Source organism: Pyrgilauda ruficollis, unplaced genomic scaffold (assembly GCF_017590135.1).
Source record: "Pyrgilauda ruficollis isolate IOZ18807 unplaced genomic scaffold, ASM1759013v1 scaffold23, whole genome shotgun sequence".
Lineage (NCBI taxonomy): Eukaryota > Metazoa > Chordata > Aves > Passeriformes > Passeridae > Pyrgilauda > Pyrgilauda ruficollis.
Genome location: NW_024522539.1, coordinates 17333259 through 17474591, shown reverse-complemented (window position 1 = coordinate 17474591; position 141333 = coordinate 17333259). Strand labels below are relative to the sequence as shown.

General features: G+C 51.2%; 1 protein-coding gene across 1 annotated transcript; it reads left to right on the top strand.

Annotated features, from left to right (window-relative positions):
• Positions 1-34165: 34165 nt before the first annotated feature.
• Positions 34166-129851, top strand: HCN4 (hyperpolarization activated cyclic nucleotide gated potassium channel 4). The gene is made up of 8 exons (XM_041469340.1): positions 34166-34869; positions 63105-63528; positions 91919-92080; positions 98845-99063; positions 111594-111740; positions 113205-113445; positions 115565-115729; positions 128195-129851. Exons 1-8 carry the CDS (start codon positions 34166-34168, stop codon positions 129742-129744), a joined length of 3612 nt encoding a protein of 1203 aa, XP_041325274.1. The 3' UTR covers positions 129745-129851.
• The last annotated feature ends 11482 nt before the right edge of the window (positions 129852-141333 follow it).

Genomic DNA, 141333 nt, shown 5'->3' with positions numbered 1-141333 from the left:
TACATCTGTGCCTCTTTGTGCCTGAATAGAATAAAATGAAATAGAATATTATGTTTCAGCTCCTGTTCCTAATATAAAGCCTTTTAAAATACAGAAAAAAAAGTCTAATGTTAGTGACATGAGATTTTGACATGCACCTGAGCAGTTGCTGTTCCTTCCATTAAAAAGTGTGACACTGAAACCTGCCTTGCCACGTTCAGCTGTCCCTCTGACACCTAACTTGGAATCCGTGCCACATGAGAAGGAGCCTTTAGTCCCCTGAATCCCACACTGGTTAGGAAGCAAGCAGCAGAATGCTAATAAATTTAATTTACTTGCTTATAATCTCCCCTGTGTTTTGTATTAATATGAATAGCATTACAGGAGCAGGGATGTGCTTATATAACAAAATGTTCTCCTTCAGCTTAAGGTTAATGTAGTTACTCGTATTTACCACACACCAAATGGGGGCTTAATCTCCTGCAGCAGGACCAGTAACTTGTGTGGAAGTTCTCTTGTCTGCCAGGAGCCTCTGAGCCAGGGAGTGGGATCTCAGCTCTGTGGAGCTTCCCCAAATGCTGGAATATGGGATACTGGAGATGTTCCTGTCTCACCACAGATGACACCGTGGGGATGTGGAGGAGGGCAGTATTGATCCAAAGCATGGATTTTCCTTGTTTGCTTTCATAGCCTAAAACACAAGTAAAGGCCTGAGTTTTCTCTGTCACTCAAAGGCTCCTGCCTTGCTATTGGATTGCATATGGTGCAGTGTAGAAATGATGCTGTGCTGTAATGTACACTGGTCTGTTTTTGTTAATTAAAATGAGAGAGATTAATCATTTTTTCCTGTCAGCACTGGGGGGGCAGGTTCCCTTCAGCCCACACTGATGGAATCTCACTGGTGACTGCACTAAACAGCCCTGCAATGTTTGTGTGACTCACAGATACCCAAGGAAAGGGAATGTGCCATGACATTATCCTCTCTCAGTCAGCACCAGGCACAGGGCATCTCCCTGTTTTGGGGTGCTCTCTTCCTGCACATCATAAGAAATTAATCAGTGAAGTTGTAACAAGTGCAAATATGAATTTCCCATCCTCCTGCTCTCCTCCATTGTCCCTGACTTCACAGGGGACATTTGCCAAATGGGCAAGCATGATTAAACTTTGGACATGTCTTCGGGATACAGTTTTGTAACCCATTTTCATCTCTGAGCCTGCTTTTGTACCTCTTGGACGTGAGTTGGCTTTGTTTTCCTGTCCTTTTGTAGAGCCAAGATAATACCACCATTTCATAAGCATGGAATAGCTTCTCTGTGCTCCATGGTTTTGTTAATTTTGAGACAGAAGGCAGCTGCTCAATTCAGTCTAATTTATTTTCTGCATGAAAATGGAGAGATGTCTCTTGTCATTCTGTACAGAACCTGGGCATGATTCTGATCATCCAGCAACTTCACAGCCTAATTTTGCCAGTTTCAGCTGATTTCTTCTGATACTGTTTGATAGAAGGAAGAGTGAGAACCTCACTCAGTCTTATTTGTGGTTGTTACACAAAACCTGGATAGACAGGGATGCAAATAAATCCAATCTTAGTTGTTATTCTCAGCAAAATATCAAGTGTGATAGCTGGAATGTCATTTGTGATGGAAGAGATTTTGTTTTCCTATCTCAGCTTTCCAGAGATGGAGTGTTTGCTAACGTTTAACAACAGCCTGATGTCAGTGGAAAACTCAGATGCCATTTGACATAAGCTCTCACATTAATCAAGAAAAATGTAAGTTCTGAGAGGCATTTCTGCTACCTGAACAGAAATGAGGCTTGGGGTTACAGTAGAAGGTTGGAGATCATTCTCAAGCTGCTTTTTCTCCTCACATGCTGCAAAATAATGTTTTCAAAACACAGCTGCTTTCCAAAAAAAGCATTTTCATGGCTTCACTGCATTAATTATAAAGGTAGATTTAAAATTTCTTAATCCCAGCAGTGCTGATGTCAAATAATTATTAGTGCTTTAAGAGGCTGATGGAGAATATTTTGACTTGAGGGTAAAGGACTGAAAGAGAATGGTTTTATATTTATTGTGCTACCATAAACTCTGGTTTATGTGACTCTGGGATTGACAGCCACTGCTGCAGAGAATCTGCAGATCACCTAAACTTTCTACCATGTTGATGTTTCTTCCCCCAAGAGGTGACTTTGGTGTGACCCCTGCATATCCTGCAGCAGGGATTTCATGCTCCCTGTAGAAGTAAGGTATCAGCCAGGCTGCTGCATTAAATTCCCTTCAAACCAGAAAGCAGTTTGCTGGAATGCTGGAATTGCCTGTTTGTCTGGGAACCAGCCTGGAAGTTGTCTCCAGGATTTGTGCTTCTGCCATCAAAGTCCAGAGTGTCCCAAGGACACTTCAGTGCCACGAGGGAGGTGCTGAGTGAGGTGACCCTGCTTTTATCAGGGTGAGTGCTGTCTTCTTTTGTAGATATCTCACTAGTGGAGCAAAAGCCATTATACCACAGTGGCCCAGGGCTCGAGATAGTAACCGAGGCAGTTGGAAAGTTTTAAAGGTATTGTTGGACAGTGCACAGCAAACTCAAGTTTGCAAGTGAAGTTCAGCACTGTTCTTATTAAGAAACAATGAGCTTTTAAATCTGTCTGGGCTTTTCATTCCATTCAAAGCCATCTGTACCTGTTCTCCTCCAGTAAGTTATGCAAGGTTTCTTAAAGTTTTATAAAGTCAAGTAGAATGCATTAATCTGAGAATTTCTCGTAAAACAAAAATGTATTCCGTGTTTTAGAAGGTTTTATTATTTTTAAGAAAAATGCATAAAATACAGAGCACACAACTGACTACAGAAACAATTCGTCTGCTGGTCTCTTCACCATTGGGTGTTGTGATTGCCAAATGTGTATGTGGATCTAAAAAGTAATTGGAGAAATGCCAGGGAAGAAAGCTGTGATGGGCCATTACAGTTGGAGAGGATAACCCTTGGAACCAGAGAGCCCTGGAGCCAAAGGTTGCTGAAAGTTTGAGAGGATAGCAGGGAAGTGTTTTCATAGGATTTTCCTGCAAAAGGCTCCCAACAGTGGCCACTGCCCCCTCCTAAGGCTATCCAGGGAGGTGGTGGATTCTGAGAGAGGTTTCCCAGGCACTTCCTGGTGCTACAGAGAAGCAAAGCTTGTAAGCTTGGCTGATAAGAAAGTCTTAGTGCAGCTTTGGGGTGGATGTAAATAAGAAATGGGGAGGTAAAAACAGGGCTGGAAGAATGCAGCCTGGCACACCACATGGGTGTCGTGGTCTCCCTCTTGCTCAGAGGAAACAGGACTCAGGAGGCCCTGTGAGGAGCATCAGGAATGTGCCCACTGGCTGATGTGGGAGGCTGAACTCTAAACAAATCTTTAGTCTGCACCTCTATGTCTGTTCATCAACTTCATTAACATTTTCTTACTCAAAATCACATTTTTCTAGTTGCTTCTTTGAGTGATAGAAACCATACAGAAATGTATGTTGTATTAGCCATGTATAATATGCAGGAAATCAAATCAGGCACAAACCCAGGCACCATCTTTATTAATATTACAGTTTGAGGAGGGAGGGAGGAAAGCTATTTTATTCATGCTTTTTAAAGGAATGAATAAAATCCCTTTATTCATTCTTTTAAAATATCCAGACAACTCAAACTAAAAGAAACTCTCAGCATATCATATCCAGCAGCTGGGGAAGTGAATTTTGCACACAGCACACACATTATCCATTCTGGCAGCGTGCACACCTTTATTCTCTGTCTCCTACCTGCTTTCATAATGAGCCTTCCAGAAGCAAGAACACATGTCCTGAAACAACTTCTGAGGGTTACTTAATTGCTCAGTGACCTTTTCTAGATTTGCCAAACCGCTTAAGCTCAAGCACCACTCGTCAGTATTTAATGTATACCATGAAGTGCCACTCAATTTTCAAATACTCAGTTCTGAACTTAGTTATTATTTCCATGAAGAAGGATTTCCAAATTGCTCCCTGTTGGCAGAATGAAAGCAGATAAAACTGGGTAAATCCTCAGCTACCTGAAATATGCCAGGGGACAACCAGCAGGGTCACTTTGTCACACGTTTTGAACTCAGAATTTTCTCTTAAAATGGTTGTAAATTTGTGAAAATGACCTTCAGAAACAGAGGGTCAGAGCCAATGCTTGGGGGAAAAGCGTGCAAGAGATGATGTGAGCTTTCTCTCATTGAAACATACCAAGCAATGTTTGCATGTCACAGTATCTAAGTGTTGTATCATATGCTCATAGATATGGAAATGAATAATATTTTCTCCTGACCAAGGTCTCTAAAAAATAAAATAATCGAGAATTGACAGGTGAGTGTTTAAGGGTTCATCCTTTTGTTATGACCTCTGCAATTGGTGATCTCTGAGCAGAGTCTTGTGTTCTTCCATTCCATGAGCACTGCAGGACAACTGTGAGGTGTGAAGTGGCAATGAGATGATGTAAAGCCTCATCCTTGCCAAAGTTCCTCTGGAACTGGCACCAGGAGGCAGCTCCCTTGCTCCCCTAAGACCACCTTGCATTTCACATGCACTGATGAACAATGTTCATATCAGCAGTAGTTCATGAGCCACTTCATCCCCTCTTTGGATGGCACAAGCTTAGACACTCATGGTGTGTGCATAACAGTTTCCAAACTCCAGTTTGTGAGTCTGAGGGCTAGAAATACAACTTTGATTTACAACAAAGTTGAGAGTATCTGTTAATGGTGTGACACTAAGAACTGAAGACCTCAGCAAATGTTACAGCTTTAGAATTTAATCTGGGTCACGTGCCACGGTGGTCATGATACTTATTATTGAAGTGTGTGGATATAATATTGCGAGGGTGAGAAGAACATTCCAGAAAGAAATGTCCAAAAAGGGGTTAAATGGAAGGAAGACAAAATGCTGCTCTCTTTAAGCACTTCAAACCACTCCCTAAAGCTGTGAAGATCCAGAAGACACTGGCAAGTCTTTGCTGGTTAAAGGGAACAAGCCAGGGTGCTCAGGTTCCAGCTGATGACTTTTCTTATGTGAGAGTTTACAAATTCCATTACACCCATGTTAACTTCAGAATTGTTCTTGTTACCTTCCTCCACTGAAGTGCATTGCTTGAAAGTTGATAAAATAGCAAAAGTAATTATAAATTTGGCTGGGGACAGACAGGAGCTATGTCTGCTTGGATCTGTGGCTGTTCAATATTCATTTTTCTTCTTCCTTTTGCACAGTGACAGGGCACAATTTATTTTTACAATTGTATTGAGATATTTCATGGATGCCCTCAGAGGAGCAGTTTAGTTGGAATCTTCTCTCTTTAGGAAGATGCTGTTGTTGGTCAGTGCTTTCATTCACACACCAGGAAAAAAGGACTGCACTGAGGAAGAGCACAGTTCAGGCTGCAGGTTCCTGAGGATTCAGGACTCTGTTGGGAACATGCAGCCTGATTTGAAGATGATGTCGAAGTTCTTGAATGAAGTCATGAACCCAGGGAAGCCCTGGCTGATGGCCTGCAGAGTAGGATAGATGGAGCAATTTCTCTGTCAGGCATTGCTGTGGCCAGGGACAGCTGCTCCTGCAGGGTTTCATGCAAGTGGCAGCTGCTGGGCTTGAAGCAGAAAGATGTGAGTCCAACAGGGATTGATGGGAAAAACTGCAGTGTCTCAAAGCTGCTTGGAGTTAGGGTTGGTAGGAATGATTCTTCCTGCTGGCTGCTGGGAATGGTGGTGGAATCATTGTCCATGTTGTGAGGAGTAGCTGGGGGTGTGTGTGGTGGACATTGCTATTACCTAACCAAGGTGCTAGAAAACGTAACAGCCTCACAGCAGTGAGCTGAGGGGGAGGTACAGGCCAGGGCAGAGCCGTCCCTCTCTCCAGTACACAGATGCCAAACCTTGCTGGAGGAGATGGCAGGAAGGAGAAGGGCTCCAGTGTTTGCTTGCAGCCAGGCACCTGAGTGAGGCCCTCTTGTGTGAGGCTAGCACTGACTCCTGCCACGATGTACTGGGGCATTTTGACTCTAAAAGCACAGTCTGAAAAGGCTAACTTGTTGTGCCATGTACAGCAAATGATCCGTCTGCTGAGCCACCTGGAAGGCCTCTATTTTTAGGCTCTTTCCTGGGAGCAGTTGTAACTTGAACTGACATATTGTTAGCCAGAAGTGTGCCACACGAGGCGGGAATATGTCCGGAGCCACGCAAGCCACTGATTGTTAGCAGCACTGGCAACAGGGGCTTGGCAACAGCCAGTTGGCTTTTTCCAGAAAGCAAAGCAAGGAAAGCAAGCACACAGGTTTAACTAGGACAGGCCTGGCTTTCAGCATCCTGAGCTGAGCAGCCTGAACAGGTCAGTCGTGAGCTCAGAGAGGGGAGAACAATGAAGGACACCCTTGACCTGCGTGGGCAGAGTCCAGCCTGGCAGTCACCAGTTGCAGTGTGAGCACACCCAAGTGCCTGTGGCCTGGAATACACTGCTGAAGCCTGAGCTGTACAGGGAAGGAATGAGGTTTTGGCTAACATTATACAGAGGTTTTTCTTTTTTCTTAATTAAGACATCTTTTCCCTAGATCCTCACACTCATTCCTCACTCCCCAGCTGCTTATAGTCCACGGTCACAGAAGCTCCGTGACCTCACACAGGCAGTTCTTTCCATGGCCACTGTCAGGGTACAATCCCCTAATCTACAGATATTTCTGTATTTTCTTTCTATATGTTTGACTTTGAATATTGCTGTATTAAATCACACTCTATTGTGCTGACAGATAAATTGTTATTTATCACTTTGCAAACCTTTGTTCATTCCCACAAGGAATTGGCAAAGCTTTCCTATCTGTGGATCCTCAAGAAGTTAATTTGAATTACTTTCTCTGTGTGTTTCTCTGTGGGTGCAGGTGGACATTTCTGTTTGCTTTCTTACCAATGTTAAATGCTGGATCAAGGGAATTTGGGGGAAAAAGAATCCTTTTTCCCAGATCAGTTTTGACAACAACTCCACTACGACAGATTTGCTTGGAAATCTGATTTCCTGTTTGTTCTTGCTGTGTTTTGAGAATAGGGAAGTGTAATTTCTGCCCCATATTCTAGTTCTACAAGAAGCCAGTGGTGAAGCTTTGCTAAACAGTATCCTGTACATTCCCAGGAAAGCAGAAGCACCTACACGTGTTGAGCTCGTGTATTACTTGTACAAATGTTTGCAGTTTAAGTGCTGGTTTTTATTAAACTGTAGGCAAGGGCGTACTTTGATTCCACTCAGTCAATTTGCAACATCCTTTCCTTGCTTTGAAACACTGTCAGAATCTCAGTAGTCCATACCCTGCCTCTGAAAACATGCAGTCATTGAGTTTAAAATCATTTCCACTTAGCTTTCTGTTGGGAAGGCTGTCAGACCAGTGTATTATCCAGCAATTGGAACTGACTGGAGGAGTTTTCTTCTGTAATACTTCTCTGCAGCAGTAGCAAGGTGAGGAAGTTAGCAGGATGCTGGTGTGTTTGGTCTCAGGTTTTTTGTGGAACTGCTGTGTGTGCTCCAGATGTGCAGTCAGATCCAGGAAACAAGGACTGTGAGGCACTTCAGTGCTGCTGAAGTACAGACCTGCTCACAGATAAATATATATACACACCTCAGCTCACCAGCACTGCAGCTGCTCAGAGCCCGGGGTAATTGTGGGACACACTTTGACCCTACTTGTCAAAACAATCAGTAACTCAGGGAGAGGATTTCTACCCAGGCTGCAGCATATTCCTGTGGGATATGGCAACTTCTCCCGTGTGTAATGGAGGACGTGATTAATTCTGACTGTGCTGACACAAGAAGGTTATTGAATAGGATTTCCTTGTGAATGGCACATCCATTCCCAGAAAAAAAAAACCATTACAGAGATGTCAAACATACTCCCATTGTATTCTGAACACCCAGCCCAAGGCTGCACAAAACCAGCTCAGGGTGTTCGTAATTAAAATCTGCAGAGAAGCATCTGCAAACTTGTGCATTTCATAGTAAAAACAATCTGAAGACTTATTTATTGAAGGAAAATATTAACTCTGCAGCTTCCCTGAGTCTCCCCAGTCTCTGTGTTCTCAGTAGCAGTGGAGCTGTGCCTGCATTGACTGTGGGGAGAGATGAGTCAATGACTTAGATCTGACTGCAGGCACCCGGGTCTGGTCAAACAAATCACTGATGAGCAATGCATTCATCACTGTTACCCTCTGGAAAGGAGCCAAGGACCTTGACAGGTCTGGGCTCCTCCTGCCTCAGAGCGAGGTGCACAACATCCTGACATTTGACACCGAATCTGGGAGGTGGAGCTGGCTCCAGCTGACCTGCACAAGCTTTCCCCCTGCTGAGAGGACGTAAGAACCAGTGACAGGTATTACTCATGGTGCTCCAAGCACTCTGAAAGGTATTTTGGTGCAAGGTAATGGATGTAGCATTCCCACTGAATTCCCTAAGATTTAAGTGTGCATTAATGCTGCACTGACAGCTCCTCTCGGCAGCACTCACCTTGCTGTTGCTGCATTCAGCTCACTGCAGGCAGTGGAAAGATTTGCAGCTATTAAAAACCAGGCAGAGGAATTGTTACCTGTCTGTGAAGTTCTGAAATGCTCCTGTAGCAACTGTTGGAGAGCTCTGCCCATGACTCACAAAGGCTTCTCTCTTTTTGTTCTGGCAGGGCCATTGTGGTGGAGGGAGCAGTGTGTCCTTGGGGAAGGCAGGGACAGCCAGGGATGCCGTGGGACACTGTCCTGGTGCCACGAGAGAAGCAGGGACAGCAGCACAGGGCCCTACATCCACTGCAGGACCCTTTGGACTGCCTGCTTTATTCCCTTGGAATCTCCATATCATTCCCTTGGAAGCAGCTTGTCATGGTCATAATACAGAAGGTGCTTGACAGAGCACAAGTCTCAAGTAAGAAAAACAAATTGATTATTTGTGCCATCTCACTTGTGCATAGATAGGACATCTTCTAACCAGAATGTAAAGAGGATTCTGTGAAGGATCAAGAGATCCTGTACCTTTTCCTTCCATAAGAAGTTTCAGGAATGTGGTAGGTCTGAGAATTTATTGATCAGCACCCTGAGTCCCTGCTGCAGCTTTCTAGGAGCGTCAGGCACCTTAGGGGAATATCCATTAGGATACTGGATTGTTGGGAGCTCCCCGTGTGTGGAGACACGAGGCCTGACTCCATTTCAGAAGGCTGGTTTATTATCTTATGATATATATTCTATTAAAATACTACATTAAAACTGTACTAAAAGAACAGAGAGGAAAAGCTATCAGAAGGTTTGAAAGAAGAAGAATAGAGTAGAATGCACAACAAAATCCTGTGAGTGCTCACACCTGGGCACAGGTGGCTGTGATTGGTCATCAGCTGGAAACAATCCACAGGGACCAATGGAAGATGCACCTGCTGCATTCCACAGCAGCAGAGTTGTTGTTTGCATTCCTTTCCTGGGGCTCCCAGCTCCTCAGGAGGGAAAAATCCTGGCAAAGGGTTTTTCATAAATTATCATAGCTACAGTGGATGCTAGTAGAAGTCTCATGGTTAGTAGAAGAGTGATACTAAGATTAAGAATTAATAATTAAGAATTATTAACTGTTAATGCACATTAATGAACTCAGTGCATAGAGCCATTGGAAAGGAACTAGTTCAGAAAGTTTTCTGTCCTCCAGTAGTCAAGAATTAGGCTGGGGAGGTTTTGAATTTCAAGTACTTCTTAATATTTCAAATACATAAGTGCTGGGTGTAACCTCCAGGTCACTAATTATTCAGTAGCCACTAATTAAACCCTGTAGATGCATAAATCAACTAAATTAAGTTATTATTTTGCTGTTGTTAGTGTGAAATCCTAGAATCATCCTTTTACTTGCATAGATCTTACTGATCAAGTAAGTTTTTTTTCCAAGTAAAAAGTTCATAAAATTGAATGTTATTTTTCAGCGCTGTGCTTATTTTAGAATTTAATGGGATTCCGGGCAGCTGCCTGTTCTATTTATTTCTGCTTTTGTATATTAATTGGTTATATCATTCCTTCTGCCTCTGAGGTCTGAAGGTGGAAGCTTTACAGCTTAATTAATCAGTGCTTTTGCTATATTAATGTCATTGTGGAATCTGGAATTGGATGGGGCCCTTTTTCAGCAATGGTGAGAGCCATTTGTATGAAGCTTCTTTTCCAAAGCGTGCTCAGCTTTGGGTTCATGGGCTTAGCTCTGCTCTCAGGCACACTGAGCAAACAGCCAGGAATCCATCCCTGTGTCATCAGTGCAGATACTCCAAAATATCTTCCATTAAATCAGATTTTGAAGAATTCATTGATCCACATGCTGTGGTGGCATAAGGAATTCCACTTGCCTGGGGCCATCTGGAGAGGATGCCTGCATCATTTCTCCCATGTAAGCAGCAGCACATTTGGAGAAATCTGATGTATTTTAAGTTTGCCTCTCTGGCTGAGCTTGTCAGCTGTGGCAGTTTAAATACAGTTCCTCCGACAACATAGTTACATCCCAATGTTTTCTTGCTTTTTATTTGTAAAGCATTTGGTCCTTCTTGAATGCAGCACTTTCCAAATTGAGAGTACAAGGTAAACATCACAGATTCATGTTGTTATTTTGGGCGCTGGTGGTGAAAGATAACTTTGTAGATGTGGAAAAACATTGAGTGAATTGTTAGGCAGACATTATTTAAAAGGTTGTGTGTCTTTCATGTGTTTGCTGTTTAATGAGCATCACACTTTAGACTCTTTGAGAGTTCTGCTTCCAGATCCCTATCTTGGTTTTGACAAGATAAAACACTGGGCCACCAGTGCTAAGTTCAGCTTGAGCTAAAAGACCAAGTTAGAGAAATCAGTATTTGCTAGTAAAGGAGCACAAAAGGAAATGTATATCAGACTCAGGCCAGGGGGTATACAGAATATTGTCAAGGCTGGGTGGTACAATCTCACATACTTTATGGCTAATATATACCTCAGACAAACTCAAAAGAACCTCAAAAGTGTCACTTTGGTGGGGGAAAAAAGTGAAAATATATGGTGTAGAAAATGCCTTTTTATCCCAGTCTGATGATCAACAGGGTGCCTCTGTCCAAGACATCATCAATTATACCTTTTCCCCCAGAGCTGTTTACTGATCTATTTTCAGATCTCTGTGTAGTAGCAACAACAAGAGGAAGAAGAAAGGCTCAGCAAACAGGCTGAGCCCTTCAGGTACAGAGCAGAGGATCTATTAGTGGGAGGAGATGCTATTTTTGAAGCATTCCCACTGTCCCACTTATTCACTGGTCTCATCCATCCATGTACCTCTCAAAACGCTGTAACAAAGCAGGCAGCGAGCCTTTGGCCAGATGTGCGTGTGGTGCTGCTGTTTAATGGGCGTTGGGTGAGTGAGCTGAAAGGCTCCTCCGTGTCAGCCCCTGCCCCAGTTCCTGCGGGATGGGACACGAGGGTCCCGCGGGGTCCCTGTGCTGTAAAGTGCTGCCGCTGGCAGCGGGGAGGCACAGCGGCTGCTGAGGAGCAGAGATGCTCTGAGGTAATGCCTTCTGAACTGCCGGGAAAAGTCGTTTATTTGGAACTGCTCCGATGAGCTGAGTGCCCCAAGGGCCACAATCCATCGCTGTAATCCCTGCTCCGGAGCTGCGGGCAATCCTGCTCTAGGGGACACCCTGTTTTCTGTGGGGTGTGAGGCTGTTTGAACAGCTGAAGTTTGATCCAGGCTCTATTGTCCAACAGTTCTAGAAGCTGGAAGTGCCCAGAGTTCAGTGCACAAATCGTGACCTTTGTTTTCTCTGGTTGAACTTAAGAGCAAAGCAAGCAAAGGGCTCCTGAGTGTGTGACAAACCATCCTCACAGATAGATCTGCTCTGGCTTTAAGGCAGGTTTGTTCCAGGACGTCTTCCCTGCTGTGGGGGCTACACTTGAAATTTACTTTGCTTAGGAACTGTCTAGTGCTTGGGTTGGAAACCGACATGGTGTAACCTTGGGGGACTCATGAAATTGCACATAACCCTATTTGCAAGTTTGGGATATTAAAATCCTCTTCTTGAAGAAGGGCACAAAGTCTATTAAGTTCCCTAGGAGGCAGACTGCTGGGAAATGAGCATCATTGCAATTCACATGCTTGAGTGAGACATGAGTACAATTTGCTGTGAGCTCTGCAGCATGAGCAGCATTTTCTTCATTCTGTTGTACTGAGATTTTATAATTTCATTACTTTAAATTGAATGGGACATGAAGGCAAATCCATCTATGGAATTGAAGCATAGTTCAGTGCATGCACTAATGCTTTAATATCTTTAGACAGGGCACATCCCATTGGAAGTAGTCTGTGCTTATGTTGTGAAAAGCTTAATCTGGGAAACTGAGGCATGCATCCTTCTGATTACTCACCTGCCTAAAAGCTTGTGCCTTCTTTTCAAATTATGCTCCCACTGAAAATCTGTGGTTTTCATAATGATAAATATTTAACAGCCCTGAAGAATTCCAGAATTTTGCATATTTATCAAATGATTCAAGCAGAAAACCTTGTCCTATCCTTGCATATGCTGCTCTAAAAAGGGGGAAAGTTTGCTTTCCCTGGCTCATTCAGTTCTCAATAGGCAAGGCAGTTTAATTTGGGAGCAGACCTGAAATCATTTAGTGCTCTCAGTGCAGTCATCAGGTGCAGGCATTGGTTCTGGCTCTCTGCAGGTGGAGCAGTGTGAGCTGGCTTTGTTCTTGAGGCTCTGGTTGCCATTGCCATTCTCCAGTGGCTTTTTTGAACCCTGTCCCAAATTTATGAAACACTCCTTACGATATCCCCCACCCAGTTAGTCCTGAGACCATCATTTGGTTTTGTTACTGACAGTGAATTCCATGATGAATGTATGCAAAAGGAGAGAACTACAGAAGGGAAGGTGATCATGGAAGAATTGCTTCTTCCATCCCACCCCTCTCAGGCACACACCCCTTGCCCTCACAAAGAGGTGGAATTGCTGAAGGAGCAGGAAGAGCAGGGCTGTTCTACAGGGAGTCAGCAGCTGAGGGAGCCCAGGCAGGGGCAGCATCCTCCCCAGTGGGCCACAGCCCCACAGCACTTCAGCTGGGAAAGCAGGACAGGGCTGGTGACCATCACAGGGCCAGGAAAGTCAGAGAATTCAGGAACAAACATGGAAACAGCAGAGCTCAGGGCAGGACTGGCTGCAGGACCGAGGATTCCAACTCCACAGGTTGAAGAGAGATCTGTCATTCAAAGATGAGTGCTCCCTTCCCTCTCTCCTCCTGCAGCCTGCCTGGCACTGGCAATGCTGGGCTGCTGTTCCCTTCATTCCAACGACATGAATCTCCTAAAGCCAGTCACTGCCTGACCATCACAAGCAATTTATGGGAAAGCACTTCTCTTGTTTGCTGAAGTGTCACACCAAGGCAATTTGAAATCCAGGTTTATCTTCCTATTTCTTTAACTGCTGTTTCCTGCAAATTCACAGCACAGAATAAATGAAGAGCACACAGTAATAAATCACTCTTGTTGAGGCTGCTTGGTGCCCAAACACTGCAGCCAGAAAGAGATGTCACATCTTTGCTGTGGTGACAGTGGAGGCAGTGAAGGATGATGCTGCCCCCTCCCTCAGTGCCAGGCAGGAGATCCCAGCTATCATCTCTTCAGCCCTTGATGTGTGCCAGCTGCCATTCATTAAACAGCACTGGAGAATTTGCATCCATCCCCAGCACATCTGATTTACTGACCAAAGACTGGGAGCCTTTTCTAAAGGAAACATTTTTCCTACCCTCCTTCACACATAGAGCAGCTTGAGATGGGGACATCTTTTCTTCCTTAATTCCTAACTATTTAATTTTGAGGCAACCCAATAGCTGCCTTATTTCCTAACCACTTTAGCATCTTCATAATTCACAAGTTCTTCCATGGACAGCTCCTGAGCTATCCTTTTAGACATGGCAACTTGGCTTCTGCTCCACAGGATACTTTGCTCCAGTTCAAGGCTAAATATTAGGCTGTTCCCCAAAATTTCCATGGAATGCTCCAGCTGAGTGCTGAGCCCTTTCAGTCCCACACAGGAGAAGCACTACAGAGGTTGCTTGTTAAGGGAGCAGCCACATTTTTTCATTTGGTACTGTTTAGTCATGGGTCCTGTGCCTTGGGGCTGCCCGAGGGGTTGTCTCTACAAAAGCTGTTTTAAAACAGACTTTGCATCAGATTTCTGAGAGTTAAAGATGATCTGGCAATGTTTAGTGCCATTACTGTTCTTCTTTGTGCTCCCTATTTTAGCGGGTTCTTAGGAAGATAGCTTTGTGTTAATCTCTCCCTAATCCTGCAGAAACCTGGTTTTTGCTGGGCTGCTGAGGGCTCTGGTGAGCAGAGGTTGCATTTGGGGTATAAATGCGCTTGGCAGCATGGTCTTTCTTACACCTGATGGACTCTTCCAGATCAGAGGGATGATCACTCTGATTCTCAGCCTCTTCTTTGTGACTCATTTTTGGTTACTGAGAAGTGTCTTTGAAAGCAAGGGATTCTTCCCCAGCTAAGCCACGATGGGTTTACAAACCTATTGGGCTTCCTTTTTGGTTTTGATGGGAAATGAGTCCCACTTCTGCCTTCAAATTCAGTGATCAGAGAGAAGGCAGCTGCCTGAGTTGCAGCCCATGTCCTCCAAAAGAAGCCAAACACTCCTGTGGAGGTCAGGACACTGAGTTTTGGACCAGTTTGAACTGAACTACAGCTGGCAGCCCAGGAGCAGAGAGGTGCTGCATCTTTTTGTTCTCCCAAGACATCTAATTTTCTAGAAGAGGATATAAATATTAACAAATAATTGCTGTTCTGGTTAATAAAAGAACCCATTTTCCATCATCCCAGGAGCAGGCATTGATTTTTGTAGAAATTCAGCAATCTCAATTCAGCAATCCAGAGAACAGACCTGTTCACTATTTATGACTTACACTGAATGGTTTTCTAAAAAATAGAGCCAGGGATTTGATCTTGAATGATTCATGGAAATCAGAAAAAAAGGTCAATCCCCAAGAAAGTCTGATAAGTATTTCAGAATTGCAGCAGCACCCTCCCAGACTGTATTCCTGGCTCAGTTATCATCTTTGAACTCTCCATTAGTCCCTGATTTCCTTCTGTCTTGCCCATAACCATCCTGACTCTAAATCCAGGGACGGGCATCCATCATTGTCTCTGTTAAGCTCCCAGCACTCGTTCCTGAGTTACCACAACAACAAGGATTACGTGACAAGCAAATGAAGAACCAGTCAGATAATGGAGTTTTTTAAATGGGGATTACTGGTGCTGAAGATGTAATGGCCTCTTTGATGCTGTTACTATCTATAGCACAAATCCTTCTCAGTCTTTGGACTATTGACCTGACACACTGAAAAGGCTCCTTTGCAGCCCCCATTGTCCGGAGAAAGGGAGAAGCTTTGAGCACAGACGCCTTCAAGGCACAGGAAAAACACAAGGCAAAGAGATAAGCTCGGTAATTTGAAAGCATTTGATTTCTTTCAAGCACAATCCCAACGTTTTAGCTGAAACTGATATCCCGATTTTATCAGTGTTGCTTTTTCTCCGAGGTGTGCACTCAATACTTTGTAATTTCCAAAGATACTCTGAGCTGATCTTCCAGCAGCTTGCAAATCAGATCTGCTGGAAAGGACTGTCTGAGGAGATTCTGGGGGAAAAGTTGTCCCTGACCCTTGGGCCCTTGTTCCTTTTGGGGTGTGTACAGGTTGGGCAGCATGACCGGATGTAGAACCTTTACTGCCTAAGAATAAATAGCTGGATTTAGGAATAACTGGGCTGATTGTTCTTGGTTTGGGAGGTATCAGTTAATGGCAGCAGGATAATTTGCAGAAAGGGGAGGTTTTTTACCCTTTGTTCGTAAAATAATGCTGATTGTCTGAATGGCTGCTAATGTCCAGGGAAGCTGGACAAGCATCAGCCCTTTGCTCTTTCATCCAGAGAGGTCTGGGGTTTTTTGCAAATAGATTATCAAGCTCGTAATATTGGGAGGAAGTCGGGGATTGTAATGCTTCCTATTTTACAGATACAAGGTGAAATTCTCTCCTGCATTATGGCAACATTGTGCTTTCTAGCAGAGTTGTGAAGGCTGCCTGCAGGAACTGAACAGGTGTAGCTGTGCTTCACACACACACTCCCCTGCTTGGGTCTCTGATTAGTCCCTGGTTTTGTGAGAGCTCTGTGGGATACCAGGCAATTAGCAAGTGTTGGACCAGTTTCAGTTTGCTCTGAGACTGAAAATATGTGTGCAAAAGAAAACTGAGGGGTGAGGCTGAAAGCTGCACTTACAGAGAAGTTGTCTCCCTCTGTTTTGACTCTGCTCCTCAGCTGCATTCAGGGCCAGGCTCATGGGAACTCAGCACAGTGGGACTCATTCAAGTGTCCTCTGAGAAGATCCTTGTCCTCAGTGTCCCCACGAGCTCTGCCCCTCAAGGCTGCTGTCCCTCTGTGTGTGCACAGGCCTCTGCTGATGCCAACACCTTCAGTAGGTAACACTGCCCTGGTTCACAGGGACCGCTGCCTCCTTTCCCTTGTGCCTCTTCACAACTCAGGACTCTCAACACTTGTCCAGGAGCTTGACTTCTACACTGGTAGACAAGCATTTTCCCTTCCAGTGCTCCAGTGCTGGATGTCAGAGCTGTTTCAGCATTTGTGCTCTGGACTTTTATTTCCACAAGCCTTGGACGTGTCTCTGCTCAGTTGCACGGTTCATGGAGCGTCATTACATCACTGGCAGGAGACTCCTGGGCTTTAGCCTTGCTGCCTTTACTCCCTTCCCTTTCCCTTCTCATGACAGCACTCTGTAACAAACTGGATTGCCCTTCCTGTATTCAAACCCTTCAGCTTTGGGCAGGTGGTTTTCAGGACTCCCAGTCATTGCTGAGCCAAGCTGTACATATTTAATTGTGTTAATTTCATCTTTCTTCACAAGTCAGTCTTTTCAGCTCCCTCATCCCTTGTGTAATTTTTTCTGAACTGCCTACAAACTCTGTCAATAAAGGAGTCCATGACAGAACACCATCTTATAGATACAATTTCACCACAGTGGCAAAGAAGAAATTTTACTGTTTCCTGCTTCCTTAATGCAGTGTCACTGCAGATTATCCCTCAGAATTCCTTTGCTTTCTCTTCCCTTTTACTGATGTATTTTAGTGAAAACTTACTGCCGGTTTCTCCTAAGGCCCCAGGTGTTGCCCAGGGTCACATACAGCGCATAGGATGTGGGGAGGCTATTGGCTTTAAATTCAGCCCACTCGAGAAGGATGGTGGGCTTATTTGTCAGGATGGAGAGAGGTGCTGGTAGGAGTCCCCTGGGGCACAGCAGTTTAAACAGAATTCAGGTAATGAGTCACAGCCAGAGCTGAGAACACAAGACAGGAGCTCGGGTTGCTATTTTCTGCACCAACCTTTGCCCTCACACCCCAGGCCCAGAGGCCTGGGGAGTGGCCCCTATCTCGAGTGCATGCTCTGAGCTGCCCTGGCAACCTGAGCAGCAGCACTTCCACCCTGCTGTGTGTGCAGGCACACCCGGGCTGGGCACAGCAGGGTTATTCTCAAATGCAGCCACACACGGTCCGTGCTGCACTGTGTGACCTGATCTGTTCAGACTGGAGCTGGTTTAGGTGTGATCTCTTACAGGGACAGTGACAGGGGAAGCTGTGGAAATGGAACGTGAGCTGACATCTCAGAGTGTCACAGCAGAGACTCAGTGTGGGTACATTGACCTGGCCTGGTGCTCAGGACACCCTGCCCTACACCTGACTGACTGACTGTGTGGGCATGACTGAAGCACCTTCCCACCCTTGGCCTCTCTTTGCTCCCTGACCCTTCATCTAGAACATCAGTCCTCTCAAACAGCAGCTTGGGGACTTTTTTTATGCAGTGCCTAAGCAGCAGGGGCTGGGTTTAGCTGGGTTTAGATTCTCTCAATCACTCTAATGAAGCCCATCACAACAGAACAAACAAAAGCAGAGCAGAGTGGTAACCCCTCACTAAGTTATTAGAATTACAGCAGGACTAAATCCCACTCAATCTGCTAAAGACAAGGCTGGCAGCAAGGGAATTTCAGTAATGTAATACACTTATTTTTAAACAGGGAAATAAGGGGAGCTGCAGGCCAGGCAGTCTCACCTCAGGACCCAGCAAGGTGGAGCAGATCTGCACTACAGTAGATGTAAAGTAAAGAGGTGATTGGTGACAGCCAGCATGACTTCTCTAGGGGCAAATCCTGCCTGACAAATGTGTGACCTTCTGTGACAGGATTATAGTGTTGAGGGGTGAGGGAAGGACAACTGAATTGTCTGCCTGGGCTTGTGCAAAGCATCACACACTGTCCTGCATGATCCCAGTCTCTCTGAACTGGAGAGACATGGATTTCATGGCTGGGCCACAGGGTGAGTGAGGAATTGGCTGGATGATCACACCCAAGGAGCTGTGGTCAGTGGCTCAGTGTCCAAGGGACCAGTGGTGTCCTCAGGGGCTGGACTGGGACTGGTGCTGTTGAACATCTTTGTCAGTGACAGGGACAGTGGCATCCTGTGAAAACCCCCAGCGGGTTTGCAAAGACACAGAGCTGTGTAGTGTGGTGGGTGTGGGGTGTGGTCAGCCTGGGGACCTGGCACAGGGTGCCCAGAGCAGCTGGGGCTGCCCCTGGATCCCTGGCAGTGCCCAAGGCCAGGTTGGACAGGGCTTGGAGCACCCTGAGACAGTGGAAGGTGTTCCTGCCCATGACAGGAGATGGCTTTAAGGTCCCTTCCAACCCAAACCATTCCATGGTTCTGTGTGTGAGCTAACACACACTGGGACAGGAGTACATGGCCATGAGTGCACCACAAGTAAATTTAGGCTGAAGAGTTGAAGAAGAACTTTCTAAGCATCAAGCCAGATATGTTCTGGAAGAGTTTCCCCCTAAGGAAGTTGAAGGCAGATGACATAACCTTTTGTACTGTGAACACCCTTTTAACTTTAAAACATGGGCAACTAATGAAGTTTACAGATTCCTGCTCCACATCTCCCTTTCTCAAAGCCATGTCAGTTCTTAATTTCCTTTATTTCTATCTTGAATTCCTACCAAGCATTTCCTTTAGTTAACCTGAAAAAGAATCTAAAACGAATTTGTTAACCAAGCTGAGGTCAGGTCAGAGGGTTCTACCTGTCCATTCTAAACTGAGAAACTGTGGCTGCTTAGTGGGGACTTCTAATAGGATTTTTGTCTGAAGCACATTACCATAATGGAGATAATTTGTTCCTTGATTGCAGCAGTCCACTTAAGGAAGTTTGCAGCTGAAGTGTGCAAGCAAATGCACCTTCTTCCCCACCAGCAGGAAGGGAGGCTGTGCTCCCCTGCCTGCCACCTTGGGTTTCTGCAGCTCTGCAGGCTGTGCCTGTGTCTTAACTAGGTCAGGCAATATGGAAAGTGGAACCTTAGCTGGTTATCACCCTTGAGAAAAGTGCTGGCTTGGGTTTCAGCGCGAGCTGCTCATCCAACCTGTGGGGGAAATGACTTCAGTGGAAAAAGCTACTTTTGTGAAGGAACAAAGCAGAAGGGAATTTGAATGGACTTCAGAGTAGCTGAGAAACTCCACTTGGTACCTGCCTGCCTTTGTTCCCCTGTGCATGTCCTCTAAAATACGTCCTTCCTGTGCATGTGCTCTAAAATACATAGCAGAACAAGCTCCTTGGAGTGTAAAATGCCAGGAGTTCTGCCTGAATGGATCAGTGTCACTCCTGTGCCAGTGGCATGGCTTTGACAGGACTGCTGGATGCAAACACCAATCATGACCTCCAGGCCCAGGCAACTCTTCCTTGTAAGAGCCAGCTTGGCAGCATCCTTTTCCAGGAGGTTTTGCAGGACCATGTGACTGGCAGGCAGAACAATCTCTCACAGACCCTGCACAGGATGTGGATTGGGAAATGCACTCTGCATCCATTTGGGATCTTCCTTCATTGTGTCTTCGCTGCTCTGTCCTTTCTCCCGTGGTCAGATGAAGGCAGATGCTCTGTGTTCCTTTCCAGCAGTCACAGCTGAAACCAGAGTCCTGAGGCTCCCCTGAAGGTACCATCTGATAGTGCCCAGGCAGAGCCCAGGACACAGTGTTCTGCAGGGCTTCCAGCCCTTCTTTCTCAGAGCATCCCAACAGCTTTCCTGGCAAGGAGTCCCTTCCTGGCATCTCTGCCTCACCTTGCTATTCTGTGTGTCACAATGAGCCAAAGGTTACTGCTGCTCCAAGGGGGGAGCTGCATTTCCCCAGCCACCTCCCAGCCTCTGCTGCTTTTACTGCCTCTGGCTCTCAGCAGGGCTTTACAAACTGAGGGAGTCTTCTGAGCTGTCAGGCAGCTAAGGAAGCAAAACAAAAAACTCTTAACATTTTCTGGATTAGGAAATAGAAATGTTTGTGAAAGTTTCCTGAGTGCAAAGAAAATGGAAGGGAGAGCAGAACTGGAGAGTGAAGACCACTTTCAGTATCTGCCAGCTGGTAAAGTTGTAGTTTCAGCTGTAGTTTCACCCTGTATTTTCTAAAACATTGGGAATAACTAAAAAGCTGAAAACACAGAACCAATTTTCAGGTTCAGAGAGATACCTCTCCTAAGGTTGCAAAAATGCCTACAGGATAATTATCACAGACCACAAGCCACATGAATGTAGTGTCCTTCATTCTAGGTACATTTTGGCAGAGTGCAGCCCCTAATGGTGGATATTCTGCTCCTTGGGTGGCGTCTAGGCTAGAAAAAATGAAGAATTAGCTTGTCCCAGTAGAACACTGTCAGAACTCCCACCTGCAACTCTGGATTCAGGCTGTTCTCTCATGCTCCATGTTCACCCTGGAGAACCTTCTCCTGCTCTCTAGTGGTGGAAGCACAAAAAGGCCAAAAATGTTCCGCTTCTTCCCGGCCAGCTCTCACATTCACACCTCGTTGTTGCTGCACAGCTGAAATGGTTCCCAGTTCCAAGCTGGAGTAGTTCAGTGCAGTATATATCTGTATGCATAGTGCTTCTTAAGAGTGTCAGAGCAATCGTCGTGCTGCACTCTTGAAATTTTTAAAGAAGAGTAAAGTCCTTGCCCAGCTCTGTCTTTAACTCCCTGTTCCATGCAGTAAAAGTGGCAATAGCAGAGAGGCTGCTTGGCTGCCTGGCAGCTGAGGACACAGTCCTTAAACTCACACCTGCAAACACACCTATAAATAGAAATGAGTCCAAACTAAATGAGAGGTGGATCTGGGTTTTAAACATGCAAACATTTCAGAACAGTGTCCTGGATTATAAACTAAACAAAAAGTTCCCTTTAAGGCTTGCTTTAACACAGGCAACTCAGAACAGATGAGTCAGTGCTGGAAAATTGCAGATTACTCTCTTATTCATCCCATCCAGTGAAAAATAAGGGATATAAACTTTTTCCTAGTCATCTGCTGACGTGTGAGTAACATGGTTTGATACCTGGACAGGCAATCCTCAGCTTAACTGCCTCAGTTGCTGAAGTATCCATTTTAATCGGAATTGCACAGCACCCTCTTCTGCTGACAGGAGCTGAGCCGTGGAACTCCCTGGGCTGGCTCTTTTCCTGTCTCTGATGGGCATTTATACACTGAAGAGCAAGGTAAGTATAAAAACTCAATTACAGCAACCAGGGCAGAATCAATAAAGGAATGAGAGGCTGGCAGCTGCATGGATGGGGCTTTATCTCTGCAGCAGAATCCTGACACACGACATTACAAGAACATGGAGTGCTTAGATGAGTTATGAAGATTGATATTTATGATTATGACTTGCAATTGTGCTATTTTAAAAACCCACCTATTTGGTAATGAAAACCTGCTGGCAAGATCTGCTCAAAGAGGTGAAATTGCAGGAAGAGTAAAATCAGATCAGTAAATCAAATGCTCTAAATCATCAGTGAGACACACTACAATTAGGGTTGGATTCAAGCAGGCAGACTTATTGAATTGCAAGCATAAATCCATGGCATGCATGTGCTGCCACTCCTTCTGGGAAGCACACTCTCACCTCCAGCATTTCCAGACTGACCTCTGCCAAGGGCAGGAGGATAAGGACTGTCTCCCAACATAATGATTCCCATGGACCCAGTGAGGTTCAGTTCTCCAGAAGATCCCCATTCCTTGCCTCAGGCTCTGGGGGCACACAGGTGGATGAGGCACAGAGACCTGCTGGAGGCTCAGAGCCCTTGGCTGACTCTGCCTGATCTGAAATGCAGAACAACCTTGGAACAGCAGGGCCTTCACTTTTTCTGACTACAAACCTTGTCTCTTTTTTTTCCTTAATCCCACTTGCTCTGTTTGACTTAAGAAGACTCCCAGTTCCTGATTCCAGTGCACGGAATCTGCAGCAGGAGTGGAAGGTGCAGGAGCTCCTCTGAGCAATGCGGTGAAGCTCTGGTGTGCTGCGCTGTTACCCCTTTCCTTCCCCACCCCAGAAAAACATGATGTCAGGTGATGAAACTGCAGCCTGGGCTTTCCCTGCTCTCTCATGTCCCTACTCAGGACATGGCTGTCAGCTGGGGATTGAAGAGACTCTTCCAGTAGCAGCTGGCTCATCAGGTTCAGTGCAAACAAACCTGCCTTGGAATGCATTTAGGGAAATGCTTAACAAAAGCTGCTTTCAGCTCAGTGGCAACAGCTGGATTCTGGTTTTAAGAGGCAGCACTGAACAAGCACAAGTGGAGAGGAATGGTTTGTTCCAGTGGGCTGATTATGGCACAAGGAATTAGGAAATCCTGCATTTTAGTTCCTACCACTGCTTTGCAAAGAGGCCTTGGTGAAATCTTTTAGATTCTCTCTAGTGAGCATCTTCCTTATTTCACCTACTGAAGCAATAAAACTTGCTTCAGTGAACAGTCACAAAGGCTGGCAGCTTGACACACTACAAATGAGCCTTGCTCAGAAAATTTAAGCAGGGCATATGGTTTCCCTGGTTTAATTTTTAGTAGAGAGGAAAATTGTCCCAGGAGTACACATGGGAGTGATAATATCTGAGAATTTCCTGTTCTCACTGGAGGAAAACACAGATCTAAGAGCACTTCTTTCTGTTTCTCCTATTTCAGATCCTCTCTCCTTGATCCCTTTATAAAGAGGAATTAGAATAAAAGAGTGGATTTATGAGGAAATAACCCCTCCAATTAATTGGGATTTTTGCTACAGAATGGTGAGGAATTATTTGAACGCGACAGCAAGACTGTTACAGGTTTTTAATCCTGAATCCAGCATTGATTTCATTGTGGTAGTCTGGCCAAGGTAACCATTCTGCTCGTTTTCCCCACACAGAAACCAGACACAAGGTGCTGAAGTGAATTTGTGCACCTGCTCTGAGCAGCACCTTTGGTGCAAAGGAGTTATTTCAGTGGCTCCTTGATGTTCTTTGTGTGTATCCTGCAAAACTGCTGGAGGGAACTCAGTAAATGAATGGTTACTTGTCATCCAGCCTTGGGAATGGCTCCATCAGTTCTCCAAAGTGCCAGTTTATTACTCATTTTACTGAGCTACGAGGCATTAATAAAACATGAAGGCTGAAGCTGACTTCACTGCACTTGGAAATTCATGCAATATAATTACCCAGGCTGGGAAATCTCATTATTTTGCTTTCAATTTCTCCAGGAAAACAAACATTTTGCACCAACAGAATTTACTGTTTGTGGGTTTCAGTTTGGATTCAGCATCCCATCACATTGCCATGCTCCCAGCAAGAGTCTTGCAAAAAGCAAAGTCACAATCCCCAAGAATTCATTGGGAGTCTTCCTTTGAAGCAGACTCAAAGAGTGGTCAAATAGATCACTGCAACCAAACCCAGAATCCTGAATTCTGGGCACACAAACCTCTACAGGACAGGAGCTTGGATAAAAAGGATCTACTTGGTTCCACTTGGGAAGGGTCAAAAGGAGTCCTGAGAGTTTCCAAACCTCTTGAACATCTTCAAAGAGTCATCAATAAATGGAATAGCAAGATCTGATTTATACTGTCCATTGGAAGTTTCAAAAGGCTTTGGCAAATCAATTTTTTGAGGAAACTGAGCAGCCAGAGAGGGCAAAGGAAGGTCCTGACATGGGGAGACAAAGAAAGGGATGGTAAAAGTAAGGGATGGAGCCCCACGATAGTGCCAGAGGAGCTCCTTAGGGATTTGTGCTGCATGTAAGCAGTAGAGCATATTCACAAGTGACTCAGAAGAGGGTGTGAGCATTCTAGTCACTATTCCTGTTCATTTGCCTTTCTGTTTTCCAGGATTTAATATAGAAAAGAACATTATTAACATTTACTCTGGCTTTCTTTGCGACATGAGCTGGGACAAACCCAAATTGATTGCAGATTCAAATCTAGTATCTGGGATTGAGCTAAGGCAGACCTTTTATGAAAAAAAAATCTAATCTTCTGCTTAAAATTTCCTGTGACAGAGAATCTACGAGAACTTCATCGTGTCAATCTAGAGGTTAGTTGCCCTCAACATGAAAAATTATTAACTGAATTCTGGCCTGGAGGCGTGGAGCTCACAGGCAGCGTCTCTTTTGCAACTCCATCTGCTGGTGTGAGGAGTCCTCCGTGTTCAGGTCTCCACCTCTCCGTGTGGGTACTTACAGATGATTATCAAATAATTACTTACACTTCCTTTTGCTTAACCAGAAAAGATTAGGCTGCCAGGATCTTTTCTGTTAAAGCCTGTCTTGCAGTTCTTTTCCGCTGAACAGGATCTTCAGCTTGAATTTGGTGCAAACACCTGCTCCCACAAGTCCTGGGTGGCGTTTGATTACCTTTGTGAGGGTCTTCTGCACCTGGAGACCCTTCCAGCCCAGGGGTAGGGCAGGATCTTTCTCTGTCCATCCTACTCCAGTCTTGGCCCTGCTAGGAAAAGGTAAGCATTCCCTTGTACTGAAAGGGCAAACACCTGCTCTGAACCCTTTCCCCTCCTGAGAAGTCTGAATTTATAGAAGCAACAATGCAATTGTGAGCTTTCCCCCAATTACTCATGAAGGAGGTGTTTCCATCACCACACATTTCCACAGAAATCCTCTCACCTGATCCTGTTAAGCGAAGCCTGCAAATCCAAGGAAGTGAAGTTTGTTGCTTCACTGAAACAGGGATTTGTGAAAGGTTTTGCAGAAAGGTGAAAAACAAAGAATTAACAAGCCCAGAAGTAGCTAATAACATACACAATTATTCCTGGAACAGACTTTGATCACAGCTTGTCAAGTGTCTGCTGTGACATGAAGTTTCTCTGAAGGGGGACAGCAGTGGCTGTGTTGCTGTTTAACCTGAAGTGCTTCCTCTGGGCTGGAGCGTGCCCTGGGATGTCCCCACTCCACAGTGCTCCTCAGCCTGACCTCTCTCCAGGGGAGCAGGAGGAGATGGTGGCAGTGGCTGGGTGGGCTTTACTCAGCTGCTTTCTGGTTCTATGGATGTGAACAGAGCCAGCAGAAATCAATGTTTTGTGCCAGCCACTGTGGGAACACAGATAACCTGGGAAACTGTGGGCACGTGGCCTGTGCCACCTCAGGCAAGGTTTTACCAGCCCCAGAGAAGGGTGGAAGTGCAGTGTGTGGGTCCTGGGGGCCAGCCAGACTGGGACACTGAACCTCTCTGTGCACTGGTGGCTCTCTGGGGACCATGCCAGCCTGTGTGCCAAGCAGGGAGCAGCTGAGCCCTGAGGGAAGTGCTGCCAAAATCAGGTACCCACAAATTGCTGTTCCCCCTTATCCCACAGCAGATCAGCCACGTGTGAGGCTGCATGTGCTGTCACATCATCCAGAACTCTGCCAGAAAGATTCAAGCTTTTTTCCTAAAAAAACCCAAAAACCAGAAGCATTTTCATTCTCCTCAATTGCAGCTGGTGAAGCAAATACCCCTTCTCTGTTTGCCTGATGTCCCACAGGAAGCATCTTGGTGAAGCTGCTCCATTGAACAGAAGATTTAAGACACCATCAGGCAGTAGGGAGAGCACAGGAGGGAATTTGATTCTGTCAGCTAATGGTTCAGGGGGAAATCAGGAAGGCCTGGCTTCTGTCCTGCTCCAGGAATGTCTGCAATTCACATGGGACACAGCCTTGTCTGAAGACAGCCCTGGAAGCAGCATCTAGAACTGCTGGGTGTTGCCCTGCCCTGCCTCAGCAGCACTGAGCAGTAACAGCTGCAGTTCCTCATTGATTTCACCAGAAAAAGCTTCAATATCCACAGAGGAGCCAGGTGAGGGATCCCTCCCCCGCACAAAAACACACAAGGCTGCCATCCACCCAGGCAAATTTATTGCAGTGATGAACTGATACTATCAAGGCAGCAGCCTCAAGGGTCTGCAGAGCTTTGTTTAAACCCTCACACAAAGGTCAGCAGAGTGTTGAAAACAAGTGAAAGCACAGGCTGTGAAAATCAGTCCATGGGGAGTGCCTGGGTGGGCTCAAGGAACAGGGGGGCAGGGCTGGGCACTCTGCTTCCCTCTGCTCAGCTCCAGGAGCATCCCAGAATTTGGCACTGTTTAATCAGGATGGCACTGAGGAGGAACAAGTCTTAGTTTGTCCTTGGCTTGAGAACCAGGGAAGTGCCTGCAGGATAGAATTGATGAGCACAAGGTGAGGGGCATCCAGGAAGGGCAGGCACAGGTAAGGAAACATGGAAGGAACCTTCTGCCTCCCCCCTCCTGCCTTTGCTGGGTATTTCACCTTTGTCAAGTGAACAGCACCAGCACTTTCCTTTATTAAGGAGTCCTAATCTCATTTTGTAATTAACCACTTGAGTAATCCATTGCCTCCTAAACTACCATATAAAAAAGAGGGGAAAACCACATTTTCTCTCTTTTGTTTTTTTTTTTTTCTTTTTCTTCACATACAACCTTCTTGTTTACAAAGCCAGCAGGTTTTGCTTTATCTTTCAAAAGAAGGAAATTCCCTTTTTGGTAAAGATAAGGTGTTCAGAATGTCAGCTTAGATAGTTGAGATGAAGAATGACCACAAAGCAGTTTATAATGGAAATTCAGCTTGTCCTTAATGGTGGCATTGCAGCACAACTTCATCATGCAGTGCAGACAGTTCTCCCCCTGCCTTCTTCCCATGTTCTCATGGAGCTCTGCCCTCCTCTTCTGCTTGGATCCCCCTTCTCTGTCTTTTCCCTGTTCAACTCCTCTCACCAAAGCTTTCTCTGAACCTAAACAAGCAAAAAGGAAACAGCTCTCAGCTGATATTTGGAGCCCATGAGCTTGTTTCCCCTGCTGCCATATTCTGTTCTCTGCTGGCTTTTGACATCAGCAGGATTTTCTGTAACACCTATAATTAAACAACAGCAACAAATGACACACAGATGGGACAATTTTGATCCAGAATTGAAGGCAAAGCTTGATCAGCACAAGCACAAATATGCATATGAAGACACAGGCAGGAGAAAACTGCAGGGAATAACCTCTGATTTAGGCTAACCACAAGACCTTTCTGGTGCTGAGTGGGCTACAGGCAGTGCCACCCAAGGGTGAGTTCTACAGAAAAGCCCAGACAAGCTTTATTTTAATCTCAGTGTTATTTGCAGCCTTATCAAGTGAAGCCTTTTCCCTTTCCTGTCCTTATCTCCTGGCTCCTGAGGTGCTGGGCACTGCTGACACTGCTGCTGAGCCACACACATGGTGGTGGCACAAATCCTCCTTTCCCTGCAGGAGGATGGGGATGTCTGGAGGACTCAGGCTGCCCTAAACTGTTTGCATGTTTGTAGAGGATGTGCTTGTGCCAGTCAGAACAAAATGCAGGCAGAAAAAAATACTCTGTGTCCCTTGGCTGTGTTTTCATGGCAGTGAAGCTCTGCTCCACTGAAGTTACAGAGTGGGAAGGATAATTCCTGAAAATCCCTCTGTGGCACCGTGGCAGGGGTACCTGGGAGGGATAACTCCTGAAAATCCTTCTGTGGAACCATGGCAGGGGTACCTGGGAGGGGCAATGGTCAGCAGGCATCTGCTTGAATCTCTTTTACTTCAGATGTGCTGACCAAGCTTGGCTTTGCAGTTTGGCTGTTTTCACAAGTCCAGGGATATTGAGTCAGAATGAAAATACCTTGAGGTTGGTCTCCCAAATCCTGACTTCTTGCTGCCTGCCTGAAGAAGTGAACCCTGCAGAGTCATGCTCTGTATCTACCATTGTGTCAGTTCCCTCCTACTAATATTTCAACCTGTTTGATCATTTGAAACTTAATTTGACAGAAGGATTTTATCTCATAGTGAGTATCTTCCTACATAGTTCTGGAAATAGGTGGCTGGAGTAAAGAGAGAATTCTTCCTGAGTCATGGCATTATAGAATTAGAGAATAATTTAGGTTGGAAGGGATCTCTGAGAATCTATTGCTCCAAGCTGCTGCTCATGGCACAAGCATCAGTAAAGGAGCAGACACTGGAGGATCCATGTGCTATGAATTATGGACAGAATGTTTGTGTTGAATCCTGCACATTGGACATGGGAGACTCCACTCACAAGGAATTTCTTTATGGCCATTTTGCTTCCAGAACATCTTGTTTCTAATTAGTCTCTTATTTCAAATTTTTCAATCTTCTGCCTGTTTTCAGCCAATGGAGGGAGGGAGGCAACGCTAAGGTACATCCCTGAGGATGATGAGTTCCTAAAACACAGCTGTACAAGTGCCTGACAGGCTGTAAAACTTTGGGTTGGAAATGTGCTGTTGAGTTTGATTAACCTCTTCTGAGAAAAAGAGAGGTTTAAAGTGAGCCCAGACCGAATGCAGCTCACCAAGAGCAGAGTCTGGACTTGCCAAAGCTGGAGCTGCCGTGAGAGTTGTGGGAGCAGAGGCACATTTGCCATCCAATCCAGCATTGCCTGACCATCCAGAGTAGCACAGTGCCTGTAGACAGGAGATCCATCAGCAGGACAGGCTCCAGAGAGGGATGCATTCTTGTCTGGGAGGCTGCAGCTCATTAAGCACTGCTGAAAGGCACTATTTTGAGAAGGACTCCTTTGATAAGCACTGAGCTGATCCAGTTGGAGCAACCCTCTCCTGAATAACTCCAGATCACGGGAGAAAAATAAGTTAGTGCTCAGTTTTAAAATGGAAATTTGATGGAATGTATATTTTGAAGGCAAATTTTGGTGAAGTCCAAGATATGTGCTCAATATAAGCACTCTGAATATTGGAGAATTCATTGGTAGAGTTTAGACAGGAACTTTGTAAGCTAATTGTGACTAAATCATGTAGCTGCTCTAATCTCAGCAGCTCCTCTGAGCTCTGTCACTTCTTTTCCTTGCAGCTCCATCCATGGTTACCTGTCTCTCTTTTCCTATTTCTAGGAAGGTTCCTATTCTCCAAGGGGAGTATTAAAGACCAGGTGCCAAGAGGCTCATGCTAATCACTCTGTTCCTAGGTAGGATTTTCAGCTGCTTGCTCCAGTGAGGATTACCATCTTCTGCAGAACATCCTGGAAATTTCAGGGCATTATTTGCTGCAGAGTCTGGGAATTCTTTCCATAGCCACCAACGTGGCTGAATTTTTCAATAATGTCCTTTTTGCAGTTGGGTTGCAAAGCAGTTTGTTGGCTGTCAGCACATTCCCAGCAACCCCCTCACACCCGTGACAAGTACTGACATTTTGATCTTGGTTACAAGGGTGAAGAGAGCAGGCTTGCTCTGGATTTATTTTCCCCTGGAAGCTGGAGTTATCATTGCTTTCCAAGCACTTCCTGGGAGCAGCTTTTCCACCCTGCTGTGTATCTCAGCTCCCGTGCCAGGCTCCGCTCTCCGCCGCCGCTGGGGATCTGGTCAGTGTCTCCACTGATGGACTTTGAACAGTTCTGCCTCAAAACTCACTGCAACCCTTCCTTCCATCCTGACAGCAGCTCTGGGGATCTCCCTGTCTGTCCCCCTCCCCAGATCCCAGGCATGGATCTCCCTTGCCATTGCTCCTTGACAGTGGAGCCTTTATCCAGGATACCCTTAAGGATATCTAAAGGATACCCAAAGGATATCTAACCATGTAAAGGATATCCAGATATCCTTTATCCAGCCTCGTGCCCTCTGGGCCTTAAATCAGCCTGGGCTGTATGTTGCAGTCCCCACTCTGCAGCTCCTCTAAGGAGCACAGAGCAGGAGCAAAGCCCAGGCTGAATTTCAATGAGTGCAGTGTGACAGCACACCTGGGTAATGAATAGGGCCAAGGGTGAGCGAGGATTTGTGTATTTATCACGATTATTTCTTCATTATCTCTGAGCTGTGAGGGAGCTGCAGAGGCAGACAGTGCAGCCTCTCCCACCAAAACTCCAAGGCAGAATTTCTCTGCTTTGTAGTGTTGAATATTTCATGAGTTTCAAATGCCAATTATGAGTTACCTGCTGCCTGCTAGGAACAATAGGCAGCTTTGAAAGGACTTGCTCCCATTCTTCCAAGGCCTGCCACATGTTTAGTGACTCCTTTTTTACCTGAGAGTCCAGAGGCTCAAGGGTGATGATGGGAACTCTCAGCAGAGCAAAGGTGGGCCTAAAAGACCAGCTTGCACTGCTGTTTCTGTACCTTGAGCCACGGGATATCTGTCAGTTCTTATGGCTCTCAATCTATTCTTCTGTAGTCCTGAGCTCATTTGGGATGGGATTTTTCACATTTGCAGTGTAGCACTGGATTTTTATCAAAATACCATCTATATGCATATTAAAAAAAATTTATAAGCAATATGAGCTGGCAAAAGTCCTTAAGAAACAAACAAATCATTGGCTGCTTCACCTGCATTCTCCCCAATAAATCCATTCCCTTTGTATCTATGCCAAGTCCCTTGGAACAGTATTGACAAATATTATTGAAAAGGAGATTATTTCCCTCAAAACCAGTTCTTCCTTTTCCTGACAGGTGACTTCTCCATCCCCCCTTTGAATGTACTGTGCAGCCAGTGATACTCAAGACAGTGAAATATTCTAAAAATCTGCTTCTAAAGGTGCATTTGCTGCCCTGGAAAGCAGTGCCACAATGCTGGCAATAAATTCCATCTCTGATAGTGGTTTCATACCATTAGACAAGGATAATTCCCATCCTCTACACTTAGTTCTTGGAAGGCTCTCAAGTAAAATACCATTACTTTGAAGTTCTCTCAACACAAAATTGTCACTACATTTAGAGTCAAGAAATTCCTCTGAGTTTGGCTATCTGGCACTGCTGGAGCCAAGTTTTTAGAAGTGTTCAGGAACCCACACTTGGAGACAGAAGTGCACAAGGAGGCACCTTCTGGATTTAGCACTTGGGATGATTCCATGAACTAACAGAGCTTCCTTAGATTCATCTTTCTTACAGAGAAGTGTAAAGGTAGCTGTGGTCTGTGGGTGAGGAATTCCAGCTGTGATGTACAGACTGGCCAGTGGGGCTGGGCAGTGCCAGGCTCCCGGGCACAGGGATATATCCATCCCTCTGGAATGGTGCAGGGTGTGCCCACAGCCCGGCTCAGCCTCTGCTCCCCATCATTTCTGTCCTCCTGCACAAGGGGTGGAGCAGAGTTCTGCTGCTGGCTGCCCTGTGGTATTCTCCCTCTGCCTCAGGGCTGGGAGAGAACCTGATCCTGTCACCAAATCAGGCACAGCCTGATCCCGTCACCAAACCAGGCCCAACAATGCCATCCAGGCCAGGGAACAGTGGCATTTCGTGAGTGGCAGCCAGAGCACCTCTAGCTGAGAGAGGACAAACAGCTTGGTTCCTTGGGCACGTCCTTTCCTGCTCTGTCATTCCCTGGGAACACGAGGGACTACGCTTAAGAAGCTGCATCAGTTTCAGATGTTGGTGCACCTCATTAATCAACACACATCCTTTTGGAAGGCAGTTGATTGCAGCTGAGGCACAGAAGTGCTTACACCTCAGCATCCCTAGTGCCTGCAGGAGGGAAGAAAAACAGGGAAAAGACCTTTAGTGCTCTCCCTGGCTTAGTTCACGTTATCTAATCTACAGGAGCATTGGAAGAATGAAATTTATTTCCCCAGAAAAGCTCGTTCTATTAGAAATTGTGATGAAAATAATAATATTAAATTATATTTGCACTGTGGAGTATTTGGAATGAGTCACAGGCAGTCTGGCTGTGCCAGGAGGTGGGAGTAGAAAAGGAGCAGGTAGAACACATGGGAGAAAGGATTCAGGAGAGGCAAACAAAGATGAGGAAGCATGTGCTGTGTGTGTGCTTGGTGGAGTCACTGCTGAGCAGCATTTCCTTGCCGTGGAGATGCAGGAACATCCTGCTGCTTTGCATGGCAGTCACCTCTGGCCAGTGGCTCCTGCAAGGGAAAAGGGGAATATTTGCTCCCAAAGCAGAAGCACAGAGGTGAGGTGGGGATTTCCTCCCTGCCTGCCGTGGGCATTCCTTGCTGTGTTCAGCCTCCCTGCCTGCGCAGTTCACGTGGTTTCCTTCTCCTAGCAGGTAGGATTTGCAATGTCTGAAACAACAAACATTCTAGAAAGCCTCAGATGCTGAACCTCTGCAAAAATACACACTAAAATCTCTCATATGACCAAACAGATTCTTAATTTTATTCCACTGGTTTCACAGGCTCGGCACTAGGAACTGTGTGAACCACTTTATCAACCTAGGAGCGTTTTAAACAGAATAAGCAGCCATTCCCAAAGCAGCACAGGCAGGGCTGACTGCCACCTCTTTCCCTCTTTTTCCTCAGAAAAAAACCTCTCAAATATCAAAAGGTAGGGAAATGCCTAACTGTAGCCGTTTTCCCCGCTGCTTTTGCCTCAGTGACAGGAGGTGCCCTGTGGGCAGCAGCGAGGGGCAGCAGCATTGCCAGCATGAGCGGTTTCCCCGAGCAGCCTGGGCGGGCAGTGCTGACTCAGGAGCCCCCTGGGAAGTGGGGTTCCCCCGCCGCGGGAGAGCCCACGCAGCCCGCACCGCCAGCCCAGCCTCCCGCAGGCCAGCGGCGGAGCTCGCCCAGATGCAGCTGCCTTTTATTGATTCGGTTTTGGATGACTTCTGCACATCCAACCCCGCAGGAGAGCAATAGTACCGACAGCCAGGGAAGAAGGGTCCTTCCAAACCTCCGGGACGCTGCGGACGGGGGCGAAGGCAGCGTGTTCCCGGCAGGCAAACTTCTGCTAGGGAGCACAGGCACTCCCGAGCCCCTGCTTTGCATGCAAGTGATATTTTCAAGGTGAACCGCTGGTTTTCCTTTAGATTTGGGTTCGCCCCTTCCCACAAAACCCCCCGTGCCTTCACGAGCAAACCTGCCCCCAGCAGCCACACCTCCGGGCGGAGCAGGGAGCGCCCGCATCCGAGAGAAAAAGGAATATTCTCGCTCCTATTTATTTACTTTGTCATGTTTACGATGCTGCTGTTGATAAGCTGGCGGCAGCCCGGCGGCCGTGGCCGCTAACGCGGGGCGGGCCCGGGGCCCGGCGCTGCCCGGTGCCCGCAGCGCGGTGCCCGCAGCGCCCGGGGCGCGGTGCCCGCGGCGGCGGCGGCAGAGCCCGCGGTTGCCGGGCGTTGCCCCTTTAAGAAGCCCGGGTGCTGTCTCAGGTAGGCAGAGCCTGTGCGCTGTAGTCGCTCCTATGGCAACCCAATAGAATGGGATCGCTTCATGAATATTCCCAGGAGCAGGGGCTGCATGAGGAATAAGTGATGACAGTGATGTAAGCAAGCAGTGGCCGCTGCAGGTTGCAGTTCATTGTGTTATTGGCCGGCAGGTTGAGGAGTTTGAGGCTTGAGCTTCGCTTTCCGGATGATGTCTGCCCGCCGGGAGCCACGGCACATTTGCATCTCGAAGCCAACATGGCAAGGCGGCTGCTGCCGCCGCTGCCGCCCTCCCTCGCCTTCCAGCCAGAAGTGTGTGGCTCTCCTCTAGACTACTTGCCCAGTGCTCAGCATCTGAGCAGACAGGGATTGCAGTAACACTCACCAAGGGGAGACAAGAAGCAGCAAGTAGCCAAATCGGGACAACGGAGGAGAAGGGGGAGCTTTTTGCCTTCCCTCTTTTTTTTTTTTTTTTTTTTTTTTTTTTTTTTTTTTTTTTTTTTTTTTTTATCCCTCATTCCCTTTCCTTCTGGATGCAGAGCCTGTGTTTTGATGCAGAGCCTGTGGATGCCACAGCCTGGTAAGGAGATGACACGCCAGTCCCTGGTCCCCCGTGCCCCGTGAGCCGGGGGCAGGGGCCTGGGGGCAGTGCCGGTTCCCCTCGCTGGGCAGAGCGGGGGGGTCTCTCCCTGTCCCCGAGCAGCAGCAGCAGCAGCAGCGGCCATGGACAAGCTGCCCCCCTCCATGCGCAAGAGGCTCTACAGCCTGCCCCAGCAGATCGGACCCAAGGCGTCGATCATGGACGAGGAGGATGACAGCGACAAGGACACCCGCAGGAAAAGCATCAGGCTCAAGCCACTGCCTTCGCCCTCTGCTGGGAGCACCCGGGCCCTCGGGGGGGACCCCGGCCGAGGGGGAGACCCCGGCCTGCTGGAGACGGAGGCCGGCGGCAAGGGCGCCAAGACCAGCACCAACGGGGACTGCCGCCGCTTCAAAGGGAGCCTGTCCTCGCTCACCAGCAGGCACCTCCACGACGCGGCCGAGGAGAAGCGGCTCATCGGCGGCGAGGGGGAGCCGGCCTCTCCCGGGGAGGACAAGAGCCCCCCCGGCAGCGGGAAGCTGGAGCAGGGGCTGCCTGTGCCCCCACCGCCCGCCTCCCCCCCGGAGCCCCAGCAGCCGCCCCCCCGGGCCTGCTCCTCGACCTCCATCAAAGTGGAGGGAGGTGGAGGGTGCGACCAGATCACCCCAGATGAGGAGCAGAGGCTCGGCCAGGCCGGTTTCATGCAGAGGCAGTTCGGGGCCATGCTCCAGCCGGGGGTCAACAAATTCTCCTTGAGGATGTTTGGCAGCCAGAAGGCCGTGGAGAGAGAGCAGGAAAGAGTTAAGTCTGCCGGGTTCTGGATCATCCATCCCTACAGCGACTTCAGGTACACCCCACCCTTTCCAAACCCCCCTCTTTCCCGGCCCACTCCAAAACGGCTGGCCAGCCCCTTCCCATGCCACCTCCTGCACAGGGCACCCACCCCGACAGAACTTTCCTGGGTCATTTCCTAGCCAGAGGAGCTGGAAGACACAGCCAAGATCTTGTTTGAGCTCCGCTCAAACAAACTGCAGGTTTCCTTTCCATTTCACCTTAATTTTAGTGTCCCCACACTATTAGCAATTTTAAATTGTTTTTAAACCAGTTGTCTTTGGGTTTTTATAATGGAAAGGCTCTCTTTAAGTTCGTTGTAAATGGGAAAAACTGTTCCCACCTGATGCACAACTCTAAATCTCTGATCTTAACTAGTCCTGCATTTCCATGGATGCTCTGCTTGATTGATGCTTCCCGTTTTCACACCTCCAAGTCCTCTCCCTGCTCCTTCCCAAGAGTTAGGCAGGGATGTTGCTACTCTTGCTGCTGTGTAGGCGTCTTACTGCAGCATGGCTTTTCGGGATTTGGGATGTGCTGGGGATGGCAGGTTCATTAACAAGGTTCTTAACAGAGAATGAGCCTCTTTTCCATCTGTTCATCCTCATTTGCAAAATTAGTTTGGATTTGGAATAGTTAACACTGACTTCACCAAAGTAATGGCTTGCTCTCAGTCCACACCAACATTTCTGTGGAGGTTAATAGGTAAATAAACTTGGAAACCCTAGAGCCGGTTTTGGTAAAGTCCTGTATGGTCCTGCACAGAGGGGCTGTGTTTGGGTATTTCTGAGCAAAGTACTGTCTCCTGCACAGGTGAACTGTCCTCTGCAATATGTACCTAAAGCACTGCAATCAATAATTAATTACTGAGTGCAATCAATGCCTAAGGTTTATTGCTTCAACTTTAATTACAGCAGGCTTACATCTCACATTTAAAAGCACACAGGAGAAGAGCATTATTCAAACACACCTTTGTCACACTATCTGATTTTATTGAATGTGTGCACTCTGCAAGGAACCATGCATGATTCCCACAAATACAGTTAGCGAGATAATTGCAGGAAGGAGTTTCAGGGTGGATTTGGCCTCCCAAAGGCAGGAATGACAGAAACCTCTTGACACCACCTATTAGGGATTTAGCAAGCAGCCCACATGCTTAGCAGATTCAGCACTGGCACTGACCAGATTCCTTGATATTTGCTTGGATTAACAAATGTTATTAGAAGGCTCTGTGAGTTGGAAGACTGCACTGTCATTTAAATTCAGTGCATTCAAGTGTCCCGAGCACACAGCTGACTGAGCTTAGGAGGGTTTCCAGCAGCTACAGCATGATGCAGAGTCCTTGCAAGCGCAGCCTTACCCAATCCCACACTGGAACCAGGAGAAAATTGCCTCCCAGTGCGACTGACCAAGTAATAGCTCCCAAACACTGACATGTGAGAATGAGCAGCTTTCAAAAGAACAAAACCAGTTTCATACTCTCGGCTATATTTGCAGTATTTGCCATGAGTCTGGAGTTTTAACTGCTGTGTTTTCTTGGGTTATCCTAGCAAGGCGTGCTCTGCGTGTCGCACCCTCAGGAAATTTGGGGTTTAGTCTCTGTGTTGGATCTGGAGTTAGACAAAAGCAGTGTTCAGCTTCCATATCCTTCTGTCTCTGTAGTGGGTTTATTCTCTTCCATATCTGTGCCTGTTTTCAGCACAGAACCAGCCTGGCAAACTTCAGCAGCAGGAGATGAGGTAACCACCTTGCCCAAGGTGAGATGTACCCAAGAGTTTGAGATTTTAAGGTTCCTACAGAGCCAGTGCTTATTCTGTGAGATGATGAGGTAACTTTTCCTTCCTGAGGCACTTGGCTAGTGAGGCCTTGCCCAAAGGAATGGAGTCTGCTGGCAAGCCCTGGCTCATTCTGTGAGATGATGGCACGGAGCTGCTGGCACGGAGCTGTTTGTGCGTGCAGAGCTCTGTGGGTGCATGGGTGACTCCTGGTGTAAGTAACAGCCCCTGCCCTGATGGAGCTGGGAAGGCACAGAGAGCTGCTGTCTGTGCCTGTGGGCACGTTCCAGGTGGGCTGGTTTCCTTGTGAACTGGTGTAGCAGCCCAGCCCAGCCCAGCCCAGCCCAGCAGCACGGAGTGTCCCTGCTGTCCCCCTGGGCCGGGGCAGTGGGGTGAGTGTCTGGAGCCATGTGCTGAGGCCGGGAGGAGCTGGATGCACCACTGCCTGCTCAGGGGGGATATTTCCAGGGAGGCTTTGTTCACCCCTGTTTCTAGGTCACCTGCAGCAGATCTGTTTGGATAGGAATGCTGCTTAGAGCATGGGCTTCCATGGAAAGTGACCTGTGGACAATGGCTGCCTTGAGGGGGAAGAGTGGGAGCCTTCCCACCTTCTGTTTGGGCTTTGTGTTCCCTCTTGCCCTCTGCTAAAGCATACCTCTTGGAAACAGCTCCCATGAATATGGCTAACATTTTTTGACCTCTGAAATGCAGCAGATTGCACCAAAGAGCAGATCTTATCAAAATATTTGCAAGAGCTGTATCCGTGCCCCAAAGGAGGGTGTTGTGTGCTTGGGGAATTACGCAGTGCAATTCCTGACTGCTCCGTGTTCCAGCCGGCTGCGGATCCCGGAGCCTCGGGGTCCTGGAGACTCCATTATCCTGCCCTTGGCTGGAACCAAGGCTGTTCAGCAGTGTTTGCTGGTCAAGTTTCAAAGTAAAGCAAAGGTTTAGAGGCTGAGCTGGCTTTCTGTGCCTGTGGAGGAAGCTGCCTCCCCTCTGTGAGTGAGGTGCATCTCCAGGCTCCAGGGCTCCAGCCCTCGTGACTGCCGGCTCCGGGCAGCTGGAGCTGGGAAGTTTGCATGGAACACTCCAGGCCGATGCACTGCTGTGAAATGACATTGGTGCAATTCCCCGACTCCACGGAGTCGCTGCTCCTTCGCGCTCTGCTTCCAGAGGAGTTCCTGATTTGGAATGGAACAGAGGCTTTCATCATTGTCTCATTAAATTACCATTTTAGCATCTAACAGGGCTAATTCCAGTGGCAAATCTATGACCCTCCAAGAGTAAAACAAATTAATATAGATTCAGGCTCTGTTGATCTCTGCTTTTAGTCCATTGTGAGGGGAAAAGACATCAAATGACCTTTATAAAAATCAAGCTCAGTGCCCCTGAGTACTCCTGACTAATGCAGTGGGCTGGTTCTAGAAGCACTTAAAAGGTGTCTTAACAATTTCTAATGAAAATTAAGAATCCTGGCTCCCGTTCTGAGGTGCAGATGTGTGTGCTGGCAGCTGGAGTTCATTTGCATCTGTGGTTGATTGCACATCAGTGCAGAGCCACACTGTGTTTCCTAGATCAAGATTTATCTGTGACTTTGAAAGCTCTTCCACTGGGTAGACAGAATTGTATTTTATTGCTTAGAGGAAGCATTGATCCAGTACAATTGGTTTAATAAAAAAATTCCAAACAAACAATGATCTGTCTAGTTCGTAGCTGACTGAAGCATATGGTTGTAGCTGCTGCCCAGAATTGCTTGCAAAAAAAGTGTAGCATGCTGCTTTTAGAAAGACCTGAGAACAGATACACTATCTGAGGGCCCAAAATAGTCCCAGCAGTGGATGTAAATAGAACTGCACATTATTCACTGCCCAGTAATCTATTAACTTCCTCACAGTGAAGAGAAGCTGCTGTCTCTCTGAAAACAATGGCAAACATTCCGCTCGATAGCAGACCCAACTACAGATTTTAGAATTCTTCTTTTCACTGCTCTCTGTTACTTGTAATACTTGTGTGCAAACAGATCCTTTCTTTGGTTTGCTTCCTCTGCCAGTACTCCCTGGCTGCTGGGACCCTGGGGAGGTTTCTGTGGCAGCAAAACCAGGTGCTCAGGTGGGAGGTATGAGGGGAAAGAACAAAATCACTGCTTCCCTTCGTGCTGCAGTGTCCCTTGGCCTCCCTTCTCGGGGGCAATCAGTGGGATTTACTAATTACAGTCCTAAGAACTGAACCCAGTAGCACTGTGGGATGGAGCAGAAATGGGAGGGATGTGTTTACCTTTCCCACTCTCCTGAGCAGACCTGATTACCAGTGCCTTTCTGAGCTCTGCTCTGGCTGTGCACGCTGCTCTCACTGGGAAGCTTTTCCCCCTGCTTCAGAAGGGTAAACCATTTGTGGAGAGTCCAGCAGTGCTGATGACTTTGGCAGCCCCCTTGGGTGGGGGTTGCTCCCTGCTCTGAGGCAATGATGCCCTTTTGTCCACCTCCTGCCCAAAGTGCTGTTCCTTGTGCTGCCCTCCCTCCACTCCTGCCCATGCCAAAGGCTGAGTCTGTGACTTGCCCTTTGCTCCAAGTGCCCAGCACGGAGCAGGATGTTCAGCACTTGGGAACTGTGGCTCAGGGAAAGGGCAGGGCAACAGTGGTTTTGGTGGCAGGACCTGTGCCTGCCATTGGACTCCCAACAGGAGTGCCAACAGGCCAGGTTTGGAGGGGGCAGCTCCCAGGCTTGGCTCTTTTCTCCTCCTCTTTGTGGTGATGGTGTGTCCCTGGGGTGGCAGGATTCCACACATTGGAGACAGATCCCTCTGCCTTTGCTGCAGAGAACTTCCCAGCCAATTCCCAGGGCACTCTGCTGGAGCAGAACAAGGGGATCCCAACAGGAATCATACAGAGGATAATCCAAATTCTGCTGAACACATGGATTGGTCCCTTTTGTCTTCAGTGGACTTGCAGTCAGGCTGCAGAAGAACCACGGCTTTGTGACCATGAGCTAAGGGGGTGAAACTCCTGCATCCATACTTCCCATGCCCATAGGCAAGGCAGGCTTTGTGCTCCAGCTCACTTGTCAGGAGGCAGAGGATACATAATCCCACACCAGACAGCCCATGTAGGAGTCCAGCTTTTTGTAGGAAGCACGTTCACGTGCCTGAGCTGGAAAACAGGAAGGCTTCAGTAAAGGTAACACCTCAGTGGGGCACCATGGTAAAATATTTTAGGACTAATATTACAGTATTTTCACGTGGAGAAAATGACATAAAATAACATGAGTAAATAGTAAAGCAAGCATTGAGATTTAACAAAGAATGGTTACAATTTTTGCATAAATTTAAGCCAGGCCCTTCATACCAATCTCTGCCAACAGATGAAGACATTATCTCTCCCAGAGAAGCTCCTCCCTCAGTACACTCAGGGATGGCTCCTTTGGGGAAAACAATTTAGTGTTTTCTCCATCTCTTCTTGTAAGATAGCATATCTTATTTATTATATCTCATTCAGATCCTGATGTGAAAAAAAAGATTAATTTTCTCATAGTGTTACAAAATATTCATTATGCTAACAATAAATGTTCAGTTCACTTCCTGACAGCAAGGAAATTGGAATATCATCCCCAGGTTATAGTGAGCTGGCACAGCCTGGTGGGGATTGAGGTAAAACCATCCTTGACCTGGGTGTGGTGGAACTGAGGCCCAGTTGTGCAGAGCAGGAGGCCTCACACAGCATCCCCTGGGTCAGAGCTCTGCCCTGGGCCATTCCTGGCACTCAGAAGGGTTAATTAGGACCTGAGTGAGGAGCCATGGGTGCCTTGAGAGGACTGGGCACATTCTGGTTTGGACCATTTCTTAGGCTGGCTCTGTGAGCAGCCAGACTGGGAAATGGGCCCATCCCTCCCACCCTCTTCCCAAGCCTCTGCTACTTGTTGGTTTGTCTGTTGTTATAGCAAAAAATAATCACTGCTGTAAACAATGACATCGTGTTCTCTCCCATCCTCATCTCAGAGAATTACTGCAGTTACAGTTTGGGATTGGGCTCCCTGCCTGACACTTCTGCAGGACTTTTCTGGCAGAGGGGGAGGCTCTGGGGCTCTGCTCACCCACACTGGCCATCACACCCCACCTGCAGTTCCTCCTCTCTTCCACTGCAAACCAGGCTGGGCAAGAAATGGGCTCCTACAGAAAATCCCCTCTTGCACATGCCTGCCCCAAGCTCACCCTCCCACCTTGGAGGAGGCAGGAATTCTCTGGGAAGCACTGCTTTGATCCATGACCTGACTGTAACCGCACAGCCAAGCTCCTGTCTGCTGTTTCCTACCTCCAGCTTTTGACTTTGCAGTCTGATTTTTAATGCAGTGTTTTGTACAGTCCTAGGGTTTTCAAAACAACTCAGTCTCTCCCTTTGGCATGTCTCTGGGTTCATTAGCAGGTGTGGAGCTGTTCAAGGCTGTGCTGCACTGCCCTCTGCTCTGAATGAAGCAGTGCCTGTAGCAGGGAGCTACAGCAAAGGAAAGATGCTGCACCACATTCCAGGGCTGCTCCAGGCTCCAAAGGAAACACACTCTGCCTGTTACAACTCCCTGCTTGTTTTCTCCTTCTCACCTTCAGCCCCACTCTCTCCAACCTGTTGTCTTCCCCATCAAGTTAGTGTTTCTCATCCCACCAGTGCCATCTCCATTTTCTCAGCTCCTCATGGCAGGTGTCTTGTCCAGCCAGTCTTAGATGCCAATATCCAGCTTCTTTCTCATCTGATCACTGATTTCCACCTTGTTTGCAGTAATACCTCTCCCCCTCACCCCTTGCCATGTTCCAATGTGTTGGGTTGGCATTTACTCAGTCCACTTCCAGTCTCCATCCTTATCCTTCAGCTTTTTCTCTGGGTGGGTCTCTCTAAATCAATTCCTTCTCCTCCTACATATTCCTAGTTTCTATTGTCCTTCCGACTCTTCCAACAATCTCAGTTTTCTCCATCCCCTTCCTGACTTAAGAATGGATCATTTTCCCCTGTAATTTAAAACCCTTCCACATTTTCCTTCTCCTTATCCTTGGACACTGCCAATGTTTAAACAAAAACTACCCATTTTCTAGTTTTTAAACTTGAAAGATCTCAATCCTCAGACCTAAGCATTTAACATGATGAATTTGTCTGGAAGCACAATCTCCACTGCAGGAGAATGAAACAGATTTTATTTGAAGGAAAAACGTGGTTTCTGAGGGTGAAACCCACAGAGTCAGTGTAGGACTTTGCAGCACTATTTTAAGGAGATAAACTTGGGGTTTCAATCCAGTCTTATTCTGGTTAGGTAACTGTGCTAGTGCTTTCTGTGGCACTGAGGTTTTTCTGCTCTGGAGTCACTGCTGCTGCACTGAAATCCATTTATTATACAGATAAAAGAGTGATCTTTGTCTGGAGATAACATAGTGTCATTTTAGCTTGAAACCATTGAAATTTGTCTTTGTTTCTGATGTGTTATGAGCATCTCATTAGCAAGTCCATGAATCCCTCAGTTTGCTCTCAAAACCAACTATCTGAGCTCTCATCTCTGCCAGAGCAGAGATTTCCTCCTTTCTCTTATTTTTGAAAGCTGTGTTGGTGCCAAGGCAGTTATAGGTCAATTGAGTTATTGTTGGTTCTAATTGGCACTCTAACAAGCTATTAAATCAATTTACCTACAGATGAATGTCACTCAAAAAGCAAGGTGCCAGCTCCTTTTGAGAACTTCAAAAAGCCCATTTCCACTGCTGAGTGTGAGGGAAAGGTCAGGCTGCAGGGAAGTGGCTACTTGAGATTTGCCCCCGAAGTGTTTGTGCCACGAGCTCTGTGGCTGAGCACAGGCCAGGCTGTGAGGAGGGATAAGAGCATTCCCAGAACTCCAGGCCAGGAGGAAGAATGAAGAGCATCACCAGCTCTGACAGATCTCTTGCATCCTTTGCTGGGTGTGTAATGAAGCGTGGGCTTAGTTCCATGTGGAAGGATCCAGGTGCTGTCCTCCTCCCTCACAGGTGTGTGTCCCACGTGCTTTCCTGTGGCTGTGATGCAGGTGCAGTGTCCACACCATCTTTCAAGGCGGGCAGCCCCCAGCTGGTGACATCATTGCCTTTTGAATGTCTGGAGATTCAGGAGATTTCCTGAAGAGTCAGAGTCATTATGGTGAACAGGGTTGATTTAAGTTCCTTTCTGAAACGTTTGGTTGACCTCTCCCCCCAGCAGCACTGCAGAGCTCATCCCCACGGAGCTGAGCACTCCTTGGCTGTAAACCTGTCACTCCTGAGCCTGCAGGGCAGGACAAGGGCTCTTACCCAAGCATCCCTGCCTGTTCAAAGTCTAAGCTGCTGTCCAGGACGAGCAGTGAGGAGTGCTCAGGCCCTCTCAGGCAGGCTGGGGTTTGCTGAGCTCAGGGCAGGGCAGGACGCAGCTTGGCTCCGTGCAGCTCTGCAGTGCTGACAGCACCAAGCCCAGGTTTGTCAGCAGACACAGCACTCAGGACTCCAGCAACACAGCAGAGGGAGCAGATGTGTCCTGGCTAGGAAGGTGCTCTTAGAGACCTTTTCCTGCCCCTTTTCCATGCTGAGTGCTTTGCTAGCTGGGAAGTCCTTTTCCCAACTGGAGTTATTCATTGCGTGCAGTATCAGATGTGGTCACTGCGTGCCTGGTGTTAGCAGCAGGCTGGAGGAAAAGCAGGCTCTTATCTCCCGAGGAGATGCTGCAGGCAGCAGGGGAAGACAGTGCTGTGAGAGCAAAGCAGATGAGCAGCCAAGGGGGAATTCCAAGGTCAGCTTGAGGGCCCACCACTTCCACGTTCCAGGGGCACAGCAGCTTCCCCAGCATTGCAGGAGAGCTAATCTCATTTGTGGTGACTCGTCCAAATGTGCTAATTAAGGATTTAACTCGAGGCCTCTTTGGATGGAGAGGTTGTCTGTGTGTGTGCATCCATTGTTCCAGAGCTCAGAGGCAGGAGAGGAGCTGCAGGTTGCCAGCTGACTCAGTGCAGGAGCTGTAACTCCTGGTTTTTCCTTGTCACAGCTGTGCTCAGGGTGTTTGTGAGTGCCAGGCAATCAGGAGCTGTGCAGGGAGTAGCTGGAAACCACAGGGAAAGTTGCACTTTTGGGGTCTCCCCTCCTTTATTCCCATTGTGATGGGCTCTGCTGCTGTGTCTGCAGCACAGCACTTCTCCCTCATCCCACTGTGAACTGGGAGCACAGGAACTCTGCTGGGAGTCACTTCTGCTCCTGGTCAGAACCTGGGCATGGTTACAGTGTGATCCTCATCCCACCTGAGCACGGGGAGGCCATGGAAAACCCTGGAAAACCCAATGAGATCCATTTGGATGTGCTGGGTGTGGGAAAGCAACGTCTGGCAGTTATCAGCTCTTGGGAGGAGATAACAACTGCATTCCAGAGACTGGGGGACTCCACTCCACAAATCCTGGCCTTCCAGTGGTGTCAGGGCAAGGGGCTGCACTGACACCTCTCAGCAGGGTGGCTGTGGGGGCACTGGGGGCAGGGGAGCCCCTCCCTGTGCCCCGTTGTGCCCAGGTGCAGAGCCAGCTCAGGGACACCCCAGCTCTGCACTGGGCACAGCTGGGCAGTGCCAGCCTCACTCCTGCCATGTCCTGAGCCAGCAGCCCAGGAGATAAGAGAAAAGATAATGATGCCTGGCTCCATGCAGCTTTTTTAACAATAGCAAACCCACTTTCATTAAGCACAAATTCTTGATGCTTCACCTTTCCCCCTTCACTTGAAAGTACTAATGCATGCACAAGTTACACTTCTATTAATAACAAGAGGAACATATTTTTCCATCCCTATTTTCCTGTGAATCGTGGGGAGGGCAGGAGGAGGGACCAGTCTAGACTGCAGATGATGGTCTGTTCTCCTTGATGCCCATACAAAGCACTCGTATCGTGCTCATTTAGCTGTGGATGCTCTTGGAATGACAAGCAGTGCCTAGCAGACAGAAGGACAAGCTGGAAGGGATGTCAGGCATACAGGTTGGACCTGTGAGCCATTCTGAGCTGAATTCTCCATGCCTTGATTCCTCCAGCTTTAAAAAAAGGGCTGATGGTGCTGCCAGGGGCCATGGAAGATGCTGGGGGACTCTGTAATATTTTAATGTAACAGCAGATGCCAGAGGAGATACCAGCAAGGGTGGGCTTGGCCTCTACCAGGCAGTTTCATGAGGATTTCTTTGGGATTCTCCTTTTCTGTGTAGTGCTGTAGATTTGGTCTCACCTATTGTCAATCTTTTATCAGGACCCCAAAAAGCAGTGGAGCTGTGTACCAATGGGGGGTTTCTGAATCATCAGTTCCTGTGTCTTGATAAGGGAAGAGATTGCCAGTACTCTCCAGTTCCATGTATGGTGCTCTATTGTCTGGCAGGTTTAGAACTAGGCTGGAAAAAGATGGAAAAAAACCTGCATGGAGAGGCAGGCAAGATGGATTTTACCTTTTATGTCCATAAATGAAATTGTGCAGCCCCTGCATGGGGTTTGGAGATGCTCTAAGAAGAAAATGTTCCATCCTTCCCTCACCAGTCATGTGTACTGCAGGGTGTGCTTCCCTGTTCTTTGGGAATATGTGACTCTTGACTTCAGTAAACACTCCCAAATACCTGGTCTGGCGCAGGAGCTGTGAGGTGTGACAGCTCTAGCAAACATTCCTGGTTTAGGACAATCCCTTAGGCTGGGTGGCTGGTGGATTGAACCAGAATAGAACCCTAGTTCTGTTTCTTTCTCAACAATGTCTGTCCTATTCCATGGCATTTCTAAGTCAGCATTTCTTATTTCAAAGTTTGCATACAGATGCACACTGTGTGAGCCTTCTGTCAGGCTGTGAGAATTTTCTGTACATCCATTTCCCACATTGGATCTTAAGGTGATGTGTTGTGACCCCTGGCTTTTAGTGCAAACACCAGTGTGCTCCATGCCAGCCTTGGTTAGGGCAGTTCCCTGTGTGTGCTGTGGCTGGGACATCCAGGCTTGTCCCAGAGCTGGGAATGGAACAAAAGCCTGGCTCACAGACCTGCTTCAGTCAAACCCCAGCTGTGTCCATGGCTGCTGGCTAAACCCTGAGTGCTTCTGGACAGCTTTTGGGGCTCAGTTTGTGAAACCACAGGGAAAGTTGCACTGTTGGGGTCTCCCCTCCTTTATTGCCATTGTGATGGGCTCCTCTGCTGTGGCTGCAGCACAGGCACTCCTCCCTCATCCCACTGCCAGTCCCACTGCTTCTCCTTGCCTGCAGATCCTGCTGGGAACTTGGGCCCAAACCTTCCAAACCAAGGCAACCCCTTCTGCAGCATGAGCAGCAATTTGGGCTAACAGTGGCAGCTGTGGGTATGGCCTAGGACTCCTGCTTTCCAACAGGGGATCTGGAAGCCTCATTTGCAAGTAAATTCACACAGCCAAATCTGCACTGCAGACAAAAAAAGATTTGCCTTGACATCATCTGCCCTGCTCTGCGCTCCGCAGTCAGTCAGGAGAGCAGAGCACAGCTCCAGCCTCTCCAGCTCAGCAGAATTAAGGCTAAGCTTCATCATGAGCTCATGCAAGCTGTTCCCACCCCAAATAATTGGCTGCTGCATGCTTTGTGTCTGTCTAGCCATTGCTGCCTGTGGGTGGGTGTGTTGTGTGTGTGTGAATGAGTCTGCTGTGGAAATGAAGGCGTAACATCGGGGGTGCAGCTGATAATAAAGTGCCTTGGGAATGCTGGGGCTGGGAGCAGTGTGAGCAGAGCTGAGCCCTTCAGACACCTGCACAGAGATCCCTCTGCCTGTTACCATAGCATGGGCATTCCCACTTCAGACCACCACCACCTCTTTTTTGCTCTTCCTCCCACCCTAAACCCCCTCAGGAGTGTTTCCAGCCTGTGCTTCCCATGGCTGGGATGTAAAAGCAGGACAAAAAGCAGTGTCATTTCTCCAAAGCTCAGTCCCCATCAGCACAAGCCTTTTAGCAGGTGAAGAGGAATGCCAGAGGTGCTGCCGTGTCCATTGGGATGGGAGACAATGCCATCCATGAGCGTGGCTGTGGGGACACTGCTGGATGAAGTCAGGGATGAAGCCCCTGTGGGGCTTGGCAGCTGTTCTGGGGCATTGCTCTCACAGGGCTGAGCTGTTCCCAAGCGCTTCCTCCAGTGCAATCATCACACACACTCTCTCAGGAGTGGCAGCATTTCTACCCACTCTCCCAGATAAGAGGTGCAGAGACAGGCTGTCAAAGAGCTCAACAAGGTGCCAGGAGCTGGGCTCTCCCATTTCCTCAGCCTGGCCCAAAGCTTCCAGCCTTGCTGTCTCTCCACACCCCCATGCCCAAGATTTTCCTGGGGAAAGGGCACCTCTTTGAAGTTAGGACAGGTCCGTGGAAACTTGTGCCTGCCCCCAACTGGGATCCTAAGATCTGCAGCCCAGTTAGGGGAAAAGAATAGGGTTGGTTATTCCTCTGGTAGTGTGGTTCAGAAAGGAGCATGGCTTTCCTACAGCTGGGCACAAGAGGAGAGCAGAGAATTCTTCACAAGCTCTTGAAAAACTTGCTTTTCCTAAGCAAAGTGTGGCCCTGGCTGGCTCAGGGAGACGAGGGGAGGGTATTCCAATAAAGGAATTTTGTAGTAATATAAACTCCCCAGATGATAAAAGCCATGGCTTTGGCAGAGCAGCTCGTGACCTTTGCAGGCAGGCAGGTGACACTGTGAGTAAGGGCAGTGCAGTTCAGATGCTCCAGCTTTGCTCAGCCCCTGCCCTGGAGCTGCAGTGGTTCTGCTGCATTTCCCTCAGCTCAGCCTGGCTGCAGGGCTGGGTGAGATCATTCCTGCACACGTTTTTGTGGATGCAGGAGGGTTGATCACCATTCCAGTGAAATGAGGCTCATTATTAGCCAAATTCCTGGGTGAGAACGGCCCTGGGGATGAGTTTCCCCCCTTGGAGGCACCTCAGGCTGTGTGTCCCATACAGGAACCCCAAATTCCATCCAGGCCCTGTGCTGGCACTGCGTGGCACCTGCTGGTGCTGCACTGCTGTCACTGGTCCCAGATTCCACTCCCAGCTTGGTGTTTGTGCAGTGGCTTTTCAAGGCAGGATTCAGCCAGCCTGGGGCTCTCTTGCTACAGTGGAAGTGGTTCAGAGCCCTGAATTTTCTGCTCTTTGCCCACAAAACAGCTAGTTCTGATTCAAGGATGCCTTTCCTGAAGGAGATCCCTAATTTACTGTCTGAATATCTAATGAGCTAATATGGGTTTGGATGCACTTGAGAGCAGAGCTGATCTACTCCCTGCTTTCCCTGGCCTCCAGTCCAAGACCCTCTGCTGTTCCCCACTGCAGTGACTTGAGAGCTTTCCCAGGTACCCTCACCACTGACCCATCTTCCTCCTCCTCTTCCTCAGCCTCCCTGTGGCCTCCCAGTGCCAGGGCTCCCAGCTGGGCTGAGGCACAGCACAGACATTTCTGCTGGCATGAAAAAACAAGAGCAAAACCCTGGCTCTTGCCTTACTCTGAGCTTAGGCAGGACTGGATTAACTAAAAGGAAGAAAACCACAGAAATCATGTAATGGATGGAAGTGCACGAGTTCCCAGCCAGTTTATGTGATATCCCAGCACATCCCTGCTGAAATCAAAGGCTGAGCCTGCTGCAGTGGCCTTGAAACTGGGTCCTGTGTGTGCAGAAGGAAAAACTAAAGGATGTTTTGTGTTTTAGGGAAGAGGGCCCTTTGAGAGTGTGTTCTTCTTGGGAAAGCTGGAATTCATAGAGACACTGCTGCCATCCTACATTCCCAAAACAGGGCAGGGAACAGACTTGCCTCTAGGCACCACAACCAAAGGATAAGACTTGTCTTTTCTTTTAAGGCACAAAACTTAAAAGCCCGGAATAGTCTTTTGTGCCTGGGACTCTCGGATCCCAGGGCATGTTTAGGTTTTTTAGGCTTTCTTTTTCTGCACTCAGGACCAGAAGTAGATTTTTCTAGGCTGGTGAGGAGGGCAAAGTGCCCATCTCACATTTCCATGTCGTTCTCTGGGCTCAGGCATGAACAGAGCCTGTGCTGAGCTCTTGCCTTGAAGTATGGATTTAAAATTGAAAATAAACCCTTACACCACATTTAGTGGTACCTTCAGTGGCCAGGGAAGGGTTTGGCTGTCACTGCCTTGGAGCAGCTCCTGTCCTGCTGTCCCTGTGGTAACCATTTACTGTGTCAGCCTGTCACATCTAAGGGCTGTGGCAATTATGTGTCCCAAACTCCTTACAGAGGTTGTTATTTCACATTGCCCTTGTAACTTGTCTGAGCCTGATGCCAAAGTGGAAATACAAGGGGGTGTTGTTATTTATTGGGTTTTCATGGCTCTCATTTCTGCTCTGCCCCAGCTGTGTGTAGGAATAGCTTTATCATATTCCTGTGAAATAGCAGGGAGATCTATTCCCAGCTAATGGCTGGAATAGGAGTATAGAGAAAAAACTCCTTTATTTCCTCTCCTGCAGACTGAACCTGAGTGGTGCAGACATCACAAGGAGCTGTCCTGCCTGTCCCTGCAGTGTCCCTTTCCCAGCCTGTCCCTCTGGCAGGCTGGAGCCTCCTCATTCTGTATTGATGGAAAATGCATCAAGCTGAATATATTTCTGAAACAACTTGTTTCTGGCAGGTTGTTCATTCTAAAAATATATTTATTTCTAATTGCTGAGCAGAATGCTTAATGAATTCTTCCTTCCCAAGAACAATTAATCAAAGAAATGATTTAGGGTTGGCACTTGCTCCCCCAGGCCTCAATGGCTTTGTTCCATTGACTTAAATAGAGCAGGGCAGGTCCAGCCCATAGTGGAAAAGATTGATCTGAGCATTTTTCATGGTGCCCATCACTGTTTGTCTGCCTGTCCCTGGCACTCTGTGTGTTGGAGGAGCAGCACTGCACAGCAGGGTCACAGCAAGTTTACAAAGCCCCCTTATCCTGGTGGGGTTTGGGATGCTGAGGAGAGAAGAGGCTGCAGCTCCAGCGTGCTCTGGAAGGTTCCTTGATGGGAACAAATGGCATGAGAGGACTCTGAGTCACAGACCCTGCAAGTTTTGATGGAGGAGAACCCCCTGGGAATCCCCACCACACCACAAGTCAGAAAGTTTGCAGTGTGTCCTGGAAAGAGCAGGAGAGATGCAGCAGCATGCCAGGTCTTGGCAGAGGGCAGGGAGGTGGAAGTGCCTGGATCCCCAGCATGTGCTCCTTCCCAGGAGTGTGTGTAGCACATTCCATGCCACACAGGCAGGGAAAAGCCCAGTTTCCTCCTACCAGTCTGACAGGAGGGAAAAGGCCTTAAATGTCCTGAATGTGGCCACTGAATTCTTTATATTGTGATTCAGAGCATCCTCTGTGGGCAGGTGTGTGACACTGACCTTTCTGGGGAGGAAATGTTTTACACATCCACTGTCTGAGTTTTTCATTCTGCTGTCCCAGGGTGTGCACCAAGCCGTGCTCCTTCTCCCTCAGTCTCCTGCTGGGTTTCCTCACTCCAGTCAGTCCAGCACAGGAGCATTTGGAGGGACAGTAACAGTTCCTCAGGACCTGGAAGGGGCTTTGGGGGATGGGAAGCTCAGAGCTGAGTGCCCTTCACACTCTGGATTGGATGTCAGAATTCCTGCTCTCTCCTCTCCCTTCTGTTGAGGGAGTGAGGCCCTCTGCAATATCCACCCTTCTGTGCCTCAGTTTCCCAGCTGGCAGATGCTGGTGGGGAGACTCAGGCACCTGCCCTAAAAAGCTTTGAGGTCAAAAGGGAGCCAGTCTCTGGGGAGCTCCTCAGTGCTTCAGTAAGGCAGTAATTAATTCAGCAGCCATTCCAGGGGGAGGGATAGTGGATTCACGTGGATGCCTTAGGTAAGCACAGCCTCAGTACAGTATGTTTCTTTTGAGACTGAAAATAATCAGAAGCAATTTGACTTTTTTTTTTTTTCTTAACTGCTGCATTTTTAGAAGGTGATTCATCTCTTGTCTGGGGTCTGGGCTACCTGAATAGCCCCAAGATCCCAGCAGCATTAGTCTTTTTGAGGATTCATTGTGCTCCATTGCAGCCTGAATAACTCATTACAAACAAGAGTCTGATGTGAGCAGCAGGAGAGCTGGGCAGGAGAAGCATTTTGTGCTTTGGAAGCTGAAGTACACACAGGCAGTGCCTTGTTAGCTTTTCAGGTGCCTTACTCCTTCCACCCCACTCCTTCTCCATGGAAGGAAGCTCTGGCACCACTGGGTGTGAACCTTGTCTGGAACAGTGGTGCCAGCAGGGACATTTCCCACCAGGGCTAAAGCAAGGATGTAAACCAGTGAGGATTCCCAGAAAGTAATGTGGATCATGAGGAGCTGAAGGTCTGAAACACAACACAGTATGGGCTCCATCCATCCCAACCCATGCTCCTCAAACATTGCTCCTTTGGCACTGCCTCCAGGGCCTGAGCCATATTCACCATGTGCAGAAAATCCACACTAAAACCCTGGCCATCCTTGGTCAGAGTGGGTTTAACCCCAAAGCCACACTGGGAAAGAAAGGATTTGCCCAGGAGTGACCCCTCTCCTCCAGGAGTTCTTCAGCTGTGCTGTGTAACCCTCAGAGCTGTGGGGAGCTGTCCTTGCCAGGGGTGACAGCCACATGCAGCCAGCACCTTCTGTCACTCTGGCTTTCCTGTCCTCACTGAACATGTGCTTTAGGAAGTTTGGAGCCTTTACAGGGAGGCAGCTTTGAATATGATCATTCCAGCAAACCATTGGAAACCCCAAACTGCTTTCTGTCACCTTTTCTGGCAGCTTTGAGCATCCCTGTGCTGCCATTAGCCAGGACAGAGGTCTGAGTTTTGTCCCTGCCCCATCTGGCATGCCCAGGGCTCATCCAGCAGGAATGTGTGCATGGTGCTGAGCTCTGGCAGATGCTGTTGCCTGTCTCAGACATAAATCCTGGGAGCTGTGCAAGCTGGAGAGAGGCTGAGATAGCACGTGTGCCTGGGAGCAGAGCTGGAGTAAATCATGCAGCTGAACAGCAGCTTCAGGTTTGATCCATCCTCAGGCACTGGGAGCTCTCTGGTGCTTTCTGGGCTTTCCTTGTGGGCTGGCTGATGTGACTGGCCCAGGGCTCAGCTGGGCACACACAGAGATGAGGTACCAGGGGGAGTTCCCTCTGGGGATGGTTGTCCTGGTGCTGCGTGCTTCAAAGGTTATGGCAGGTATGCCAAACCTGGGCTCTGGAATCTGGAGGAGAGCCTGGATGTTGGAATGATCACAGAATCTCAGGATGATTTGGCTTGGAAAGAGCCTTAAAGTTCATCCCATTCCACCCCTGCCATGGCAGGGACACCTTCCACTGTCCCAGGCTGCTCCAAGCCCCGTCCAGCCTGGCCTGGGGCACTGCCAGGGGTCCAGGGGCAGCCACAGCTGCTCTGGGCACCCTGTGCCAGGGTCTCCCCACCCTCACAAGGAACAATTCCTTCCCAATATCCCATCCATCCCTGTCCCCTGGCAGTGGGAAGCCATTGAGAGACCCCACTTTCCTTTGGGAGCCGTGTGAGTCCCAACCCTCAGGAGCTGGGGCACAGCAATGCCCAGGAGGAACACTTTTAGCATCTCGGGTGGTGGGAAGTCTTGTTCTCAGCTGGGTTTGTCACTTCCTTGGGGACAGCTTCAGAGTATGAGGGCATAAATATGTCAGTGCAAGGCAGAAAGCACTGCAGAGTCCCCTCCACACCCCCCACTCCCCAAACTGTGATTCTTACCTAGTTGTGTGACTCATGTCATTTCTCTGCCTTATTTTGGTGTTTAATTTTAGTAAATTTGGCTTCCTAGTGGTGAGAGTGACATCCTCAGCTCACATAAACCCATATTATGTCAAGACAGGCATGTCAACACAAAATAGTTTAGAAGCCAGCCTGTCATCCCTGTGACTTCCCAAGGAGACGAGTGTGGAAGGTCCCTGGTGTCGGTGACGTGTGTCCTGTGCCACTCTTGGAGCAGCTCTGAGCAAAGAGACATCCCCAGAGCCTCCTGCCCTGGGCTGAGCCCCAGCCTGGGCAGCAGGGCAGGGGGGATTCTGCCCTTCTGCCCCCTCAGGTGAGACCCCCCCTGCAGAGCTGCCCCAGCCCTGGGGCCAGCACAGGAGGGACCTGCAGCTGCTGCAGCCAGGCCAGAGGAGGCACCAGGATGAGCAGAGGGATGGAGCAGCTCTGCTGGGAGAGCTGGGATTGTTCACCTGGAGAGGAGGAGCTTTGGGGTGACCTCACTGTGGCCTTGCACAGCCTGAAGGAGCTGACAAGAGAGATGGAGGGAGACTTTGGACAAGGGATGGAGGGACAGGGCAGGGTTAGATGGGATATTGGAAGGGAATTCCTGGCTGCTCAGGGTGTCCAGAGCAGCTGTGGCTGCCCCTGCATCCCTGGCAGTGCCCAAGGCCAGCTTGAAGGACCCTGGGGCAGTGGAAGGTGTCCCTGCCCATGGCAGGGGGTGGCACTGGCTGGGCTGTAAGGACCCTTCAACCCAAACCACTCTGATTCTGTGATGATATGATAGATATGACGGATATCATATATTTCATACATACCTACAGCATCTATAGACAGTCATTTTCCTTCCTGTCCCTGAGTACAAACCAAGCCCTTCCCCAGTCCTGCTGCTCTTTGAGGCAGCTCAGAGCTCCCTGGTGCACATCCTCCCTGCCTGGGGTTTGACTCATGGATGGTGGACCTGGGCCAGGGCCTGAACTTCATCATGTCACAACTTATGCATGTCTTCAGGCTTTAATCCTTCACATTCCACAACATGTTCCTGATGGCTTGGAGGCTGCAGCCCTTATTGATCCATCCCTTCTCTACAACAGCAACATATGGCACGTTTCCATGGCAATAGGTCCCCCTGAAGGGGCTTCCTTCCCTTCCTCACTTTATTGGTCTTTCTCATTATTAAATCATCAGAGATAAATGCACACAGGAGAAGGGTCAATGTGTGGATCAATGGGCAGCAACAAAGAGGAACTTTTCCATATTCATACAAGCAGGAGATTTCAGGAGATCAAACAATGCAGAATTGCCAGGCCCTGAGGTGGCAGCTCATGCATAATGTATTCTGGGAACTCTGCAATCAATACACACCCAACACCTTGGAGACCCCTGGGATTCAGCTGCAGGTGGGCAGGGACAGGGGAATCCACAAATGTTTGTGAGTGCAGTAGGGTGGGGCATGAAGAAAGGTTAATTCTGCTTTGTGCCAGCCCTGCAGCTTTGGCTCAGTGCTGCAAACAGAATGGATTCTCTACCCATGGAGGGTGTGGGGTGGGAGGTTCCTTCTGGAGAGGTTTGGTGAGCCAGGCATGGAGTGAAACCTGCTTTGTGCAATGATGTGACCCAAAATGGTCTGAGCTTCTGTGGGGACAAGAGTCCTCCAGACATGGGGCTGATGGTGGCTGCACTGCCCTGCTTCCCTTCCCTGTAAACCTCCCAGTGAATCTACACCATTCCATCCTCAGATGGTGTCTCCAGCCCCTGCTGCAGTGAATTCCCACTGCAGGACAATTTATATCTGTGCTCACCTCGGTGGTGCTGTGGGAACAGCAATAAATTGTCTGGGTTCAGTGTGTAAATGCTGCTCCTTTGGGCCTTCACACAGAGAGGGGATAAGCTTTCCTAGGAGTAGTACCATAGAAATTTCTCTGCTTCTGCAGCTCGTTGCAGGGGAATTCTCCATGAGATATTAATAGCTGTGTCCAAGCAAGTGAGAAAATATTAATAATGCTGCTTTAGTCGGAAATGGGATGTGTGCTCTGTTGGCCTCCGTGCTCCAAATTTAGAGCCGGAACAAACCGAGTCTCTTGTGGCTATCTCTGGTTCTGGGAGAGAAATGAAATCTTGTTTATTTTTACTTTTCTGGGAAGATTGGGTTCTAAGTATAGATTTAAGATAGGCTTTAATTTGTTAGCTGGGTCTGCAGGCAGGAAGGCAGCGGGACCTGAGGACAGTGGGCATTGGTTCCATGGGGCCAAATCCCTGGGGACTTTGCTGAGCCTTGTGCCATGGGTATGGTTCAGAGTGACTGGGAATGAAAGTGCAGGAGCACCTTGGTTCTGGGTGGTCCTGCAGAGCCAGGACTGGGTGCAGGTGTTCATCAAATTGAACATAAATCCTGGGAAATGCTTATCCAGGTGCTGTGGAGCCCCTTGCAGGGTTAGGACCTCACAGATTGGATGGACCCTCATTATCCCAGGACAGATGCAAGGCAGGCAGCAGCACTCCAGCCTCCAGGAGCCTTTCTGCAAACATGATTTGCTCAATCCTTGAAACTGAGCTTAGGATGTGAGTTCACTCACCCTCAGAGGATCCACCTCACAGCTGGGATGCTGCTGTCCTGGCCATGGCACTTCAATCCCATCCTCACTTCCCACCCAGCTGGAAGTGAGCACACCTCTGAGCAGGGGTGGCAGCATCCCTTCCACTGCCTTTTCACATGCTTGAACACCACTTCATGTGGGTGTGGTTGGTGACTGGTGCACTTGAGCACAAAGATAATGCAGAGTGAGGGGTTTTCTGAGGCAGGAAACACAAGGAAGATGTTCCAGCAAAGTCGCTGAAGGTCAGGACTGTCTGTCTTGGCTGATTCATAAAGCCTCTTTCAAACTGAGATGGAGGCCAGGGAAGTGTCTGTGTCTCAGTGACTGGAGTTTCTGTGAAGGACAGTCAGCAGCAGCTGCTGGGGGCTCCTCTGGCAGTGCTGAGTGTCCCACATGTGGCTGTTCTCCCTCCCTGCAGAGCTCCCACAAGGGGAAGCCATCTCTCCTGAGGGAATAGTTGGTGAAAGCACCCTGAGCACTGAGCTGTTCCCTCATTCAGACAAACCCATTGCTTGGTGGATTGCCTTTGACATCAGCTCTGCTTTCCTGGTCCTCAGTCCTTCAGAATTCTCCAGGAAAATTCGCTGTCACATGGATCCATAGAATGGCTTGGGCTGGAAGGGACCTTAAAGGTCATCCAGTGCCACCCCCTGCCATGGCAGGGACACCTTCCACTAGCCCAGGTTGCTCCAAGTCCTGTCCAGCCTGGCCTTGGGCACTTCCAGGGATCCAGGGGCAGCCGCAGCTGCTCTGGGCACCCTGTGCCAGGGCCTGCCCACCCTCACAGGGAGGAATTCTCTCCCAATATCCCATCCATCACTGTCCCCTGACAGTGGGAAGCCATTCCCTGTGTCCTCTCCCTCCATCCCTTGTCCCCAGTCCCTCTCCAGCTCTCCTGGAGCCCCTTCAGGCCCTGGCAGGGGCTCTGAGCTCTCCCTGGATCCTGCTCCTCTCCAGGTGAGCACCCCCAGCTCTCCCAGCCTGGCTCCAGAGCAGAGGGGCTCCACCCTCAGAGCCTCTCCGTGGCCTCCTCTGGGCTCTCTCCAGCAGCTCCACGTCCTCCCTGTGCTGGGACCCCAGGGCTGAGGCAGCTCTGCAGGTGGGGTCTCACCTGAGGGGGCAGAGGGGCAGAATCCTCCCGTCCCCTGCTGCTGGGATCAGCCCAGGGAGGGGGGAAATTCAGGGCTGGATCATTTCAGCTCTCACCCCCAGCACCCCCAGGTCCCTTTGTCCCAGGGCTGCTCTCAATCCCTTCATCCCCAGCCTGGGTTGATCCCAGGGCTTGCCCAGCACCAGCACTTGGCCTTCCAGGGTTTGCTGAGGCTCACACAGAGCCACCTGTGCATCCAGGTCCCCCAGTCAGCCAGGTCTCCATCCCTGCAGGCAGCCTGGCAGCAGTGGGTGCAGAGCAGAGGCAGCAGCTCAGACTGACAGAGTGCCCTGGGTTTTGTGAGTTAAAGAAAGGGCAGCATTCACAATGTACCCGCTTATAATTGCTTAAATCCATCAGTGCCTCAAACGTGGTGTTTGCAAATTGTCAGCTATTACTGCTGGAATAAAAATACCTCTTAAGTAATGTGTATATTTATATTTTTACAGTAGAAAAGGGAAGAAATTTCCCCTTTGCTACTACTGATCAAATTATAGATTATAACATGGCTGGAAACCTCTCCTGAGTCTAGACAACCACATTTGCTGGGTGGTGCTTCTACCTCTGAATGAGTTTCTTTAATCTTTGGTATCTCATAGTCTATCTGTAATATAGGATGATAATACCTTCCTAATTATATCTGCTGGGATTTAATTAATGTTTGGACATTACTTTGAAAAATGTAGGGTGTTGATTATTGTTTAATAATGTAGTGTTAGATTTAAAAATTAATGATAGAGAAGCAATGAAAATACTTCCTTGCTTGGACTGCAAATGCCATCTCCAAGTATTACATAAGCAATAGCTTCCTTAATTTTCCACTTACCAAAATCCATGTAATTATATTTTAAGGTAATAATATGAGCATGTGTTCTAAACTTGAAACAGGGTTTGGAATTGGGCACTGCTCGGAGGAGATTAGGTGAGCAATTATGTAGATTGAAGATAATCTAAGTCAAAGGCTAAGTGCAGACCTTGGAGAATCTCTTGCCTCGGGTGAAACTGCCAGCTGAATTGGATGGGAATTCTGTCAGGGACAGCACAGGAGCTTTAAGGAATCCAGATGCAAAGTGCTGCCGGGCCCACACCTCATTGTGCTGGGATCCCTCCCCATCACCCACGTCCTTGTGTCAACATTCCAGCCCATCACTCTTGTGCTCCTGGCAGGGCACTGAATTCCATGGGAGTCCTGTCCCATCCCACTGACCCTGCAGCCAGCTGAGCCCCGGGTGACCCAGGGAAGGGACGTTCCCTGCCAGCTCCTGCTGGCACCTGAGAGGTGCTGGAGCATCCCTGGGGAGGTGCTGTGGATGCAGCCCTTTCCCAGCCGGCTGGGTCCCCACTCTTGGCTTTCCGTGCCTGGCAGTGCCCTGGGTTTGGTGCCGCCGAGTCCAGGAGCAGCCAGGAGCCAGCAGGGCTGCAGGAGAAGCAGAGGTCCAGGAGAAGCAGAGGTCCAGGAGATGCAGAGATCCAGGAGAAGCAGAGGTCCAGGAGAAGCAGGCATCCAGGTGATGCAGAGATCCAGGGGATGCAGGCAACCAAGAGAAGGAGGCATCCAAGAGAAGGAGGCATCCAGGAGAAGCAGGCATCCAGGAGAAGGAGGCATCCAGGGAAATCTGGAGGAGGCTGGGACCCAGCAGGCTGTCCTGTGCTGTCAGAATGCATGGTTAATTAGCAGTGCTCCCAGGGGCTTTAGTCAGGATGGCAGAGTATTTGCATAGATCGGTCAGAAGGAATTAAAACTGTTTGTCTTTTCCTTTAGCTGGGTCCTTTCCCATTACACAGCACTCAGAATATTTTTGTAACTCATTTGACTCTTTTTCTGGTGAGTATTCATGGCAAAGAAGTTTCCAAGTGCACAGGTCTTTGAGTAAACTCTCTACAAATAAATTAATTCCTCCCACAAGGGAATTGCTGGACTCAGAGCTGGTTAAATGTCCTTTAGTGTGTTCAGGAGCAGTGAATCACCATGTTCCTCCCTTTATCTCTAGGGCAGAGCAAGTCTGTAACTCTCCAGTAGAAGCAGCCTGCTCCTATCTGGGAGAAGTGATGCTTCCAGAGGCAGGGAAGGATCTCCTCATGCTTTTTTTCTCTTGCTGTCTCTGTTCATATGTCTGTGTGAATGGCTGTTCCTGGAGTAAACTTTGCTCCCACTGTGGCTCCAGCTACCCTGAGCTCCCCTAATGCTCTCTCCAAAAGGTGATTTCTGTTTCCAGCCCCAGAGCATTGCTGGGAACTGCAGCACGACCTCTTTCCTGATCAGCATGCACCTGATCAGCATGCAGTCCAGAGGCAGGAAAGGCAGCGCTTTAGCTGGGTCCTTTCCCATTACACAGCACTCAGAATATTTTTGTAACTCATTTGACTCTTTTTCTGGTGAGTATTCATGGCAAAGAAGTTTCCAAGTGCACAGGTCTTTGAGTAAACTCTCTACAAATAAATTAATTCCTCCCACAAGGGAATTGCTGGACTCAGAGCTGGTTAAATGTCCTTTAGTGTGTTCAGGAGCAGTGAATCACCGTGTTCCTCCCTTTATCTCTAGGGCAGAGCAAGTCTGTAACTCTCCAGTAGAAGCAGCCTGCTCCTATCTGGGAGAAGTGATGCTTCCAGAGGCAGGGAAGGATCTCCTCATGCTTTTTTTCTCTTGCTGTCTCTGTTCATTTGTCTGTGTGAATGGCTGTTCCTGGAGTAAACTTTGCTCCCACTGTGGCTCCAGCTACCCTGAGCTCCCCTAATGCTCTTTCCAAAAGGTGGTTTCTGTTTCCAGCCCCAGAGCATTGCTGGGAACTGCAGCACGACCTCTTTCCTGCCAGGCCACCTGATCAGCATGCAGCCCAGAGGCAGGAAAGGCAGCGCCGCTCCACAGAGAAGCACAGGTTTCCAGCAGCTCAGAAGGGATTTGGGAGCATTTCCTCCCCACCAGGCAGGGGATGGAGATTCCTGGTGGGGCTCAGTAGGTGGCACTCTGTTTCTGGAGTCAGCACCGAGCCTTGGGACTGAGCTGGGCTTGCCTTTGGGCTCGGTTTGAACAAGCTGTGCTCATTAAAGAGCTGTTCTTGGGAGGTCAGCAGGGCTGGCCACGGGCTGGGAGCTCAGTTCCACTGCTGGGGAGAATCTCCTGGCCCCTGGCGCTGCCAGGCAGATGCATTACTGTTCGTGCTTCAGCCCAGAGCTGGCTGCCCTTCAGCAGGAGCTGAAAACCCCAAAAAGCTTTGTTAATTTGGAGGTGAGGCCACTCAAGTCCATTTTCTCTGGGCTGTGGAAGCACTGTGGAGCCAGAACAGAAGTTCAGAAGCCACAAATGCACAGAGTTTCAGTGCTGCTGTGACCCAGTGATGCTGCTGAGCCTCTCACCTCTGGGATTCACTGCTTTCTCTCCAATTCCTCACTCCTGAGCTCATGCTCTAGAATTGCCCACACTGCACTACGGAATGAAAAAGGAAATTTCATTTGATTGTAAAAAATGACTTCCAAAAGCAATATTCCCAGCCTGCTGTCAGTGTGCTCTAGGCAGAGCAGAAAGATGGTCCAGCATTCCAAACCCACAAACCAATACCTACAGAGTGTACAGGCTGTCACATCAGCTGAGTGACACAGCAGTGCTTAAGGAGCACATATTCCTGAAGTGTCTGTGCCACAATAATTCTCAGATATGTTCTGTTTAAATAATGTATTAGGAATTAAGAGATCTGAGGTAGTGGTGCATGTTAAAATGTGATTTTCAGATCCAAGGAGTGTGCAGAGAGTAGGATGGAGTATAAAAACCAAAGGTGTTTGAACAAGACATCTGGTTTATATAGTGCTGCCTGTTCCCTGTGCTCTGAGCTGTTCAGTTGCACTGAGTCAACTGTAATAAAACAATACATTCATATTTATTAATTTTTTATGTAGGCTTTTGGAAACAGGAAGAGAAGTGAGAAGAAGACAGGATATCAGACATCCCAGAGATGCATCTCTGTTAGGGTCTTTTGCAAGCCATATGAATGGCTTCAGATCCGCTTAGACTCAAAAATCAGATTCAGGTTCTAGCCCTTGCTTGGCCTCAGCCTTCCGTGGACAAACCCCATGCTCTTCACTTTGCCACGTGGCTCCTCTGTGTGCAAGGCAGGGATAATAACTCTGCCTCTCTTGGGTGCAGTGAAGCCAATTTCATCACTGTCAGCTCCGTGGAATCCCTGGGTGAAAGGAACAACAGAAATTCAGAAAACATGGGTTATTAATAGCTGGTGCTTGCCCTTACATACATCACATGCACCGTTAGTCATTGTGGCCAGTAATTTACAGGGAGGGGAAAGATGTTCCTGGGAGCAAATGCAAAATGACACTTGGATGGTATCAGACCTCTGAGGTGTTGCGGGCCCAGAGAGTCTAATTAAGTCTAAATGCACTGATGCCACCCTGAACAGATCCTGCTTCCTATGTGGGAGAAATGAAAATGTGCAGGAGCTCTGCAAATCTTAACGGGAATTTTAACTCCCAGGCAGTTCTCGTTGGAAAGGCAGGTGCTGGAGTTGGTGTGCAGGCCAAATTCTTGGTGTGCTCCAGCTTTTTCTGCCTCCTTCATAGAGCCCCAAGGTTGTCTTCTCCCTGACAGCTTTATTAAAGGGATCACTGGATACAGAAGTTTCCCTTCCCTGGTTTGAAGTGATGGCTTTAAAGGTCAGAGCTGAGGGGCCCTGACAATAATGTGGAGTCAGCAGTGCAGCCCTGAGGAGAGCTGTGCTCTGAGGGACACGTGGCAGTGGGGCTCAGCACCTGACTCCCCTGCCCACACTGCACACCCTGCTGCTCCAGGGCAGCTCAGGAGCAGCAGGCTGGGAGGGAAGAGCTGCAGGAACTCAGGAACTGCTGCAAGTGAGGATGCAGGACAGCTGAGCACACTGGGCAGGGAGAGGCTAGGCTAGCAGGGGTGCTGCAGTCAGGGGAAAGCGTTTCACTGGCCTTGGTTGTGTGCAAAACACCTTCCTTGGGCTGGGAGCCATCCTGCCACTGCTGGCCCTGTCCCCAAAATCACCACCCAGCTTAAAAAAGAGGCACAAAAATGCAAAGATATGAGAAGAAAGGCACTTGCCTTCCCAGCACTGCAAACCTGGCCGTGCCAGGCTCACGCCATTAATTTGAAACTTGGGAAAACTCATTTCTTTGGGCCTATCTCCTTGTGTATTCCCTAAGGGAAATGAAGGATGGCTGGGAGGTTATTTATTTTCAGTAATAATGCACACACTGCTTCCAGACTTCCTGCTATTGTGCGATTATCCAGATTAATTGCCTGGGAAAGCTGCAGCATCATCTCGGGCCCTTATTAAGGAAGCTCACAACACGGATTTATATTAATGCCTATTGCCGGGTGCCACAGCCTTGCTCTTGGAGGCAGATGGACAAATCCCACTGCTGAGTGCTGCCAGCAGCCCTGTACCTGCAGACTGAGGGGGGATTGCTGGTACCTTGAGAGCCAGGAGAGAGCTGAGGTCGTTTTTAGGAAGCTCATTAGTGAGTAACTTTGCTTATTCTAAAATCAGTTCCCATCAGCCTCTGCTGAATGATTGTGAGAATTGCTGGGGTGCTGCTGGCTGCTGACCCTGCCTGTACAAGGCCAAGGGTTGGAATCTTAAAGATGCTTTTAGGTGCTTTAAAGTTCTTACCAGGGAGAGAGGCTCTAGGTAGAGAAGGCTTTTAAGGTATATTCTGCCCTTTTGGTTTCCCTGCTGAGAGTTTAACAAACCATGTAGTTGCCTTGCTCTGAAAATCCTGTTCTGCAGCAGCTCAGCCTGGCCCAGGTTCCAGCCAAACAGCCACTAACCAAGGTAGAGCTTGAGGGCCTTTAAAGCAAGTCCAGCTCCTCTGAAACATTTCAGGGATTTTGGCTGTAGAGGGTTAGAGAGAGGAGCAGCATGTGCACGTCCTTCAGCAGCCCAACACTTCCCTCTGATAAATCAGTGTCAGTGCAGGGTCACACTGGTGCTCTCACTGCTGTTGAGGGATTGCTCATCTCCTGTGACAAAGGGGTGATCATTGCATTAATAACTAATGATATTAGAGTAGCTGACCCATAGTGCACAATGTGGGGCTGCTGGAATCTTGGCAGTGTGAGCCCACAGTGCATCAGCATCTACATGTGACACATGAGGAGAGCACTGGAGCACCACTGTGCTGGGCAGCGAGGCACCTCAGCAAGCTCTGACACTGGGAAGGGTTTTAGTCCTCACTCTGCAGTCCTCCTGCATCTGTGGGAAATCTTTAAGAAATCCCAATCATATAAATTAGGGGTTCTATTCAGACTGTGTGCCTTCCAAGCAAAACTGAGTGTTACATTAAGGGCCACTGGGTAACACTGAGATACCACTGGAGTGAAGATAAGCTTCCTGGAGACTGTGCTTCACGGAACAGGAGTTAAATGTTGGTGTTACTGTCCTTAGAAATGGAATGGGTATCTCCAGGCACGTGACTCTGAGCTTATTGATTGTTTCTGTACAACACGGGAGCCTGTAGAGTGTGGGCTAAACTCCTGGAGTCCAGCTCAGCAGGAATCTGAACTGAGGGCTGGAGATGAGAGCACAGGCTCCAGTTCCATCCTGATCCCAGAACTGTCAGTGCTGGCTGCTTCTAAAGAAGGATCAGACAGCAGGAGCACAGCCTGATGGTTTAACCCCACAAGGCTTTATTGACACACAGACTCTGAGGCCTCCCCAGTCCTCCTTCCCTCCTTACCTAGCAGTCCCTGTAGTAACCACAGGTTTTTCAGTCTCTCCCCAGGCAGCTCCTAGGTCCCAGGAAGGTGTTCAAGTAGGCATGCCCAGCCCTGGCTCAGCTCCTTTGTGAGCCCTCGAAGGCAGAGCAGGAGGGTTCCTCTGATATTAATTAGTCAATTAGCAGCTTGTGCAGTGTGCGTGCTCAGGCGGAGCAGCAGAGCCCAGGGGATGACTGACAGCAGAGATGGATGAGTTCATCAGTGCAGCTGACCTGGGCTCCCCGACCTCCTGCTCTGTGGCTGATCTCACATGTCTCTGTCTTGCTGTCCAGGTTTTACTGGGATCTGACCATGCTGCTGCTGATGGTAGGGAACCTGATCATCATCCCTGTGGGCATCACTTTCTTCAAAGATGAAAACACCACCCCGTGGATTGTCTTCAATGTGGTTTCGGACACATTCTTCCTCATCGACCTTGTCCTCAACTTCCGGACAGGCATCGTGGTGGAGGACAACACCGAGATCATCCTGGACCCGCAGAGGATCAAGATGAAGTACCTGAAGAGCTGGTTTGTGGTGGATTTTATCTCCTCCATCCCCGTGGACTACATCTTCCTGATCGTGGAGACGCGCATCGACTCCGAGGTGTACAAGACGGCGCGGGCCCTGCGCATCGTGCGCTTCACCAAGATCCTCAGCCTGCTGCGCCTGCTGCGCCTCTCGCGCCTCATCCGCTACATCCACCAGTGGGAGGAGGTGAGACAGCCCCGGCTCTGCCTGCCAGCTCTGCTCTCCCATTTCCTTCAATGCCCCTTCTCCTTCCTGCCCCTTGTGTCAGCGCCTGATGCTTTGTTGGAGCGGGTTCCTGAGGGAATTCTGCAGGTTGTTGGTGCTGTGGGCTCTGGGATCAGCATCCACGTCATCTGTGGAGATGCTGCAGGAGGGTGGGCACAGGTGGGCCCCTTGCAGGAACTGTGTAGCTGGTGAGCAGAGCAATCAGCCAGACAGCGAGGGCTTGCCCTCTCAGAGCCCCCGAAGGTCCAGGAGCAGCTCTGAGGAAAGGGCTGGAGACAGCTGATTTGCAGAACCTGTGGCATCTGTTTGCCATCTGCTGCTTCTCTGTGCTTATCTCTTGAATGAAGAGATAAGCATGGGCATGTGTTAGAACCCTCTTGCTTTCTATATTCTCTGACACTATGCTAAGGGAAAAAGGAAGGAGCAGCAATCTGCAGACAAAGGTCTGGTGAAAAGCAAGATCCCCACAAGCCCGGGACCCTGTGCTGCTCCCAGGGGGAATTCCAGGATGCAGGGTGAGTTGTCAGGAATAATGTGGGTGAAGCCACAACCTTGCAAGTAGCTTGAAAATCAGTTGTTTTTCTCCTGTCTCCGTGCTCTCCAAAGCAGAGAGAAAGCTCCCTGCATCTCTCTCCACATGTCAGGAGCATATTTTCAGGACAAGGAAAGCTGGTCAGGGCAATTTCATCTTTGTCTCCATATTTTGTGTTGTGCTTTGGAGCAGAGCCTGCTGCAGAGCATGATCTAATGCAGGGCATGCTCCTGGGAATGTGAAGGAGAAGCAGCCATGCAAGTCATGGCTCAATTGCAGCGAGCTGTCACAACACTAATTCATGATAGAGCTGAGCCCTTCCCTCCTCCAAGCAGCCCACACTCACAGGGAGAGCACTGGGGCATGCTTCACAAATCTCAGGCTTCGTCCTTGTGGTGTTACCATTTGTGAGGGCTTCACTTAGAGCAGAGCAGAGCCTCATTGAGCTCTGGGATGACAATGGGCAAGGTGCTGGACAGATGCTGGGGAGAGGCAGCCCCAGCCCTGAGATTTATAATTTATATTCATTCACTTTGTGGTGCAGGCAGGAGTGCACGGAGAGATGAACAAAGCACAAGTGTCCTTCTGGGACACAGATCCACAGATTCACAGGCACCCACAGCAGTCCTGCTCCCTGCTTGTTTCCCTCTGCTCCTTGACTTTCCTTCCAGGAGGTGCTTGACTGAGGTATATTTGCTGTTTTGTACTGAATTTATTTTGAAAATGACGAGACAGAAGCAGATCAGTGTTTCTCCCTCTCTCACTTATTGTAGCTTGACCAAGCAGCCATTCCTAGCTTCTGTCTCCCAATGCCATTCCAGGGATGCTGTTCCCGTGCTGCTGTCCTGGGCCCTGGCACAGCACTGCTGGGTGCCCTCTGGGGCACAGGCTCCCCAGGGTGGGGCAGTGTTGGCAGGGCAGGGCAGGGATGGTGCTGGTTGCAGTTTGGAACTGCAATGCAGACTGTGCACTGCAGAGCCCTAACAGCAAACACCACCAGCTGTGTCAAACAGGGCTCGGCCCAGGCTGCAGTTCCTGGACAGAGTTTGGCACTGGGAGCTTCTCCAGCTTCCACACTAGGGAGGGAGGCAGGGGGAAGGGGTGATCCCCTGTCACTGGTGCAGTGCCTGCCACAAAGCAGAGGGGAGTCAGGGGAGGGGAGTGCTGCTTCATCCTTGCGTGGGAGTTGTGCTCCCTGCAGCCACGCTGGCAGCTCTCTTCCTCTGAAGCGCCTACAGATGATCCCTGTCTGAAAGGCCACATTCATCTTTCCTCCCTGCACCCATCAGTGCTGATCTGGGCAGAGCAATGCAGGACCAGGCTTACTCTGGGTTTGCAAGAGGTAGCTGTGCACAGCTAAAGAAGGAGGAGGACTTGGGGGAGGGGGTGCTGCAGGTCTGGTCTTGTGGTCCCCCATCCTATTCCATGCCTCATCAGCTGGCAGTGTCTCTTTAGCTCTTTGCTTCTGAGCAGATCAGCTGTAAGGAGACGTGAGCAGGGTGTGCTGGGCCTCTGTGTGTGCCCTAGGGGAGCGAGTGCAGGGCAGAGGTGTATGGCCAGAGAGGGATCACCATGGCATTGTGTGAGGGCACAGAGCTGGGGCAGTCCCTTCCCGTGGAGTGCCCTCCTCACTCACACACAGTGCCCTCCTCACTCAGCTCCTTGTGGGCAGGGATAAGGGGCCCTTCCCGAGCTGCCAGCAGCCTCTCCCTTCGTTCCCCTGCAATTGTCCATGCTCTGCATGAATTTATCTCCGAGGCTGCAGTGGGCAGGAGCAGCCTTCTCCAGGGCTGCAGTGCTGTAAAGCAGCCAGGCACTCATCAGTTCCACATCAGCGCTGCTCAGGAGTCTGTGGGCTCCAGAGCTGGGGCTGCAAGTCCCAGCAGCCTCTGCCGTCCTCCCCATGTCCCTGAGAGGTGCTCTGGGGATACAGCTGGGCAAACAACCTGAAGAGAAAAGGAAGGCAAAAGGCAAGAAAAACAATCTAAGGCACTTGTGTTCACTGGAGTACGAAAATCAGCTTAATTCCAAATGTAGCAGTTTCATTTGCATGATGCATTTTGCATGAGTGGTCCCACGAATGAATTTACCAGAAGGGCAGAATATAAATAGAGTCTTTTTGAAGTGTCTGCCGTGTCTCCCCTGCACTTGGGAGCTTGATTGCAGTGTAGGCAGCTGCACTCACCCCGGCTGGGGTCTGGCTTGCCTCACATCTGGATCACCAGCCCCAGTGGTGTTTCCTGGAGTTCCCCAGGCCAGGAGCACAGGTCAGAGCAAACAGGGCTGCTCCAGCCACGCCTTGTCCTCCCCCAGAGAAACTCTTGTTATCTCAGCCTTTCTTTGGGGTACCCAGCTTGGTCAGTGTTTCCTGGGCCTGCAGCACATGTTCCCAGGGCCAGCTGTCCCATTGTCCCACTGTCCCAGGGTTAGGGAGTTGGATCTCCCCACTGCTGAGCTGAGAGAGTGTCCAGGGAAAGCAGATCCAAACATGAGCATCCTACAGACAGAAAAACAGCAGAAACACCATGGAAGCCATGGATTCAGTCAGGATGAACCACTCAGGTCAGATTGGGAGTCAAAAACCCCTCAATTTTCTGAGCTATCCCTGTTGTATGCACAGCATCTACCCCGTGGTTGGTGCTGGGGTGCAGTAATCTGTATTTAACATCAAACTATTTTGACTTAGGAACATTCATTGGAACAACAGCACAATCCTGCTCCTATAAATCTGTTTCCAAATAGTACATAGGCCAAGATAACCAAAATGTTTTGATTGCAGACTCTGTGGGAGGGACTGTGATGGGAAGGAAAGGAGCTATCTGGATTTGATATATATCACAATGATAATACTGTCATAAGTGAGGAATTTTCAGATTTTTTTTCAGGAAGAAAAATACATCTTTTGGTTTTTGCAGCTGAAACCTGAAGCAAAGGACAATTTGATGATTTTCAGGCTATTATCTTATTGAAACCTTGCAAACGTGCCTGAGTGCTGTCCTTTTCTTCCCTCGAGTTTCTGTATTACAGAGAAGCTTTAGGAGGCAGGGAATGCATCCTCTCAGGTCCCAGTAACAACTTCCCAGTAACAACTGGGCACAGATCAGACCATCTGAAAGATGATGCCACTTTCCAGAAGCTTCAGCTGTTTGGAAAACAGACCCAAAGCTGGAGAGCCTGTGTGGAAAGACCAGGAAAGAGCTTCCAGAGGCTAGGAGAATATGGCTCCCAAGTGATTCTCCTTTGGTTTGCTAATTCCCTTTGTTTCTCCTGACCTTTCTGTAGCCTTTCCTAAATGCAATTACAATAATGTGGCTAGAGGCCCGGGGTATCATTGTCACCCCTAGTAATGAAGGGATGGGACTATTTTGGGGCTAAGAACTATTTATTGTTCAGATAAACATCACTCTCAGAGACAGTGAGATTTTAAAGGAGCAAGCAGCTGGTCACAGCTCAAAGCAGTCACAAATTCTTTGTTACAAGGCAATACAGAACTGTCTAACCCAACGAATAGATGGCACAAGGTTTATTTTGCTTTTCTAACCTATCACCTTGACTCACTTCTACTGCACTGTGGGTACTTTTACCCAGTAGGTTTCTGTCTCACATGCACCCATCTGCTTCTGTTATAACTTCTAAACTCTGAAGGTCAGTTTGATCCTCACATGGGGCACCACTTTGTTGGATTAAGCTATTTTCTGACCCAGAGATGGGCCAACCCAGAAGTGTTTTAAAAACTTTTATTCCACTTTCAGTCTCATGAGAATGGTGAGACAATACAGATGTTATAATTCATGCCATCACAATCAGAAGCCAAATATTTCCTAATTACATTATAAGTGTTTCTTGGCCTATCAGCTTTTGTCACACCATGCTGTAAATGCCTCAAAGCCAATCTAAAATGCATCTTTCATAATTCTGTTTCTCCAAAGTATCCAGTCTTATTTGCAAGGCCACCCTTTGTAACTTGTTTCTGCTTCCATTTCTCTCTCAGCAATGTCTGTCCTATTCCATGGCATTTCTCAGTCAGCATTTCTTATCTCAAGGTTTGCACACAGATGCACACTGTGTGAGCCTTCTGTCAGGCTGTGAGAATTCCCTACAAATCCATTTCTCACGTCAGTTTATTCTATATAACCACACCCCTACATTAGAAACCCTTCACCATTTATCAGTTTAGTTTCTCACTTATTTAAAGCATATTCCTACTTACAACTATAGAAACATAAATTTATGATTTTTCTGCTTTATGTCTGTGTATTGTATTTTTACATCAACCCAAGCTTCTCCCAAGGCTGCAGATGAAACCCTTCAGTGTCTGTGGAAGTTTCTGGTTTTCTGATTCCCACTCAGGGGAATGGGATGGGATGTGAGGTCAGATCTGTAAGTGGAAAGGGGAGGAGCTGGGCAGAGTGACTGTTCCCAGGCAGCACAGCAGGGTCCTGTGGCACAGGCAGCTCCAAGGGGCTGAGCAAATCCTTTATCAATAGAATTTGCAATTCTGTCCCATTAAACAGCAAGGCAGGCCCAGGAGAGTAACTCATCAAAACCCCTGGCCAGGCTTGGGTAAAATCAGACTCAACAAACACCGGCAGTGTGGCCAGGAGGGGGACTGGGGGCTGGGCTTCTTCCCTAATTTGCATTACCTCATTTCAGAAGCCTTATTAAGCACTGCTCTTTAATGTGCTTGCAGGAGCTTATTAAAACTATAATGCAAGATAGCAGAATTTTCATTCTCACTGCACAAAGTGACCCCAAATTTGAGACATCTTTTCCTCTCAGAGAAAATCCTAGCTGGCCTGAAACAAATGGCAGAACCCTCTTGTTGGAATATCAGTCAGAGGGTTTTCATTATTGCACCACAGCCTCTCACATGGAACTGTTGTCACTTGTGCAGCCCAACATCCCTGTGGAGGGAGAGCAGGCAACACAAGGACATGGATGTTCTTTATTCCTGTACACTGAATTTTCCCTCTCCTGCCCCTGGGCATCCCCAGTGCTGCATCCCCTGCCCTGTGCCAGGAGAAAGATACCCAGAAAAGTTCTTTTGGAGGAGTTGGTCTTTGGCAGGAAGTTCTACTGCTCTAATGGAAATTCAGCTCCCCACCTGGGCACTGAGAATACAGTTTCAAAGAGAATATCATCAAAAATGGCTTCTAATGAATTATAAGGAGCCAGGCAAATATTTGAATAGCTGTGGAGCCACGGAGCTTGCCATGAAAAGGGAAAAGCTTTTCTTTTTTCTACAGTCACCTCCTGGCAGTGCTTAATGTGTCTTGTGTCAACAGCAGGGTGTGAGCAGGGAATGCCTGCTCTGGGGTTAGGGGTTAGGGCAGAGTGTCTGTCTGTAGGATACCTGGTTTGGGATTAGGGCACACAGTGTCTGTCTGCAGGATTCCTGCTCTGGGGTTTGGGATTAGGGCACACAGTGTCTGTTTGTAGGATTCCTGCTCTGGGGTTTGGGATTAGGGCAGAGTGTCTGTCTGTAGGATTCCTGCTCTGGGGTTTGGGATTAGGGCAGAGTGTCTGTCTGTAGGATATCTGGTTTGGGGTTTGGGATTAGGGCACACAGTGTCTGTCTGTAGGATTCCTGCTCTGGGGTTTGGGATCAGGGCACACAGTGTCTGTCTGTAGGATATCTGGTTTGGGGTTTGGGATTTGGGCACACAGTGTCTGTAGGGCAGGAGCTCAGAGCCAGGCTGAGGCAGTGAAAGCCATTTGCTGTCTCAGGGATGTTTGCCCTGCTGTGTTCTCAGCAGAGGTGCCCGTGTCACAGATCCAGCTGGGCACTGCCCTGGGCAGCAGCCGTGGGGTTAAACCCTCCCTCCTGCAGGGCAGTCCCCAGTGCCAGGGGTGCCCAGGCTCTGTCAGGGGTCACAGGCTCCCTCAGTCTGGCCTTTCCTGCTGGGTGGGGCTGTGCAGGATTCCTAAAGCCACAGGTTGCTCTCCTGGTGGTCCCTAATGCCTGGCAGAGCTGGGGCCCTGGCCCCTGTAGGTTTGCTGTCTCTCAGGGAGTTCTCATCCCCTGTGCCCTGCCAGCACCAGCTGCCTCAGCTCCATGCCCACATCGTGCCAGCTGCCTGGCATTTGCCTCGGGCCATTGTTTAGAGGCTTCATTATCACTGCTGTGTTACAATAACAGGGACGTGCTGCAGCCTGGCACCAGGGCTCCTCCTGCCACTGTCACTTCCCGAGGTTTGATGGAGCTCTGCTGATGGGGTTTGTTCCAGCTGCAGCCCTGCAGGAGCCCGGCCCAGCCTGCCCTGGGGCTGGCACACAGGGGCCAGCTGGGGAGCTGTCACCTACCCCAGAGTCACACTGTGGGTCAGCCTGGAAGGCACCACCCAGCCACAGGATTGTGTCTGGAGGACTCTGGAATGTCCCCAGGGAGGAGAGCCTCAGCCTCTCTGGGCTCTGCTCAGGGCTGGGCACTGCCCAGGGCAGCAACTCTGCCTCCTGTGCATGGGCAGCTCCTGGGCTCAGTCCCTGCCCGTAGCTCTGGTGCCATTGTTGGGCCTGGAGCAGAGCCTGGGCCCTGCTCTGCCCCCCTCTGCACCGAGGAACACCCAGGGACACCTAGGGACATCCAGGAACATCCAGGAACACCCAGGGACACCCAGGAACATCCAGGGACACCCAGGAACATCCAGGGCTGAGGCCCCTCTCAGCTGGGGCTCCTCTCCAGGCAGAACAGCCCCAGCCCCCTCAGCCTCTCCTCAGCAGGGACATGCTCCAGGCCCTTCCTCATCTCTGCAGCCTCTGGAGCTCCGTGTCCCTCTTGTCCTGAGGAGCCCAGAGCTGGACACAGCCCTCCAGGGCTGAGCAGAGGGCAGCAGCTTTGTAAGCTGTGTTTGTAACAGGGACAGGGGTCTGGCAACCCTGTATTCCAGTTAAAGGGAGCTTCTAAATCACATCCCAGTGCTGTGAGCTCAGGAAGCAGCTAGTGTGGGAGCACAGATTTCCTCTCAGAAGGGCTGTGCTCCATGGAAGAGCACTGTGAAGGCCTCTGGAAGGGCTGCACCCTCCCTGGAGCAGGAACTGAGCACCCAGGGCATGTCTGTGCCCCCAGCCCACACAGCCTGCTGCCAGCACATCATCTCTGCTGCACACACACACAGTGCTGGTGCTGGGGACAGCTGAGGCAGCTTCTGAACCTTCCATAGAGAGATTCCTGTCACCACTTGGGCTCCTGATCCAATGCCAAGTCTGGCTTTGTCCCTCAGAGTCGTGTTCTGCCTGCCTCAGCCCAGACTTGGAGACCAGTTTGTCCAAGGCACATTAGCCCTGGCAAGAGGGTGCAAATTAATGGCTCCTCTTCAAAGCCTCTTCCAGGAAGGCACTATTGATTGCATTCATATCAAGTGGGAAACTTTAATGAGACAGCCAGAGAGAGCAGCATTTCCCTCTCCCTGGCTGTGTTCAGCAAGGCAGGGCTGGAGAGGAGCGTGCCAGATCTGGGAGTTGTGTCAGTGAGGCAGGAGCTTGGCCCACATAGCACCGTGGCCAAAAATCAAGTTGGCTGGTGGAGGAGAAGGGGATTTTGAGCAGCATGGCAGTGGGGAGCTGCTTTCTGCCAGGAGAGATTGAAGTCAGCTCCTCTCCCCTCAGAGCATCCTCCTGTGCTGTGAGCACAGGGCTGGGGCTCAGTGTGGAAGGGACTCACAGCTGGTCTGTGAGTCAGAGTGAGTTGAAGAAGAGAAGCTGATAAGAGTTGCCTTTGTCCCTGAAAGGAGTTCTGCCAAGGCCATTGGTGTGGAAATGGAGAGAAGAAGAGATAAACGAGGGGCCTGCAGTTAGATTTTGGAGGAAAACAGTGGTGGAGACCACCCTGCACCAATGAACATGATGTTGATTTCTTGTGGCCAGTGAATAGGTGTAAACCCTGTGAGAGTGTATAAAAAGACAGCATGCTGCTAAAAAAAAAAAAAAAAGACAGAAGCCTTCTTAAATACAGGGTGTTCTTCTGTTTGTTACAACTGTCCCAACAACCACAGCACAGGGCAGTGCCAGCCCTGCAGAAGGGTCTGGGCTCCTGCTGCCCTCGCACTGGAAGGGAAGGGATGCTGTTCCACAGGGCACCAAACCCCTCAGCGGCCAAGCTTTGCCTCTGAGCAGCTCTCCTTCCACTCCAGTCTGCCAGCCACACTTCCAGGCTCTGTGTGTGTGTGGGGTGCAGAGCTGGAAACCCCCAGCCCTGAGCTCAGCTTTGGGTTTGACCCACTTTTCTCCTTGCCAGAAATGTGGCAATGGAAGAAAACAGCAGTCTGAGGTGAAGGAAGGAGAAATCTTTCTTGGGAAGGACAAGAGCCAGGCCCAGAGAGGTGTGTGAGGGTTTAATGGGCAGCAGCCTCATTGATGAAGTTATTTTCTGAGCCCTGCTGTGAAAAGAGCTGTTTGGAAGACAGTTTCAGGACATGCAATTATCCAGTTTGCCAGCTTAATGCATTCAACTTAACCTCATTTTTATGAAGCAGAAATCAATGTGGTAACTTTTTCAGGGCTAAGAGATGACATTTTATTCTTGCTTCTCATAAGGAGGCATATTTTTAAGCTTCATTTTCTGCTGTAACTCCTCCCTCTCCCGCTTTTGCTTAAGCAGGAATACTCCAAGGACTAGAGGAAAGAGTGAGGCAATTTCCACATTCCCAGAGTCACATTAGAATGGAAGATATTTCTGAAATCTCTTTGCAATGCATGGAATCATTTTCCTTCTTGGAAAAGGACTTGGAAATGCATTTAGAACTTCAATACAAGCACTTTTTCATTAATTTCATCCAAGCACCACTTCACCTGGGAAGGATTCTGATGGTGCTGGTCTTCCCCCCAGTTTTTCTTTCCAAGGAGTGCATGGCCCCTGTTCTCTGTTATGCCAATGCCTCTCATCCTCTCTGCTCCCACCTGGGCAGGAGTATTTTGGTACCTGCTCCTCCCCTGTGTCTCCTTCCCTTCCCAAGCCAGAAGTCCTGCAGAGCAGCAGCTGCCAGAGCTGGGGAATGCTTGTCCAGAATCTCCCCAGCAAGAGATTGGAGAGAGCAGTAACTGCCCTGCTTTTCATGAGCATGGCCCTGTCCAAGCCCTGGCAATGCTGGCATGGTGGCAGCACACACAGGGAGCGTCAGTGACACGTGCAGAGTCCTGTCCCTGCTGAGCTGCTGCTGATGGTGTCTCTGCCATTTGCTCATCCAGTATTTATGAGGGAGAAGCCAGGAATGAAGGGAAGGCCTCGTCAGGGGGAACATTCTGCCTTTGGTGACAGCTGGAAAGAGAAAGTGAGAGATGTGATGTGAAAACAGAAACACCAGAATTCTCCTGGCTCCCTTCTGGGCGTGGGCTGAGCCACAGGCCTGGAGTGCCACCATGTCCCCTGCCATGGAAGGAAGGCACCTCACAGGTATCAGCTCATTCACCCCCCCAGGAGCCAGCAGGCACCCTGAGCCACACTGCAGAGCTATGCCACCAACACACCTCTCTGCTGGGTGCCCTGTTCCCAGGGCTGGGGACACTGTTCACCCTCCTCAGTAGGAACAGAGCCCAGCCCTGGGTGGGACATTCCCATCTTTATCTCAGCCCCCTCAGTCTGGGATGTATCCAGTGGGTTTGGGGTCATGAGAGGACACGAGCAGAGGGAGGGTGGGGTCGTGGTTTCTCTGGGTGTTCAGTTCCTGGGGCTTTGGAGAGAGGCAGAAATTTGGGGAGTGTGTTTCAGAGCTTTGGATCCAGCCAGAATGGGTCATCAAGAAACACTCGGGGTCTGTGTGTGTTGGACAGAAGGAGGCTGGTCTGAGGTAAGGGGTGAGTCAGGAGCTGAAAATGGCTGAAGAGAGCAGAGCCTGGGAGCAGGGAGCAGCTGGATCCCTCCCCTGGGATCACCTGATCTCTGCTCCAGCGTGGAGGAGCTCCAGAGGGTGAACTTCGGGAGAGCCTCTCTCTGTGCTGGCACTGACAAGCACTCCAACAAGCAGCAGCAGTGCCTCCTTGTAAACACAGGAGAGAAACTGTGAGGATAATGTCCCTTAAAGGAGCTGACAGGCCTGCTTCTCCTCAAGTCCCTGGAGAGGGCGGAGAGCAGTTAAGACGCAGCAGCTGTGTTTGTTTTTTCTTCATTTATATATTTTTTTCACCCAGCAAAGTGCCGGGTGTTAATTCCTCTTGATTTGCTCAGTGCAGCCCAGTTTGGAGAGGCTGTCCCTGGAATAGGGCTGATTAGCCTTCTCTCCAGTGTGCATCACCCAAACAGCCACTAATCACACTTTATCCCAACTGTGTGTCTCTTGCTGAGGCTGCAGGGAATTAGGCTGGAATTGTGCAGTTAATTACACAAACTTGGGGTAGCCAAAGTCCAGAGGCTTCTGTCAGGCCCTGTGCCCAGCTGGAGGGGATGTTCCTCTGGTGGTTTGGAGTAAATGAGTGCACAACTGAGCTCTGGGTGTCATGTGAGCCCAGCACTTCCCCCTCCCTGGATCTCCCTGTGTCCCTGCCTTGTGCTGGAGCATCCACGGGAGGTGCAAAGTGGAGCCAGCACCTTCCTCTCCTTCCCATCTGCTCTTGAATGCACAGGAAGGGTGACAAGGGCTGTCCTTTGGAGAGGGGAGAAAAACTCATGATTCAAGTGAAAAATCCATGATCCAGGGTGGTCATTGCTTCTCCAGTGCTCCACAGGAATGGGGGTGAGCCTTGTCCCTCTGCACTCCAAGCTCCCTGCCCAGGTCTGTTCCCTGACAGCAGTCACAGACATCCCACCAGGAGCCTCTTCAGCTGACAAATCACCTCAGGCTGCTGGGAAGGGCAGATAAGAACTTCCACTTCAGCTCTCTTCCCTCCAGACTTGAAAGACACGTTGGTATTTTGTGTTGAGCATAAGGCAGCCTCAGTCCAGCTCTGGAATGGGAAGGAGATGCAGGAGGGGAGGGCAGCAGGATGGAGGGGCTCCTGTGAAAGGAGACAGGAGGAGGGAGAGCTGGGCAAGGCCTGTGGCATCCCCCTGTCTGTCCTGGCATGGGATTGTTTGATCTTCAGGGCCTGTTGTCAGATATTTGTCATGTTTTTTGGGCTGTCCATCCAGCAGTTCACCCCAGAATGTGGTGGGAAGAATGCAGCCACACTGCAGGGAATTTGAGGGGTGCTCCCTGGATCTCCTCTCATGTCCTATGGCAGTAACATTGCTGGACATGAGGTACAAGCACATGGGGATGCTTCTTCTCATACACAGATTTTTTGCCCCTCTCCTTTTCATCTTCAAGGTCATTTGAGCAGCTGGCAGGGAAGGAAGAACACAGCCCACTTTGGGAAGATGGAAAAAACCCTTCAGTTCCATCCTGGCTGGCGGGGAGTGCTGGGAATGCAGGCGGTGAGGTGTGGAGCCAGGAACATGTTCCTCTGGCCTTTAGCCTCTCCCTCCTCCCCTCCCTGAGCCACAGCACGCAGCAAACTCCTCCAGGAGCCCCTGCCTTTGGAAGGAGCTTTATCTCAGAGCACTCCCCCCTTATCTGCAGCCTTCAGCCTGGCCGTGCTGCACGGAGTGCTGGCTGGGGACCTGCAGCTGCTGGCAGCACTTCCCATCTGCTGCTGGAAGTGGGAGCTCACTGGACCCTGCTCCCAGCCTGTGTGCAGCTGCACAGCCAGGCACAGGGATCCCTGCTGCTCTTGGAGCTTCCCCAGCACTGCGGAAAATCGGGCTGATCTCTGTCCCTTTGTCAGTGACATCACAGAGCAGGGACCGTACACACCTGAGCAGGTCACAGCCCTGCCCAGCCTCCTGCTCCTGGGTGCCAGCACACCCCATGGGAGAGCTCCCCAGGGTGGCAGCGCTGGAGGGCTTTGCCTGAGGAACGGTTCCCCAGGAGGTGCTGCTCCTCCAGCCTTCCCTTCCCACCTCTGCAGGCTCTGCAGGCACAGGGGAAGAGCTGCAGAGCCCAGCAGTTGACCCTGATCAGCTAATGGGGGATTGGGAAGGGAGAGGAGCCGGTGCTACAATCAGTGAAGCAGTGCCTGTTTTGATTAGCCAGCAATTTTTCTGGACATTTGGAGAACAAAATTTGCCTGCCTGTGTTCCCTTGTGCTGCTTCCTTCCTGGGGGAGATGTGAGCTGTTGGATAGCACCCCAGAACTCCCTCTGCTGTTTGGGAAGTGGAGAGAAGCTATTTCCACAGTGATTGAAGGGGATAGCCCAAGCTTGAAGGGCTGGGGAATATTTTACCCCAGCCAAGGCATTTCCTTAGCAGGAGGGCTGGACAGCAGCACCCCACACAGGGGCTTTTTGCTGCTGCCATCAGCCCTGGTTTGCAGCTGGTGCAGAGCTCGCTGTGCCTCCCAGCCAACAGCCAGCCCCTTGCCCGAGGCTGCTGCTTCCGTGCTCTGTGGAGCCAGGAAGGTGGGAAGGCTGCACCCCTGTGCCAGCTTAATTGACAGTTGGCACGGAGCAGGGGATGTGCTGATGGATGGGAGGCAGCTGCCAGCTTCAGATGCCAGCACTGGCAGCAGAGAAGTGACAGGGACACGGGGCCGGGAACAAATGGGGGAAGAGCCTGGGACAGCCCCATTAGGGCGGGTGGTGCCTGACTCGGGGTGGAAGCCTGGGAATGTGGCAGCCCAGGTGGCTGTCTGCGAGGTCACCCTGCAAGGACAGCAGTGTCCCAGTCCTTGAAACCTCCTGGGAGTGGGACAGCAAAGCTGTGCCCTCCCCAGGTCCTGCTGGCTGCACTAGGAGCCAGCTGTGCTGGGTTCAGCTCCTGCAGCAGGGACACAGGCACCGCTCCCCTGGATGGCCAGGAGAGATCCTGCTGCTTCCTGAGAGCAGGACATCCTGCCCGTGGGAGGGTGGGGCTGACCCCTCAGCACAGCCCTGCTGGCCTTCCCTTGGGGACTTTGCCAGGCTTGCCAGGTCACCTTGGCTGCACTGAGTCACAGCCAGGACGTGCTGGCTTGGGCAGATCCAGGTGCAGCCACAGCTGCCCACAGGAGCCTCCTGTGCTCCCCATTCAGCCCCCATTCCCAATGCTCCAAATGTGTGGGCTCCTGCTTTTCCTTTAGCAAGGTGATGCTGCTTGTCATGGAATCATGGAATTCCAGGCGGTTTGGGTCAGAAGGGACCTTAAAGCTCATCTCATTCCACCTCCTGCCATGGGCAGGGACACCTTCCATTATCCAGGCTGCTCCACGCCCTGTCCAGCCTGGCCTTGGGCACTGCCAGGGATGGGACAAAGACCCTTCCAGTCAGTTTTTTCCCTTGAGGTTCAGTTTAGGGTTTTCTCTGATTGCATCCTAATACATTCTGCTCCAGCCCCTTCACCTCATCCCTCGTGTTCCTCAACATTTCCCTCCTCACCTCCCTTTCATCATCCAGCAGATCTGAAGAAGAGACAATCACCAAATTCTTTGTCTTTTAAGAAGACCACAATAACCTCCACGATATCTGGAGCACAGCTGGAGTCCATAATGAAATCCTGATGTTCAGATCATCTCTTGTCTCTGTGCTAGGGAGCTACAAAGCTCAGCTTCAATCACTCATTAAACATCTGAACACCACTCCCGTCCTTCCAGAGCCCGAGGTTCCTGGTGGTTTAGGGAGATCCAGACTAATAACTGGGATATCAGACATCTGTTCCTGACTCCATTTTCAGTGTTCCCACTGGGGCTGTGCAATTTCATCCCTCAGGTTATTTTGTTTGGTGCCCTTGGGAGTGCCCACACCCATCCGTGTGCTTCTGAGCAAATTCATTGGAGGAAGTCTCCAGGTCTGGGTGATCATGAAGAGAATCTTCACTGAATTCCCAGGTCTCACCACCATGGACACTAAACTCTGGAATATGATGGTGCTGTGAATCCAGGTTTAGTGGAAGGACTCAAGCTCTTACGTTCTGTGAGGTTTCAAGGTAATGGGACACAGACCTGGGATCTCGGGGTTCTGAGCCCTAAACTGTCAGACTCACACATGGGGTCTCCCATCCAGGCTTGGAAATTTAAAGAGGTCAAGTTTAGTGTCCTGCATTTTCCTCATCCCATGCTCAGTTTAACCTTGGTTTTTTGATGTTCAGAGCCTTCACAGGCTGCTGAGAAACCCTGAAGTTCTGGCTTTTGGAAGAGCCCAACTTGCTCACCCCAAGTTGCTTTGGCAGAACTCCTCATGTGCAGCTTAATCCCAGTTCCATTTCTGGAGGGGAGAACACCATAAGTGCAAAGAAAGAACTTGTGGTGTTATTTGAAACAGGAAATCACTGAGTGCCAAAACTTTCCCTTAATGTTGCCTAGGAGGTGTCCCTGGGTCCCTTGCCTGATCCCATAGGGTGCAGCTGCTCCCATTTCTTGCCCTACCAAATCTTTCTGGGGTCAGGGATCCAGCTTCATTCCTAACCATCTGTCACTGAATTATAACTCACCTTGGGTTGGAAGGGCTCTTGGAAAAGACACCCATTATGGAAATGCAAAGCACTGGAGCACTGCACTGGTGCCTTCTCCATCCCTGTTCCAGCAGGGTTTGCTCTCAAGGGCACAGATCCAGCCCTGCTGCAGTTTGACCACTCCTGTAGGAATGTCAGCTTTCCTCAGTTCCTGCTGTGGGTCTGAACCTCTCCTGGAGTCCCAGCTTGTGTGGGATCTGCTGTGTGTCAGTACTAACCCAGACAGGGAGCAGCCCACAGCCTTCATGGAATGATGGAATCACAGAACCCTTGGGCTGGACAGGCCTTTAAAGATCCTCCAGTTCCACCCTCCTGCCACAGGCAGGACACCTGCACTTCCCCAGGGAATGGCTGAGTGCTGTCCTTAGCACAGCTCTGGAGAGGTCAGCACTGAGGTGACCAGCAATGATTCCCTGGGACCCTGAACCCTCCCAAATTCGCTGCTGCTGCTGCTGCTGCTGCTGCTGGGACCTGAGCCCTCCCAAATGCACTGCTGCTGTGAGCCAGTGCTGCAGCCAGGAGTGATTCCCTGGGACCCTGAGCCCTCCCAAATGCACTGCTGCTGTGAGCCAGTGCTGCAGCCAGGAGGGATTCCCTGGGACCCTGAGCCCTCCCAAATGCACTGCTGGTTTCAGGCAGTGCTGCAGGCAGTGCCAGGGTGGAGCAGGGTGTTCTCCACATCCCCAGGGCTCAGTGCAGCCCTTCCCTGTGTTCCAGGGCAGGTGCAGCCATGTGGGCACAGCCTGGAGCCCCTGCAGGCACAGCCAGTGTGGCTCTGCAGGGCCCAGAGCTGGAACCCCCCCAGAATGTCTGTGAATGATCCCCAGAGGTGCTGAGGGGGCAGGCTGGGCCATGGCAGCTGCTGGGGGCTGTAAGGAATGATCATCCTCGGGGCCTTCATCCCCCGAGGTCATCTCTCAGTACTGCTACCATCATTTTTGCTTTTTCTGATGGGGGAAAATTTTCCTGCTGCTGGCCTGGGGGTTCTCAGCAATGAGGTGTCATTAAATTAGCTTGGAGGTGGAGAATGATCCAGAGCATGCAGGGCAAGGCAGGAGAGGTGCAGTGAGCAGGTTTTGAACTCCCCCAGGACTGAGTTTCCTTTAACTGAACAAGAACCAAGCACAGTAAACACGAGTGAGTGCACAAAGCAGCTCCATTTGTGTTTTGTAGCGGAGCTTCTCTGTAGAAGCTGCTTCTCCAGAACTTCTTCCCTTCTGCTCCTCTGCTGGAGGGGATAAAAAGAGAACAGGGATTGAGGGAGCACAGGGTGGAGACAGGCACTAAAAATAATATAAATGGCCATTGTAGGTTACCTGAGTCTAAAAATATTCCAATTTTAGTTACTTGGGCTACTTCTACACCAGAGAGTAAAGTGAATTCAGAGAAATCTGATGAGAACAACCTGGAAGAAAGGAAGAGCTTGGCATTCTTTCCTTTAAAGTAAAGTGATAAAAAGAAAACCCTGCAAAGTAATAAGTCAGCTAGAAAAAGATGAGTTCTGTATTAATTTTTCCTGCTATATTCAGCACAGATAGTGGCAGCCAATGAAATTGAAAAGGCAGCAAATTCCAAAAGCACTCCAGGAAATGCTCCTTGAGACAGCAGCTGCTGAGGCATGGGAGCCCCTTCCAGAGGGAGCCCCTTCCAAGGGCTCCACTTTGGGGGTTCCTGGGAACTCCTCTCACAGGGAACCCCTTCCAAGGGCTCCACTTTGGGGGTTTCTGGGAGCTCCTCCTACAGGGAACCCTTCCAAGGGCTCCACTTTGGGGGTTCCTGGGAGCTCCTCCTACAGAGAACCCTTCCAAGGACTCCACTTTGGGGGTTCCTGGGAGCTCCTCCTACAGAGAACCCTTCCAAGGACTCCACTTTGGGGGTTCCTGGGAGATTCTTTCAAGGGGATTTTGGGGGTTCATGGGGGATCCTGGGAGCTCCTCCCACATGGAATTCCTTCCAAGGCTCCACTTTGGACGTTCCTGGGAGCTCATTCCATGGGGAACCCCTTCCAAGGGCACTTTGGGGGTTCCTGGGAGCTCCTTCCAATGGTACTTTGGGGGTTCTGGTGCTCCTCCCACAGACACAGGGATGGTTTATAACCCCTGAATTTTCCTGCACCTCCAAGCCCCTGCCCAGCTGTTTTTGCTGTTTCTGGGTTTGCTGGGATCTTGGTGTCTTACACCCTCAAAGAGCTCTGCAGATCTCCTCCTCCTCCCTCGATGTGGCTCTTGGGATTCCTGCCCTGATAGCTGTCATCAGGCAGCATTTCCTGTTGGATTTCTAATTAAAATGGCAGCCTTTGGGGACTGTCTTCCTGCCCAGCATGTATTAATGCAGGAGTTAGAATATTTTAGGTAGAGTTTAAATACTGCTTTTCAATGTCTTTGTTCTGCCTGAGTACATTTTTATATAATCTCTGAAATCTATATACAACTACAGCAGGAATTAATCCCTCATACTTTCACAAACATCATCTAGGCTGCTTCTTAGTTAAAACCAGTTTTCCCTGCCCTAGATTCTTCAAGGAAATCAAGAATTCACCCAGCACTTCCCCCTTTCTTTCCTGCTGGCATTGGAGCAGCCTCGGGTGTGCATCCCAAGGTTACGGGAGCTGCAGCTCCTCAGGATTCACCTTCCCAGTGCTGTTCCCGTGGGATTTGTCCCCTCTCAGGTGCAGCAGGAAAAGGTTACATTGCTGTTGTTGTCCCAGCAAAGTGGAAGGACATTTGTGTCCCTGTCACTCGTCCTGGGCCGTCTGTGACACTGCATTAAAATACATTTGTGTCAGGCTGGGCAGGGACATTGTCACTGCTGAGGTCCCCAGAGATGATCCAATCCTTGCTGGGTGTTCTCACACTGCTTTGTCAGAGAAATTCAGGAAAAACCCATCACTGACAAACAAAAACATTGGAGTTTGTGCTCCCTGTGCCCACAGCCTGGCATAGCTCTTCCCAGTCCCTCCAGGGCTGCAGCCAAGCATTCAGTCCCTGGGGTGGGAAGTGCCCCAGTCCTTTCTTCTGCCCTCTCTAAATGCAGGAAGAGCAAAGAGGGCCCAAGAGTGGATCCCTTTGCAGGGCAGGGCTCAGCCCTGTGCCAGCCAGGCCATGGGGCTGAGCATCTTCTGCTCTCCTGTGTGGGAATCACAAAACCAGAAACTTCCACAGACACTGAAGGATTTCATCTGCAGCCTTGGGAAAAGCTTGGGTTGATGTAAAAATACAATACACAGACATAAAGCAGAAAAATCATAAACTTACGTTTCTATAGTTGTAAGTAGGAATATGCTTTAAATAAGTGAGAAACTAAATTGATAAATGGTGAAGGGTTTCTAATGTAGGGGTGTGGTTATATAGAATAAACTGAGAGTTTAGAAGTTATAACAGAAGCAGATGTGTGCATGTGAGACAGAAGCCCATTGGACAAAAGCATCCACAGTGCAGTAGAAGTGAGTAAAGGTGATAGGTTACAAAAGCAAAATAAACCTTGTGGCATCTGTTCATTGGGTTAGAAAGTTCTGTATTGCCTTGTAACAAAGAAACTTTCACAGAATTCACAGAATCACTGGGTTGGAAGAAACCTTCAAGATCGTCGAGTCCAACCCAGCCCCAACACCTCAACTGAACCCTGGCACCCAGTGCCACATCCAGGCTTTGTTAAACACAGCCAGGGATGGTGACTGCACCACCTCCCCAGGCAGCCATTCCAGAACTTTATCACCCTTTCTGTAAAAAACTGTTTCCTAATATCCAATCTAAATTTCCCTTGGTGCAGCTTGAGTGTGTCCTCTGGTTCTGTGAGTGCTGCCTGGAGAGAGAGCCCAGCCCCAGCTGAGCACAGGCACCTTTCAGGGAGTTGAGTGATGAGGTCACCTGAGTCTCCTTTTCTCCAGGAGCATCCCCACCTCCCTCAGCTGTTCCTCACAGGGTTTGTGTTCCCAGCCCCTCTCCAGCCTCGTTGACCCCTCTGGACAAGCTCCAGCCCCTCAACGTCCTTCCCAAACTGAGGGGCCAGAGCTGGACACAGCACTCCAGGTGTGCCCTCACAGTGCCAGGTACAGGGGCAGAGTGACCTTCTACTGGCCCCACCATTCCTGATCCAGGCCAGGGTGCTGTGACTTTGAGCTGTATCTGACTGCTTGCTCCTCTAAAATCTCACAGCCTCTGGGAGTGATGTTTATCTGAGCAAAAAATCGTTCTTAACCCAAAAATACTCCCATCCCTTCATTATAATGATACCATGAGCTGTGCCCACACTCTGCCCAGTGCCACAGGAAACATTCCCAGCTCCAGGCCTGCCAGGAGCTTCCTCCCTGGCCGTTGCAGCCCCTGGCAGCCCCCAGGAGCCCAGGCTGGAAGTTGTGCCTGGTTGCCGTGGCTGTAATGCAGTTAGAGCTCAGGATTGAGTTAGGTGGGAGCGCTCAACGTCCCTGCGGAGCTCGGAGCATCCTGGCAGGCTGTGCCAGGCTGGAGCAGCCACAGATCCTGCTTTGGGACAGCAAATAATCAAATATAACCCAAGGGCTGTGCCAGGGCCTCACCTGCCCACGCTGCCCCTGCTGTGCCCAGCAGAGAGAGCCTTTCACAGACAAACAGGCACGTGCTCCTTTTGGGGAGTGCATTTTTGGCTCTCTTCTTCCCCTGTGCTCCTACAGACCCCTAAACTGGGTTAGCAGAGGGATAACAAGTGTGTGCTGTGCTGTCTTGATTGAAATGCAGGTAGCATCAAAGAAATAATGTTAATTGATCAAGAGCAAACTGCAGGAGTTCTTTGGTTCTTCAGCAAGTTTGCAGTTCCAGGGCGGGACCTAATGAGTTCATATTCAATCTCAGCTGATAATCATATGGATCCCTAGGGATCAAGCTTGGATTTTAAAAAATCTGTTCTGAATTTTAAACAAAAAATTCAGGTGGGACTGAAAGGAATAAGAAAACAAAGGTTGCTGCTGATTTCTTTCTTAAATTGGGAACAAGAATTCCATGGGCAGTCAGAATTTTGAGAAGACAATTCTTTCTCACTGAAGAGTCTGTTCTCTTGGTGGGACTGTGTTTCTGCCATGTCCTGGTGCTGTGTTTATGGATACAAACAGTCCCTGGCTCCCTGGTCAGGCTCTGGGATGGGGATGGGGAGGCACCTGTGGCACAGCAGACGTTGGTTGAATCTGCTCTCAGATGCTGCAGAGGGAGCATCAGATGGGCTCCAAGACAACAGCTCTAAAACAATAACAGATGTCATTTACTGGTGTTTAACTTCTGCCTCCTCATCAGGGACCTTCAGGCTGTGCTGAAGCTGTCACTGTGGAAGTGAAACAGCTTCCAAAGAGCCCTGGCATGGAAGGAAAAGGGTTAGGATCCCCTTCCTTAGCACAGCTTCCCAGTGTCCTCTGGAAACAGGTCCAGGGGCAAGGCTGGCACTGGGCTGGGCACTGGCACAGCCTGAGCAGGGGACAAGTCTGGCAGAGACCTGGGGCCAGCACAGGCTGAGCAGGGGACAAGGCTGGCAGAGACCTGGGTGCCAGCACAGGCTGAGCAGGGGACAAGGCTGACAGTGGCTGTGGCAGTGGCAGTGGCTGGCAGTGGCTGTGGCTGGGGTGCTGGCACAGCCTGAGCCCAGGGCAAGGCTGGCACAGGCTGAGCAGGGGACAAGGCTGGCAGTGGGCTGGCACAGGCTGAGCAGGGGACAAGGCTGGCAGTGGGCTGGCACAGGCTGAGCAGTGCTGGCAGCAGTGTTTGCTCCGTGCTGCTCCCAGCCAGCTGCCTGCACTGTGGGCCTGGCAGCTCAGTGCATTCCAGGATGATTTCCCACTTAACCCGGGCAGGTTTGCTCAGACCACAAATGAGCCCTCCTGGCAGAGGCTGCAGCCTCACCTGCAGCTCCTGGGTAGGCATCCATCACCTCCCCATGCTGCTGTTCCAGGGGGAGTCCTGCCCTGAGCCAGCACAGACCCTGGTACCACCCTGCACCTCTCAGTGCTCTTCTGGGGCCATTTCCAGGCCTGCAGGCCCCAGTTTCCACCCACTTGTGTGTCTTGTCCCTTTCTCAGGGATTTAAGCCTCCTTTTCTTTCATCATCCCAGATATTCCTTTCCCTGGGCACATCTATGTATAGCTCCTGAGCAAGGCAGACCTTTTGTCTGATGACTGTGGTCATTCTTAAATGTCCAAAAAAGCCCATGACCTATTTCCAGCAGTGATTCATTGCAAGCCTCTCAGAAGGACTACAATTCCCAAAGATGCAGATAAGAGCCACAGAGATTAGAGCCAGCCTCAGCAGGTAAGAGATCTAATTCCCCTTGAGAAACAGACACCCAACCTATTTACAGCTCTGGGGGCTTGTTTTCCTTCCCTTTTCCAAAGGCACCGAGAGATCCTGTGGAAAACCTGAGCTGGGGGCGTGTGGGAACATAAACCCCATGGAAAAGCAAAGGAGAGCTTCCTCCAAAGTCACAGAGCTTCTGGAAAAAGCCCTGGCCCCAGTCCTTGTGTTGCTGTTCCTGGAGGTGACAGTGCCACTGTCCTTCCTCCCTGGAGCTGCCTGCTGCTGTCTCACACCCAGGGCAGTCTCACACACAACCCAACCCCAAATGTTTTTTCCTGAAGGTTGAAAGGGAACTGTGCAGGAAAGACAGTCGTTTGAGTTGTGCTAGAAAATATTTTTAAAAGTCTGTGTCACGTTGCCGTGGTGACAAAAGTTCTTAAAATGATGAAGATTAAAGTCTAGGCTGGGAATGGTGGCATGGGGAGAGGAAGGGGGGCTGCTGTCATGACAACCTCAACTCTGAGAGTGCAAGAGGCAAAACACACGGTGGTGGCAGGATCTTTGGGGTTTATATATATCCATAAACATCTGCCAGCTATGCCAGCCTTCTCCGTGCTAATTAGTCCTGCTATTTCACCTTTCTCTGCTGTAAATATTTTCCAGTAGACACAAGTCTCGGAGGGAGAAGGCAAGGAAATGCCATTTTTTCCTCTTCCCTTTTGCTTTCTGGTGTTCTCTATCTCTGGGGAAGAACTTCAGTGGCCAGGAGCAGGCTGCCTGGGAGGAGTTAAATCATCTGAGGAGGAGGAGCTGGAGGCTTGCTGGTCCCTTACAGAGCTTTCCAGCCCCGGGCTGGGGCAGGAGCACTGGCTGGGCTGCCCTGCTTACACACACACTGAGGCACCTGCCTTGAGCAGCAGATCAGAGCTGCCAGCCCGAGGTTTGGCTGGAAATTTTGCCCTCAGCTTCCAGAGCAGGAGGCTTCTCCCTGTTCCGTGCCCTGCTGGCCCCTCCGGGATAGCAGAGCTCAGGGACATTGGGAACACAGCAGATGAGTGTCAGCGCAGCCCCCGAGACCTGCAGAGGAAAACTGCCACGGCAGCACGGAGGATTTTGTATTTGGAGTGTAAAATGTGCTTGGCTATCTCTGCTAACACCTGGGCCTGGGCGCGCTCCCCTCCAGGGCTGCTGCGGGCGGCGGGGCCGGCCCTGCCCCCGGTGATCGCAGCGGGGCTCCCGGCAGCATCAGCAGCTCTGCTGACATTGCTTGTGTCACCCGGTGCAAGGCAAGCAGAAAAACAGAATCAACCCCAAACTCTCGCTTTCATCTAAAACTTGATCTTCTGGCTCTGGCTGGCTGCTGGCACAGCAGAAAGCAGGTGAGCACAGCCCCAGCCCGTGCCAGAGTGTGCGCACAGCCTGCAGATGCAGCTGTGCTCCACAGCCCGGCCCTGCTCAGCCCATCTGCTGCCTGCTGCTGCCAGCCCTGGCCCAAACAGTCTGCATCCCCGCTCCCTCCCTGTCCCAGGCACGCTGTGATGGGCACAGCCCAGAGCTGTCTGTGAGAAACACGTTCACTCTCCTGTGAACGTTTAAAAAGTTTAATAAAGGACAGTAGGAGACAAGGACCACAGAGCAAAGGTTATTACTGTTAAAAACACGCTCACTCTCCTGTGAACATCTAAAAAGTTTAATAAAGGACAATAGGAAACAAGGACCATAGAGCAAAGGTTATTGCTGTTAAAAATACATTCGCTCTCCCGTGACATCCCAGCAGGCTCTGTGACAATGTGGGATCAGCTACTGCACTGAGCTTAATGAGCAACAGAAATAAAATCCATATCTTTATAACAAAGTTACTTGAACACCACACATATAGAATCCATTTTAATATTTGCAAAAAGCCGATATTATAATGTGTGTCTATAACATCTGACCCAGTGCTGCTCCTTCTGAAGGGATCCCAAGGTGTCAGTACACCCAGCTGTGTTCCTTTATGGGATTCTTCTTCTTCCCCAGCTCAGCCTGTTGGCAGCAACAGTCGCCTTGGAAATTTGGAGTTTCTATCTTTGTATAATTTAGTGGCTAGAAGATCATTTTGTCCACTCTTCCAAAGAAAAAAAAGTGTAAAAATGTGTCCATTCTTCCTAAAGACCAAAACCTGAGGAGTTGCTCAGGACAGGAAACCTCCTGGAGTCAAATTGGATTATATTTTGACGCAGCTTAAGCGTGACATCACTGAGAGAATAAATAGGAAGCTGGGGAGGGTGAGGAAGGAGCAAGGAGCTGGGGATGATGCATTTCCCAGAGCAGCGTCAGGAGAGGGCAAGGAGCAGCTGAGATGTTGCTTTGCCTTGCTGAAACACCGTGTGTGCCAGCAGGGTGGGTTCATTCCACAGGTGGAATTCCTGGGGGATCTGCCCTTTCCCTGCCAGCCCTGATTGCTGTGTGTGCCCCGGGTGTGCCCAGGGCTGGCTCTGTGTGCCCTGGCTCTGTGTGCCCCAGATGTGCTCAGGGCTGCTCTGTGTGCCCTGGCTCTGTGTGTCCCAGATGTGCTCAGGGCTGCTCTGTGTGCCCCAGATGTGCTCAGGGCTGCTCCGTGTGCCCAGGCTCTGTGTGCCCTGGCCATGCTCAGGGCTCCCATGCCTCAGTGCCCTGTGTGTGCCCAGGCAGGTTTGTCCTCCTGGGGAAGCCCACCCTGCCAGTTCTGTGTTCTTTGTCTCTCCCTTGCTGCAGCTTCCCAGGATGGGTCTGCTCATCAGGGCTCCCGAAGCCTTCCCCTCTTCAGTGAGTTGTGTCAGCCAGGGCTCACCCTGGGTGTGCAGAAGGTGACATTTGCCACAAGAACTGGCACTGATCCCCAAATCACAGTTTTTTTCAGTGAGCTGCCTTCAGTTTGCACATTGGCTGGAATGAGCTCGTTGTCCAGGCTGGTCTTGGGACTAAACATGATGAGTGGTTTTGGGTGATCCAGAGCCACAGCAGCTGCTGCTGCAGGGCCTCAGCACAGCCACCCTCAGTAATCTGGCTAAACTGGATTTTAGGCTCAGAAAAGCTCTTTGCAGCACCCACCTATCCCCAGTCTATTGGGAGATTAACACTGAGGTTTGAAAAGGCAGCTAATGCCTCTGTGAAGAAAATGGATCTTTACCTCTGTTATCTTCAAAAGCCAAGGAGAGAAAGGCAGACTGAAAGACATGTCAACTTTCTTCCCCACAGCCTACAAATACTCTTCTTAAATGTGAGTAAACACATTTTTCCTCACAGCAGAACAACCTTAACTGTGACCCTGGAGCACTCACAACAGCACATGAGACTGTTTTGATTCTCTTTTGAGATTTGTATTTCCTTCTCAGGTCTGTGGGTTTTTTAAGCCGTAAATGAAGAGTAAGTTCTTTGGTTCTGTTAAGCTGGAGCAGTGTCACAGCTCCTTGATTATCCCCAGGGGTTTTATCATAGTTGTATATTAACCATGGTGTGGGCACAGACACCAGCACTGGCTCAGGACCAGCCAGGATATGGAGCTACAGAATTCCTGCCACGTTGGCAGTGCAGTAGTGAAGGGCAACAAGCAGTTTCAGTGCTTTCCTGTGGAGCAGAATCTGTTCAGGAGCCCTGTGGATGGCAGCAAGTCCTGCCAGAGCCAGTGCTCAGTTTGCTGGCTTGCCCTGCCTCAGGCAGGATCATTGGGATGCCTCTGTATCAGGGCCCCCAAAGCCCTGGGAAAGCCCCTCGGCTCCAGGCACAGCACCTCCAGAAAGTGAAAAGCCAGCAGGGATGTGCTGTGAGATCCCAGCCTGGCTGTGCAGTCAGACACCAGCCCAGATGTGCAGTCAGACCCCAGCCTGGCTGTGTAGTCAGACCCCAGCCCAGATGTGCTGTGAGATCCCAGCCCAGCTGTGCAGTCAGATCCCAGCCCAGATGTGCAGTCAGATACCAGCCTGGCTGTGCAGTCAGACCCCAGCCCAGATGTGCAGTCAGACCCCAGCCCGGCTGTGCAGTCAGACCCCAGTCTGGCTGTGCAGTCAGACCCCAGCCCGGCTGTGCAGTCAGACCCCAGCCCAGCTGTGCAGTCAGACCCCAGCCCAGCTGTGCAGTCAGACCCCAGCCTGGCTGTGCCAGCAGGGTCAGGGCCAGGGGCTGTGCCAAGGGCTGGCCCTGGCAGGGTGTGCCTGGAGCAGCTGCTGCCCTGCGCAGCACTGCCCCAGGATGTGCCCATGGACAGGGCAGCTCTGGCGCCCCAGCTGGAGCAGAGGGGTGGTGTTGGCTGTGGTTCGGACAGCACCTTTGTGCCAGCACAGACCAGCACACCTAATTAACCACACAGCCTTGACTGGAGCCACTGCCAAAGCCAGGCCCCACTTCTCCAAGGTGTCCTTGATTCCTTCCAGCTCAGGTGCTGAGCTTGGAGGAGTGCTGCTGCAGTCCAGGATGGAGGAGGGCTGCACAGTTATTTGGGGCTGACAGGATTTCACATTCCTTCTGATAGGATCCCAATAGCTCATTCTGTATAAGTGGAGTTTCCAAGATGGAGCTCTTACATAACCAGAAATGACTTTTGGAGGGGAGTTTTGTTCCTCCCACTTTCCCAAGCTGTCCTTTCCATAAGAATTGCAAGGTGTCCTTTGGCTGGAAGGACAGCACTGATTTTGTAGCAGGGATGCTGAAGCCAGAGCTTGTTTTGGTCTGTCAAAAAACAGAGATATTAACTCTATCCAAGAATATCCTTTAAATGGGAATCCATGCTCTGCTCTTCTCCTGGCTCCCTTTTCCCCAGTGCAAGCAGCAGAAAGTCAGCAAGCACAGGCAGTGCTGGTGTGGAAGGAGCTGTGATGCTCTGGGATTCAGCCTGGATTGTGTTGCAACAGGACACAAAGTCCCGAGTGTTCCTGATGGAAACCAGAGAGGTTGCAGTTACCACTCACATTCCTGTGCTTGTGCAGGGACCAGCTCTTCTGGAATGTTCCTGGCCCTCGCAGTTACCACTCACATTCCTGTGCTTGTGCAGGGACCAGCTCTTCTGGCCCTTCTCTCCCTGGTGAGCCATTACTGGGCCAGAATTCTGGGTCAGAATTCCATGAAACCAGTACCTCTTTGCAGGAGGAGCTTCTCAGTGGAAGGTGTTTGTTCCCAGCCCTTCACAGTTATTCCTGCACCAGGAGTGCTTCTGCTTTTCTCTTGCATGGGAATGCAAATGTATTCCAAGGAGTGGGCAGGAGCTGGGAGCTCCTGAGACATTTGGAACTGGAGTTGTCTCACCTGCAGCTCAGACATTTGCAGTTCATAATCATAATGACTCCTGGGAATCCCTGGGCTCCTTCTCAGGTGCCACAGCCCAGATGTGTCACCCTCAGGGATCTGTTCCCATCCAGTGGCTCTGGTGTTCCAGTCCAGATCCCACAGTGCAGAGTAGGAGCTGAATCCACCCTCTCCCCTCTCCGCATGCACCAAATGAAGCCTGACTAGGATGGATCCCAACCCTCCTCTCAGAAGCTCCATATCCATCACCTGGTCCCTGAGCCATCCATGCCCTCGGGCTCTTCCCTGTCCGCTTTTCATCTATTAAAGGGATGACGGCAGGTCCTACCTCAATCTGACAGGGCTTCTCCCTGCCTCTGGCTGGAGCTCCCTGGGTTACAGCAGGGCTGGAGCTCTTTGAAAAACAGCCGGAGGTGTGAGAGGAAAAGTCATTAGCACATAAAAACCCCGGTGGCACAAAAGATCCTTCTGCAAACTGCTGCTCCAGCTTCATTAAAAGCACAGCCCCGGGCTCTCATTCCAACAGGATGGATTCGCTCTAGGTTATCTAAATGAGAATGATCATTTCTGCAGGGGGAGGAAAACAGAGGAAACCAGGAGGAATTATTCTGTATGAAATACGTGCTCAGCTTTCATTCTGACCTATTGAGTCAGCAGCGAGAGCTGGATTTCCTAGAACAGCCTTTCATGCTGGATTTTGGAGATATTCTTCTTTTCAGCCCTGAAAGATCACTCAAATGGCCTTTCTCACACTGGCAGTGTGGGCTCCAGCCTGGATGCAGGGAAATAATGGAGTTAGCAGCAGTTACCCAAACCATTCATCCTTCTGGATTCCAGCATCCTTCGTGCTCCCTCCTGGCAAGGGTTGGGCACATGGGCATCATTGTGGGCTTGTGACTCTGAGATGGGCATGGCTGGTGCGGAGATAGACATTCTAGCTGGACAGCCAGCTCTAACAGCAATTCCAGCCTGAAAAATGTGATTCCTTTGCCTGATAACAAAGGTTTCTGCTCTTTTAGCTGTTGAGCTGCCTTCCTGTGGGATGAGAGGCCAATCTGTGGTGTGGGCAAAGGTGGCAGGCACACAGTGCCATGGTGAGGGGAGGAGCAGGACTGTCCCTGTTGGAGCAGCCAGGAGGTGTATGGATTTGGGCACACATCACACAGCCTGTCCCCTGTGTCACAAACCACCCTGACACTCACTCATGTCCCTTGGAAGGTGATGCCCAGGTGAGACACCTGAACCCCCCTGGATCAGGGGCTGTGTTGCTTCTGACCTGTAAGAAAGTTGTGTTTGCAGCTTTATTTTCCACGTGAAGAACTGACAGATGAGGGAAACCAGCCCTCTCTGCCATGGTTCCATTTTCCTTGTCCACCTGGGCAGGGGTGTAGAAGCAGAATACAAGGACCACAAGGAAAGAGATAAATCAGATTCTCTTCCAGAAGCCTCTGCTGAGTTGGAGGCCATTCCTTGTTGCATTTGGTTTGTGCAGAGACTGCAGCTGACATCCAGTACAAAGGCAGCTGCCACCATGGGTCACTGTGGAACACGTGGGTAGCAAGAACAGAAACCAAAGAAGGGCATTGCAGCTAAAAGATAGAATTATAGAGTTGATTCCTGAGAAGCAGCTGATAGTCCAGAAACATTTGCAACCAGCTTATTTTATAGAAGGAGTTATGGAGCCTTTAATGGTAAATTAGAAGGCAAAGTCACAGGGCAGGAGGGGTGACTGATGATGAGTTTGTATGTTGTTTTTTAAGCTGTTTTTCAGCTGGTTCTGCTTGCACACTGTGCCTGAGCTGAGCTGGTGCAGCTTTCCTGTCCCTTCAGCAGGGTTCTGGAGCCTGGCACGGTGTGTAATGACGCTGGGGGCTGTTTGGGGGAGCTGCCATCTCACTGCCCTGTGTGCCTGCAGATCTTCCACATGACCTACGACCTGGCCAGCGCCGTGGTGAGGATCGTCAACCTGATCGGGATGATGCTGCTGCTGTGCCACTGGGATGGCTGCCTGCAGTTCCTGGTGCCCATGCTGCAGGACTTCCCCGACGACTGCTGGGTGTCCCTCAACCGCATGGTGGTGAGTGCCAGCCACAGAGCCCTTGGACCTGCTTGGGGTTCCTCCTTTCTGCCCTGTTTTGTCTTTTTCCCCTGTTTCCACTGTCTTCCCACTGCCTCTTTCCAAAGAGTGAGGCCAACACCAGGTGTTGCATGTTTCATCCCCTTGATCAGCTCATAATAAATATTTAAATATAAATAACGAAAATTATATAAAAATAGATATAATATATAATATAATAGATAATATATAGTATATGGTATATCACATAGTATATAACATATAATAAATATATAATATATAATATACAATAGAAATATATTTTTATATATTTTATTTATATATTTATATATATGTGTGTGTATATATATATGTATGTATATATGTGTGTATATATATATGTGTGTGTATTTTATATATAAAATTAAATAACCAGCTCAGAGATGGTGGGCAGGGTCTCCCCTCTGGAGCATCCCACGTGCCGTGCTCCCTATCCCATCTCTCAGCCCTAAACCCAGCCCCTGGGTGTCACCCCTGCAGCACCCGCTGCCATCCCCCAGCTTCCCGTTCCTCCTTTCATCCCCCAGGGCCGTCCCACCGCTTCCCGGCGCTGTGGGCAGGGAGGCAGGTCCTGCAGGGACACAGTGCTGGGACAGGGGGTCCTGCGGGGACACAGTCCCGGAGCAGGGAGGCAGGTCCTGCAGGAAAAAAAAAAGTCATTATCTCTGAAAATGGAGCCTCAGGAAAGTGGGATGAGGAACTGGAGAGATGCCCCACCTATAGTTCAGGGGGCTTCCACTCCAGAAGCTGTGCAGGAATATGCCAGCCCCAAAATAGCCTGGGTTTGGAATATTTAACAAAGAGTGCAGTAGTTCTTTGGGGGAAAAAAGTAGGTTTTTTTCTCCCAATAATGCCCTTTAATCTCCTGAGAAGATTTCCAGGCGTGTCGCTGGGACCAGCAGTGGATGTGGGTGGCAATATCAGTGAAACAATTTACATCTAATCTGGAGGGGAGTATTGAGAGAGGCCACAGAGTCAGGAAACAAGAAACTGGAGCTCTGGGCTCTCCTCAGGCCTTGGTGGCAGGATGTGGATGGAAGGTTCCAGCATGGCTCTGTGTGATGGACACAGCTGGGAGGGAAGAGGCCAGGGTGGCCTCTGTGCCAGGGATTTTGGGACATTCTGTACCAGCCTGGTGTGAGCTCTGAGGAGATAAACAAATATCCTGGTGCATGGCTGCCCTGATCGCACACAGGAGCCAGAAATCTGGGAAAAGGGAATCTTCTGAAGCTGCTGCAGCCAAGGGGAGCTGGAAGTGAGGTCCAGATGCTTTGGAAACTTTGTCTGTGAACGTGCTTGTGGTGCTCTTCCTCTGCTCCGGGGTTTCCCACCACTTGGCACTCCATAAAACCAGCCCTCATTTCCATGCTGCAGGGAAAGAAGATTCATCACCTCCCATCTGTTTCCTAAAGGTTTGATCTTCATCCAGGGGATTTGTGAAGGGTCTGGTGTTGCCAAAATCATCTCAGGGCCTCGACAAATCCCCGAGTCTGGTTCATCTGGGTGTTTTCCACATGCCTCGTGTTCCATCTTCAGCAGCCGTGGAAGCTGTGGGTGTCTGGCTGACTCCTGAAACAGCAGGGCAGGATGTTTGCAGTATTAATTGCTGACTCCCAATCCCAGGGGCTTCAGCATTAGCTTTCCTGCAGTGCACTTTATTAAAAGTGGAAACAGTGGTGAGTCAGCTACAGAGTGCGTGCTGCTCCCCCAGAGCTGGCCTGGCAGCTCCTCTCCCAGAGATCCGAACTCTGCTGAGCCCCGAAAGCTGCTGGGAACACGTGGCCTCCTCTCCTGGGTGCTGTGCTGAACCCACACACCCTGCAGGGAGGACAGAGGTCCCTGAGGCCAGGCAGCAAACTCTGATCAGCCTCCCCTCCAGCAGAACACATTCCCGTGGAGCTCTGCCCCTCCCTGCTCACAGCACCCTGCCGAGGGCTGCTGATGGAAGGGGGGAAGAGGAATGGCTGCAGAGTGTGGGAGAGAACAATCCTGCACAGATCTGCTGGGATTCCCAGCTCCCCCCGAGCCTCTGGGCCAGCTCATCCCTCCTGCCCCCCCTCAGCAAGCACAGGAATCTGAGGGAGATTCCATGTTCTGGGCAGTCTGTCAGGGGCAGCAGGAGCACTTCCCATGGGGTGGGAACCTGGAGCCCAGGGTGACAGGCACAGGGAGTGCCCTACCCAGCTGTGGCCAAAACTAGTCCAAAGCAGGGTGGGCAGGCAGAACAGCCCATAACTGGGAATACTGACCTTTCCAGGGAAGGCAGGGTGCCAGGCACCTCCATGGGCTGCCCAGGGAGGCCAGCTGGGAGCAGCACGAGGTGGGCACAGCAGCAGGCCTGGAAAGGAGGCAGAAGCACTCTGTGCACAGACCTGGGTACAGGTACCAAGAGCCCAGGCAAGGTGGGGGTGCCCAGGTCTGGACCTCCAGGAGCACAGGGTTCTTGGGAAGGCTCCCAGGAAAGGCTGCCTGGGATCACTGGGACAGGGGTACTCAGAGAAGATCCCTGCTGTCAGGTGAAGGCCATGTGAGCTTCCCTTGGAAACAAGCCTGGAACAGGCAGGTTCTGTCCAAAGTGAAGTTTAACCTGTCATCTCCATGTGTTCCCCCACTACTCCCACCCTTCAAACTGGATCTGGAGGGGTGTTTTCTCTGCCCAGCAGTTCCAGGGGTGGGCAGAGATGGTCAGAGACAGCTCCTGAGTTCTCCAGGTGTTCATGGTGGACTACACCCCTATCCCAAGAACTTCCAGTACTTCTCCATGTCTTTACTCATCTCACTCCTCCTCTCCAGGGAGGATTCAACCAGGCACACTCACATGTACATCAGAACCAAAGTACTCTGTCAGACACCACAGTTTGCCTTCAGGTGCTTCTGTAAGGTACTACAGAACCCAGCAGTGCCTTTGAAGTGTTCCAGGGAATTGCCTCCAAGTATTCAAAGGTGGATCTGAGCAGGCCAGACTCTAATGCCAGAGAAACCCTTCCAGCACTGGATGTTAAAAAACAAACCAGTCTGAGAAACTGCTTCAAAGTAATTTCACTGCTTTTTGCAAAGTCTCTTGGTGCCTCTGAGATAACCCCCTCTTGACTGTGAACAGGCACAGATCTGTAGCTCTGCTTTTGCATGCTTTGGGATTTGCTTAACGAGGAGTCATTTTCCCCTGCAGTTTAAGGCCTCATTTCCCTGCCCTAATGGGCCATTTTAGCCACTCCAGTATCTGTGGAGTGGTTCAGCCCTGCTGTCATGGGGGCTGGTGTAGTTGGGTGTTAGATAGGGTATGGCTCTTACAGGAAGGAGCTGTGGCAGTGTGAGGCACCTGGTGCTGATAAACCCGTGACCACACTGCATCTGGAGCCTCTTCTAGTCTGGCCTAAAGTGCTGTGGGCTTGACCTGTCTGCTCATCCTGTGGGAAACAAAAAACCTGAAAGCTGAAGAGGTACCAGTACCTGTAAGTGAAGAATCATCACAGAGCATCCAGTGCTCTTCACACTGGGTACCCTAAAGGTAATTGCTCTGAAAGGCTTCCCCTTCACAGAAGTGCCTCTCTCTGAGCAGCCCTGACGTGCTCTCCCAGCAGAGCTGGGTGCTCAGGGTTTGTTGGGAAAGCTCTGTGTTTTCCTGCAGCTCCCACCCCCCAGTCTGTCATCCCTCAGTCTGGCACCTTCAGCCTGTCCTCACAGGAGCCTTGCTGCTGCTGGGAATTGGGCTGGGGCTCGGAGCTGTGCAATTCCCAGGGAGCCAGCAGCGTTTGTGCAGGCTGCAGGGGCTCGGCATGCTGGATGGCAGAGTTTTGGATGACTAATTCCTACAAAACACTGGCAAGCTTCCTTGGAAACAGCACTCCTGAGCAGCAAGTTGCTGGAAGAATGGCTTTTAAACCTTCAGCCTGCCTGGTACCCAGATGTTCACAGCCACTAAAGAGCCTGGCAGCCAGTTTTCCAGCTCAGCTATTACTGCTCTGTCTGCCCAGATTCCCTTTGGAATTCCCTCAGCTTCCTTTGTCCCTGCTCTGAGGTTTGTGGTGATGTGCTGCCCTGTTAAACTACTGCCACACTGAACTCAGAGGGCAGCAGCATTCCTGCAACAGTCAGTGAGGAATGGGGAAGGAATTCATTCAGCAGGGGATGGGTCTGGGCAGCTGCACTGCTCCCTGTGCCCCAGCACCATGGACTGTGAGACTCCGTAGCACTGGCAGTGTGCTCCCACCTTTGCAGGGATGCAGCATTTTAAGCAAAATGGCCAAATGTGACAACTGCCTGCTGCTGTCAGGATGAGGGACAATGGATGGGCTAAAGCCAGGGAAGTCACAGCAGCTGCCATGCCCTGAGAGCAGGGCCATGGTTTCAGAGTGCCAGGAGTGCAGGGCTGAGGGAAGGGGGCTCCTGGAAGGGCAGGGTGCCTGTGGCAGCTGTGAGAGGTCCAGTGCCTGCACGGAGCAGAAGTGAGTCTGCAAAGTGCCACAAAACCTGGGGGTGGAAACCAAAAATGCCACAAAACCTGGGGGTACCCAGCATTTCTTTGGCCAGGCTCAGAGCCCCAGCACAGCCTGGAGGCAGGGGAACAGGAGGGGTCACTGCTTTGGCCTCACACCTCTGTGACCCTTCCTGTGCCCTGGCCAGGGGACAAATTCCCTGTGCCCTGTCCTGCCCTGTGTGCAGCTCCTTTGGGCTCCTCACACATGAGCCTAGGGCACAGCCAGCAGCAGTCACCAGTGGCTACTTTGTCTCTTGCCCCTCTCTCTTGGCTGCAGGGTGGTTTTTCCAGGTCCTGCTCTGTTGGGAGGTGAGCCCAGACAGGCTGGCACCAGCAGCAGGAGCAGTCCCTCCTGGGCTGTGGCTGTGCCACTGCTCCCTTGTCAGCTCTGCTGTCACTTCTGTGGCTTTGCCCTTCTTGCTGCAGTGGGAATCAGGCCTGTCTTGCATAATGAAACTGAATCTGTCCAGGTAATGCTATCAGCTGGCTTTGTCTGTGTGCTTGTCTCCTAACCAAGCATCAGCCCTCGGCAGAGGTTCCAGCCCTGTGCCCAGCTCCCAGCCAGCTTTGTCACTGTTTGCTCTCAGTAAGGACAGTGAGAAGTTTCCATGGGCATCAGTGGCACCGAGAGCTGCCTGCAGGGAGGTCATCAGCCACCCCCCTGGCCGTGATGAGATACCTCCAGGAGGTGCCCAGTGAGCTCCAGAACTCCCAGCACTGCTGGCCACTGGTGCTGTGGATGGAGGTCACAGGAGAACTCCCTGTTTATTGACAAGCCAGCAGCAGGCCTGTGCAGTGACCTTCCAAGCTGCCACAGCACCTGTGTCTGCAGAGCTCCATCCATAACCTTGGCCCCTTTAGGAACAGGGAGCAGCTGGGGAATGCCCAGTGCTGCCACGAGTGTCACCCAGCAGAGACATTTTCACATCCTTGTAGGAGCCATGTGTGATGCCACAGCAGTTACTCCTCAAAGTTTCACAGCAAGAACTTTCTGGCAGATAATACCCACAGGATGGCAAATGCACCTTGAGCTGTTCCATGAGCTCAGGCTAAGCAGAATCACCAGAAAACTTGTGCTGGCTTTTCTCTCTGTGCCATGCTGAGGTGCTGCCTGTGTGAGCTGCAGGAGAGCACAAGGTGTCTCAGCACTCTCTCCTGGCAGGACGTTGCTGCTCTCAAATGAGACCATTTGTAGTTCCTCAGCTCTCTGAAAAAGCCCAGTTTTGCACTGAGAAGAACTTGCTGTCCAGACATTACCAACTTCATTTTCTGCCCTTCTCATCTCTCCAGGTAATGACCAAGGACCCTGGCCATTTCCTAAATTGCTGAGCAGTGGTTTTCCTCACTCTCAGATCCTGCTGCTGGCAGCCTTGCTCAGGCTCTCTGTTATAGTTCTCAGTTCAAGTCCATTTCCCTTGGAGGAAATTATTTGCTTCAGTTCCCTCTCCCACACGTGGGTCTTTGTGAAGATCTCCCAGTTCATCATCTGGGTTTATCCCAGGTTACCAGCAGGGCACACTGGCTGCCTTCCTGCTGGAAAAAGCATATGGAGTCTCTAAAAACCAGGGCCAAAGTGCTGATCTCAGATCTGGGATCTGGGCTTATTTTTCCAAACAGACTGAGCTGGGCTTCTGGGGCAGTGAGGGCTCTGAAATTAAATTCCTTTTGTAACAAAGAGTAAATTTCTTGTGTTGAGGTGCCTCCAGCAGGGATTTTTGGGTTCAGTTGGGGGCATTGAGGTGTAGGGTCTCAGTGAGGGATATGGGAGTTATGGGGCTATGGGGGCATTGAAGTGTAGGGGCTCTGTGAGGGGTACAGGAGTTATGGGTCTCTGAGGGCATTGAGTTGTAGGGGCTCTGAGGGGTTTGAGGTGTAGGGTCTCAGAGATATGGGAGTTATGGGGCTGTGAGGGCATTGAGGTGTAGGGTCTCATGGAGGGATATGGGACTTACAAGGGCATTGAGGTGTAGGGTCTCAGTGAGGGATATGGGAGTTATGGGGACATTGAGGTGTAGGGGCTTTATGAGGGATATGGGAGTTATGGAGGCTCTGAGGGGTTTGTGGCTTGAGACTCCATAGCCCTCCTTGATTTCAAAGACCCCCCCCAGTCCTCCAAGCCACCAAAGAATTAAATTTCTTGTGTAACACATCAAAGTGGCTCCGACAGGGATTTTTGGGTGCAATGCCAGGGGTGCCTTCCTGCCCCATAGCCATGTCCCCATGCTAAGGCTGTGCCCTGTCGCTGCAGAACGACTCCTGGGGGAAGCAGTACTCGTATGCCCTGTTCAAGGCCATGAGCCACATGCTGTGCATCGGCTACGGGCAGCAGGCGCCGGTGGGGATGTCGGACGTGTGGCTCACCATGCTCAGCATGATCGTGGGGGCCACCTGCTACGCCATGTTCATCGGCCACGCCACCGCCCTCATCCAGTCCCTGGACTCCTCGCGCCGCCAGTACCAGGAGAAGGTAAGGACAGCCCTGCTGGGGCTGGGGTGCTCTCTGTGCTGTCTGGGGGGAGCCTGGGGTGGTCTCTGTGCTGTCTGGGGGGAGCCCAGGGTGCTCTCTGTGATGTCTGGAGGGAGGATGAGGTGGTCTGTGATATCGGGAGGGACCCCAGGGTGGTCTCTGTGCTGTCCAGATGGAGCCCAGGGTGGTCTCTGTGCTATCCAGAGGAAGCCTGGGGTGGTCTCTGTGCTGTCTGAGAGGAGCCCAGGGTGGTCTCTGTGCTGTCTGGGGGGAGCCAGGGTGGTCTCTGTACTGTCTGAGAGGATCCTGGGGTGGTTTCCTTGCTGTGAGGAGGGAGCCAGCACTGTCAGTGTGAAGCCAGGGCTGCTGCCCCTTGGCCACTCATCCCCACCCGTGCAACTCCCACACCCCTCAGGGAGAAACAGCAGCAGGATCAGCTAACAGCAGGGCGGGGAGATGGTTGTTGTTGTCTCTGCCTGTCTCTGTTCACCATTATCAATGTCGCTGGTACCTAAAATTTTAAGTCACTTCTTCCTTTCCCACATCTTGTTTCAAACCCCAAGTGAGTGTTCCAGAATGTGCAGCTTTTGTTTAGCAAGTGCTCTCTATAAAAGTATCCAGATTATTCACTCCAGTGCTCCTGAGTGAAGCTGCAGAACAACCCCCAAAGCCCAGACTAAGGCTCGTGAGCTTGGAGCAGATTCCCCAGGTAGCTGTGGAATTAATGGCACCATTGTTGGTCTGCAGAATGGAGGGCACAGCCAGAAATGTCACATCTGATCAGGTTGCCACTGCCACAGTCACTGAATCTGTGAGCTGGGTAAGGCATCCAAAAAATGCAGCTGCCCTCAGTTAGTGGGGCAGGGGAGGTTTTATGGCCAGGGTCTTGTGGGGACATTTGATCTGGAGATTAAGAAGAGGAATTGTTCCTATTCTGACCCTGCCAGCTGCAGTTTAGGTGAGATGGGAGCTGTGATTCAAGCGAGGAAACTGTGACCAGCAGGCACTGCTCAGGTGAATTTTAAGTTCAGGGAGGAAGTGGGATGACCTTGGAACAGGTTTGAGACACAGGAATTACAATGGGAGGAGAGCAGGGCAGAGAGGGAGAGCAAAGGAGACCGGAGGTTGACTCATGCTTGGAGCATAGGGAAGATCCCAAACCACAGCTAGAGCTAAAGGAGGGGGAATGCCCAGGAGAAGAGTGTGGAGGCCTGGCATACATCCAGAGCATCCAGAGTTTTAGCTCTGTGTCACATCTGAGCCAGGCTGATCCCCACAGAGAGCAGGGCACGCCAAAGAGAAGGACACTGCAGCACTGGGAGTGCAGGCTGATCAAATCTCAGGATGCAGAGTATTTATTCAAATGTGTTTGAAGTAGCACAGAAGTCAAGGACTGATCTGCAAAGCCAACCACCTGGCCAGCCTGGCACAGCCAGCACTGCACCTGCAGCACTGGGCACTCCGGGCTCTGGCTCCAGCCTGCGCTCACACAAGGGCACAGCTTGACCCTGGCACTTGGATCCCAGCAGTGCTCAGGGAAATCAGTGCCCAGGAAGGCAGCAGGGACTGCAGAGGGGGTGGCAGGCACAGTGGGAAGTGTTAAAGCCTCATTAGAACTGGGGATGTGAGTGAGAGGGTTAACAGACCCAGGAGAAGAGCTCTGGCAGCAGGGAGAGGATTGAACCAAGGGTGTATTTCCTATGGCAGGTTCATTCCCCAAGTTATCCTGCGAGGATCGAAGCCTCAGGGATTGAGTACATTCATTTTCCTCTTGCAAATGGGACAAGTGATGGCCTAAAAACAAATATGTATTTACTTTGTGCATTCCTTAGCACTTGAATAGCCATGATTAAAATGAGGCTGCTGCGTGATTTGCAGCCCTGCAACTCAATTTAGTTCAGTCCTCCTGGGACAAAGTGTCTGCTGAAGCAGATTAGAGAGAGAATCTCAACAAGTTTGGAGGTTGATTGGTAGAAGCCAGCAGCAATTGAGAGACCTCTGCCGAGTACCCTGTGGGCTCTGCCTGTCCCTCAGCACAGCTCAGCCTGCAGGGGTCTCGGGAGCTGTGCTGGGAGTGGCCAAGGAAAGGGACACGGTGGAGAGGGAGAGGAACAGCACAAACACAGACAGGAGAGGAGGTTACAGCTGGAACTGCCCTGGGAGGCTCTGCTGTGTGGGACCCTCAGGACAAGGTTCAGGACCGGGTTTTTGGGGAGGTTTCAGATTGTCCAGACCTCTGCCAACCCATTGGTTCTTCCCTTGGACAAGCAGGGCTTTGGAAAACCCTCAGGATAAGGTTCAGGACCGGGTTTTTGGGGAGGTTTCAGATTGTCCAGACCCACTGGTTCTTCCCTTGGACAAGCAGAGCTTTGGAAAAGAGGAATAAAAGCCAAGCTGTGCTGTCTGTTGGCTTCAGGAGCAGGCTTGTCTCACTCTGCCTTGGATTCTCTGAACACAGGGATATTCAATCCCTGTCAAAATCTCCTCCTGGACCTCTCACTTCGTGCTGTGCTGGTTGTGCAAGGCAGGGCAGCTGGGTGCATCCATGGGGAGGCAGGAACCGTGGGGAATTCAGAGGGAATGCCCCCCTCCAAGCCAGGGAGCTGCTGAGGTTCCTGGCTACCAGGGCACAGTCCCCTGTGGCACAGAGCCCTCCCAGCACATGGAGGGGGCACAGCCATGGTGCAGGGCCAGCCCTGGCCTCCCTCCAAATGGGAACAGCTCTTTAGGTGGGGCTCTCTGAAGGGACTGTTTGACCTCCAGCCCCAGAGGGAAAGTGAGAAGGGACCTGTCTGTCCCATCAGAGTTTCCCATGGTCACAGAGAGTCAGCAGCAGGATCAGGAGCTGATCTTCTCTCTTAACCTCAGCCTGGAATTTAACTCCACACTATCCTGGCATGTTTCCTGCATGTGAGACACCACCACCACAGCTCCTTCCTGAGGGATTCTGGCAGAAGAATGTCCCCAGGTGCTGTTGTGCAGTGTGGTGTTGTACCTGAAGGGATGTGACAGCTCTGACCAAGAACTGAGCCTGTTCTCACCCAGGGCTCTCTGCCACTGTGCTCAGCTGGGCACGCCCTCCTGGCTTCCCAGACCCTCACTGAGCTCATCTCTTCTCCCACATTCGTTTTCTGTCACATTAGTAGGTTGAAAGAGCTTATTTTTCAGCCCATGACTGCCAGAGCTGATGCAGGTGCTGGTGGAGGGGGTCAAGGACAGGAGCAGGGGTACAAGACCCTCTGCAGGTGTTCATGGATCAGCTCCAGCCTTAACTTCATCACTGGCTGCAGAATTCCCCCCCAGGCTGTGTAACTGTGGCTCACATCAGAGGAACACTGTTCCCTGCCCAGGAGAGGAATAAATAGCCAGATATGCCCCTTATGTTCATGCTTTTTGCAGGTTCTCCTGTTAATTTCTTTCCCTAATCCTGCAGCTCAGCTGGATTAGTATTTCTGTCAAGTCACCATGCACACCCTCTCCTCCTCCCCAGTGCTCTGTAACCTTGAGGGCTGGGGAGAGGGATGGTGCTGCTCTCTGCAGCTCCTTGGAGCAGGGCAGGGATGCTCAGCCCCCATTGTGAGAAATGATGCTCACTTCCAAAAAAAATGTAAAAGGTTTATTAAAACCTTTTAAAAAATACAAACTTTCATCAAAAATACAACAGAAGACCTAATAGAGAAAATATTACAGCACCGGGAGCAGAGGATTTTTCCCACCATCTGCTCACCCACACAATGGAGGTTTTGCCTTTTAACCCTTTAGCTCTCCCAAAGTCTGTCAACTCCTCCTCCCTGTCCAGTGGTGGTGTTCAGTTCCTTAAATCTCAGTTGGAGGTCAGGTGCTGCCACAGTAAGGAGCTGACCCTCCCAAATGTCCCAAACCCAGGCCACCACCTGATAACAATGCAAGGTGGGGGGTGAAACTTAACTATAAATCTGTAAAACTTCTCTTAACATGTACATAATATTTGCCTTTTAATTGTGAGAGTCACCCATCACATTTCTCATCTATCCCAGTCAGGGTCACTCCCATCCCAGTGGATGCAGGGAAGCTCAGCTCCCCAGGAACACCAGAGCAGGGACTGCTGCTGATGCCTTGTGAAGGCTGACCTAGAACAGAGACTAGACTGAGCTGAAGAATAAAGCAGGGATTTATTAAGAGCTAAAGAACAAAGTAGGGATTTATTAAGAGGCCTCAATGGATCCACCTTGGGCAACACAACCCAAAATGGCCACAAAAAAATGGACAACTGGTCACAGGGTCTCACACTTTTATAAAAGTTCTGGGTCATTAGCATATTGGAGCTAATTGTCCAATTACAGCTCCAGCCCAGGAAGTCCCATTTCTTAACATGTACATAATATTTGCCTTTTAATTGTGAGAGTCACCCATCACATTTCTCATCTATCCCAGTCAGGGTCACTCCCATCCCAGTGGATGCAGGGAAGCTCAGCTCCCCAGGAACACCAGAGCAGGGACTGCTGCTGATGCCTTGTGAAGGCTGACCTAGAACAGAGACTAGACTGAGCTAAAGAATAAAGCAGGGATTTATTAAGAGCTAAAGAACAAAGTAGGGATTTATTAAGAGGCCTCAATGGATCCACCTTGGGCAACACAACCCAAAATGGCCACAAAAAAATGGACAACTGGTCACAGGGTCTCACACTTTTATAAAAGTTCTGGGTCATTAGCATATTGGAGCTAATTGTCCAATTACAGCTCCAGCCCAGGAAGTCCCATTCTTTTTGTTTTTCTCTCTTCATTCCACTGTTGTTTATGCCCTTGGGGCTGAGATCTGGATCGTTTGTCCTCGGTCCCCAGCTAGAGAAGGAATTGTTTTGTCTCCCTGCTCTGTGAAGAGAGCTCACCATCCCATAATATGAAGCCCAGACCCACACACTAAATTGAAAAATAGAAAAGCTAAAGCTGAGGCATCCCTGAGAGGCAGAGCTTGCTGCTGTCAGCACTGCAGAGCCACTAAAGCCCTAATCTCTCCTTCCAGATCCTCATCTCCCCTCAGGATCTGCTCTCCTCACTCCTCCTCCTCCCTGAGCAGTCCATGCAGTGCCTCTTGTTCTTAAAATACTCTTGACTCTGGGTAGGGACTTGCACTTTCCCTTGTCATTAGGCTCTTCACAGCCTCTTTGCCTGGGCTCCCCAGCCCAGGGGAGCTTCACAGTGGCACCCTAAGAACGTTCCTGTGGAAATCCTAATGTTCAGGGGTTCCTTTTCTCTTCAAAGCAGAACTCTGAAACATGGCCAAGGTCTTTACCATATTTAGGTCAGAAGTATTACCCAGCAGTGTCCCTGAAGCAGCACATGCTGCAGCAGGATTGCAGGGGGACACTGAAGAGAGAATCACTTCGGCAGCCCTGCAGAGCACTGCCATCACCCCTCAGCTCCTCACACCTCTGCACAGCCCACAGCTGATCCCTGCTCTGCCTATCCGAGCACTTCATTGTGCAGCTGGAACATTTCAGCCTTCTGTCAGCACCCTGAACTCAGCAAAGAGAAGCTGGGGAAGGTTTAGTCGTGGGAAAGACTGAAATAAAACAACTGGAATGTTCTATCCCTGTTGGGGATGCTGGACCAGGATTTGTTAGGGGAAAATCCAGACAGTGCCCTTGGTCTGCCCACTGCTCTGAGAGCTGGGGACCTGTCCTGGGGCTCAGGCAGTCCTTGCTCCTTCTTGGACACCAGTACAATAATAGTAAAAGAACAGTTTTAGTTTAATAGTAAAATAATAGTTTTATTAGCAACAAGTTTAAAGAGTGATTTGGGCTTTTTTATGGTCCATGATGAAGCTGTGGAACTCACAGCTCCAGGGTGCTGCAGAGCTCCAGAGTCTCATTAACCTCAGAATATTTAGACAAATTGACTTGAGGAGAACCTTTCAGGTGTTGCTGAGTGCCCAGATGCAGATCCAGCCCCTGGCATGGGAATCCCAGATCTGCTTTGTCTGTGGGCAGGAGCTGGAGTCCTGCTGCTGCTGCCCTGAGCCAGTGCAGGGAACTGGGGGCACAGATCCTACCTGGATAATCCCAGCAGCCTGGCACCGTGCCCACAGAGCTGATTAACCCTTTGCTGGAGCTGTGGTGGTTGCTGGGGCTCAGGTTGCTGGGGCTCAGCCAGGGGCACAGACACACTGTGGTGCTCTGGGAGCCTGCAGTGGGCACACACTGCCACAATTCCCACTGCTCCCTGCCACTGAGCTGGCAGGGGGGACTTCACATCCTCTGCCACTCTGGGCAGGCTTGGAAGTGACATTCCCGAGAGGATTGGTCACCAGGAAGTTCTCAGGGATTGTCCCCACATTCCCTGAGCTCACAGGCATTCTGGAGAAGTTTCCTCCTGAGCCAGCACCCACGGTGGAGGTCAGGGGAGCTGCAGAGCTCACTCACTCCTTGGGGAATGTGTGTGAAGGAGAGGGCAGGGAGTGCAGCACTCCAGAAATTAAAGGTGTTTGCAGCTCTTAATCAAATGCAAAATGTAATCAAATTTCCTAATTGGAAAAAGTTTGGAGAGCCTGGCTTTATCCTGTCATGCCAGCTCTGGGTTTTTGTTCCCTCTGTGGAGAGATGGCCTGAGCACTGTTGTGTCCAACACTACTGTCAATCAAAGCACCCTGGGCTGATAACAAGGCTGATAAATGATGGCTCCAGTGATTGTGTCAGGGCCCCTGCTGTGCCCTGGGGCTGGGGTCCCAGCACTGCCCCAGGGCAGCTTTGCTTTTCTGCAGTCAGGAGGTTCTGGCTCTGCTTTGCAGAGCCAAAAGAATGTAAGAAACAGGTAGTGGGGTGTTCATCTCAGCCAGAAACTCAGAAATTGTGTCAGTTGTTTCAGGTTTGTTTAATCCTTTCCCTGAAAGAGTCCTGGGTTGGTTGTAAGACAGAAATGTTTGTTTAATGAAAACCTCATGGCTTCTTTGCAGAGTGTCTTGTGGTGCAAACTGCCTTAACCAGACCAGGGTTGAGCAGTTCCTGCTCTTGCAGGAGAATATGCCATTGGTGGACTTCAACTTGGTTTACCCATTCCTGAGAGCAGGCTCATTTTGGGGCTGTAAAACTGTCAGAAACAGTGGGGTCACAGCTCAGATTGTGACATGTCCACCCTGGCCTGGAAGGCAGACAGGTCCTTCTGCCCTGTGACCACCATGTGCAGTGCTGGTCCCTCACTGCACACACCCCCTGCTCCCCTGTCCCCATCTCCAGCCTTTGGGGGCACATTTCACCTCATTCCCCCCCTTCTGCTCTTCTGCAGAGAGTACTGCTGATCCCTTTGCCCTGTCCCATTCTGGATGTGTGGCTCCAGTGACCTGACATCTCCACAATGTCCTGTGGTGTTTCTAAAGATGGATTGACCATGGCCAGAAGTGCCCTGTGCTTGCTAGTGCCTTCTGGCAGGGTGTGGCCCCTCCAGCCCGGCCAGGCACTCCCTTCAGGGCCATTCCCAGGGAAAACAGGCTGTTCCATAGCCCTGATGTGCAGGTTTGTCCATATTGCATTCCCTTGGCATGCACAGGATTAGATCTTAGACCACAACATTTCATGCACAGGGATTTGTCCCTCAGCTCCTGCATCTGCTTTCCTCAGAGCCCTGAGCAGCAGAGATGGGTCAGAGGCAAACAGGGGTTTAATCAGGCTCATTATTGATCCTGCTCAGCCTAGTGCCATCTCCCAGCCCAGGAAGGGGATTGTCCAAAATCCCTGCCTGAACAGAAATGGGATTGTCCAAAATCCCTGCCTGACGGGAGCTGATGGGAGAGAGGCAGCTCACAGCCATCCCCAGTGCAAGGAATGTGGACAGAAAGTGGGAGAAAAGCTCCAGGAATTGTCTGTACCACAGCAGGAGATCAGGAGCCTAACCCTGGATGAGATAATTCCCAAGGTACTTTGCAGTAAGGGAAAAAGTGTTCCAGGTTTCCCAGGAGGTGACATTTAAAACTCATTTTCTGGTGGCAAAGTGAGCAAGGACCATGGTACAGGAATCAATGAATCCAGCCTTTGGAAAGACTCACATCCTGGACATCACATAAAGCTCTTGCAGAATGGAGGTAGCTCCCAGGTTTTTGTCACAGAACTTCTGTTGTTCCCTTAAACCCCTCCTGCAGTTGGTGACTCCATGAGAATGACCATGTGGAGTAAACTGTAGGATAGAATAGATCCTGAGGGTGGCAATATGAATGGCTTAACAGAGAAAAAACCCCAGAAGTCACCATTTCCTTGGGTTTGATGATTCCTGAATGCTGGGAAGCTGCACTGTTTGACTTCTAATCAGCCATCAGAGAAAATAAACCAAAGATCCCAGTGTGACCAGTCAGCAGCCTCCATGTGGTTAATCCCATGAGCTGATCTTCCTCCTGAGGAGCACTGCTCCACTTGTAGAGCCCCAGCACTGCACAGTGTGGCTCAGCCCAGCCTTGGTAGAGCACCACCATCCTTCTCTGAGCTGAAATGCTCCTCTGGAGCCTCCTTTCCTTCCACAGGTGCCTCTCTGGTGACTTCTGTGGGCTCCAGATGTGGAGATACTTGTGACTGGGATTAAACCCAGTGCCACAGTGATCTCAGGCTAATCCTGGAAGGGTCCAAGCAGTGCCAGAATCATGGAATGTGCAGGGTTGGAAGGGACCCTCAGGGATTGTGGAGCCCTGCACAGGACACCCCAACAGTCCCCCCTTTGTACCTGGTGGTTTTCACCTTCAGAACTGGGGCAAGGAAGGGGTTGAGTGATCACTATTCAGTGATTTATCCCTGCCAGAGACTGGAGGGTTCCTGAGGGATATTGAGGGAATGGAAGGAGTTAAAAATATTCAGTTCTCTTTGGGCTATGAGTGTCAGAGCTTTGGTAGAAGGGGAGGGAAGTGGTGAGAGAGGAGGGAAAGTAGCCAGCTAGAGGAGCAAAAATCCTCAGCTGAATGGTTTCCTTTTGATATATTAATACCTCCTTCAAGGGCTATTTGAGGAAAAACAGACTTAAGAAAATGAGCTGGGATTTAAATGGGCACAATTGTCTTCAGAGAGATTTAAATAATTCTTAAATGAGTGTTTTTAGTTGAACTCAGAGAGGCCACTGAGCTCTGAGCACAGGTCAGGCTGGGGACAGGGAGACAAGTGGGAGGCTGAGCAGAGAGGAGGAGGAGGGGAAGGGGCTGTCAGGGGAGGACTGGCCACAGCTGGAAGGCAAAAAAGGGACACCAAGTGGCATCAGAGAGGGCCAGCTGAGCGTGGCATCATTTGCCTGACCCCACAAGAGTGGGGCCTTCAGCAGCTCCAAGGGAAGGGGGAAAACCCCAGTGAATCTTCAGTTTCCAGACATGGAAAGAAGGGGTTGATGCTTTCAATTCTGACCCCATCTCTGCACAAGGGAGAGCTGAGGGCCCCAAAATCCTCGTGGCTGTGAGGAGGGAGCACCAGCAGAGACAGGAGAGACAAGATCTCCCTCTCCTTAACCATGACAGAGAATGATGGTTCCTTATTTCACAGCTTGCTTTTATAACCCTGATTTCCATTTGCAATGGGAAGCAGCACCTTTATTCGTGGGGAAGTAAATTTGTCCTGTTTTCCCTGGGAGCCTTATCTGGGGACAGCGGTGACAGGGGACTCTGACAAGCCCTGGGGACACTGCAGAGCAGTAATTTATTGCTCTTTGTTGCAAAGCCATAAATCCACGTTCAGTGGTGAATAAGCAGAGTCCCAGTCACCCCATCCAGCCTGTGCTGGTGCATTTTTGGAGCGTGGGGATGTTTTTCCCAAGGAGCAAAGGGCAGTTAAGATGGACAGCAAGTGCCAGTGGAGCAGAGGACAGGGGCAGGTGGCTGCAGCAGGTGAGGAGAGGCACCTGGTGACACTGGTCACTGCTCTAAAGCTGAGAGCCTAAGGGGATATTTTTAGCAAATCATTTATTCAACAAAAATGCAGCATTAAAGCAAGCAGAGTTCTTAGTGGATTTTAGATGAATTTAATAAACCTGAGTCAGCAGAAGCTTGTGCCTCATGATTTCCCTTTCCATGTGAGAGTCCCACACATCCTGTGCCTGCTTTGCCAGGACCCATGGGTGTCTCAGGCTGCAGTGCCTCTCCAGTGGCAGGAGACATCTGTGGTGAGATGAGCCAAAAACCCCAAAACCTTCTGCTTGGAACACTATAACCTCCAAAACTCTCTTTGGGTGAGTTGCCCACAAGGGAGCTGCTGTCTTCCACTCTGCTGCTGCTTTTCCCTTCCCTTCCCTGCCTCATTTCCTCGGGGCACCCAGCACATCCTGTCCTGCCGCAGCCATCCCTGCGGAGCCTGAGCCACGCAGGTGACAAAGGGCCAGTTGGAGCTGGGGACTCCCTTGCCTTTGGTCAGGCTGGAGGGGTCAGGAGTATTTCCAAGCAGTTCCTGTGCTTTGGGAATGCCAGGAAGCCCCGAGTGTCCCCTCTGCCACTTTGGCTCCTTGGAGTGATGCCCTCTCCTGCGTGCTGCAGATGGAGCTGGCAGTGCCAGCACAGGCTGTCCCTGGAGCAGGACCCGGGGCTGGAACGGGCACAACTTCACTAATCAGGCTCTCCTGCACTAAAGGGACATTCAGGGACGTGTTTATCAGGGAGAAGAAGGGAAATAGGGCTGGGAAAGGAGCAGCACAGTCCTTTTGTCAGCAATTAGTGCAGTGCACACTGAGGATTGTGTCCTGTACTGCCAGCAGTGAAAGGAGCGTGACCATTCCCTGCACACACCTTGTCCTGCAGGACCCTGGTACAGCCCTGGCCCTTGGGGAGGTGTCCTTTACTCACAGATAGCACCATCCATCCCCAAAGCTGCTCTGCCATCAGTCAGAGCATGCCCTCTATTCCACTCGAACTGACTCTGTGGAAATATGAGCCATCAGGTGAAAATGTGGAGGCATTAGGGTGAATCCTTGAGGCACAGGAGCGAAGGAAAAGAGAAGAAAGTGATGGGAAAGCAAAGGTTCCATTGTGGCAGGGTGGGCAGGAGCACAGAGGGGAGAAGCAGCGGGCTGGGACTGCAGCTCCAGCCCAATAACTGGGGTGTTGATCCAGGTGTGCCCCTCTGCTGTGAGCCCACACCCAGGGCAGGTCTGTGCTTGCCCTGCTACAGCCCCTGGGGCTGCACCTCTGTGACAGCTCTGCAGCCCAGCTGGCCACTGTCCTGCCATGGAAAAACCTTCCTTGGGTGTGGGTTTGCAATTCATCCTAGGTGAGAGTGCAAGGAACACGCTGCTGCTCTCCCACACTCAAGTTTTTATTCTAAGATCTTCTGAAGGGGAGGGTTCTAAGGGATACAGTGTTATCTCTGGTGTGGTAGCAGCAGTGAAACAACTACTAAATGGGATCTTGAGTAGGCAAGTAGGTAGTGGGTGAGCAGGAAGGGTATCCAGCATATAGAAGTGTAGGTTAAATATGATTATAAACTAATGAGTTTTTATTTTTATCTAATCATGGCCTAATTCTAGTGTTGTAAGATTTTACACAACGTTACTAGAGTATTGCTCAGAACTATTTATGTGTTTCTGTCAGTTTTTCTTGTTTATGGGAACACTATATCTAAAAAATGTGAACAGGTTAAGTTTCCATTTGGTCTGGGGTAGGATAACTTTATGGAAATACCTCTACTATGGTAGAATTGTGCCTAAGGACAAAAAAGGCTTCTGCTCTCTGCTGCAGCTTTTTAGATACTCAAGGCACTTAGTGTAAGTTTCTACTAAAAGCTAAAATCTATATTTCTATTCCACATTTGGCTTCATATATCTCAGTTTCTCTAGTGGTTTCAGTTCAATCTCTGAGCCTGGATTTCTTTCTGGGCCTGTGCCCTGAGGGGCTTGCATTCCAACACCTGGGGGCACTTGGACTCTCCTGCTCCCACCCTGCACACTCCTGTTTGCTGGGAGGACACTCCCAGCCAGGCACTCCTTCCTCAGCCCTGCTCCCAGCTGGGGCTGTGTTGTAGTAATTAGCCCCCAGCCAGGTAATAATTAGCATTGACTCCATGTGTTACAGAAGGCTGATTAATAATAATCTTTATTAAGAGACTCCTTGCTCTTTTATAGACAGATACAGGTTGACCTAAGTCAACCTCTAGTCCAAACACATCACCATTGGCTAATTAAGAAACCACCCTTTGGTAAACAAATCTCCATAACACATTCCATGTGTTCACAACAACAGGTGCAGCAAGTGAAGATAAGAATTGTTTCTCATCTTTTCTCTTGTCTTCTCACGGCCTTTCCCTGGACAATGCCTGGGGAAGTTGTGTTTCTCTCTGTGGCCAGAGAGCTGCTGCCACAGGGCTGTGTGGAGGGGAGCCCAGGCTGCTCAGCACCCAGGCAGTGAGCACAGGGCACCCAGCTGAGGATGAGTTGAAGGTTAAACCACGGGGCAGCCATTTGGGGAACACAGCAGGGCAGTCTGCAAATCCTCATGGATGGCACAGGCTCTCCCTGCTGCTGCAGGTGAAGGGAGCAGGGCCAGCACAGGCTGCCCATGAGTTTGTGGCATGTCCTGGTAACTGGTGGCCCTGTGTCTCCCTGCTCAGTACAAACAGGTGGAGCAGTACATGTCCTTCCACAAGCTGCCTGCCGACATGCGGCAGCGCATCCACGACTACTACGAGCACCGCTACCAGGGCAAGATGTTCGATGAGGAGAGCATCCTGGGGGAGCTGAGCGAGCCCCTGCGTGAGGTAAGAGGGCAGCTGACGGGCAGGGCGTGCTCCCAGCACCTCTGGCAGCTCTGGAGCTCCTGGGCCAGGAGCTCAGGAAGCTCCCACCTCTTGTATTTGGCTGAAACTTGGCATGGAGTGCTGGCCTCATGCATATCGCACCCACCGGGGGAGTCACAGGAAGAAGGAGCCTTCAGAGAATCCCCCTTTCCTTCCCAGCTGAAGCCTGGCAATGCAGGTTGTCCCTGCTGTGTCACCAGTGTGTCACCCAACAGCTCCAGAAGGGGCTGGCTTCTGCCTTTGTCCCCCAGCAATGTTCCTCCATGGGAGAAAGAAGAGCTGAGCAAGTGCCAGCCAGAGTTTAAAACTAGTTTTGCTGAAGTCTCATAGGGTACCCCTCTGAAAACCCCTGTGGGAGGACACAGATGCTTCCCCAGCTCTCTCTCTTCCTGCTGCAGTTATCCCTGTTCCAGTGGAGTGCTGTGCTGGGTGATGGGCTCAGCACCACATCCTGAGTGGGAGCTGCCAGGGCACAGAGCAGCTCCTGAGCTGTCACCCCTGCGAGTGACAGAGAGCCCCAGGGGAGGCGCAGCCTGGCTGTGCTGACAGCTGAGCAGGGCTTTCTGCAGCCAGGCTTGGTGATCCAGCCTCTGCCCAGTGCCTGGTGAGCACCTCTCCCTCCTCTCCTGACACTGTCCCCATCTGCCCACATTTGTGCTGTTTAACAGCTCATTGACAAGCAAGGGCAGCAGAGAACCAGGGGCTGCCAAGGTGAGTTATGACACCTGCCTAGAGAGGAGCTCTGGGCTTTGTCAGACAGCATTTCACTGCTGCTGTGCTCCCTCACACTATTGTGTTTGTGAAGTGCCCCAACGAAGGAAGGAATGCTGAATCTAACTCCATGTTCTCAGAAGGCTCATTTATTTTTTTATGATCTAAATTATATTAAAGAATACTAAATTATACTAAATACTTACAGAATGCTAAAAAGATAACAATGAAACTCGTGTCTCTCTCCAGAGTCCTGACACAGCTTGACCCTGATTGGCCAATTAGTGAAAATAACTCACAGCAAAAACTAATCAAACAATCACCTGTGGGTAAACAATCTCCAAACACATTCCAAAGGAGCAAAACACAGAGAAGCAAATGAGATAAGAATTGTTTTCCTTTTCCTCTGAGGCTTTTCAGCTTCCCAGGAGAAAAATCTTGGGTGAAGGGATTTTTCAGAGATTGTGAATACCACACTCACAGCCCAAGGTTTCCTGCAGAAACAGGAATGCTGTGTGTGTTGGGGAGGCTTGGGTGTTGCTCCTGCTCAGGGGAGGCAGAGGTGAGCTCCAGCACTGCTCTGAGCATCCAGAGCCCATCCAGCCAGACCAAGGCACAGCCATTTTAAATGCACAGGTCAGGTGGGGACCTTCACAGGTCATTAGGTGTTGATAACCATATGTGTGTCCTCTCCTTTACACCACACCTGCTCAGGAAATCATCAACTTCAACTGCCGCAAGCTGGTGGCCTCCATGCCCCTGTTTGCCAACGCAGACCCCAACTTTGTGACGTCCATGCTGACCAAGCTGAAGTTCGAGGTGTTCCAGCCCGGGGACTACATCATCCGCGAGGGCACCATCGGCAAGAAGATGTACTTCATCCAGCACGGCGTGGTCAGCGTCCTCACCAAGGGCAACAAGGAGACCAAGCTGGCTGATGGCTCCTACTTTGGAGGTGCGTGCTGCTCACTGATCCTCCACTGCCACAGCGCTGCTGGGCTCAGCCATGCTGGATCCACTGACCCCAGCACCTCCTCCTCCATCTCTGGGCAGCTTCCCACACAGGGGATGGTGCAGGGGTGTTGGGTTAAACCCTTTTTCTGACCCAGAGAGGTGTTTTAAAAACTTTTATTCCATTTTCAGTCTCATGAGAAGGGTGGGACAATGCAGATGTTATAATTCATGCCATCACAATCAGAAGCCAACTATTTCCTAATTACAATACAGTATAAGCATTTCTTGGCCTATCAGCTTTTGTCACACCATGCTGTAAATGCCTTAAAGCCAGTCATCTACAATGCATCTTTCATGGTTCCATTCCTCCAAAGTATCTAGTCTTATTTGCAAAGCCATCCTTTGAAACTTGTTCCTAGTTCCATTTCTCTCTCAGCAATGTCTGTCCTATTCCATGGCATTTCTCAGTCAGCATTTTTTATCTCAAGGTTTGCATACAGATGCACACTGTGTGAGCCTTCTGTCAGGCTGTGAGAATTTTCTACAAATCCATTTCCCACACAGGGGGAGGTGACTGGTGGGCACTGCAGAACCTAGGTCATAAATAACAGCAAAACACAGCAGAGAAACTTGGTTCTTGCAGGTTCATTTCCCTCTGACAGGCGGGTGAAGCTGAGAACCTAAAGGTAAAAATGGCCTGTTCTCAGTTCTGCAGGCACATTCCTACTCCTGCTTTCCAGCATCTACTGCATGAGGGGCTGGATAAACATAGAGGGAAAAATTGTCCCTTATTTGCCCTGCCTGTGGCCCAGCAAAGTGTCCTGGGGGTCAGCAGGCAGGCATAATGTCTGAGCAGAGAGCACTGGAGCAGTGGGACCAGCAGGAGGCTGGGAAGGATTTAGGGCATTGCTCTCATGAAAAACACAAAGCCCCCTGTCCTGTCAGAGCCTGTGCAGAGCTCAGCCCCAGAAAGGCAGGTTGCAGGACAAGCTCTGAGTGCAACACCCCTGATGAACTGCTGAGGGGAGACAGAGCAAAACCTGCCAGGCCTTTCCTCTAAAACATCCCTATGATGAATTTCCCACACTCCTGTTACTCCTGGTTCATGTGGAGCAACCTCACTTGGGTACAAGGGTTTTGCAGCCTGGCATTTGGAGCTGAAGGGTTGGAGTCAGGATACCCTGACTGCCACATGGGGTTGAACTTGCCTGTGACATTCCATCACAACTCCTCACACGCGTGGCACTGTCTCCTAAGCATCATTTCCTTGGGAAAACAGCCTAGGAGCACACTCATAACCTTGTGGTGCTGCTGTAGCAGGGCTTTGGGGAGGCTCAGCATGAATCCAAGGAATGGTGCAGGAGGATTGGCACCCAACACACACAGGGAGCAGAGTGCTGTCACTCTGCAGCTCACACCATCTGTCCTGAAGGGCCTGTCTCTGCTGCCCAGGCTCTGTGCAAGCAGTGGGAAAGCAGGATTTGGGAGCTCTCTGTTGGGTGTTCGAGGAGCTGTGGTTGAATGCAGGGCTTTGTGTTCAATAACCAGCTGAGCAGTGAGGAGTGTGTGACAGCAGTGTAAATACGCCCTGAGCTGGGAGGTGCCACTGGTGTGGCTTTCCCTGACAGTGCTCGTGGCATAGACATTAAAATTTTGAAAACTGTGGAAAGACAAATGTTCCAGGTGCAAGGATCAAAATCACAGCCAGGCACCAAAGGCACATATCAGCACAGAGCCTCTCTACAAATCTAGAGACAATTGGCTTCAGTGAGAGCATGGCTTGACCTTCTGCTCCCAGTGCCCACGAGAAGCTGGAGAAACACAACTCCTCCAGTGTGAACACACAGTGCTGCCTTTGACAATCCCACAGAACAAACCTTGTGTGCCTGACTGGACCAGCAGAACCCCGAGGTGCAGCTGTGTGTGGCAGCTGCCCCAAGTGCTTTGAAACGTCAGTGTGCACACAGAATGTGAACCGTGGCTGCGTTTTCTGTGGGAGGGCAGCCTGGAGGGAGGCTGTGAGGGCACTGCAGGGAGGGAACCTGTGAGGGCACTGCAGGGAGGGTTCAGGCTGCTGCTGGGGGTGTCCATGCCCTGTCTCAGGCTCTGTGTGCTTGCAGAGATCTGCCTGCTGACACGCGGCCGGCGCACGGCCAGCGTGCGCGCCGACACCTACTGCCGCCTCTACTCGCTGTCCGTGGACAACTTCAACGAGGTTCTGGAGGAGTACCCCATGATGAGGAGAGCCTTCGAGACCGTGGCTCTGGACAGGCTGGACAGGATTGGTGAGTACAGGGGGGAGAGTTTCCTTCCTTACCTGCTGCCTTGGCAGCCCTTCTCCAGGCTTGGTGCTCAGTTCTGTGCTGCAGTTGGGAAGTGAAGGAGATCCCAGCCTGGCCCTCCTTGTCCAACTTCAGCTCCCTGAAGGACTTCAGTCTAAACCTACTGGGGGTAAGTTTAGTTTAGATTTTAGGGAGAAATCCTTCCCTGTGAGGGTAGTGAGGCACAGGGTGCCCAGAGCAACTGTGGCTGCCCCTGGATCCCTGAAGTGTCCAAGGCCAGGTTGGACACTAAGGCTTGGAGCACTTCGGGACAGTGGAAGGTGTCCCTGGACCAGATCACCTTTAAGGTCCATTCTGACCCAAGCTGTTCTGGGATTCTGTGATGGTCACAGCTCACGGTGACCCATCTCAGGATGTTCTCTGTCCTGTGGGAGACACAACCTGTGCTGCAAACATCCTTGTCCACGTGTCTCTTCCCCAGTTAAAGTCCAGGATAATGTTCTTTGGTCACAGCCAGAGGTGTTAAACAGAGATGAAGTGACTCATGCAGGAAGGCTGCAGAGCTGAGGAGCATTTTGGAGTCCCAGTCTAACTCCTGCAGCTCCTTATCCATCCCCTCACAGTGCCTGCATTCCCACTGCTTTCTGCATGGAAAGCTCAGTGGAGCTCTGGGCACAATGCAGAGAGGCAGGAGGGTGATCAGGGGAGGGGGATAGGGACTAAGCTGGCATCCCAGCAAGGGGTGCAGTGCCTCTGGGGCTTCTCCTGCCAGGGACATTGGATTCTCTGCATCTCATTACCTGCTGCAAATCACCAAGTGGGACCCTTGAGGAAAAGCCTCTGAGCAGAAGACAAGCTTTGGCAAAGCCCAGGCTAATGAGGCCCTGGTGGAAGTGGCAGTAGGCCCAACACTTGGGTTATTTCAGTGAGGTTGTACAAATGACAGAGAAAATGTAAAATCAATGCAGGGATGGGCCAGCTTGGCTTTATCTCCAGTTCTGCAGGTCTGGGTGCTCAGTGCTGCTCAGCTTTCCAGGCTGGTGCTCTCTGGAATCAGGTGGGCAGAACATCCCGTGCTTCCTGTGCTGTGCTCTGTGCCCCTGCACACGTAACTGAAATCCATGGAAAATTCTGACCCAGCACAAAGAACCTCACGTGCTTCTTCCCCTGAGAGAACTCTCCTTCCACTGACAGCTGCAAATGTCAGCATAAGGTCAGAAGGTGACACTGAGCAAGTGGAACAACAGGCCCTTTGCTGCAGGGCTCTGCCACTGCCCCCCCTTCTTTCAGCTGGTCCCTGTGCCACTGAAAGTCCTGCTGTGCCCTGCTTTCCCTGGCACTCACCCTCGAGAGCTGCCTGCTCCCTTAACTCTACATCTAAACTGTTGTGAAATGGCTCCTCCATAGCCCTTGGTGGTGCCCAGCTCTCCTCAGCTCTAACTGCCCCACAGAGCCCTGCCCAGGGGAGCTCTGGGCACCTTACTGGAGCTGGCAGATCCCATGGAATTCCCTGACTTTGTAAATAAGGCATTTCTTCCCTTCCTCTGGAACATGCACCATCCAGGAGCAGTGCAGTAGTTCTGTACCAGCCTGTGACTTTGGAGGGAATTCAAGGTCACTGCATTCTGCTGGGGCTCTCTGGAAGTGCAGGAATCATTCTGGAGGACTGAAGTTGAGGAAGAGCAGTTCTTGAAAAGCAGGGCTGAACAGAAGCAGGGCCAGTTTTGGTCCTGTCCCATCCAGTTCAGGATCTGTGCACAAGAAGGAAGCAAATGGAAGCCTCTTTCCAAGTCAGTGGTGCATTCACTGGCTCCCTTCTGCCCAGGTGACAGTGTCCTTGGGAAAGCCAGGCCACAGTGAGTACAGGAGATGATTCAGAGGGCCCTGTCTCTGTTCTGGTAGCAGGATAAGATCCATCCAATATTCCCCTGTGCATCAAGGGAGCAGGGAGGAAAATCTCAGCCCATCCAGTCCTATTTGGAGATGTTTATGGGATTTCTGGCCACTGGGGGGTTTGGAAAGTGTGGTCTTGTAGGCACACAGTTTGTGGTAATGGGAGTGGGGCTGTGGCCCAGCCTCATCCCCAGTGGGCACAGCTGTGAGCAGCACTGACAGCAGTGAGCCATGGAGTGCCCAGGGGCACTGAGCAACCCCCAAAGGGAGCAGAGGGCACACAGGGGCAGTGCATCAACATGAGGGGTATAAGAGGTTGGGCTAAAGAACAAAAAGATGCTTGCAGCTTCCTGAAGTGATGTTATTCTGTATGGCCTGATGTCTGAAACCTTCTGATGAAGTCTTGGTGACTCTGTTTGGGGTGAAGCTTTCTGGAATTGCATGGGGATACTCTGTATCTCAACTGTGCCATGCTGGGACATGGTCTCAGCTTTGTGGGGAGCAGGAGGAGCAGGCAGGAGCTCAGCCCATGCAGCAACAGGAGCAGGATTGGTTGATTGAGGTGGGATGAGGCAGTCCCACAGCAGGGCTGAGCAGTTTGGAAGAAGTGGGTGGGCAGAGGAGAGGAGCCAGAGCCCCCCAGCCTGTGCTGCCATGGCTTCCTGCAGGAACATGGGCTGTGCATGGAGCTGTCAGGCACACAGAGCCCTGGGCAAGGAGCTGAGGTGTAGCCTTGAACCTCTGCTCTCATGGGGATTGATCTTGGTGTCCTGCCTGGATTGGGCAGGAAGGGATTCATCTCCATGACTTGACAGAGGCTGGGATGCTACAAAGATTTGTGTCTCTGCTTAAGTCCAAGTAACTTCAGGCTCTGAGAGCTCCTCACCAGCAGAATGTCACACACTTATGACACTCCACAGACTCAGGGCTGGAAGGTGGACACTCAAAGAAATTGGGCTGATCACTGATTAATGATCATTTCTCCCTGATTAAATCAGCCCCTCTTCCTTGTTCCTGGCCAGGCTGCCAGGCTGTGTGCCCTTGTTCCTGCCAGGCTGTGAGGCTGTGTGCCCTTATTCCTGGGCAGGCTGTGAGGCTGTGTGCCCTTGTTCCTGCCAGGCTGTAGTTTGTGTGTAGTGTCTGTGGTTGCAGGGGTGCTGTGCTCTCTGCAGTGAGTAATTCTCTGTCTGGCAGTGTTGGTGAAGTGCCCCAGTTTGCCGTGCCCCGTTATGTAAATCACACCCTTCTGTTCCTGCCTGCCTTTGAAACTGGCTTTCAGTGACCACTGGAGCTTAAAATGAGATTTCCACAAGTATTTGCACTTGTAAAACACCACCACTTAAATGCTCATTGAGAGGAAGCCCAGCAGGGGTGGTGAGTGCTGTCAAACCCAGGGCACAGGGAATAGCAGGTACCATGCTCTTCACTGCTCCATGTGCCATCTACATCCAGAACTGCCTTCCACCAGCTCCTCCCCACCCACAGCAAGGGCACTGAGGAGAGCTGAAAGCCTCCTAGGAGCCAGAGGAAGTTCTTGTTTTTGTTTTCCCCAGGAAGTTTTTGCCATGTGGTTTGAAATGCATATACTTTGAATGCCACTTGTATATGTTTTGATCCAAGGATCCGAGTTAAATCAGGATTAAAGATGCCTTGAGTTTCCTCCAGGCATTGCAGATGCCAAAAAAAAGCCAAGACAATGCAATTCCAGCCCCTAAATGTAATTTATTATATTATTGCAGTATGAGAGTGTCTGTTCAACATACTACAGTGGTAGAAATGTTAAAAGCTTTGTCTATAAACAAACCACAGAAATAGCTGTTCCCAAACTTTTGGCCTGTCAGCTCGTGACCACAGTTTTGCAGCTGAGATGCTGTTGGTTTTGCAGCCCTGCTTGTCTAGTCCTGACTAATCCCCTGGGTTTAGGGCTGGCCTGGGCCAGGTGAGGCAGGGAGGAGAGCAGCTGGGAGCAGTGCCAAGCTCTGCCTCAGATTCCCTGCTTGTCCTTGTGCTGCCTTTGCTCCCAGCCTCAGCTCCTCATCCCTTCTGCAGGGACAGTGGTGCTCACAAAGGGGGAGCTGGGATGTTTTGGGGCTGTTCCCTTTGGCACTTGTGAGGATTTGTGAAGGAATTTTGAATGAGTTAGAGACAGGACCTCTGAGTTGCTTTAGATGATGTTATTTATTTTTCTTATCTTCTACATAGGCAGAAAGGGTGAGTTCGGCTCACATCTTCACTGCGTGGCTCAGAAGGTCACAAGGCCTCTAGTTACAAGATCTTTTAAGGATTTATTAGCCAATAAAATGCTGCCAACAAGGATATTTATGTTTTTGACCCAATCCTTAAATATTTCATCTTATGGACTCATGCTACAGTGTAAGCTTTCTTAGCTAATCATGACACACAAACCTACAGTTCTGTACTCTAAAACTCTAAACTTTACCTATGTTTTGATCCAAGGATCCGAGTTAAATCAGGATTAAAGATGCCTTGAGTTTCCTCCAGGCATTGCAGATGCCAAAAAAACAAAGAAAAGCCAAGACAATGCAATTCCAGTCCCTAAATGTAATTTATTATATTATTGCAGTATGAGAGTGTCTGTTCAACATACTACAGTGGTAGAAATGTTAAAAGCTTTGTCTATAAACAAACCACAGAAATAGCTGTTCCCAAACTTTTGGCCTGTCAGCTCGTGACCACAGTTTTGCAGCTGAGATGCTGTTGGTTTTGCAGCCCTGCTTGTCTAGTCCTGACTAATCCCCTGGGTTTAGGGCTGGCCTGGGCCAGGTGAGGCAGGGAGGAGAGCAGCTGGGAGCAGTGCCAAGCTCTGCCTCAGATTCCCTGCTTGTCCTTGTGCTGCCTTTGCTCCCAGCCTCAGCTCCTCATCCCTTCTGCAGGGACAGTGGTGCTCACAAAGGGGGAGCTGGGATGTTTTGGGGCTGTTCCCTTTGGCACTTGTGAGGATTTGTGAAGGAATTTTGAATGAGTTAGAGACAGGACCTCTGAGTTGCTTTAGATGATGTTATTTATTTTTCTTATCTTCTACATAGGCAGAAAGGGTGAGTTCGGCTCACATCTTCACTGCGTGGCTCAGAAGGTCACAAGGCCTCTAGTTACAAGATCTTTTAAGGATTTATTAGCCAATAAAATGCTGCCAACAAGGATATTTATGTTTTTGACCCAATCCTTAAATATTTCATCTTATGGACTCATGCTACAGTGTAAGCTTTCTTAGCTAATCATGACACACAAACCTACAGTTCTGTACTCTAAAACTCTAAACTTTACCTAGCTTAACATGTCTCTGCTTTAAACTATAAATCCACATTCTCACTCCTATCACCTAAGTTTGGAAGCCTTTTCCAAAGTCTTAGGTCAAATCCTGTGTTTAATTCTAAGCTTTGGCTTACAGGCCCCAAGTTTGAGAGTTCTCTGCACTTCAGATTCCAACAGACTGCAGAGAACTCCAGCAATGTGTGCTCAACACCAGCTTTCCATTTATAACCAAATAAAGTCCCAGGTTTGTCCAATGGACAGGTGAGTAACCCCCCACAGGTGAGAGGAGCAGGATGATCTGGCCATCAGGAGATAAATACAGCTGGAGATACACAAACAGTTCTGATTTGAGGCTGTGGTTCTCAGATCTGGACCCAGTGGTGCAAGGAGAGAAGTGCCTGCGGCCCAGGTGTGCAGTGGTAGAAGGTGTGTGCTTTGGCACAGAGCTTCCTTTCAAATTCCCAGCCCTTGGCACAGGTGGGGTTTGTTATCCTGAGGTGCTCCTGTGTGGTGTCCTCTCTCATCACCTGAATAACCACAAATGTAACTGTCCATGAGGAATCAAAGTTCAGGTGCCACTTGTGCATTCTCTGTCTCCCTTCAGCACCCCAGCGTGGGGATCTGGGTGTGCTCAGCACAGAGAAGGCACTCACAGTGTGCTTTGTCTCTGCTGAGGTGGCTCAGGTGATTCACACCTGGGAGTGCTCTCTAGCACAGCTGGGAGCTTGGACTTCAGCAGGAACGGAGCATCTGAATTTCCTTTTCTTTGGAAGCCAAGGCCCAGCCTCAGAGTACTTTGTGTTTAGCCTAAGGAAAGGGGTCAGTAACTCACCAGCCATGGGGGAATGTAAATCAGCTCAGTGAAGGGGACCTGGCAGCCCTGCTCACCTGAGTATGAAGTGCCATTCTCCCGTGACTCAGAGGAAAACACAGCCCCAGCACCCCAGGAGAAGGAGCAGGGTGCTGAGGAGATCTCAGGAGCCCCATCCCTGACCTTCACCTTGCTCTTTGCTGCCCACAAAGCTCTTTGCTGTCTGCATTGAGATAAAACACCTGCTCAGGAAACATTTGATCATTCCAGCACCTTTATAAATAATTTTCAGCCCTCTTTTTAATCAATGAAGAAGGAGCTGCTCACCAGTGACACCTCTCCTCTTGGGGGCTTCTCCCTGCCTTGAAGGTACTCCAGGAGCTGTCTGCAGCCAGCCCACCCTTGAAAGCAGCAGCTGACAGTGCCAGCATGTCCAGAGTGTCCCAGAGCCTGTCCTGTCACAGCTGTCAGCTCTGGCTGGGCTCTGGGGAGGGCGTGCAGGCACCTTGGCACTGGTGCCACTCGAGAAGGCACCTCTTGGCTCCAGTCTGCAGTGATGAGTGAGAGCCCTGAGGGTGTCCCAGCCTGGGAATGCCACAGCTCCTCACCCCTCCATGGACAGTCACACCCAACTCTAGATATTCCATGTTTTCTTCATCCTGCAAAGCTCTGTGTGAAGAGTGGGAGGGAAGAACTTCATTCATCTGGAGTGTAGCTGTGCTGAGACTCCTCAGATAACATTATTCAGTGTGTGGTGGACCTGCAGCAGTGTGGCTGTGCTCTGGCTGTGCACAGGGACACCATGGTTTTGGGGGATAATTCAGTTTATGGAAGATGAGAAGCAATCAGAGGCAGGCCTGAGTGGCACAGGGAGGGAAGAGAGGGAATTGTCCATTTCAAGGGTACCCCCAGAGTGGAGAGGATCCATCCAGGGAGAAAGGGAAGGGCAGGATGCAGAGGGAGCTGCCCTGGCAGGTGTCAGAGCTCACACATCCATGGATTTACACAGCCAGGCTCTCAGGGAAGTTACTCCTAGTTTCCAGAGCAGTATTCTGAGGGCTGATGGAAGATGAGAAGCAATCAGAGGCAGGCCTGAGTGGCACAGGGAGGGAAGAGAGGGAATTGTCCATTTCAAGGGTACCCCCAGAGTGGAGAGGATCCATCCAGGGAGAAAGGGAAGGGCAGGATGCAGAGGGAGCTGCCCTGGCAGGTGTCAGAGCTCACACATCCATGGATTTACACAGCCAGGCTCTCAGGGAAGTTACTCCTAGTTTCCAGAGCAGTATTCTGAGGGTGCTCTTAGGGCTGACCTAGCTGGCTTTGCTGAGCTCTCCCACAAGGGCTTCTGAATTCTGAGCAGAAATCTTCCCACAGAGGGAATGAAGCTCAGTGGGGCATCACCTGCATCTTTCCAACAGGGAAAGGGCCCATAGTCTGGGGGTTAAGAATCATTTGGAATTCCCTGTTCCAGCTCATTTCCCTGTGCACACAGACTCTGAAACCACGGCAGGAGCTGGAGCAGCTCCTCCCAACCAGGAAACTCCTGGGGCAGGGCAAACCCAGCCCTGAGAGTGGGCTGGGTACCCCCTCTGGGGCTGAACTCCTGCAGGAGACAGCTCAGGAGAACCCCTGGCAAGGAGGGCACAGCTCCAGGGCAGAGCTGGGATGTGCAGCCAGGCTCCAAACCCGGCCCTTGGTGCCAGGAATAATCAGTGCAGACCTGAGAGAAGCACCCGTGTGGAGGGAGCAGCCACGCTGACAGCAGGCCAGGGCAGAAGGCAGCCTAATAAAATGAGATTATTTCAAATACATGCAAATTCAGAAAGCAATTTAATGACCTGAATTCTTAAAGTGCAGCCAGTGGGCTCAGAGAGAACTGAAAGTAGAAAGGAACAGAAAGTCACAGCTAATTTCCCCTGTGTCTGGGCAGAATTTTAACAACAGAAAGCTAATTTTGATTGTTTGATAGAAGAATTATTGTTGAGTGCTCGCTCCTTTTATGAAATCACATGAGCCTTTCTCCCTGTTCTTTTGTGTGCTATCTACAGTTGAGAAAAATCTAACTTTGCAGTTCTTAATTAGGGGAGCAACATCTGTTTGCTTCATTTCCATAATTTTACATACCCCACTCCAAAGCACCAGGAGCTTTGCTCTGAACATCTCCAAGGCTCTAAATATCTTCCTTTTCCCCTTCTATTTAGCCCATAGTTGCAGTGAGGCAAACAGGGAATTCTCAGAGTCCAGGGGTGTTCTGGGGGGAGGGAGGGGAGCTGGGGCTGGGGTGGCTGCAGCTGGTTCCTCTGCTCTGGGGTGTCTCAGACAGTTTGTGTGCAGTGATTTGGGGTGCATTGTTTATCTCAGGACCTCACTGTGCCCAGCACTTTCATTTCTGTGGGATGAACATCCCAGAAGGACAAACTCAACCTCCCTGATTGGATTGCAGGGGACCAGGAGCCCTTTGGCTTCTCCTGCTGAAACTTCCCCGTGGTTGAGCAGGAACACAGGAGTGACTGCCTGAGCAGGGCTGGGGACAGAACCTCATCTCAGGGGGGTCCCCAGAGCCAACCTCATCAGCTGCATCCCCCTCCCTGTCAACTGCCCTGCCCTCCTTCTGGCCAGGGGCTGGAACAAGGAATCCAGGCCAGGAAAAGGGGTTGGAACTGTTTCCTCAATCCCATGAGGAGCAGAAATAATCTCAGCCCCAGCAAAGTCAGTCCCACTCCTCCTTTCTGTCCCACTGCTGGTTTCTGTCTTGTGCAGGACTTTAGGAATGTTTGTCCCAGCAGGACTCTGTTCTGGGGCTGGTGGGAAGCAGGATTTTCTCCAGTAGCAACCCACAGGGCTTATACTGGCATGTGGAAACACTGTGTAAATGAGGCAATTCATTAGAATGGGGAAGTCAATTAATTTTTCAATTTGCCAACCAGTTACAGTTTTAAAAAATGGTTTTGAAAAATTCCTCTCCCCTTCCATGGCTGGAAGAACGTTTTCCATAATCTTCTGCAGTGTTCTGGAGGAGAAATTTGATATTTTCTTGGCAAATCAGAAGAGAAAAATGTGATCTAATGAAAGAGCTAATAGAGGCAAGCTGGGCTCAGGAAAACAGTGAAGTGTAATGTGATTTCAAAGGGAAAATGGAGTGTTCTGGTTTAAAAAACAACAGAAATAATCATTCCAAGGTTTTTACTGGTATCACTTCATCAACTTGACACAAACCTAAGGAGCTTTGATCAAACCACTTCCAGCAAATATCAAGCACGTTTGGAAAACATCAGCATGGTCTGTGTTCAGCTGGGCTGTGGAGCCCCTGCAGCTGGGAGACATCCAGGGTGATTTCTGCTGGGAATCACAGAAATGCACCCACAGAAATGTTCTACAAAGGCAGGTTGGAGGCACAGCATTATTCTCTCCCTGGTGGTGAATCCACATGCCAATACAGACCTCTGGGGCACTGAGTAGGAGACCCTCAAAGCTGGATCCCTTCTTGGAGCAGTTTCTCCCACCTCAGTAGCCCAGGTTTACAGTCCTTGCCTTTACTCTTCACTCAGACTGCAGGTGCCAGAAATCAGTGTGGCTTTCCAGCCAGCTGCCCTGGCCTGAGAAGGAAGGAAGGAAGGAAGACCCTGCACTGGGACCAGCCCCAGAGCCACAGCCAGTGATGGGGCACTGGGAGAGGAGTGGGATGGGGTTAGGGCACTGGGAGAGGAGTGGGATGGGGTTAGGGCACTGGGGGAGGAGTGGGATGGGGTTAGGGCACTGGGGGAGGGGGGGGGGGGTGCTGTAGCCCAGGTTTACAGTCCTTGCCTTTACTCTTCACTCAGACTGCAGGTGCCAGAAATCAGTGTGGCTTTCCAGCCAGCTGAGATGGCCTGAGAAGGAAGGAAGGAAGGAAGACCCTGCACTGGGACCAGCCCCAGAGCCACAGCCAGTGATGGGGCACTGGGAGAGGAGTGGGATGAGGTTAGGGCACTGGGAGAGGAGTGGGATGAGGTTAGGGCACTGGGTGAGGAGTGGGATGAGGTTAGGGCACTGGGAGAGGAGTGGGATGAGGTTAGGGCACTGGGAGAGGAGTGGGATGAGGTTAGGGCACTGGGGGAGTAGGATGGGGTTAGGGCACTGGGAGAGGAGTGGGATGAGGTGTGGTGACACCAGCACGGAGCCATGGCTGCTGAGGAGCTTTGGGAAGCTGTTCCTCATTCCCCTGCTCTGGCCCCTGCCCTCAGGCCGGTTTGATCTCGGGACAGCCGCTTTGTCCCCGGCTGCTTTGAGCTCAGCGTGGGTCCCAGCCACAGCCTGACCTTGCAGTGCTGCAGGGGCTGCACATGGCCCATGCTGGGATTTGTCCCTCCGGCTCTGGGAAGGGCAGGATTGCAAAGCTGCACTCCCAGTCCCTCTGTGACTCTGGAGTGCTGCAGTCTGGCCACCTCCTCCCTCACCAGCCAGCTGCAGTCAGGCAGGTTCTGCTCTCTCCACACGCAGTTTGTGTCTCTGAGTGTGTTTAAGCAGCTCTTTGGAGCTCATTTTCTGTGATCTGGGTGGGAATGACTGCGTGTGTGTGTGTTCAGTGACCTCCTGTGCCAAACCCCATTTAAAGGTGGCCCTGGTGCTGCCTCTGCTGTCCCTGGCCATGGGAAGGGCTGGGGTCTGTCTCTCTGGGGCTATCCAGAGCTGTCCCAGTCCAGCATACAATGAACAGCCATTGGAGAATTCCTACACTAACACTTCCAGCCCCTGGAATGACTTGAGCAGCTCCAAACTCTGCTTGCCTTCAGGATCATGTCCTGCCCGGGCTAGGATCTTGCTCTAAGTGGGAAACAAAAGCTTTTCTGCCTTTTTTTTTTTTGCAGGGAGTGATTGACAGTAGGTAAAACAGCAGAGCATTGAGCATCCCATCCCATTCCCCTCAGCAGCCAGGTCCCAAGTGCACATCCAGGATCAGAACCCTGGCAGCATTTCAGTGCAGCTCAGCCCACTTCAGCTTTACCCACAGAGGCCTCAGAGCCACCCCCTGTCCTTTGTGGGCTTGATTTGAAAAAGGGAAGGGAAAACCTTCAGCGTGTTCTGGCAGTATCTGCAATTACAATCAGATTGCTCCTTCCTTTTTTATGGGCTTGGCTCAAATCTGTGTCTGCTGGTTCCTCCTGCAAGGGAAGGGAAGGTTTGGAAACAGCTTCCTTTGTCCCTGAGCTCCCTCCTCAGCTGCTGTGAAATCACCTCTAGTCTGAATGTGCTGTTCTTCCTCACTGATGCTTTTCACGGGGGTGGTTTCTGTACATTCCATGCTTTGCAGCAAACACATTTTACCTTCCCAGCATCACGGTGGGAGTGACTGGGATCTCCCTCCTGTTGTACAATTTCCTCTTTATTGGTGCAGGAGTTGTTTCACCTTTTTCTGGTGCTGGATTTGGAGCTCAGTGAGTTATATCCAAGACTCTGCTGTTACAGAGTAGCTCTTTAGGAAACCAGGGTGCCACCTTCCCTCTTCAGTGCCATTCCAGCTCTCTCCTGCCAGATGTTTGATTTTCCATTTGGCTGGAGTAAGAGGCATGTCCTTAAACTCTTACTCTTTTATCTGCTGCACACTTAAAAGCTACATCATGCAGTAAAAAAACCAAACAACCATCTGGATGTCATCTAGATGTGCCTCAGATCATAAAGATCTGAGAGCTGGCTGGGTGGGATCAAAAGGAAATCCCTCTGGTGCCAGGCCCTGCCCTGGCTGGCTCTGTCCCTCAGCCCAGGAGTGATCCCTCCAGTGCCAGCTGCACTCCCAGGCTGGACAAATCATTCCACTGCATTTTCAGCCCATTGCAAGGGCAAAGAGCAGAGTTAAACTCTGGGAATCCAGCTGGAATATTCCTTGAAACTGGGGCTCCAAGGGCACAGGAGCTGCAGGATGCCTGAGGGTCCTGCCTGGCCCAGATGAGCTTTTCCAGCTCATGAAGTCACAGAATAGAACCACAGAACCATTCAGGTTGGAAAAGACTCCAAGACCACCAAGTCCAGACTCACAGGGAAATCTCCTTTCAAGTGAACCCCTATATTTGACTCCAGAGTGACCAAGGCACCTGAGACAGGTGAGGAAAAGGTGAAGCTGAAGGAGACTGGCTGAAGACTTCTCCGGGTTTTATATTTTTGAGATTTTATTCTCTTTTTCTAATGGAGGCTAAGGTGCAAAATGGCAATCTTCCAAATCCATCAGCTTTTTTCTGCCAGTCTGCCACCCCTCCCAGCAGTGCAGTTACTGCCTAAGGACTGCCTTGGACATGCAGCTCTGTGCTCCAGCTCCCTGCTCTGTGCGACCTGAGGCTTTTGGTTCCACAGAAGCAGGAGAAGTGGTGTTTGCCATCTCACTGCTGGGGCAGAGGCTGTGCACAGACCCCCGAGGGCCATGTGGGCACCAAGGGGAGGCATTCCAGGGAAGCAGGGCAGGAAGCTCCACCTGTGCTCTGCCACCCACAGTGACCCTTCTCTCCTCCCTTCTTCCACAGGCAAGAAGAACTCCATCCTTCTGCACAAAGTGCAGCACGACCTCAACTCGGGGGTGTTCAACTACCAGGAGAACGAGATCATCCAGCAGATCGTGCAGCACGACCGGGAGATGGCTCACTGTGCCCACAACGTGCAGGCCGCCGCCGCCGCCGCCTCCACGCCCACGCCGGTCATCTGGACGCCGCTGATCCAGGCCCCGCTGCAGGCCGCCGCCGCCACCACCTCGGTGGCCATCGCCCTGACCCACCACCCGCGCCTGCCCACGGCCATCTTCCGGCCGCCCGTGTCCGTGCTGGGCTCGCTGGGCCAGCAGCCCAACCAGACCCCCAGGCAGCTGAAGAGATTCCAGTCGCTCATCCCATCCTCCGCCGGCCCCTCTGCCATGGGCTCCCCATCCAGCACCCCGTCCCAGCTGCACACACCGGGCGCGGAGACGCCCTCGTCCTCCTCCTTCCACATCCAGCAGCTCGCCGGCTTCTCGGCCGCCGCCGGCCTGGGCCAGTTCCAGGTGGGGTCCCCTCCGGGGGGCTCTGGCCAGCCGGGGCTGAGCAGCACCTCCTCGGTGGGGCTGAGCCAGTTCCACAATGCACCCTCTGGGTCACCCTTAGGCGCAGCTCAGCCCCTGCAGCAGCAGCAGCAGCAGCAGCAACAGCAGCAGCAGCAGCAGCAGCCAGCCCTCTCCAGCAGTGGATTTGGGCACTTCCAGCAAGCCACAGCCAGCTCCCCATCGACATCACTCACCCAGCTCTCATCAAACTCCCCCCCAAGTCTCCTGAACCAGTTCCAGCCCTCCACCAGACCACTGCAGGGGGGACAGTCGCAGCAGCTCTCGGGCAGTGGGACCCTGGGGGGATTGAACCACTTCCAAGCCCCTCCTTCTTCCAACTCTCCATCCTCCAGCCTAAGCCAGCTGGCGCAGGCCTCGGGCGGGCCGTCCGCGGGCCTGTGCCAAACACATCCAAGTGCTTTAGGATCTCTGACTGGAACGATAGCCCAGCTCCACCAAGAGCGGCCTCCCTTCGCCTCCGCGTCCCCGCTCCAGCAGCCCGGCATCGCCTCTCCCTGTTACACCCCTTCTGGCCTTAGTCCTCCCAGTCAGAGCCCGGTGGCCACCAGAACTTTCCAGAGTGGCCCCGCGGGGGCCTCGGGCTCGCACGGCTCGCTGCTGCTGCCGCAGCCCGCCAGCCCCCCGGCCCAGGCGCTGCCGGCGCGCCTCAACCAGGACATCAAGCTGATTTCTGCGTCCCAGCCCTCTCTGCCCCAAGAGCTGGCTCAGACTCTGGGCCGCCACAGCTCTCCTCATTCCTCTAGAGAATCTGTTTCCAGCTTCTCCCCTTTCCCCGGCGGCGGGAGCGGACTCCTGGGGAAGCCTTGCAGCTCCATCCCCGGGCGGGTGACGCTGCCACGCCAGATGTCCTCAGGTTCTCTGCCACACCCGCTGGCCTTCGCAGCCGGCGCCGCTGCCCTGGCTGCGGGCGGGCGGAAAGAGTCCATAGTGCTCACGGGGGATCTGGAGCCTGTCAGGTCCAAACTGCCCTCCAATTTGTGAGGACTCCTGGAGGAGCTGCTCGTGCCAGCTCTGCCCTTCAGCTCCTGATGAGTTCACTGAGCAGTTTTTTCCTTTCCTTCCCCCCCTGCACCACTCCTGCTTTGTTTTCTTTTTTTTTCTCCATTTCTTTTGTTTAGGTTTAACTGTGCTTAGAAACAAAGAAAAAACACATGAAAAACAACAGGAAAAAAAAAAAAGAAGATAACCAGGTATTCTTAGAGCTATAGATTTTTGGTCACTTGATTTTATAGAATATTTTAATACACAGGAAAAAAAGGATACGAGCAAATTTAATCCAACGAGGTAACGCACAGCCGGGGCGTGTGCCTGAGCTGGAACACGTGAATGAGCAGCCATAGAAGCCACCAAAAAGGTTTTCCTGTTGAGACAAAGATCTAAGGTTGATATGGGCCACAAAAGGGGCCATGGGGTCAGGCCAGGAGCTGGTGTTTGTAGAACAGCCCTTGTTGGCCTCAGCTTTGCCCCAGCTGTGACCCTGGGGCTGGGAACGTGGGTGGCCCAGCACACACCACAAGTGTCCCTCCCTCCCTCCCTGCCAGGTGTCCCTCCCTCCCTGCCAGGTCACCTCCTGTGCTCAGCAGGTCACACAGGAGCCAGGAAGGGGCGAGTTCACTCTTGTAGATCCCTCGAGGGATTTCCCACGGGCTGAGGTTTGGGTTGGACTCCAGCTGAGGAAGATGAAGGTGACCAGGAGATGGATGGGCCTCGCTGCAGATTGTCCCTTTCTTACTCCACTGATGCTCCAGTGGGAACAAGGAGCAATCCCCTGTAAGGCACAGGCAGGGCAGGGATGATCCCTCTGTACTTTGGCACGTGGGCAGTGGGAGAAGCCCTGGCTCTGCCAGCACCCCAGGCAGAAGGCCCCAAGCTTCAGCCTCTCCGTGGTGTGTGCAAAGCACAGGAGGGATGAAGGAAGAGGCAGTGCTTTAACGTCCCCTCTGTCACTTCAGTGTCTCAGTGTCCGTGGGTGACTGCTCTGAGGAGAACTGGAAAGGACTGAGCAGTGGGGTGCAGTCCCTCCTCCTCCTCAGCCCAGAGCAGTGGGAGGCACCAGGACAGTTCCAAGAGTTACAATTCTGTTTTTACCATTAAAACCAGATCAGCCCAGAAATTTGGCCAGCCATGGTCTGTGCTTGTCCCCTGCTGGGGGAACCGAAATCCTTTGTTTGATTTCACCAGCAATAAGAGCCTGCACCTGGTGGGCTTCCCCTGACACCCTGCAGCGTCCCCGGGCACACCTGGGCCACCTGGGGCTGGGCTTTGGGCTCCCCGCCTGGGGACACTCCCATGGGGCGGGGACAGAGCGGGGCCAGCAGCACTGAGAAGCCACAGCCTTTACCTCCAGGGCAGACATCTCCTTTTGTGTCACTTCGTCCTTCCTCTCTCTCTGTTTGGGGTTTTCTTAGGCCAAGGGGTGTCTGTGGCCACCTCACTGTCCGAGTCAGGTGCTCAACTTTTCTAACACTCCTTAGAGACACATCCAGCCTCCCTCCGTCCCCAGCCCTCAAGGGGACGCAGGACTCCATGCAGCAGTGCCAAAAACTTTCCCCCCCAGTCCCGAGCCCCTGGAGCTCCCCTGCCCTGCCCCCAAACCCTGGCTGATGGTTGTTTTTATACCGACTCGACTGGTCTGCAGAGCTCTCTGCCACGTGCCTGCACCTTGAATGTTGCATTCCTGGGCACTCCTGCTTCACCCTGCTTTGGTGGCTCTGAATTCAGATGTGATCAGCTTTGGTCTTCCTTAAAGGGTCAGGGGAACTCTGGAAATGCTTTTTCTACTGGCTCCATACAGCTCTGTCTGTGTGAGTGTGGTGGGAGGGTGAGTGTGTGTGTGTGTGTGTTTGTATAGATTTTATAGATGTATCTATATCTACACACCTGCTTTTCTATCTGTAGGGTAGTCACACACATCTGTAGTCTATTTATGCACATGTGTCAGCACACACACACACACATATTTATATATATATATGTATATCCTAGTTTTAAATTAAAATACGTGTCAGTTCTGAGCCTCCTGCAGGGCTGATTGGCAGGTGACAATTATAACCTCTAGATCCTGCTTTTCCAAATATGTACAGGTTCATCTTGAAACAGGAATTGAAGCAGACTCACAGACCCTCTCATGTTTTCAGAGGTAGAAGGAAGACTCCCAATATCCTTTGCAGTTTTTTGGGTTTTTAGCAAACCTTTCCCCTATGTGCCAGAGGGCCCTGGCCGAGCACCTGGAGGGTTTGGGGTGGGCTGGGCAGGCAGGGGGGAAAGATCTCCAGCCCTCCTGGGCTCCTGTCCCGTGGCTGCTGCACTGGCCCTGAGTCCTGGCCACCCTGGGGACCCTCAGGGGACACCCAGGGCTGGCACTGCCCGGCCATGCCCCCTCCTCACTGCGGGACATCCTCCTTGGCTTTGCTTCCCTCGGGGATCTTCTTTGGGTTTCCAGCTCTCAGCACTGCAGTAGCCAACTTTGAGTTATTCTGACTGGACCCCAGTCAACACTAGGCTTGTCTCAGTAGGTGGAACTATATTTATTACTATTATTATTATTATTATTATTACTATTATTATTTGGTTTCTTTTGGGGGGAAGGGAGGGGAAGAGTTCTAGGGGTGGGGTTTGCAATATAAAACACACAATAAAAACCTTAGTAAATAAAAATGTGAAAAACCCACCCCTCTGACTTGCTGTGTGCTTCACGTGGTGAGCTCCAGGCAACACGAGACGAGCTTTAAAGGAGAAAAATCTCATTTCAGCCCTTTGCTTTGTCCTGTCTCTATTTTCCTGCTGCCTCTGGAGCTTTGCAGGGTGTTCACCACCTCACATGTTCTCTGTATTCAGCCACTGACACAAAGTTTAAAACTTCCACCTACACCTGAATTCTCACCAGGCCAAGGGAGAAATCTGACAGTTGTTTTGCAGATGTGTGCACGAAAATCCTTCACCTTAATGCAGACATGGAAGCTGTGTTTGCCTGTGGGATCCCTGGAGAAGGAGCCCTGCACAGAGCACAGCCCCTGGCAGCAGGACAGGAAGCACACAGGGAGGATGCCAAGGCCAGGAGCTGAAGAATTTTAGGAAGGTAAAACTGCCCTGAGCTCTGAGCTTCCATTGCTCCTGCAGGGCCCTCTCAGGTCTGGGTGTGACTCCTGGTGGGTCACCTTGTCCTGGAGCTGCCACCAGGGAGTTCAGGCACTAAAATGTTTGGCTTGCCTTTTGGAATGGGTTTTTAGACCAGGCTGTTTTCCATGCCATTCCTGTTACAGAGGGAACAGGTTGTTAGTCCTGCCCAAACCAACATTTCTTTTAAAATTTAGATTTCCCAGAAGATTTGTAAATTTGCAAGGTTGGACTGGAACAGAATCCAAGTTTTGAGCCCTCAAAGCACACCTGGAAGGCCTGGCTGGTTCAGCACGTGGTGCTGCCTCCTTGCCTCACTGCAGGGACTTCAAAGAGCACTGGGGTGATCCAGCTGTGGGGGAAACACCCCCAGAGCCAGGTCACTGCCCTCAGCAGGGTGGGTCTGCCCCTCATCCCCACTGCCTGCCCCAGAGCCTCAGGATCCAGGAAAGGCAGGAGCAGCAGCTCTGATGGTCTCTCCCTTTGCCCAGCTCCGGTTTGGGCAGGAATTCATGGGAATTTCAGCCTTGTCTTGGGAGCTTGGCCTGGCCTGGCTGCCCACCCAGCAGTCTCTGGCTTTGGAAGAGGCAGCAGCTCCCACACTCGTGGCTCTTGCACCCTGAGGGAGATTTTGGGGTGTGGGAGCCCACAGAAGCCAACAATTCCCAGCAGTGCTTTCCCAGGGCACTGGGATTGGCTGGTCCCTGCACCAGCCAGCCCTGGGCAGAAGCAAAGTGGAGCCAGGGCTGCAGGGAGAGGCAAGCTGGGGCTCAGCTCTCTCTTGGGAAGAGGATTTTCCTCCTCTCTGCAGCCTCCCTGAGCTCTGTGCCTGGCAGGACCCTCAGGCTGGTCCCCAGTCACAGCCTCCATCAGGGACACCCTGCCACACCTCTGGGGTGTCCCCAGGAAGCCCCAGGCTGGGGCTGGGGTTGAGCATGCCCTGACTGAGTCCTATTTCATCTCTGCAGTTCCAGGGATCTCCCAGCACGGGACCAGCAAGCTCAGGTACCCTGCAAGGTGCTCCTGGGAATGCCCAGAAGGAAAAGGGAGTTGCATCTTTTTCCTTCCTGCTAGGAGAGCCATGAGTAAGCTGGGAATGACCCCTTTAAAGCAATAAGTACAGCAGAGTGTGTGTTTTACCTAAAATAAGGAACACCAGACAGCTTTCACCCCCAGCCTCAGGGCTGAGCTCATCCCTGCCCCCAAGGCACTGCTGTGACAGTGACAGGAGCTGTGAGCCACACTCTGACCCCTGATATCCTGTGGGACAGAATCCCTTTGGGAAGGGGGAGATGGGCACAAAGCAATGATCTCAGCCATGGCCAAACCACAGAGAGCAAAAAGCAAATGGGGCAGCTCCTCCAAGCCTCCCACCCTCTGGGCAGAGGGGACATCTCACTGCTCACACCCCTGAGAGGTGGCAGGGGACACTTCCAGCTCCTGGGGAATGCCCTGCTGCCAGAGCTGGAGTGGGGCACCCACTGGGGCTGCTCTGCAGGGACTGAGGGCCCCAGACCAGTGTGGGACTGGAGGGGCACTGAGGGCACATCCCTGCCCTGCCCTGGCAGCAGCCCTGTGCCCGCCTGGCACACAGACACAGAGGGGAACACAGCCCTGGGGTCAGGGTGGGACCCTCCTGAGCTGAGGGAGGGACAGCAGAGGCCAGGGTTGGCTTCTCAGCAGCCTGGCAGGGAGTGCTGGGGTCACAGGCTGGCCAGGAGCTCTGCTTCCCACAGACAGAGCTGGCCCCTGGTGAGACAGGACCTTCCTTTGGGAATAATTCCCCTGCCCAGCACTGCAGCCAGCCCCAGAGGGGTCAGAACGGGCACCATGGAGTCCCAGGAGAGGGGAGGGCAGAGGCCAGCCCGTGGCAGGATGCCAGGAGCCCTGTGCCATCCCCAGGGGGGCTGGAGCTGCAGGGATGAACCCCAGAACTGGCACACACACACACAAGCAGTTCCTCTTTGCTGGAGGAACTCTGATGCCTCCCGTGCCCTCTGGCCCTTGCACCTCCCCCAGCCCCCCACCCCTGCCTGGGGTGACCTGTGTGAGGGATGGGGGGATCCTTCTCTCTGCTGGGCTCCATAACTCCCCTCTGCAGGGCAGGGCAGGCTGCACTTCGGGTTGGAGGTGATCCTGCAGCAGCTTTCCATCATCCTGCACTGCCTTGCACACGTTTGTGCCTTGTCCCAGTGGGAGAAATGCTGCTCCCACCGTGGTCCCAGGTTTGGTGTGTGTCTCTGGCCCCTCTGCCCTGGTTTTCAGCCCAAATCTACACTCAGAAACCTGCAGGAATGAAATGAGGCTGCTCAGGCACGTTGTGAGTGACGCTATCAGCTCCTGGCAGAGGTGCAGCCTTGGCTGGACACTGCTTTTCCCAGGGGGGATCCCAGGGAGAAGCTGGGACAGCCCAAGGTCCCCAGGTCAGAGCTGAGCAGCCCGTTTCCAGCACAGACCGTCAGTGCTGGAGCTCCAGGTGTGCTCCCTGTGCAGGTGATGGCTGCAAGGACACCCTGCCCTCTGCAGCCTCCCCAGCGACCTCGGGGAGCAGTGCCTGCTGTCCCCAGCCCTGCCCACGCACCCAGGGGTGCCTGGGCACTGCTCCCGGATGGGCAGGGGGTCTCCAAAGCCATCCCCTCGCTGCCTGCTCTCTCTCCTCGATGAGAAGAGGCTGGATTTTAGCACGGGTTTATGTACATTGGTTTTGTCACATCACTTGCAGAGCCCCCAGATATTCTGCCTCGCTAATTCCAGCAACCTTTACCTAAACCCCGCTTTAGGCTCGGATTTTAATAGAGCTGAAGGTGGTGCCATTAAGGCAGATTAAGGGAACAAAGCCGTGACTTGGTTCTGCCATCTGCAGAGGCAGGAGAGGCGATTGCTGCCCCTTCCAGCAGCACCGCAGCGACCCCAGTCACCGCTCCCTCCGCTCCCTGTCCCAGGCTCCTCATCGGACAGACCTCGCCTGGAGCCCCTCCGGAGACGGAGATGCTCCTTTGTCTCAGTGAGAGACACGGCAGCTTCCCGGGAGGTGCAGCCCGGCAGATGCCAGGCCCTCTGTGGGCACTGTGCCCCGCTGGCACGGGCTGTCCCCGGGGCGGCACCGGGAGAGCCCGGAGCGGAGCCGGGCACGAAGGCGTTAACAGCCTGTCCCGGTGCCACGTGTGGGAACGCTGTCCCTCCCCGGGAGCCGCTCCTGGCTGTGCTGCAAATTACAGAGCTCCTCAGGGTCATTTTCCGCCCTTCCCGCCCGGTGTGTGGGGCGGGCTGGCAGCGGCGCTCACGCGGTGCCAGCGCAGGAGCCACGTGCTGCCTGTGCCCTCAGCCTGTCCCGGGGCCGGCTGTCCCCCAGGGCTCCTGTCCCCCGCTCTGGCCGCAGGATGTGGCCAGCTCCGGCCAGGACCCTGCCCATCCCTCCAGCCCCTCCGCAAGGCCACCCCAGCCCCACGGCCGGGACCTGGCGTGGCTGGAGGCTCCCGGGGCTCCCGGGGCTGCCGTGGCTGGTGGCCCCAGCTGCCGCTGCCTCCCGGGAACAGTCCCTGGAGCTGGGAGCTCCGTGGGTAGGGAACAGCACATCCCAGCGCTGCTGGAGCAAACCCAGCAGGAGCTGCGGCTGGGTGGCTTCTCCCTCTAGGGAGGAAGGTTGCTGCTCCTCTGGCAGCATTCCTGCTTCCCGCAGGGCAGCCGTGGTGGATTCCCTGCGGCACAGGAGCCTTGGCAAGGAGGGGCACGGGGCCGAGGGCACACCGCTGCCAGAACTCATCTGCCCACCGCTGCAGTGGCAGGCAGGAAGGAGTCCCCAGCGATTGTCCACCTCCCCCTGCTGCCTCACACCGTTCTTGTGAGAGATTGGAGCGCCAGGACAGCTCGTGGCTCGTGTCCCGGTGCTCCTGGGGAGTCTGTGGGACTGAGGACAGTCACACTCAGCCCTACAAGGATGCTCAAGGTATGGCTTTAATCAGCACTGCCGTGAAAGCTCCACCCCACAGATCAACCGCAGCAGGGACACCTGGAGACCCTCGTGGCACAAACCACACCTTTTTTTTCCCCCTGTCTCCAGCAAAGTGGTTGCCTAAATCACAGGGTTTGGTTCAAGTGGTACAAAACCAAGCAGGCACCAGCCTCGGGCACTCTGGAATATCCTCTGGGAGCCCTGAGTCACAGCACTGTGGGGACTCAGCATCCATTTCTAACTTATCCTGATGCTGTTCTTTGCTTGATGGGTTTTATTAGATCCCAGTGGTTCTCACAGAGCAACCTTGGCTGGGAAGGGCTGTCCCACTCCACTCCCATCCTTTCCAGGCCCAGCTGGGTGGGCAGAGACAGCCCCAGCCTCGAACAGCTGGACTGGGACTCAGGGAAATGTCCTGGGATGGAGATGGGAGACACCTGGGATGGAGGTGATGTGAAACACCTGGGATGGAGATTGGAGACACCTGGGATGGAGATGGGAAACACCTGGGGAGTGTGAGGCACAAGCAGGTTGGCTTCTCCCAGTCCAGTTCCTTGCAGCAAACCAGCAGCTTCTCCTGTGCCTGCCTAGGTAGGAGTGGGGGGGTTTGGGGGTGCCTCTCCACCTGAACCCCACCTTTTGGGGGTGCTGCTGGTCCTGGCTGCTGGGGGTAGCTGTGGGGGAAGGCTGAGCGCTGGCCCTGGGCTCTGTCCCCCTGGCCACTCCTGCTTCTAACTGGAGGTGCTCTGGGGGACTTGGTTGGGGTGGAAGGTTCTGGAAGGTGCTGGATCTGGGAATTTGCTGTGTGCTCTGCTTTTAGGGTCTCCTCTGTGCTGGCATATTTGGGGCCAGGACTAGGCAGCATTTCTTTCCCCCCCAGCCCCATGTCTGGGGGTTCTTTGTCCCTTTGCTTTCCCTCCCAGCACTGCCTGCACCAGCACAGCTTTTCTCCCTTTTTCTCCAAGTGGGAAAACGACCCCACTGATCTGTGCTGGTGCCCAGAGCTGGGCAAGGGAGGCCAGGAATGCTGTGGGGATCCAGGAGGGAACGCAGCCGTGGAAGCCCCTGCTCCTCCAGCCTGGCCACGGTCCGTGGGATGCTGGGAGGGCTCTGTGCCCCTGCGGGAAAAGATGGAGAAATCCGTGGGAGCAGGGGCAGCCAGGCAGGGCCACGGGGGAAGGGAGGCTGGGGAGGGCAGGATGCGGTCCTGGGACAGGGACACCCCCGCCAGGATGACCCAGGGACAGCCCTCGAGGCTGGGAGTGTTGGGAGCGGGTTTGGGATGGCACCGGGACTGTGGAGAGCCCCTGGCAAGGTTTCCCTGGCAGCCGCTCCCTGCAGTGCCAGGGGCTGTTTGTCACCGCGGGGGGAGCCCCGTGCGGGACGGAGGGAGCGGAGCGCCCGGCCCGGCACCCGGCCGGCGGGGAGGGATGGACGGAGGGATGGACGGAGGGGACGCCGTCACCGTGGGGACGCTGTCACTGCCGCGGGCAGCGATGGGCTCCGCTGTTTTCCCGGCGCACGGGGATGCCGGGATCCGGGAGGGCGGGATGCGCAGTCCGGAACGCGCCCATCGGGGGCTGGAAACCCCCCCCACGGCTGACCCCAAACCCCGGGCGCTGCCGGGAGTCCCCGGGCCGGTCCCCGTGTCCTGCAGGGTGGCACCTGGGGGTCAGCAGGTGCCTCTGCCCGCTGTGAAAGGGCCCCGGGGGGGGCTGGAGCCAGCAGCTGCCCCTGGATGCTCCAGCTCCGCCTTTGTGGCCCTGCCAGCCCTGACCGGGGCTCTCCTGCCCCCTCAGCTCTGCAGGCAGGAGAGAAGCGCTCCCCTCACCTGGAGGGGACATCAGAGGAGCTGGAGTCACTGGAAGGGCAGAAGGGGGAAAGGGGCTCAGCCAGCAGAGGAACCTGTGGCAGCCCAGCCCAGCTCAGCCTTGCCTGCAGCCCCCGAGTGGCTCCTGGTTTGGGTGAAGTTAACGAGTGATGATTTCATTGCTGCCTCTCCAGCTTGGCCTGTTCAGCTCTCCCAGCCTCGGCAGCAGCTGGAGAACATCCCTGGGGTGTGCAGGGTGTTGTGTCCAGGGCTGGCCATGCCTGCATTTGCACTTCAGGAGCAGCACTGCCTCCTGTCCCCACGGCTGGCACTGGTGACACTGGTGCTACACAAGGGCTGTGGTGACTGTCACCGTGCCCAGCCCGCTGTGGGCAGAGCACCTGGGCAGCTCCCTGGGGCTGGGATGTCCTGAGACATCCTCCTGGGGAGCAGGATTTCCTCCTGAGATACTGCCAGGGAAAATCAGTGTGTGCCCAAAGTCACAGCCCTGTGGTTCCTGCACCTCTGGGGAGGGAAAGGTGTGCAGGAATCAGGCTGGGAAACAGGAGCTGGAACTGGCAAAGAGCTGGGAAACAGGAGCTGGAACTGGCAAAGAGCTGGAAAAGTTGATTATGGGTTACTAAAGGACAGGGAGCAGGTTGCTGTCCTCATGCAGCTGCCTCCAGCCCTGCCCATGGAGGGGAAAGTGCTGCTCACAATGTTCCTCCACAGCAAAGGGGGAGCCCCAGAGTGGGCTGGATCCTCTCTGGATTTGTTTGTCCCTGGCCCTCTGTGGCATTCTGGCTTTCCCTGTCCCTTCCCCAGGCAGGTAGGTGTGCAGGCTGGGGCTGGGAGTGTTCTCCACTTTTCCACCTTTATGCTCATGTTCCTGTGGCTGCCAAGGGTTGGCTTCCCATTTCCAAACTTGCTGTGCCCTGTCAGTCCTGCCTGTATCCTGGAATGTCTGTCCCCTGCACTTCCAGGGTGCCACCACCTGCAGAGCTGGCACAGCTGCTCTGGGGGCAGGGATTTTATTGTGTCTGGAAGGTTCTGGAGAGCCACAGTGCAGCTCCAAGCTTGGCTTTCAAGGGGCAGATGTGTAACCTGCTGGAAGCCTCCCCTGATCTCACAGAAACAGGCTGGGAGAGCTGGGGGTGCTCACCTGGAGAGGAGAAGGCTCCAGGAGAGCTCAGAGCCCCTGCCAGGGCCTGAAGGGGCTCCAGGAGAGCTGGAGAGGGACTGGGGACAAGGGATGAAGGGACAGGACACAGGGAATGGCTTCCCACTGCCAGAGGGCAGGGCTGGATGGGATATGGGGGAGAAATTCCTCCCTGTGAGGGTGGTGAGGCCCTGGCACAGCTGGGGCTGCCCCTGGATCCCTGGCAGTGCCCAAGGCCAGGTTGGACAGGGCCTGGGACAGTGGAAGGTGTCCCTGCCATGGCAGGGGTGGGAGTGGAATTGGACTTTAAGGTCCCTTCCATCCAAACCATTCTGGGATCCTAAGAAAAGCTGCACTGGTTCAGTAGTTTTGGTAAAAGCTGTTGAGCTGAATCGCCCTGAGCTGCAGCAGCTTTTGCTGAGCTGCAGAGGGTTCTGGATCAGACCCAGGCTCCTTCAGGAGGGGATGGGTGGCTGCTCTCACCGGGCAAAAGCCTGCAAGCGTTGCCCAATTTATTGCAGCTGTTTGAGGCAACCCTTGTTGTGGGTCGGAAGCCAAAGCTCCCTTGGCAAATCTGGGATTTACAGCGGGAGTTCCCCCTGACCTGCCCTCGGAAGCAGCAGCAGCATCCCTGGGGGTCCCTCGTCCTTCCAGGAGCTCGGCTCGGGCCGTGCGAGCGCTGCGGCTGCTCCGCCGTGAGGCACCGCTGCCACCTGCTGTCCCCGGGCTGCGGTGGCACCGCTGCCACCTGCTGTCCCCGGGCTGCGGTGGCACCGCTGCCACCTGCTGTCCCCGGGCTGCGGTGGCACCGCTGCCCTGCAGGGCTGGCCCGGCTGCCCGCTGAGGTTGCACAGTGAGCAGGATGCTCCCAAGCTGCCACCCCCGGCAGCTCGGGCTGCTTTGACCGTGCCAAGAGCCTCCTGCCAGCTGCCACCAGGAGCCTGGGCTGATGAGTTTTGTTTCGCAGGGAATTGGTTGGCATTGGTGTTCAGGGGCCTGGCACAGCCCCGGGCACAGCGACACAGCCAGGGGTCCCCAGGGAACGCTCTTGGTGTCGCAGAACCTGGAGTATGGTCAGGAGGAATTTTTTCATGCGAGGGGCTGTCAGGCATTGGAAGGGGCCACCCAGGGATGTTTGGAGTCCCCATCCCTGGAGATGTCCGAGGAATTGCTGGAGGTGGCACTCAGCGCTCTGGGCTGGGAACAAGGTGGGGTTTGGGCACAAGGTGAACTCCACGGTCTGGGAGGGCTTTTCCCAGCTCAGTGATGCGTGTGAATCCCAGCCGGGGCAGGGTTGGCAAAGCTCAGCTCCTGCCCCCCCTGCCCCCCGGGGCAGTGCCCCCTGCCCGGAGCTCGGTGGGGGGGGCAGGGTTTATCTGCTCCCCCTGGACACAGGAAATGCTCCCCAGGCTTCTCCCTGCCCCCACCAGCCCTGACCCAGCTGAGCTGCCCCTGGCCATCCCTCAGGAGAATTCCAGGCTCCCTGCCCGGCTGGACGTGGGAGGGGAAGGAAGGAGTGAGCAGAGGGCTCTG

Coding starts and splice junctions, on each gene's coding strand:
- HCN4 (XM_041469340.1), top strand. CDS start 34,166: ATGGACAAGCTGCCCCCCTCCATGCGCAAGAGGCTCTACAGCCTGCCC. Junction 111,741..113,204: donor TGAGCGAGCCCCTGCGTGAG/GTAAGAGGGCAG, acceptor ACACCTGCTCAG/GAAATCATCAACTTCAACTG. Junction 113,446..115,564: donor TGATGGCTCCTACTTTGGAG/GTGCGTGCTGCT, acceptor GTGTGCTTGCAG/AGATCTGCCTGCTGACACGC.